This window comes from Pseudophryne corroboree, chromosome 6 (genome assembly GCF_028390025.1).
Source record: "Pseudophryne corroboree isolate aPseCor3 chromosome 6, aPseCor3.hap2, whole genome shotgun sequence".
Lineage (NCBI taxonomy): Eukaryota > Metazoa > Chordata > Amphibia > Anura > Myobatrachidae > Pseudophryne > Pseudophryne corroboree.
The window spans coordinates 321,341,481-321,460,115 of NC_086449.1; the positions used below are offsets into that span (position 1 = coordinate 321,341,481).

The 118,635-nt window shown below is 44.4% G+C and overlaps 1 protein-coding gene across 2 annotated transcripts; it reads left to right on the forward strand.

Annotated features, from left to right (window-relative positions):
- Window positions 1–31,277: 31,277 nt before the first annotated feature.
- Window positions 31,278–92,827, forward strand: LOC134932153 (proto-oncogene Mas-like). 2 transcript variants are annotated; one of them, XM_063926295.1, is made up of 3 exons: window positions 31,278–31,549; window positions 88,714–88,788; window positions 90,950–92,827. In XM_063926295.1, the coding sequence occupies exon 3, from the start codon at window positions 91,017–91,019 to the stop codon at window positions 91,974–91,976; it is 960 nt and encodes a 319-aa protein (XP_063782365.1). In that variant the 5' UTR covers window positions 31,278–31,549; window positions 88,714–88,788; window positions 90,950–91,016; the 3' UTR covers window positions 91,977–92,827. The 2 variants fall into 2 exon arrangements, with proteins under 2 accessions (XP_063782365.1, XP_063782366.1); XM_063926296.1 differs by lacking the exon at window positions 31,278–31,549 and adding an exon at window positions 31,974–32,005.
- The last annotated feature ends 25,808 nt before the right edge of the window (window positions 92,828–118,635 follow it).

Below are 118,635 nucleotides of genomic sequence, written 5' to 3' on the forward strand. Positions count from 1 at the left end.
GCAACCATACTAATGCGTTACACAGGCTTCTCCTGTGTATGTTTGTCAGACACTAGCAAGCAATCTTTAATACAGGCTCCTCTTATGCATGTTTGTCAGACACTAGTAAGCAATCTGCAATACAGGCTCCTCCAGGGGCGGATTGGGATAGAAAACCAACCCGGGAAATTTATGCAAGCAGCCCTAAAGGGGGAGGGGTCTGTTGTGGGGTAGGGTCTGTTGAGGGAGCAGAATTCATCCTTATAGGGTCTGATTCTGAGTTGGATGCAGTTGCTGCCTTCCTTATGTCTTTTACTGCAGTTGCATCTGACTTTATGCTAATGATGCTACAGTGCCCTTCCCTGGTGTACATACATGCATCCAAATATGCAAGGACTGAGATGCCCACTTTCAGTGTCTACAAATGCTGCTATCATGCTTTGTGCATCAATGTCGCTATACGTAACTACTTTCAGCAACACGCCCACACTATGTTACATCTGCAGTTAATTAGCTTACCCCCTGTAACCACACAGGAATGCCCAACACATTTCTAATACATTTCTTGGTGCGTGTGTCTGAATCTGTACTAAGACACCATTGTGGTGCAACTCAAACGCAGATGAAAAACATTACACAAGAATGCAACAAAACAAATTTGCCCCCACAATGGAAAATTAAACTTATAATATAGCTTTTGGTATTACAATTTGTTTCAAATTTCCTTTGCTGTTTGAAAGTTCCAGTGACACCAAGAGGTTTTATAATTCTTGGCTGTAACATCTATATATTCATTTATTAACTCATCTATATATTCATTTATTTATTTATTTAACGTCAGCAGCGCATAGCCAATGAAGTATGTCAAGTATCATGCGCTGGCTTGGTGAGTATATAAGGTGTGCAATAGGCTGTCTGCACAGATATCACTCATTGCTGTCATGGGTAAAAGAGGCAATTTATCCAATGATTATCGGCTTTTGGGTTAAGGGTGGCAGTATTTCTGTGAAAGCACAGTTTGTGAAGTGGTGACAGTGTTTCATGACTGGACAAATGGCACCATTGTGAATAACCAACATGGAAACTGCGGAGCACCAAGTGCCATTAATGTGAGAGGTGAACGTCGTCTACGAAGGTGCGTGAGGGCCGAAGGACACACTACAGTGGAGCTGCTCACCATCAAAATATACCTGTGCCAACCTACCAGCACCTTATTGAGTCACTCCCAGCCCATCTAGCTGCTGTTCGTGCTGCACACAGCAGTAACTCTGGTGGTCATAATGACTGTGCAGAGGTGTCACCGGGTCTGGTGAAACCTGGTGCGCACTCTGCATCCTCTAGCATGCCAGTTGGCACGCCTGTGGCCAAAAAGGGGCGTGACCTAATATGGAGGGACGTGGCCTCACAGTGACATCACTCCGGGGGGCAGCCAGGCACCACCCGAAGAAGCTGGGCTGCCCCCGGAGAACAGTAAATGCAGTGTGGGCTCCCCAGTTATGACAGGATCCAAGTGCTGCTGTCCTTGTAGGAGAGGGCTCCACCTCTTCCTCTAATGTCACTTATGACAATGCACTCAAAAGACATATTGTTACTCTATTAGACGGTCAGATACATGGGGTGGAATTCAATTGTTTGAAAAGTCGGTTGGATGTCTGTTTTTTCCTGTCTATTAGATAGGAAAAAACAGACACTCTGCTGACTTTTGAAACAATTGAATACCCCTCATGATCTCTAATTGCTATCCAAGCCTTGTGGGGGTTCTCATCCCACTGTAATGGTCCACAGCCCCTGTATTCTCCCATTGGGCCCTTCATGTCCTAGTCTGACACTATCTGCACTGAATATCCACCATCAATGGAACTGGTTGTAGTCATGTGTCCACATTTAAAATTCCATTTTGATTACATTTTTACAGAACATTATTTCCTCATCTGTTTGGGACATTACGATTGGGTGAATTTCAACACGTACCAAGGGGGAAAACATGGGGGTAATTCAGAGCTGATGGCAGCAGCAAATTTGTTAGCAGTTGGTCAAAACCATGTGCACTGTAGGTGTGGCAGATATAACATTTGCAGAGGGGGTTAGATTTGGGTGGGGGTTATATTGTTTCTATGCAGGGTAAATACTGGCTATTTTATTTTTACACTGCAATTTAGATTTCAGTTTGAACACACCCCACCCAAATCTAACTCTCTCTGCACGTTATATCTGCCCCCCCCTCCCTGCAGTACACATGGGCCCTCATTCCGAGTTGTTCGCTTTTAGCAGCATTGCACACGCTAGGCCGCCGCCCTCTGGGAGTGTATCTTAGCTTTGCAGAATAGCGAACGAAAGAGTAGCAGAACTGCTAATTAATAATTCTCTGCATATTCTGAGTAGCTCCAGACCAACTCACAGATTGCGATCACCTCAGTCCGTTTAGTTCCTGGTTTGACGTCACAAACACGCCCTGTGTTCGGCCAGCCACTCCCGCGTTTTTCCCTGACATGCCTGCGTTTTTTAGCACACTCCCGGAAAACGCTCAGTTACCACCCAGAAACGCCCCTTTCCTGTCAATCATTCACCGATCAGCAGTGCGACTGAAAAGCGTTGCAGTATCCACAGCAAATCTACTAAGTTTTTAGTTAAATAACTAAGCGCATGCGCCCTGCGTGCCTTGCACATGCGCATTTTGAAACAAATCGCAGCATAGCGAAAATCGGCAACGAGCGAACAACTCGGAATGGTTTTGCTCAACTGCTACCAAATTTGCTGCTGTGATCAACTCTGAATTAGGCCCCATGTTTGCACATACAACAAACTTGGTGATTCACAATTTCTTAATAAATGGCAGGCACGTGCAGGCGATGCTGATTGGTCAGGAATAAAATAAATACGAACATATACAGATCCTAAATCACCTTTCTTCTGCCGGGTACACTGGGCTCCACAGGGAATGACATTGGGGGTGTAGAGTAGTATCTTGATCCGAGGCACCAACAGGCTCAAAGCTTTGACTGTTCCCAGAATGCATAGCGCTGCCTCCTCCTCTATAACCCTGCCTACGTGCACAGGAGCTCAGTTTTGTAGTTGGTGCCATGCAGTAAGCAGGCATACAACAGGGGGGTTGCTCCTCAGCCCTGAGAAGAAGCTTTTAAAGAAAAATGAAGACTTCAAGGGCTGCAGCAGAGACACTGACTGTGTTAGATGTCAGTCAGACATTTCCTACTGCAGCTCCATCACCTCCCCCAGCGGCGCTGTACACTTCCGCGCCCTGGTTGCCGGGTACCTACAGCAGAGTCTCCGGTTTTCTTCCAATTAGTCACACACATGACCGCTGTTCTCCTGGATCGCGTGGCCGCACTCAGGGAGGAGGTAAGTGGGTCTGCACGCACTGGCGTGGACACTGAGGCAGTACAGGGACCTCACTAGACCACCAGGGCATGGGCACAGGTCAGTTTTCTCTCATAAAACCATTTATTTAAGCCCCCAGTACCCGGTGTTGAAGTCCAGCAGGGGGATAAGGCTTTGACCTGTAGCCCCTCCCCCAGCCCCAGGGTGCCAGTTAGAGTAAATGTTCCCGCCCTGGAGCTGCATATCTCTCTCTCCCTCACTCCCTGTCAGCGTTTGGGCGCCATTAGGACAAGCTTAGCTGATCCTGGGACTGTTTGGGCAAATCCTCCTCTGTAAAGCTGCCTGTCTGTCAGCGCTGTGCATTTTACAGGACACTTAAGTATTCTACATGTCTGCTTACAGTGTTAGCTAAGAAAAAGTGCATTTAGTCAGGGTTATTTAGTACAAGTACCCTGTGATATACATCCAGTCTTTACTGTGCATTGTTATATCTATTAAGTGTATAGCTATACTTAGTACTACTATGTATTGCTAGTCCAGTGCAGTTTTATTGCATGTCATAATTTTTGCATTGTACAAACTGTGACTCTGCGTGTGCATATAGCTGCTGTGTGACCTCCATTTTGTGTATCTCACTCAGATTGTTATCCCTATATTCTATAACCTGTGGGGGCTAGGTGCGTCAGGTTTATCATTAATATAGGTAGTTCACAGGATATACTCAGTGTGTAATTTTCTCTGTGATTTTTAGTCACCATATACCTCTAGAATTCCATGTTTGTGCTGAAATACACTGCACAGGGGGTTCTTGTCAGGTACTGTGCTGCTGATATTGTACTGTGTTGCCTTGCATTGAGCTTTTGATTATGTCAGCTACAAAGGGCAACGGTGCTGGGGCAGATCCCACATTGCGTGGTGTTGACGCTGCAGACACATTTGTGGAAAACATAGCAGTTGAGGGTTCAGGTTCTGGGGGTTCCTTACCCCCCAGTGGGACTGTAGCAACAGGGGTTCAAAATGACCCACCTTGGGCTACCTTCTCCACGCTATTGAAAATGCTGGTAACTAGACTAACGCCCCCTATGGGACCTTCTGTGCCGGTACAACCACTTATGGTCCCCGCGGTTAACCCTCTGTGGGCAGATCAACTGTCCAATCAGTCACAGCAATGGAACCAATCACTGACTACTCAGAAGTCTAACCCTCGCCTGCCTAAGACCAAGGGGTCCTCTAAGTGGGCAATTACTTCCTCACAATCCACCAATGTCCCAGACACTTCATCTGATGAGGATGGCGTTTATACTGACCCCACAGATTTTGATCCCGATGCTTCTGATGGGGAAGCTGTTTCACAGGTGGATGTTCCTGACTTGTTGGAGACTATCAGGCTCATTCTTCAAGTTGATGAATACCCGGAGCCTGATGCTGCCCCTAAGAAGCTGGACCGGTTTAAACGTCAGAAAGTGGTTAAACAAGTTTTACCTCACTCTGACCATTTAGTTGACATACGTCAGGAGTCCTGGAGAAATCCAGGAAAGAAATTCACGCCTCACAAGAAGATGCTGGCTTGCTACCCCCTTGCTGTGGAGCTAAGTAAAAATTGGGAAACACCCCCGCCAGTGGATTTGCAGGTGGCACGGCTGGTGGTATCCTCAGCTCTGCCTGTAACTACCGTCACGTCCCTGAGAGAGCCGATGGATAAGCACGTGGAGGGTTGTTTAAAGACAATTTATACTCTAACCGGTGCTGCGCATAGGCCCACCATTGCAGCGACATGAGCTGCAGAAGTTGTGGTAGCGTGGGCTCAAGAGCTGGAGGCGGAGTTGCCTTCCAACGCTTCTGATCATGCTAGACAATGCTTGTCATATATTGACACAGTGTCTCATTACATTAAGGAGGCGGCTTCTGATGCCAAGGCTTCTACTACGTCCATTTTGGCTCGCCGGATTCTCTGGTTACTGTCCTGGTCTGTGGATATTGACTCTAAAAAAACCCTGGAGGTACTCCCTTTTAAGGAAGAAATTCTTTTCGGAGAAGACCTCAACAAGATAGTGGCCGACTTAGCTTCTGATAAAACAGCATGTCTACCTAGTACTGCTCCTTCGGTGCCGAAGGCTAAGAGTACTCCATTTCACTCCTTTCGTCCTCCAGGGAAAGCAAAAGGTTGGGCGTACCCGATACAGGTTCGCACTTCCAAACCCAATAAGCCCAAACCCAAACGGGCCTGGGCTGCCCATCAGCCTGCTTCCAAAACTGACAAGCCTGCCGCATGATGGGATGGGCCTCCCTCTGGGGGATCCCAGGGTGGGGGGACAACTTCTAGGGTATACCCAGGAATGGATGAGGACCACTTCCGATGCCTGGGTATGGGAAGTCGTCACTCGAGGTTACGCCATATCCTTCAAGAATCGTCCCCCTCATCGATTTTTCCTGACAGATGTCCCTTCGGATCAGGTGAAGGCAAAAACTCTTCATTCAGTAGTACAGTCCCTCCTGGACACAGGAGTGGTAGTACAGGAGCCTCTGGCTCAGAGAGGCAAGGGGTACTATTCACCGCTGTTCCTAGTCCTGAAACTGAATGGGTCCTCCCGGCCCATTCTCAACCTCAAGTCCTTGAACAGATATGTGAGGGTCTCCAAGTTTTGTATGGAAACTCTTCACTCTATTGTTCTGGCCTTGGAACCTGGGGATTATATGGTCTCCCTGGGCATACAGGATGCTTACCTGCATATTCCCATTGCATCAGCAGTACCTGAGGTTTGCGGTTGGCAACCTTCAGTATCAATTTTCGGGCATTACCTTTTGGTTTGACCATGGCTCGCGAGTCTTCACCAAGGTCATGGCGGTAATGACGGCTGTGCTCCGCCGTCAAGGGATCAGGATCCTACCGTACCTGGACGACTTGTTGATCATGGAAAATTCCCCAGAAATTCTCCTAAGCCATCTGGATCTGACTATCCAGTTTCTGCAAGCTCACAGGTGGCTCATCAACTGGAAGAAATTTTCCCCGGTCCCTGCATGGTGCACCTGGGGGCGTTGTTGAACACTCACAATCAGCAGTTGTTCTAGTCTCAGGAGAAAGTCCTGAAGCTTCAGGACAGGATTTGATGCTTCCTATTCATCCACATGTGTCGATACAATCAGCAATGCAAGTGCTAGGTCTCATGGTGTCGGCTTTCGACATGGTGGAGTACGCTTAATTCCATTCCCGCCCTCTGCAGAAGCTGATTCTTGCCAAGTGGGATGGCCTGCCTCACCGGATCAGGTCTCAAATGATCTCTTTGTCTCCGGAGGTCCGTCTGTCACTGAGCTGGTGGTTTCAGGACCAACGGTTAAGCAGGGGTCGTCCCTTCTGGATATCCAACTGGGTTCTTCTGACGACGGATGCCAGTCTAAGAGGTTGGGGCACGGTGTTGGAGCAACACTCCCTTCAGAGTCGGTGGACCAAGGAGGAGTCTCTCCTCTCGATAAACATTCTGGAATTGCGGGCGGTGTTCAACTCATTGAACTTGGCCCAGCATTTAATACAGAACAGACCTGTTCAAGTACAGTCGAACAACGCCACCACGGTGGTGTACATCAATCATCAAGGCAGCACTCGAACCCGCATGCCAATGAGGGAAGTATCTCGGATTCTTCAGTGGGCGGAACGCCATCTGCCAGCCATATCGGCAGTGTTCATTCCGGGGATCCTAAACTGGGAAGCGGACTTTCTCAGTCATCAGGACGTACACGCCGGAGAATGGAGCCTCCATCCAGATGTGTTTCAACTCCTCATGGACAAGTGGGGCCTTCCAGATTTGGACCTGATGGCATCTCGACACAATCACAAGGTTCCAGTCTTCGGAGCAAGGACAAGGGATCCTCAAGCAGCATTCGTGGATGCACTGGCAATTCCATGGAACTTTCGGCTGCCATACGTGTTCCCTCTGGTGTCACTCCTGGCCAGAGTAATAAGAAGGTTCAAGCAAGTAGGAGGAATCCTACTTCTGATCACTCCAGCATAGCCCAGATGGCATTGGTTCTCAGACCTTCAGGGTCTCTCGATAGAGCGTCCCCTTCTACTTCTGTAGCACCCAGATCTCCTCGTTCAGGGCCCCTGTGTATATCATGATTTAGCCCGATTGGCTTTGACGGCGTGGCTCTTGCAGCTTCCGTCTTAAGGGCCAAAGGATTTTCTGAGATGGTCATTCAAACCATGTTGACGGCCCGGAAACCGGCTTCTGCTCGGATTTACCATAGGGTCTGGAATTCTTACTTTGCTTGGTGCGCATCGAACAATCCTGACGCTTACAAGTTTAGTACGGCCAAACTTTTGGCCTTTCTACAACAGGGCCTGGACTTCATCTGGCCTCCATCAAGGTTCATATTTCTGCCTTGTCGGTTTGGTTCCAGAGAAAAATTGCAACTTTACCTGATGTTCATACATTTACTCAGGGTGTGTTGCGGATTTAACCTCCTTACGTCCCGCCGGTGGCTCCTTGGGACTTGTCGGTGGTTCTGGAGGCACTGCAAGGGTGTCCGTTTGAGCCTCTTGAATTGGCAGACCTTAAGTGGCTTTTTCTTAAGGTGTTGTTTCTGCTGGCTATTGCCTCTGCCAGACGGGTGTCGGATTTGGGTGCTTTGTCCTGTAAGTCACCATATCTGATTTTTCACCGTGACCGGGCGGTTCTTAGAACATGTCCCGGGTATCTACCTAAGGTGGTGTCTTCTTTCCACCTTAATCAGGAGATTATGGTTCCGGCCTTTGCCTCTCCTGAATTGTCTTCCAAAGAGCGGTCTTTGGATGTGGTACGGGCTCTCCGTATCTATGTGAAGAGGACAGCTCCTATCAGGAAGTCTGATTCTCTCTTTGTACTGTTTGGTTTTCACAAACGTGGCTGGCCTGCTCACAAGCAGACCTTGGCCAGATGGATTAGAATGGTGATTGCACATGCTTATGTACAGGCTGGTCGCCCAGCTACTGCTACCATTAAGGCCCATTCTACTCGGTCTGTTGGACCTTCTTGGGCGGCCCGCCGTGGTGCGACCCTTGAACAATTTTGCAAGGTGGCTACGTGGTCCTCAGTGAACACATTCATAAGGTTCTATGCCTTCAATACATCCGCCTCCCAGGATGCTTCCTTTGGACGCTGGGTTCTTGTGCCCGCTACAGTGCGTCCCCTCCCATAAGGAACTGCTTTAGGACATCCCCAATGTCATTCCCTGTGGAGCCCAGTGTACCCCGCAGCAGAAAACGAGATCTATGTTAAGAACTTACCGTTGTTAAATCTCTTTCTGCAAGGTACACTGGGTTCCACAGGGGCGCCCACCCTGACGCACTTAGCTTCTCTGGGTTGGTATGGCATTAGCCGCTGACACTTTCTCCTGTCGTGAGAATGTGGTGTTTGTGGCTACTAACAGTTGTCGTCTCTTTTGCCTGATACTGCATTGGACTGGTTAACAAAAACTGAGCTCCTGTGCACGGAGGCGGGGTTATAGAGGAGGCGGCGCTATGCATTCTGGGAACAGTCAAAGATTTGAGCCTGTTGGTGCCTCGGATCAAGATCCTACTCTACACCCCCAATGTCATTCCCTGTGGAGCCCAGTGTACCTCGCAGAAAGAGATTTAACAATAATAAGTTCTTACCATAAATCTCGTTTTTCTCAAGTCGCACCAATCAAGCGTATGTCACTGCATCTTAAACTTGCTATATATAATCTATTAGCATGCTTAGATGTGTGTGCAGTGCCAGTTAAAGGTCCACATGAGTCTGCATCTGAAATTTATGAAGGGCCTGTTGTGTGATGCCGCAAGGGGTGTGACCAGTGCAGGGGGTTGGGGAGGGGGTGTCACAGGGGATGTGGCCTGTGCCGTGGTTTATGGTTAATAACATGGATGGCACAGCTGGCACATTACTAATTGGTCTGTCTTCCTGGTGGTTAGGAATGTGCAAGGAAACTGATTGAGACTTTACTAATGCTGATTTCCCCCCTCTTTCTTTTTCAGTTACTCTACTACTAGCTCCTGTCGTTATTTGCATGGTGGCATCATTGCACATTGCTGCTGTGACACAGTGTAAGGGGGCTGCCTTTTATCTACCTAAGAGGAGAGCTGCTACAGTGGTGATGATCAATATGCCATGGTTACTGGACGGAGAGGAGACATCAGGGATGCAATAGATTGAAGCAGATAGGAAGATTATGTAGAGGGCTGGTATGATGTGGTAGCACAGAGTTTGCAGCATCATAGCGGACAGCACATGACAGAAATATTGGAAGAGCAGAAGGCAAATAGGAGAGATAAAGTGTGGTGAAAACATCGATAGAGCAGCACATGGGGGAGTCAACAGAGGCAGATAAAAGTAACAGGCAGCATAAGTGATGTAAAACAGCAGAGAACAGAAGTGGTGGAAAATGGGGTAGCTATGAGGCAATACAAGGGGAAACTGTAAGGGAAATATATGGGACAAATCATATTGATATAAAAAAAATATAGGCATGGAGCAGATGCTGAGAGAGTAGCAGGCAAGAGAGCACCTGGAAAGAGTGAAAGACAACCTATGGTAGAGACAGGTGAAGGCAATCTTAGGGAAGGGCGTTAGATATGACAATAGAGCAAAATGGGGAGACATAGGGCTGTAACCTATTACCCACGATGAAGCATGGGAAACATAAAACAGGAGTTTTTCATGGTGTTTCCCAATGTTTTACATATATTTTTTTACGGGGTATCCAATTAGATCCCTCGTAAAAAAAAAGTTTTTTGTACGAAAACACACAGGTTCAGTGAAACCTCAGAGGACTCAAAAAGTTGGCGCTTATTGGGGATTATGTTTTGCCTGCCTGAGGCAGGTGAAACAAAATCCAGATAAACTGCGGAAACCCCTCCAGTCAGTGTCCCATGCCCGCCGCAGCAGCAGCAGGCTGGGACTGCAGGGAGGGCATCTGGGAACTGGCACTCAGCACCATGACCATCGACGGGAGATCCGGAACAGCGCCGTGACCCACATCCCCCTCTTCCCCCTCCCCCGGCGGTGGTCACGTGACAGGGGATCGGTCATGTGACCGGAGAGCTGGAGCTACCTGTATTGGGAGCTGTCAGGACCCAGCACCCGGTGATGAAGCAGGTAACGGCATCCCAATAAGCCGCAGCTCATGTAGGCTTATCGAAGCTAATAAGATAGCCCTTGGATATCCCCCATAGAAGGGTAAGAAAGGGCCCTACCATGCTGGGAAAGCAATGCATGATAGGAAAATCAGCTGTCTTCTCAGTGCCTGGTAGATGGAATTAGGTGTAAAGGGGGTTGGGGTTAATGCAGAGTAGATGTTGTAGGAAGTGAAGAGGGGAGAAGAAGATGAGTGTCCAACCTTAGCCAGTGATAGAGGCACCAGGATATTTTTCTAGTGCTGCCACGGGCACTCACTAACACCAGGGAGGTGGCCAAGCACTGTTACTTGGCAATGATCCAAGAATCTGCTATGGCTGCTTTTCAATTAGAGTGCTCCAGAGGGCATGCCAGGCATGGTAGTATGGTGTCATGACATCATATGGCGGAAGAGGTGCTGAGATACTAGGTAACACAGGGAGGGTCTGTGAGACCTTACACTGTGCCACCTTTTGTATTATGAGGGCAGATGTATTAAGCCTGGAGAAGTGATAAAGTGGAAGGTGATCCAATCATTTCCTAACTGTCAAGTTACAGACTGGGTTTGAAAAATCTTATATAGGGGTAAATAAGCGGTCCGAGAGGCTCATCCTAGGAAGGCCTTTTTTTTTTGTACACTCTTTTAAAGAATTGGGTTTGAAAAATGACAGTTATGAGCTGACTGGCTGGTGTGTTATCACTTTCCACTTTGTCATTTCTCCAGGCTTAATACATCTGCCCCACAGTGACCAAGTGTACAGTATGATTCATAAGGAGAAACACTGATTCTCTGCCCATTGGGTACCCCATGCACCTGCCAGGCAACAGAGGAAGTTATGTCACCTGGCTTCCTTAGGCAGGGCAGAGGGGAAAGGGAACACATTGGGGAAAATATTACTGTTATTGTCTCGATAAGGGATGCAGTTGTAGGGGTAATTAGTGGTGCATGAGTGCAGGCTCATTAACCAAGCCAGTAAGAGATAGCTTGCCGTGGAGTGAGTCCAGGGCAATTGTTACCTGGGGGGAAAGCATTAGTGGTCCATTAGGGATAGCAGGAACTCTAGGTGCTGTGGATTACTGCTGCCCCCATGTCACAGATCTGGCTCCAGTCCACAACAGCACCCTCTGTGCTGGCTTTATGACTGTGGCTTCTAAGCACCCCCAGCTATCACTGCCCACCTCATCCCTATGCATCTCAGTTCACTTTCATTTAAAAACCCTCCAAACAAACGACATACAGTACTGTACATGCTCCTCATCAGAGCCGGTCCTAGGCATAGGCAAACTAGGCAAATTCCTAGGGTATTTGGTATGCTTAGGGGCACCAGCAGCTTCTGCTGATTAAAATGATATGCGGCATGCCTATATTCTGTGTGTAACTAAATGCTACGTTGCAGTGTATTCCTGGAAATCACTGTAATGTAGCATTTCGTATGCAGATACAGCCACAGTGGCACACAGAATATAGGCAAGCTGCATAACATTTTAATCAACAAAAGCTGCTTGTGCATCCTAGCCACATAGTAATGCAAATAAGTCGTATTTTCATAAACAAAAGGCGCCCCAACGTTAGCAGAGCTGCCAGCTGACTCTTGCCAGGTATGTCCTGCAGTACTAGCGGCGGTGCTAGTGGGCACCAGCCAAAATCTTGCCTAGTGCATCATATTGGTTAGGGACGGCTCTGCTCCTCATCAAGTTGCATTCGAGGACATTCTGCACAGGCATAGAAATGCAGAGGTGACAAAGGTTATCTACATTTCTTGAATTGCATAGTTTGATTGTGGATGGGTGATTTTTATTGAGCACTCAAACCAGTATGTGTATGTGGGGGCAGGGGTGTAAGTTCATCCCATCCGTCTGGAGGTAAGTTGGAGTTTGGTACCCCCCTACAAAAAATAAAAAAATAAAAAAACAGAGAAAACAAATATGGCGTGTGTATATTTTTATAAACAGGATTTCTCAGGAATAATGGCCCGGCAGCTTGCAGGAAAACATTGAGGATACAGAGCATGATTCAGAATTACATTTCCCTTAGAATCGTGCTTCATTGTAGGGTGGGGAGGAGGGAACATTGGAGAGTCCAACAAAGCACTGCTGGACGTAGTGTTTGGGATACAGTAAAAGAGCTGCCGGGTTGGGAGGAGGGTGCTGCGGACCGACCAATCACTGCTGGACACAGTGGGGTATATTTACTAAGATTCGTAATTGTCGGGATGGTAGATTAAACACGAATGACATCGGTAGTGTGAATTTGCAACTTTTTTTTTTTTTTACGTGACATTTACTATTCTGTCGTATTCTGCATTTTCGTTTTTTCCGATGTCGATGTCATTCGTAATGTCGGGCAGTGTTTTATGGGAGTGATTAGTAACACTGCCTGACAAAACACAATGAATCCCGGACGGATCTGTAAGATCCGTGCAGGGCTTCATTGTGTATATTATGAGAAGTGATGAAAGTGTTAAAAATGTTTAAAAAAAAATTTGTGGGGGTCCCCCACCTAAGCATAACCAGCTTCAGGCTCTTTGAGCCGGTCCTGGTTGTAAAAATACAGGGGGAAAAATGAATGGGGTTCCCCCATATTTAAATAACCAGCACCGGGCTCTGTGGGTGACCCTAATTAACTCGCTGTTAACCGCAGACCGCAAAGTTCCCACCATTGGTTATAATGGAGCGCCGCTACGCTACATTGTAACCACTGCGCTCCTCCTGATTGACAGGGCAGGAGCGCACAGCCAATCAAGAGAGTTCCATGACGTGGCAGTCCCTGATTGGCTGGTGGGACCCTCTTTGACTGGATTAACAAGGGGTCCTGCCAGTCGATGAAAGGGGTTCCATGTGTAAACATGGGACCCCTTTCAGTTCGTGGTTCCGGTATTTCGTTTTTTTATTTTAACAAGTACGTGGATTACAACTAGAAAGAGAGGACCGATCTACACCGGATTGTTTGTATGTATATATTTTATTTACAGGTACCCCATGGATTCTACTGGAGAAGAGGACCGAGGGGCTCCATGTCAACATAGGTAAGTATGTATGTATGTATGTATGTATGTATGTATGTAAGTAAGTGTGCATGTATGCACATTAAAGTTGTATTTTCACGGTGTCTGCGTTTTGTTTTTATTTGGGTTTTTTTGTAGCAAAACTACAGGTACCAGCGGGCCCGTTTTTCCCCTGCATGCTGGTACTTGTGGTTCTCCAAGTACCAGCTTGCGGGGGAGGCTTGCTGGGACTTGTAGTTCTGCTACAAAAAACAATATTCTTATTATACACAAAAGGCTATCAGCCTCCCATCCACCGCCCACGGATGGGGGGACAGCCTCGGGCTTCACCCCTGACCCTTGGGTGGCAGGAGGGGGGTACCCCTTGATTTAAGGGCTCCCCACTTCTCCAGGGTACCCCGGCCAGGGGTGACTAGTTGTAGATGTAATGTCAGGGCCACAGGGACCAATATAAAAGTGTCCCCCGGCTGTGGCATTATGTCCCCAGCTAGTGGAGCCTGGTGCAGGTGTTAAAAATACGGGGGACCCCTAAGTTTTTTGTCCCCCGTATTTTTTGCACCAGGACCAGGCGCAGAGCCCGGTGCTAGTTGTTTAAATATGGGGGAAAGCCAGTCATTTTTCCCTTGTATTTTTACAACCAGGACCGGCTCAAAGAGCCTGAGGCTGGTTATGCTTAGGAGGGGGGACCCCATGCAATTTTTTTTCGATTTTTAACCCATTCCCACCCCTTCCCACTGATAAGCATGCACGGATCTCACTGATCCGTGCATGCCTATCAGAATACGGGGGGAAAAAGCAGGTCTATTTGAAAACAGCTTTTTTTTTACGATTTGTACTTTTTCACGCAGTGCTTGGCAGTGATTGAGAATTAGAGATGAGCGCCTGAAATTTTTCGGGTTTTGTGTTTTGGTTTTGGGTTCGGTTCCGCGGCCGTGTTTTGGGTTCGAACGCGTTTTGGCAAAACCTCACCGAATTTTTTTTGTCGGATTCGGGTGTGTTTTGGATTCGGGTGTTTTTTTAAAAAAACACTAAAAAACAGCTTAAATCATAGAATTTGGGGGTCATTTTGATCCCAAAGTATTATTAACCTCAAAAACCATAATTTACACTCATTTTCAGTCTATTCTGAATACCTCACACCTCACAATATTATTTTTAGTCCTAAAATTTGCACCGAGGTCGCTGTGTGAGTAAGATAAGCGACCCTAGTGGCCGACACAAACACCGGGCCCATCTAGGAGTGGCACTGCAGTGTCACGCAGGATGTCCCTTCCAAAAAACCCTCCCCAAACAGCACATGACGCAAAGAAAAAAAGAGGCGCAATGAGGTAGCTGTGTGAGTAAGATTAGCGACCCTAGTGGCCGACACAAACACCGGGCCCATCTAGGAGTGGCACTGCAGTGTCACGCAGGATGGCCCTTCCAAAAAACCCTCCCCAAACAGCACATGACGCAAAGAAAAAAAGAGGCGCAATGAGGTAGCTGTGTGAGTAAGATTAGCGACCCTAGTGGCCGACACAAACACCGGGCCCATCTAGGAGTGGCACTGCAGTGTCACGCAGGATGTCCCTTCCAAAAAACCCTCCCCAAACAGCACATGACGCAAAGAAAAAAAGAGGCGCAATGAGGTAGCTGTGTGAGTAAGATTAGCGACCCTAGTGGCCGACACAAACACCGGGCCCATCTAGGAGTGGCACTGCAGTGTCACGCAGGATGTCCCTTCCAAAAAACCCTCCCCAAACAGCACATGACGCAAAGAAAAAAAGAGGCGCAATGAGGTAGCTGACTGTGTGAGTAAGATTAGCGACCCTAGTGGCCGACACAAACACCGGGCCCATTTAGGAGTGGCACTGCAGTGTCACGCAGGATGTCCCTTCCAAAAAACCCTCCCCAATCAGCACATGATGCAAAGAAAAAGGTTAGGTGGTATACAATTATGGACGGACTGCCTGCCGAGTGCAGACACAGAGGTAGCCACAGCCGTGAACTACCGTACTGTACTGTGTCTGCTGCTAATATAGACTGGTTGATAAAGAGATGTCGTAGTAGTATGTATGTATAAAGAAGAAAAAAAAACCACGGTTAGGTGGTATACAATTATGGACGGACTGCCTGCCGAGTGCAGACACAGAGGTAGCCACAGCCGTGAACTACCGTACTGTGTCTGCTGCGACTGGATGATAAATGATATAAAATATATATATATATCACTACTGCAGCCGGACAGGTATATATTATATATTATATAATGACGGACCTGCTGGACACTGTCTGTCAGCAGAATGAGTTTTATTTTTATAGAATAAAAAAAACAACAACACACAAGTGAAGTCACACGACGAGTGTTTAACTTTTTCAGGCAATCACAATATAAGTATACTACTAACTATACTGGTGGTCAGTGTGGTCAGGTCACTGGTCAGTCACACTGGCAGTGGCACTCCTGCAGCAAAAGTGTGCACTGTTTAATTTTAATATAATATTATGTACTCCTGGCTCCTGCTATAACCTATAACTGGCACTGCAGTGCTCCCCAGTCTCCCCCACAATTATAAGCTGTGTGAGCTGAGCAGTCAGACAGATATATAATATATATAGATGATGCAGCACACTGGGCTGAGCCTGAGCAGTGCACACAGATATGGTATGTGACTGAGTCACTGTGTGTATCGCTTTTTTCAGGCAGAGAACGGATATATTAAATAAACTGCACTGTCTGGTGGTCACTCACTATAATATTATGTACTCCTGGCTCCTGCTATAACCTATAACTGGCACTGCAGTGCTCCCCAGTCTCCCCCACAATTATAAGCTGTGTGAGCTGAGCAGTCAGACAGATATATAATATATATAGATGATGCAGCACACTGGGCTGAGCCTGAGCAGTGCACACAGATATGGTATGTGACTGAGTCACTGTGTGTATCGCTTTTTTCAGGCAGAGAACGGATATATTAAATAAACTGCACTGTCTGGTGGTCACTCACTAGTAAACTCTCTGCACTCTCTACACTTCTACAGTACTCCTCCTAGTCCTAAGCTCCAGTAAATCTCTCTCTCTTATAATCTAAATGGAGAGGACGCCAGCCACGTCCTCTCACTATCAATCTCAATGCACGTGTGAAAATGGCGGCGACGCGCGGCTCCTTATATAGAATCCGAGTCTCGCGAGAATCCGACAGCGTCATGATGACGTTCGGGCGCGCTCGGGTTAACCGAGCAAGGCGGGAGGATCCGAGTCTGCTCGGACCCGTGAAAAAAACCATGAAGTTCGGGCGGGTTCGGATTCAGAGAAACCGAACCCGCTCATCTCTATTGAGAATACGAATTTTTAGTAAATTACTGAGTTGTATAAAATAACAGGCGTGTTTGACCGATGGTGTACATTCGTATTTTTTTCTCTGCCTTCAAAAAAAATACGAATGCCCTCATCACTGCCGAGATTTCAGTTTAGTAAATTCTCGAGATGACACTTTGAACAAAAAACACAAAATCAGTCAAAATCGTGGGCTTAGTAAATATACCCCAGTGATTAGAACTCGGCTGCTAACTTATTTATTTTTTTAAAGTGCAGTGCACACTTCGAGCACTGATTGTAAGTGATTGCATCTACAGTATGTCTTCTAATCAATATATTGCATGCCCCCCAGAACGTTGGGGCCCTCCTTAGCTTCGGGGCCCGGGACGGGTGTACCCTTTGTATCCCCCTGTCGCCGGGCCTGCCCAGGTGACACCAACCCTAGTGACACCTCAGGTTTTGGATCTCGATTTTTTTTTTTTGTAAAATCATCAAAACAGCTAAAATAACAGAATTTGGGGGTGTTTTTGCTCCTATAGTATTATTAACCTCAATAACATTCATTTGCACTCATTTCCAGACTATTCTGAACACCTCACAGCTCACAATGGGAGTCATTCCGAGTTGATCGTAGCTGTGCTAAATTTAGCACAGCTACGATCAATCACAATGACATGCGGGGGGACGCAAGGCACAGGGCTTGTCCGCCCCGCATGTAAGTGCCACCCCCCCCCCCCCGCAGTATTGCAAAGGCATCGCACAGCGGCAATGCCTTTGCACTTCAAGAGTAGCTCCGGCCAGCGCAACTTTAGCGTGCTGGCTGGGAGCTACTCTTCGCCCCCCTGCCCGCTGCGGCTGCGTGTGACATCACGCAGCCACCGCGGACCGCCCCCCCCCCCCCCCCCCACGGGCCAGCCACACATGCATTGGCCGGACCGCTCCCCCTAAATGGCGGCTTAACACTGCTGTTCAGCCCCCTCCCGCCCAGCGACCGCCTCTGTCTCAGAGGTGATCGCTAGGCACCGTCGGTTGCCATGCGCCAGCGCATGCGCAGTCCCAACCCGATCGCAGCGCTGCGACAAACTGCAGCAAGCGATCGGGTCGCAATGACCCCAATATTGTTTTTATCCAGTTTAGACCAAAAGGTTGCACCGAGGTAGCTAGACGGAGCAGCAGCAGCCCTTGGATGTAAATACTGGGAGGACAAAATATATAAAAAAAAAAAGAATGTATTTTAAAAAAGATGCATTATGCAAGACTCAAGATTTCAGTTCATAAAAAGATGATTAAGGCAAATAAGAATAAAAGACAATATATTAGATTTAATTTATTTAAGTTATTTTAGTTTCATTTTATTTTCATTTAATTTATTTCATTTCATGTATTAGAATCAAACTCTTAATTTCCTCCAAGATATCTTTGATATGCAAAAAGTTCAGTATATTAGTGTGGAGATTTTTTTTATTATATTCATTTAATTTAAATGTAGTTAATTTATAATTATTATTATTATTATTATTATTATTATTATTATTAATAATTATTATTTTAATTAATTACAATGTGGTGATAAGAAGAGTTATGAAAATAGGACAATAAGTTATAATAAGAATACAGACACCAAACCCTGAAATGGATGGAGCATGCCTGGATGTATTCTGGGAGGATACAGCACAAAATATTTTTAAAAAGAGGTCTTTTATTTTGGGTGGACTGACAGAACACCCCTAGATGGACGGAGCAGCTGCAGTCCCTGGATGTATACTGGGATGACACAGCACAAAATATTAATTTAAATCAAAATATATAGATTATTTTTTATATCACACACTGTGGTTACAGTGTTGCACAAATGAGCCAAAAATACGAAGAAGTATTTTTTATATCACATACCGGCAGTTACAGTGTCACACAGATGAACCAGAAACATATATAATAATTACACATTGCGGTTGACTACACCGACAGCGTCACACAATGCATTTTTGAGTAGGAAATAATATACTGCAGTCTGACCGGCAGTGTCACTGTAATGAAAATAAAAAAACATTTTTATATATTTTTTATAATTATAATTTTAGGCTTTTTGTTTTGAACTTTTAAAATTTTAATATTACACTGGGGTGGAGTCCCTGGATGGATGGACAGTTTACCCCTTTCAGATAGAGCAGACAGAGCACCCCTTTCAAATACATAATAGAAATACATTTTTGGCTTTGGATCATACACAGGGGATATATAGAAGTAGGTTTCGGCAGCCGCTGTACTAGTAATCAGAGTGACGCACCAATAGAAATATATTTTTGCTCTGGATCACACACGGAGGATATATATCAATAGTGTACGATAGTACTGGTTGTCGTCACTGAGTGATGCACCAATAGAAATAAATTTTTTGCTCTGGATCACACACAGAGGATATATATCAGTAGTGTATAGCAGCCGCAGTACTAGCAATCGGGAAGCAATCGATATCCCGGCTACTGGGATCCCGGTGCTAAGCATACCGGTGCCGGGATACCGACAACTTTTCTCCCACTTGGGGTGTCCACGATACCCCTGGAGGGAGCATAAATAGTGTGGCGCATGTAGCGCGACTGTGCCTGCAGCGTGGTGAGAGCAGCAAGCCCGCAAGGGGCTCTTTTGCACTCGCCCCACTGCTGGTATTCCGGCGGACGGGATCCCGGCGCTCAGCACACCGGCACTGGGATCCCGACAGCCGGGACATCATAGTAGACCACTAGTAATCAGAGTGATGCACCAATTACATATATTTTTGACTTTGTATCACACACAGATATAGCAGTAGTGTTAGTGTATGGCAGCCACAGTACTGAGTGATGCACCAATTAAAGTAAATATATTTTTGGCTTTGGATCACACAGAGATATATAGCAGTAGTGTACAGCAGTACACAGTCCCTTATAGACAGAGAACAACACCTGGTTCGTCCTATACACAGCCACAGTATGCTAGTGCAGTGCACTACTGTACTGTGCAGAGCCCTGCACAGTGACTGACACAGCACACCTACAGAAGCAGCACTGCTCTCTCATGCCTCCTCTGCTCTCTCCTGCCCCCCTTTGCTCTATCCTGCCCCCCTCTGCTATCCTTCCCCTTCCCTAACTACAGCAGCACAGAAGTAACACTTCCTGTGCACTCTCCAAGTCCGGAGTGAAGATAGCGCAGATCACCAGGGACTTATATAGAATCCAAAACCTGCGAGATCTGACAGCAGGATGATGATGTTTTTCCTTGTTTACGGATCCAAGTTAGGCGCGCAAAACCGGATCTCAAAGTTCGGGGGGGGGGGGGGGGGGGGGGAAGGTTCTCAGAGAACCGAACCCGCTCATCCCAAAATAATAGTTATACTAAAGTGATGCAAATTTAACTTTTCTCAATCTTATACTACAGTATATTGTGTATATATAAATTGTATATATATATATATATATATATTTATATATTTGTGTGTGTGTGTGTGTGTGTGTATACACGGTAGAGTCACATTATTATTAGAGATGTGCACCGGAAATTTTTCGGGTTTTGTGTTTTGGTTTTGGATTCAGTTCCGCGGCCGTGTTTTGGATTCGGACGCATTTTGGCAAAACCTCCCTGAATTTTTTTTGTCGGATTTGGTTGTTTTTTTACAAAACCCCCTCAAAAACCGCTTAAATCATAGAATTTGGGGGTCATTTTGATCCCATAGTATTATTAAACTCAATAACCAGAATTTCCACTCATTTCCAGTCTATTCTGAACACCTCACAACTCACAATATTATTTTTAGTCCTAAAATTTGCACCGAGGTCGCTGAAAGGCTAAGCTAAGCGACCAAAGTGGCCGACACAAACACCTGGCCCATCTAGGAGTGGCACTGCAGTGTCAGACAGGATGGCAGATTTAAAAAATAGTCCCCAAACAGCACATGATGCAAAGAAAAAAAGAGGTGCACCAAGGTCGCTGTGTGACTAAGCTAAGTGACCCAAGTGGCTGACACAAACACCTGGCCCATCTAGGATTGTCACTGCAGTGTCAGACAGGATGGCAGATTAAAAAAATAGTCCCCAAACAGCACATGATGCAAAGAAAAAAAGAGGCGCAATGAGGTAGCTGTGTGACTAAGCTAAGTGACCCAAGTGGCCGACACAAGCACCTGACCCATCTAGGAGTGGAAGTGCAGTGTCAGACAGGATGGCAGACTTAAAAAATAGTCCCCAAACAGCACATGATGCTAAGATAAATTAAAGAAAAAAGAGGTGCAAGATGGAATTGTCCTTGGGCCCTCCCACCCACCCTTATGTTGTATAAACAGGACATGCACACTTTAACAAACCCATCATTTAATCGACAGGGTCTGCCACACGACTGTGACTGAAATGACTGCTTGGTTTGGGCCCCCACCAAAAAAGAAGCAATCAATCTCTCCTTGCACAAACTGGCTCTACAGAGGCAAGATGTATACCTCCTCCTCATCGTCCGATTCCTCACCCCTTTCACTGTGTACATCCTCCTCCTCACAGATTATTAATTTGTGCCGACTGGAATCCACCATTTCAGGTCCCTGTGTACTTTCTGGAGGCAATTGCTGCTGGTGAATGTCTCCACGGAGGAATTGATTATAATTAATTTTGATGAACATCATCTTCTCCACATTTCCTGGAAGTAACCTCGTACGCTGATTGCTGACAAGGTGAGCGGCTGCACTAAACACTCTTTCGGAGTACACACTGGAGGGGGGGCAACTTAGGTAAAATAAAGCCAGTTTGTGCAAGGGCCTCCAAATTGCCTCTTTTTCCTGCCAGTATACGTACGGACTGTCTGACGTGCCTACTTGGATGCGGTCACTCATATAATCCTCCACCATTCTTTCAATGGTGACAGAATCATATGCAGTGACAGTAGACGACATGTCAGTAATCGTTGGCAGGTCCTTCAGTCCGGACCAGATGTCAGCACTCGCTCCAGACTGCCCTGCATCACCACCAGCGGGTGGGCTCGGAATTCTTAGCCTTTTCCTCGCAGCCCCAGTTGCGGGAGAATGTGAAGGAGGAGCTGTTGACAGGTCACGTTCCGCTTGACTTGACAATTTTCTCACCAGCAGGTATTTGAACCTCTGCAGACTTGTGTCTGCCGGAAAGAGAGATCCAACGTAGGTTTTAAATCTAGGATCGAGCACGGTGGCAAAAATGTAGTGCTCTGATTTCAACAGATTGACCACCCGTGAATCCTGGTTAAGCGAATTAAGGGCTCCATCCACAAGTCCCACATGCCTAGCGGTATCGCTCTGTTTTAGCTCCTCCTCCAATCTCTCCAGCTTCTTCTGCAAAAGCCTGATGAGGGGAATGACCTGACTCAGGCTGGCAGTGTCTGAACTGACTTCACGTGTGGCAAGTTCAAAGGGTTGCAGAACCTTGCACAACGTTGAAATCATTCTCCACTGCGCTTGAGTCAGGTGCATTCCCCCTCCTTTGCCTATATCGTAGGTAGCTGTATAGGCTTGAATGGCCTTTTGCTGCTCCTCCATCCTCTGAAGCATATAGAGGGTTGAATTCCGACTCGTTACCACCTCTTGCTTCAGCTGATGGCGGGGCAGGTTCAGGAGTGTTTTGCTGGTGCTCCAGTCTTCGGCACGCGGTGGCTGAATGCCGAAAGTGGCAGCAGCAACAATAGCAGTGTCAGCAGAAATAGGCGTTACACTCAAGGATGCATCAGAGGAATCCCAGGCAGGAGAGGACTCATCAGACTTGACAGTGACATGGCCTGTAGGACTATTGGCTTTCCTGTCTAAGGAGGAAATTGACACTGAGGTAGTCGGTGGTGTGGTTTGCAGGAGCTTGGTTACAAGAGGAAGGGATTTAGTTGTCAGTGGACTGCTTTCGCTGTCACCCAAAGTTTTTGAACTTGTCAATGACTTCTGTTGAATGCGCTCCAGGTGACGTATAAGGGAGGATGTACCTAGGTGGTTAACGTCCTTACCCCTACTTATTACAGCTTGACAAATGCAACACACGGCTTGACACCTGTTGTCCGCATTTCTGTTAAAATAATTCCACACCGAAGAGGTGATTTATTTTGTCATTTGACCAGGCATGTCAATTGCCATATTCGTCCCACTGACAACAGGTGTCTCCCCGGGTGCCTGACTTAAACAAACCACCTCACCATCAGAATCCTCCTTGTCAATTTCCTCCTCAGCGCCAGCAACACCCATATCCTCATCCTGGTGTACTTCAACAGTGACGTCTTCAATTTGACTATCAGGAACTGGACTGCGGGTGCTCCTTCCAGCACTTGCAGGGGGCGTGCAAATGTTGGAAGGCGCCACCTCTTCCCGTCCAGTGTTGGGAAGGTCAGGTATCGCAACTGACACAATTGGACTCTCCTTGGGGATTTGTGATTTAGAAGAATGCACAGTTCTTTGCTGTGCTTTTGCCAGCTTAAGTCTTTTCATTTTTCTAGCGAGAGGATGAGTGCTTCCATCCTCATGTGAAGCTGAACCACTAGCCATGAACATAGGACAGGGCCTCAGCCGTTCCTTGCCACTCCGTGTCGTAAATGGCATATTGGTAAGTTTACACTTCTCATCATACACTTTTAATTTTGATTTTTGGGTCATTTTACTGAACTTTTGTTTTTTTGGATTTTACATGCTCTCTACTATGACATTGGGCATCGGCCTTGGCAGACGACGTTGATGGCATTTCATCATCTCGGCCATGACTAGTGGCAGCAGCTTCAGCACGAGGTGGAAGTGGATCTTGATCTTTCCCTATTTTACCCTCCACATTTTTGTTCTCCATTTTTTAATGTGTGGAATTATATGCCAGTAATAGATCAATAGCAATGGCCTACTGTACCGTACTGCTATATATTATATACTGGTGGTCAGCAAAATTATGCACTGTCTTCCTACTATATATACTGCGCACAACTAAATTGCACCACAGGTATGGATGGATAGTATACTTGACGACACAGAGGTAGGTAGAGCAGTGGACTACTGTACCATACTACTATATATTATATACTGGTGGTCAGCAAAATTATGCACTGTCCTCCTACTATATATACTGCGCACAACTAAAATGCACCACAGGTATGGATGGTTAGTATACTTGACGACACAGAGGTAGGTAGAGCAGTGGCCTACTGTACCATACTGCTATATATTATATACTGGTGGTCAGCAAAATTATGCACTGTCCTCCTACTATATATACTGCGCACAACTAAAATGCACCACAGGTATGGATGGTTAGTATACTTGACAACACAGAGGTAGGTAGAGCAGTGGCCTACTGTACCATACTGCTATATATTATATACTGGTGGTCAGCAAAATTATGCACTGTCCTCCTACTACTGCGCACGACAACTAAAATGCACCACAGGTATGGATGGATAGTATACTTGACGACACAGAGGTAGGTAGAGCAGTTGCCTACTGTACCGTACTGCTATATATTATATACTGGTGGTCAGCAAAATTATACACTGTCCTCCTACTATATATACTGCGCACAACTAAAATGCACCACAGGTATGGATGGATAGTATACTTGACGACACAGAGGTAGGTAGAGCAGTGGCCTACTGTACCGTACTGCTATATATTATATACTGGTGGTCAGCAAAATTATGCACTGTCCTCCTACTACTGCGCACAACAACTAAATGCACCACAGGTGTGGATGGATAGTATACTTGACGACACAGAGGTAGGTAGAGCAGTGGCCTACTGTACCGTACTGCTATATATTATACACTGGTGGTCAGCAAAATTATGCACTGTACTCCTACTATATATACTGCGCACAACTAAAATGCACCACAGGTATGGATGGATAGTATACTTGACGACACAGAGGTAGGTAGAGCAGTGGCCTACTGTACCGTACTGCTATATATTATATACTGGTGGTCAGCAAAATTATGCACTGTCCTCCTACTATATATACTGTGCACAACAACTAAAATGCACCACAGGTATGGATGGATAGTATACTTGACGACACAGAGGTAGGTAGAGCAGTGGACTACTGTACCGTACTGATATAATACTGGTGGTCACTGGTCAGCAAAATTCTGCACTGTCCTCCTACTATATACTACAATGCAGCACAGATATGGAGTGTTTTTCAGGCAGAGAACGTATAATACTGGTGGTCACTGGTCAGCAAAACTCTGCACTGTCCTCCTACTATATAATACTGATGGTCCCCAGTCCCCACAATAAAGCACACTGAGCACAGATATTTGCAGCACACTGAGCACAGATATGGAGCGTTTTTCAGGTAGAGAACGTAGATATTTTCAGCACACTGAGCACAGATATTTGCCAGCACACTGAGCACAGATATTTTCAGCACACTGAGCACAGATATTTGCAGCACACTGAACACAACTGAGAGAATGCTGCAAGTCCTCTCCCTATCATCTCCAATGCACGAGTGAAAATGGCGGCGACGCGCGGCTCCTTATATAGAATACGAATCTCGCGAGAATACGACAGCGGGATGATGACGTTCGGGCGCGCTCGGGTTAACCGAGCAAGGCGGGAAGATTCGAGTCTGCCTCGGAACCGTGTAAAATGGGTAAAGTTCGGGGGGGTTCGGATTCCGAGGAACCAAACCGGCTCATCTCTAATTATTATGACCAACTCCTACATTTGATGTTAGCGATGTATAGCCCAAAAATTATGTAACGTGTCATTCGCTGTCTTGGTGGGTATATAAGGTGTGCAATAGGCCGTCTGCACACATATCACTCATTGCTGTCATGGGTAAAAGGGGTGATTTATCCAAGTTACAAAAACTGATGGTTATCGACTTTTGGCCCAAGGGTGGCAGTATTTCTGAAACAGCACAGTTTGTGAGCTGTCCGTGTGCTACTGTGCTGAAGGTGTATCGTGACTAGACAAATAGCACCATTGCAAATAACTGCCGTGGAAACTGCAGAGCACCACATGCCATTGATGTGAGAGGTAAACGATGGCTACGAAGGTATGTGAGGGCCAATCAACACCCTACAGTGGAGCATTTCATCGTCAAAATGAACCTGGTGGCTACTAGACGTGTCTAGAACGACAGTTCGGCGAATGTCTAGCTGCTGTCCATGCTGTACATAGTGGATACTCTGGCCGTTAGCAGGTGGTCATAATAATGTGACTCGACTATATATATATATATATATATATATATATATGAGTAGCTGCTTTTGCTCACCTGATACTCTATAACACTGCTAGCTTTTATTTGTGTTATGCCTTTGGGGGTTGTGGCTGGACTGGTTTGGGGGTACCCTGCTCCCCAGATGTGTACCCCTAGAATGTTAGGGACTTGCACAATGAAGTGGCCTGGTAGATGGTTGGCAGGCCCATAACTTTGGCCAAATTTATGCACATTACCAGAGTCTACTATTCTGCAATGAGGAGGGGGCTAGCATGGCGCCTGCACTCGGGCTCCCTCCTCTCTTAAGTAACTCCTGCCACAATACTAATGCCTCTTACTTGCACCCACATGCAAAAATGAGGCTACAAGTTTCAGGGAAATACTTATTAAAGCAAATGAATAACCTTAATGTAATTATTTTTATAATAAAATGTAGTTTTCAACATGTAATATTTTATGTGGATATAAATAAACGCATAGTCCAAAAGTGACCTTATAGTGAGGCTTTTTTTCCGTTTTTTTGACTAATTCGTGATCATCAGACCAGAATTGTCTGTATGCAATAAGTGAAAGCTAGATCGTCAGAAATGTAAGAGTAGCTTTATGCTGAATTGCTAACATGCAGTATTGCTTAGTATAGCTATGCTGCCTATTACATAGTATAAAAACCAGCTCACTTCACAAAACTGAATTATAGTTTATTCTAATCCCTTCTTTCATTGCTTAAGCGCTTAGGGTAATATAAAAGACAGCAGTAACATAAACTTACATTTCACAACCCCTTTACTTAGATGTCTCTGTGTAGATTTCCTCTTTAGGATTTACATCATGTTTATTTTGAAAACCTAACCCAACAGGTTAAATACTTCAGGAAAATGTCTGACACTCTGCCAAGACACAACAATATCCTCATTTTCTACATATTGTGCAATTCTTACTGATTAATGTATTTTCCCAATCATCCGTTGTGTACACACTGTGTTCTTTTACTGACCCTCAATGAATTATTAGGCAGCTAGTCCTGAGCAGAATCATATTTTACGGAGAGTCTTGTATTGTTCATGTAATTGTTATTTTTTTTAACTCAATGTCAATTACAGTATCTCAATGGGACACTAATCATGGACGATGGTATCACTGCACAGTTAATGGGTATCTAACTATAATATAATATCCATAAACTTCTGCAACAAATTTTATGTCTTGTCTGCATCTAAGGGGCCAATGTTTCATCAAAAAAATTATGTAGACAAATTAAACTGAAGTTTCTGCATAATTGTTGTGGCTATGTACTAATAGCATACTGTAGGAGATTTTACAAAAATCTTTTGTAGAATGCTAATTAGCACTACTGATCGCAGTCCCCATTATTCTCAGAGGGGACTACGATATGACCCCTATGTACTAAACCCTGAAATGTAAAGCTTTTCAGAGTTTGGCCACATAACTATACATCATCTGCAGATGGTTTAAACTCCTTCTAGCCTGTGGAGGCATAGTAGCAGGAGATATCTTCTGATTTCCCTCCCATAGCCTCCGTACAGCGCTGGCCCTGATCCTGGAAACTGACAGTGTGCATATGTGCAGTGTCCGTTTCCCCAGAGGAGTTTTTAGCAAATGCCGGGGAGGTAACTCACATAAACAGTGGTTATTTCTACCTATGTCCCTGCGGGATTCACTATGTACATAGCGGAGATATTTTAATTAATAGGAATAATCTGGGTGGTGATTAATAATACATGAGATAACCAGTGTATAAATAAAAAAGTATTTATTCAGCTACAGTGACAATCTGAATGAACCTCCTGGGGGTATTTCAAACATTTATAACAGTGTACATATTAAACATTATTCATATTAAAACACAATTTGAGTATATAAAATTCTCTGGGCGGCTGCTGATAAAGTTACTACAGCTAATGACCTCCTGATGATGGGGACAATCCAAAAACGTTGATAGCATAAAGCACTTTTTCAAGTTACTACCGTTTTTGGTGTGGTCCACACCCCCTTTGTTATGCCTCTGAGGAAGAAGTCGGAATCGCCCCTTTCTACCTCTAAATCTGCTCATTATAAATTTGCCCCTCTGCAGTGTAACATTCTTTTGCCAAGGTGCAAATTTTCTTTTCTTTTTTTTGTGCTGTGCTCTCAATTCTGCATGAGGCCCATAATGTATAACATGGAATAGTTTACATGCTAGACTAGTAAACACATAGCATGTATTTATATTGATACAAAAATTACATTCAATTAACTCTAGTATTGGTTAAATATAATTATTAAAATCCATTTCAGACTATTGGGAAACTTCACTCCCCCATCACCTCCCCTCCACCGTCTGGTCGCCCGTCTGCCGTATCGGCGGTCAGGCAGTTCGGTGGAGGGTCGCCCAGTCTGTAGGGCTCTTATGTTTCTCTTGTCCTATCCAGAGGAAAAAATAGGATGATCAGGGAATTCTGAGACTAATGGTTGCCATAATATCCCTTTAATTCGAGACACATATGAATTACACAAATCTGTTGCTGGCTAAATTCAAGCCTGCATTTCACCTGGTTGGACTTAGCAACAGAACCTGTGTACGTGTTGCAAATTAAAGTGTTATTATTACAGTATTTCAAGCCTGAGGCCTCAACTGAAGTGAGGAAAACAACAGACTGGTAATGGAAAACACAATAATCCCATTCACACGCGTCTGCTCAGTGAACACTGCATACTATGTTAGAGCATTTTTGCACTGTCTTTGTGAGCAAAGCCGGATTACCCTTTAAGAAGTCTAAAGTAGGTGGTCACTTAGAGCATAGTGATTCCTAGGGGCCTGCTAGTTACCCATTGCCATCCATTAAAATGTCATTATTATTTTTTCAAATTAAAAGCTGAGAGGGAGATTGCATATATTGATTGTGCTCTGGATGAGCGCCTAAAGGTTTAATGGCAGTGTGAAAATGCTGGCCTGGCGGGATCCATTCAGGATAGGGGCATTCAGGATCCCAGCATCCTGACAAGGATCGAAATGTCTGGGCCGGGATCCCAAACGCTGGGAATCCAAATAGACCTCTGCCAGGAGTCCTCTGTGGTAAGCCGCGGGTGGTGGGGAGGTTAGGTTTAGGCTGCGGGATGAGGGTTTGGTTTAGGCTGCGGGGAAGGGAGAGTTAGGGATAGGCTGCGAGGGAAGTGGGGGTTAGGGTTAGGCTGTGGGAAGGTCCTGAATCCACTGTGTTGTGACACTTCCTCATACATGCCAACTCTCCCTGAATGTCAGGGAGACTCCCTGAAATATCAGCAATCTCCCTCACACCCTGAAGAGTCTAGCAATCTCCACGATTGCACCTTACCTTCATTATGTAGCTGTTTAAAAAAAAATCATAGATACTGTATAAACATTCAAATGAGATTGTACATTGTTGTTTTATTTGCCTTCTTAGTATTCTGCTGTTATAGTTTCTGTTTATAATGTCTTCTGATTACAGTACTTTATATGTCCATCTTATTATGTACCATGTTATTGAAAACTTTAATAAAAACCATCGTTACAACAACAACAACAACAACAACAACAACAACAACAAAAATACTTGGTAATAGCAGTTAAGAAATGTATCTGGCTGCATGTGATAAGGTAATGTAGCATAGGAATACCATCCATTTCTGGGAGAACGAGTAATATTATGTCAGACCACATGTCTATATGCTGATTACAGTGATAATATGAGTTTACCGGATCACCACTCAGACTCAGGGAAGAACATTACGAGCAGTACAGCTCACATATATTAGTCACCTCTTAGTATAATCATACTGTAGCAAAGAGAGCAAAAAATCTCACAGAAATGAATCACCTCTTAGCATAATCATAATGTAGCAAAGACATCCTCAAATCAGCCCACAGCTATGTTTTTTTTTGGGATAGGTGTATCTGGTGAAATGATTTCAACACACGTATTTCTTTTTGCCTACATAGGTTATAATTCGCAACACACACACATACGTACGTACGTACGTACGTACGTACGTACGTACGTACGTACTTAGGAGGTCATTCCGAGTCGTTCGCTCGGAAAATTTCTTCGCATCGCAGCGTTTTTCCGCTTAGTGCACATGCGCAATGTCCGCACTGCGACTGCGCCAAGTAAATTTGCTATGAAGTTTGGATTTTAACTCACGGCTTTTTCTTCGCTCAGGCGATCGTAGTGTGATTGACAGGAAATGGGTGTTACTGGGCAGAAACAGGCCGTTTTATGGGCGTGTGTGAAAAAAACGCTACCGTTTCCGGAAAAAACGCGGGAGTGGCTGGAGAAACGGAGGAGTGCCTGGGCGAACGCTGGGTGTGTTTGTGACGTCAAACCAGGAACGATAAGCACTGAACTGATCGCAGATGCCGAGTAAGTCTGAAGCTACTCTGAAACTGCTACGAGATGTGTAATCGCAATATTGCGAATCTTTCGTTCGCAATTTTAAGAAGCTAATATTCACTCCCAGTAGGCGGCGGCTTAGCGTGTGCAATACTGCTAAAATCGCCTTGCGAGCGAACAACTCGGAATGAGGGCCTTAGTACGTACAGATAGACAGACAGATAAATAGAAGTCTAAGTGTGTCTAATTGCACATTTCATGCATTAGAAATGCTATTTGGATATTCTTGCTTCTAGATTTTGCAAACAAACTGCTTACAGTATTATGACATCAATGGATAGAATAGGACTAGCTCTTGGTGCAATTATCTAAATATATGTAATATCCTCTTTATGAAATGATACTGGTTGTTTGGGAATATTCACCTCAACGTGGGGGCACAGTGGTTTGTATAAATTTCGTATTTGGACACAGACTGTCACACATTTCTCCAGTGAAATGTGCTCAGTGCTGATTTCTTCTTATCATTTTAGTGCCTTCCAAAAACCACATTAGAGGAGAATGAATTGATTTACTTCATCCCAGCTCTGTTTATGGACTTTATGGTCTGCAAAAAACTGAATTTCTAAATTTGCAGCACCTCTTCCATATGTTTGCATAAAACGTTCTTTGCCTACAGCCTTGTGGTAGGAAAACAAGCACAAATTTAAGTGATCTGTATGTTTGGTAAATGGGGCGATCCTCACTGTAATTATTCCTTATTCATATTAGCATCTGGTGTGCATGGAATTTGGGATTTTTAATTTGACAGACTATACCTACATTTCAAATGTGTTTTTTAAATATACAAATAAAATAGTCAATTACGGTAGTTTGTCTCTTTTCTGCACATTCATTTCTGTTGCAATGCACATGTGTTGTGAGCAAACAATGATCGTATACGAACAAGTTAGAGCAAGAGGTTTTAAGTGTCCACACTATACACAGGAAGGCGGGGATGTTTGGTACATGCTATGTCACTCAGTTCACAGAGGTTGTGTAATAGCATTAATGGTATTAATTTTGTTTTAGTAAGAGTGGGTGTGAGATAACCTCGCAAATAGTCTCTTGTATACCTATTTGTAAACTAAAACCTCTGAATCAGACAGCAAGCAACAGTCCGGATTGACTATTGATGGCATAATAAGTGCTCCTGTATCAGAAACACATAAAGAGACATAATAACCCCCAGTTTATACAAATTACAAGACAACTGCCAAGTAGAAAACAAAATACAACTAAGGTAAGTTTTTCAGCATGTCGGGTGTATCATTAATAATGCACTCTTTTAATTACTTTGTTAACTTATTGTAAGCTTGTCTAGGCTGCTTAATTTTAGAGTTAACTTTATATACACTGTCACTGAATATTATATAATAGCACATACTTATCCACTAGTTCTAGATGTTGTCTTCAATAAAAACACAATTACACAAATATATCATATGCACAAAAAAATATAATACCATATAATTACAATGAGTAAATGATTTTATATACATATCATACTTGCCTACCTGACCCTCTCCATGAGGGAGAAAATGCTCTGTTCCTGGACTTTCCTGGTAATGTATGATTGCCATCACCTGTGGTGAAACCCCTTTCTTATCAATTACCTAGCTCACCACAGGTGATGGCAGTCATACATTACCAGGAATGTCCAGGAACAGAGCATTTTCTCCCTCATGGAGATGGTCAGGTAGGCAAGTATGATAGATAGATATATATAGATATATATATATATATATCTCTATCTATCTATCTATCTATTTATATTTGTAAAGAGAACAAAGCAGACACATATAAGTAGAAATCAGTCTACATTTTAATACTCTTAACCAGTTATATTGCTAGCAGCAACTGGTAAGACATCAAATGCTAGTATGTTGCCTGATTCATCCACCCATGGGTACTGTAAAGGTGCAATCACTTCCCGTACATGCTATATAACAAGTATACCAACCAGCAACAAGATAAGGGTGTATCTGTTTAATTTTATGTCAGCATTATCCAAATGAGATCAAATTATCAAACTAATCTATTTATTTGTGCACAGCCAAATACAAGAAGCATATTTTATTATTAATAGCATTAGTAATCATCACCCGTGGTTCTTATACAGCAAGCAGTCTAGCAGTCTATTCTTCATATTTCAGAACTCAGTCATATTGACAGGTACTCTGCTAGCAGAAACTTGAAAGTCACTTTCATTTAAAGCACTGTTTCTCCACTCTTGTCCTCAGGGAACCCCAATGAGAGCATGATTTCTGTTCTACATGCTAGAGCACAGGTGTATTCATAACTTGCTAACACATTTGAAGATATCCACAGGTGATACTAATTATTTACTTGTGATTCTGTGAGGAGACCTGGAAAACATGAACTCATACTGCTTTCAGACATGTGACCCGGGAATTTGTCGGGTCTAGCAAGTCAGGAAATTCCCAGGTCTCAGCTCTGTGAGCCTGGCCAGGTGCAGGGTAATGGACAGGCGACTCAGTCCCGGGTCATTTGCTTTCACACATACTAAAATCCTGGCTTGATGGGCGTTCACATGCAAAAACCCGGGATTTCCATGTATGTGTAAAAGGGGTATATTAGGGTTCCCCAGGGACTGCTGTTAATAATGCTGAATCTAAAAAAGTCCTTTTGAAAATGACATATATGGAAGTTAGAGTTTCATTAGCCCACACAGAATACTATAGTATAGTTTAGAATAGTATAGAATTATAGTATAATATAAAAATTTTGCTCTGTATCATTTTGACTGCATTTGAAGCATTGCACATTAGATGTTTATTTATCAAAGGGAGAAAATCCCCATATCAGTCATTTTTTTGTGTTTTGTCATTTCCCCCCCTCCCCCCCCAAATTAGGAATCATTCGCTATGTGCAAGCAACACAGGCTGCGGGATGTAATGTCGCCCAAGATCGGTGGCTGTGCGGGATGCCGTCCGAACTTGAATATTTTTTTAAAGGGGCAATCACTTGCAAGGCATCCCTCACAGCGGCCGATCTCGGGTGGCATTACCTCCCGGTGAGGATGTGATAGACATCTGTAGGTGCTCTTAGCATGATCTATTTCAGTTGCTTAAATGGATTTCATGGATTTAATTTTTTAAAGTGATATACAGTAGGTAAAGGTTATATTAATGTTACTGTTTTAGCCAATACTGTATGATCTCTTACATGCTTCTTGAACAGTTTTTGAAGCATACATTTTTGTTTTGTAGGTAACTACAGTAGGTGTCAGGTGTATGCGTGAATAAAATTCCATACTAAGCTAAAAACATAGGGGTCTATTCATGAAGCAGTGAAAAGGGTGGAGAAGTGAGCCAGTGGAGAAGTTGCCCATGACGACCAATCAGCATTGATGTAACATTTATAATTTGAAATACTATAAAATTATACAGAGCAGCAGATTGGTTGCCATCGGCAACTTCTCCACTGGATCACTTCTCCAATCTTTTCACTGCTTCATGAATAGACCCTTAGAGAGTAGGGGTGGCCAGACTTTTGGGACCTGGGATCTACTCTTTGTTCACTTAGTTAATGGTGATCTACCAACGTCAAATAACAACACCAATACTGAAAGCACGCATTTAAAAATAGCATTAAGAATGACACCATAACAATATCAATAATAACGCACACATTTAAAAATAGCATTAAGAATGACGCCCTCAAATAACACCAATAATAAGAATGCACACATTTAAAAATAGCGTTAGTAATGATAATATTAAATAACACCACCAATCATAGTGTCCACATTACAAAAAATACATTAATATTAATAAACACATTCTTGTCATGATTGTGTGCAGAACAGTCCCCTGTGCAATAACCCTCCTCCCTGTGCACTGTGCAGAATACTCCCTCCCCCTCCCTGTGCAGACAGGGCCATCTTATTAGCAGTGTAGGGCCCTGGGCAAAGCAATGCACCGGGGACCCTACCCATCCCCCAGCGGTAGGGGTGGGGGGTGCTATCAGAGGCAGCTTTGATGTCCTGCTGGTGGTAGGAGGTGTTCTATCTTCCGCTCAGCATGTAGGACCTGAAGCAGTAATTTCTGCTAATTACTCCTTAACTGCCCAGATGGGGCAGGAGAGAGAACACTAAACTTTAGAAAGGGGCATTGGGCTGAATGAAGCGGCCCCCGGTACATGACTTCCAGGTTGGTAGGGAGTGTTTAATACGCAGGGGAGGAGTGGATAGTGGAGTGTGCTTAATATTCATCATTTTCTGGTGGGAGGGCAGTTTGCTTGACTGTAGATATCTCCAGTTCCTGGAAATAGATTTCTTAGCTTTCAATGGGATTAAAAACTTTCAGGTGGCACTGGGGACTTGGGGATCAGAGTTCAGGAGCCTGAGTAATCCTTAGACAAATATTTTAAACTGCATACCAGATGGGTGGAGCTGGAGCAGGGGCCAGCTGCTGAAAGGCTAATATCTCTGGTTCTGGGCAGAGTAGAGACAAGCTGCTAGTGTCATCCGAAAGGGAAGAGTCCCAGATTTTGGAGTATACCCTCAGAAAAACTCTATGTCAGAGAAAACCTGAGATATCTTGCTGGAAAGAGCAATTAACATGCTGGGATGGGGACCACTGCTTCGAAGTCAGATATCTCTGGTTCCACATGGCTGAATTTCAAAAATCTGGTACCCCTGGAAAGAGGGGACCCTAAACTATCAGCCTAGGGCCCTTATACTCCTGGGGCCCATGGGCAAGAGCCCATTGAGCCCATATGAAAAGAGAGTCCTGTGTGCAGAACAGCTTGCTGTGCAACATCCCCCTCTGTGCAGATATACCCATGTCCAGAATACCCCCCTTCCCACTCCCATTGCAGAACAGCCTGCTGTGCACCATACTGTCCCCCTTCATGTGCAGATTCCCTTTATGCAGAACCCCCTCTTAGTGCATAATAGACCCCTTGCGCACAACTCAAGCTGGCTGGCTGGCTTGAGTGCCTACCCACTGTCTGGCTCTCCGCTGGCTGGCTCTCTGCTGGCTGGCCACCCACTGGCTGGCTCTCCGGTGGCACGTGCCTGCTCACACTGCTTCCTGCCACTGTTGTCCTGCCGACACTGCGCTCCCCACATCGCATTCCCTATGATGCATTGCGCGGGTGCGTGACTAATGTCATGATGTCACCCGCACAATGCATCATTGGGAATGCTCTGGACTCAGAGCGATCACAGCAGAGGCAGCAAGTACAGTTTAATGAAAAAGTTGGTCACGATCTACTGGCGTGAACTCCGTGAACTACCTGTAGATCGCGATCAACATTTTGGCCAGCAATGGAGTAGAGCAAATATATTTTCTCCCAATTTCATGCAAGGCCAGAATGATATTGGGAAGATGATCCAGTGGAGGGAGGAGTTGTAGGCAGAGGTCTCGCTATAATTGGCCATTGAAGATTTAAGTGCTATAAACTCGCTACTACAGAGTGTATATTGCATACACAGATAGTCTAAAGCTGGGTACACACTGAAGCAATAGGCATTAGTTACAACATCGGAGCAAATGCCCATCAGCGGGGATTGCCTGTACACACTGACACGATGTTAATGAAGGGTAGAACTATCATGTTCCATCCTTCATTAGCATAAACAAGGTCATTAGCAATTTTGCTTGGTTTGATTTACAGCACGTTAAACCAAGCATTCGTTGCTAGCGACTGTGGGAGCTCCCAGTCCCCCATACACACTGAGCGGTGTAGACGATATGTTATTAAAAGGCATATCATGCCAACATCGCTCCAGTGTGTACCCAGCTTAAGGACTATAAGTGTAAAATATATCCTGACAGGGTTGGACTGGCCCACAGGGGTACAGGGGAAACCACCGGTGGGCCCCACCTCCTCTTTTAGGGATCAGGTCCCAGACTGTGCAATTAAATGATACATACGTTACCTTACACTGCACATAACTATGGTGTATTTTCTACAGTGCATTGCTGTTTTTAATCTGGTACGCTATCATGCATGCACTAGCAGTATTTACTATATATATTTATCAAGGAGCCCAGACCATTCACTCTCTAATGCTTAGGCGAACCAATGTGGTGGCTGACTACACCCCCTCTGGAGACTGACCACACCCCTAAACATGGGCCCCCAACACTGCATTTCCCCGGTGGGCACTTTATGCCCCAGTCCGACACTGTATCCTGGGGGATTATTTTCACATGTAACCTACTGTATAAACAATTCCCCAAATTGGGGTTAGCTTTTACCTTTGTTCTCTTTGGAACTCATTTGTATTAAACTAAGAACAGGAATTACTTCTTCTATCTCCCATTTGCACTGCCAGTTTGTAAAACCATTATATATTAAACTGAACTGAGAATAGATCACTTATATCTAAACTAAAACAAAGAAAGTACTACTGGACAGTTGGTCTCTATTAAAAACAGTTTTCTTAGTTAGAAATTTATTTCATAACATGTGTGTCTGGCGGATATAAATAAGTGACTCTTTTGTTTTATTGCTAAAGGTCAGTTTGCAGAAATAGTGATAAAAAAAATCACAACATTTTAGTGAGTTACAGGCTGATTTAATCACCAATCAATTACCCAAGCCTCTTAATCACTGGTCTCTTAGCAATAAGAATAGGACTCTTTCAATTTAGTAGAGATACTGGAAATAGCAAATGTGTTTTCAGATATCAGGATTACAGTAGTTCAAACCACTGAAACTTTTCTGCATATACAAGCACATAAAAATTAGAGATGAGCGGGTTCGGTTTCTCTGAATCCGAACCCGCCAGAACTTCATGTTTTTTTTCACGGGTCCGAGCGACTCGGATCTTCCCGCCTTGCTCGGTTAACCCGAGCGCGCCCGAACGTCATCATGACGCTGTCGGATTCTCGCGAGGCTCGGATTCTATCGCGAGACTCGGATTCTATATAAGGAGCCGCGCGTCGCCGCCATTTTCACACGTGCATTGAGATTGATAGGGAGAGGACGTGGCTGGCGTCCTCTCCATTTAGATTATAAGAGACTGAGAGAGATTTACTGGAGCTGACTAGGAGGAGTACTGTTACTGTAGAAGTGTAGAGACTGAGTGGAGAGAGTTTACTAGTGAGGACAGTGCAGTTTACTTTATAATCCGTTCTCTGCCTGAAAAAAGCGATACACAGCACACAGTGACTCAGTCACATACCATATCTGTGTGCACTGCTCAGGCTCAGGCCAGTGTGCTGCATCATCTATTATCTATATATAATATTATATATATATCTGTCTGACTGCTCAGCTCACACAGCTTATAATTGTGGGGGAGACTGGGGAGCACTACTGCAGTGCCAGTTATAGGTTATAGCAGGAGCCAGGAGTACATAATATATTATATAGTGAGTGACCACCAGACACACACTGCAGTTTATTTAATATATCCGTTCTCTGCCTGAAAAAAGCGATACACACAGTGACTCAGTCAGTCACATACCATATCTGTGTGCACTGCTCAGGCTCAGGCCAGTGTGCTGCATCATCTATTATCTATATATAATATTATATATATCTGTCTGACTGCTCAGCTCACACAGCTTATAATTGTGGGGGAGACTGGGGAGCACTACTGCAGTGCCAGTTATAGGTTATAGCAGGAGCCAGGAGTACATAATATATTATATAGTGAGTGATCACCAGACACACAGTGCAGTTTATTTAATATATCCGTTCTCTGCCTGAAAAAAGCGATACACACAGTGACTCAGTCAGTCACATACCATATCTGTGTGCACTGCTCAGGCTCAGGCCAGTGTGCTGCATCATCTATTATCTATATATAATATTATATATATCTGTCTGACTGCTCAGCTCACACAGCTTATAATTGTGGGGGAGACTGGGGAGCACTACTGCAGTGCCAGTTATAGGTTATAGAAGGAGCCAGGAGTACATAATATATTATATAGTGAGTGACCACCAGACACACAGTGCAGTTTATTTAATATATCCGTTCTCTGCCTGAAAAAAGCGATACACACAGTGACTCAGTCAGTCACATACCATATCTGTGTGCACGCTCAGGCTCAGGCCAGTGTGCTGCATCATCTATTATCTATATATAATATTATATATATCTGTCTGACTGCTCAGCTCACACAGCTTATAATTGTGGGGGAGACTGGGGAGCACTACTGCAGTGCCAGTTATAGGTTATAGCAGGAGCCAGGAGTACATAATATATTATATAGTGAGTGACCACCAGACACACAGTGCAGTTTATTTAATATATCCGTTCTCTGCCTGAAAAAAGCGATACACACAGTGACTCAGTCAGTCACATACCATATCTGTGTGCACTGCTCAGGCTCAGGCCAGTGTGCTGCATCATCTATTATCTATATATAATATTATATATATCTGTCTGACTGCTCAGCTCACACAGCTTATAATTGTGGGGGAGACTGGGGAGCACTACTGCAGTGCCAGTTATAGGTTATAGCAGGAGCCAGGAGTACATATTATATTAAAATTAAACAGTGCACACTTTTGCTGCAGGAGTGCCACTGCCAGTGTGACTGACCAGTGACCTGACCACACTGACCACCAGTATAGTTAGTAGTATACTTATATTGTGATTGCCTGAAAAAGTTAAACACTCGTCGTGTGACTTCACTTGTGTGTTTTTTTTTTTTTTATTCTATAAAAATAAAACTCATTCTGCTGACAGACAGTGTCCAGCAGGTCCGTCATTATATAATATATACCTGTCCGGCTGCAGTAGTGATATATATATATTTTTTATATCATTTATCATCCAGTCGCAGCAGACACAGTACGGTAGTTCACGGCTGTGGCTACCTCTGTGTCTCTGCACTCGGCAGGCAGTCCGTCCATAATTGTAATACCACCTAACCGTGGATTTTTTTCATTCTTCTTTATACATACATAGTTACATAGACATCTTCTCTTTATCAACCAGTCTATATTAGCTGCAGACACAGTACAGTACGGTAGTTCACGGCTGTGGCTACCTCTGTGTCTGCACTCGGCAGGCAGTCCGTCCATAATTGTATACCACCTAACCGTGGTTTTTTTTCATTCTTCTTTATACATACATAGTTACATAGACATCTTCTCTTTATCAACCAGTCTATATTAGCTGCAGACACAGTACAGTACGGTAGTTCACGGCTGTGGCTACCTCTGTGTCTGCACTCGGCAGGCAGTCCGTCCATAATTGTATACCACCTAACCGTGGTTTTTTTTTCATTCTTCTTTATACATACATAGTTACATAGACATCTTCTCTTTATCAACCAGTCTATATTAGCTGCAGACACAGTACAGTACGGTAGTTCACGGCTGTGGCTACCTCTGTGTCTGCACTCGGCAGGCAGTCCGTCCATAATTGTATACCACCTAACCGTGGATTTTTTTCAGTCTTCTTTATACATACATAGTTACATAGACATCTTCTCTTTATCAACCAGTCTATATTAGCTGCAGACACAGTACAGTACGGTAGTTCACGGCTGTGGCTACCTCTGTGTCTGCAGTCGGCAGGCAGTCCATAATTGTATACTAGTATCCATCTCCATTGTTTACCTGAGGTGCCTTTTAGTTGTGCCTATTAAAATATGGAGAACAAAAATGTTGAGGTTCCAAAATTAGGGAAAGATCAAGATCCACTTCCACCTCGTGCTGAAGCTGCTGCCACTAGTCATGGCCGAGACGATGAAATGCCAGCAACGTCGTCTGCCAAGGCCGATGCCCAATGTCATAGTACAGAGCATGTCAAATCCAAAACACCAAATATCAGAAAAAAAAGGACTCCAAAACCTAAAATAAAATTGTCGGAGGAGAAGCGTAAACTTGCCAATATGCCATTTACCACACGGAGTGGCAAGGAACGGCTGAGGCCCTGGCCTATGTTCATGGCTAGTGGTTCAGCTTCACATGAGGATGGAAGCACTCAGCCTCTCGCTAGAAAAATTAAAAAACTCAAGCTGGCAAAAGCAGCACAGCAAAGATCTGTGCATTCTTCGAAATCCCAAATCCACAAGGAGAGTCCAATTGTGTCGGTTGCAATGCCTGACCTTCCCAACACTGGACGTGAAGAGCATGCGCCTTCCACCATTTGCACGCCCCCTGCAAGTGCTGGAAGGAGCACCCGCAGTCCAGTTCCTGATAGTCAGATTGAAGATGTCAGTGTTGAAGTACACCAGGATGAGGAGGATATGGGTGTTGCTGGCGCTGGGGAGGAAATTGACCAGGAGGATTCTGATGGTGAGGTGGTTTGTTTAAGTCAGGCACCCGGGGAGACACCTGTTGTCCGTGGGAGGAATATGGCCGTTGACATGCCAGGTGAAAATACCAAAAAAATCAGCTCTTCGGTGTGGAGGTATTTCACCAGAAATGCGGACAACAGGTGTCAAGCCGTGTGTTCCCTTTGTCAAGCTGTAATAAGTAGGGGTAAGGACGTTAACCACCTCGGAACATCCTCCCTTATACGTCACCTGCAGCGCATTCATAATAAGTCAGTGACAAGTTCAAAAACTTTGGGTGACAGCGGAAGCAGTCCACTGACCAGTAAATCCCTTCCTCTTGTAACCAAGCTCACGCAAACCACCCCACCAACTCCCTCAGTGTCAATTTCCTCCTTCCCCAGGAATGCCAATAGTCCTGCAGGCCATGTCACTGGCAATTCTGACGAGTCCTCTCCTGCCTGGGATTCCTCCGATGCATCCTTGCGTGTAACGCCTACTGCTGCTGGCGCTGCTGTTGTTGCCGCTGGGAGTCGATGGTCATCCCAGAGGGGAAGTCGTAAGCCCACTTGTACTACTTCCAGTAAGCAATTGACTGTTCAACAGTCCTTTGCGAGGAAGATGAAATATCACAGCAGTCATCCTACTGCAAAGCGGATAACTGAGGCCTTGACAACTATGTTGGTGTTAGACGTGCGTCCGGTATCCGCCGTTAGTTCACAGGGAACTAGACAATTTATTGAGGCAGTGTGCCCCCGTTACCAAATACCATCTAGGTTCCACTTCTCTAGGCAGGCGATACCGAGAATGTACACGGACGTCAGAAAAAGACTCACCAGTGTCCTAAAAAATGCAGTTGTACCCAATGTCCACTTAACCACGGACATGTGGACAAGTGGAGCAGGGCAGGGTCAGGACTATATGACTGTGACAGCCCACTGGGTAGATGTATGGACTCCCGCCGCAAGAACAGCAGCGGCGGCACCAGTAGCAGCATCTCGCAAACGCCAACTCTTTCCTAGGCAGGCTACGCTTTGTATCACCGGTTTCCAGAATACGCACACAGCTGAAAACCTCTTACGGCAACTGAGGAAGATCATCGCGGAATGGCTTACCCCAATTGGACTCTCCTGTGGATTTGTGGCATCGGACAACGCCAGCAATATTGTGTGTGCATTAAATATGGGCAAATTCCAGCACGTCCCATGTTTTGCACATACCTTGAATTTGGTGGTGCAGAATTTTTTAAAAAACGACAGGGGCGTGCAAGAGATGCTGTCGGTGGCCAGAAAAATTGCGGGACACTTTCGGCGTACAGGCACCACGTACAGAAGACTGGAGCACCACCAAAAACTACTGAACCTGCCCTGCCATCATCTGAAGCAAGAAGTGGTAACGAGGTGGAATTCAACCCTCTATATGCTTCAGAGGTTGGAGGAGCAGCAAAAGGCCATTCAAGCCTATACAATTGAGCACGATATAGGAGGTGGAATGCACCTGTCTCAAGTGCAGTGGAGAATGATTTCAACGTTGTGCAAGGTTCTGATGCCCTTTGAACTTGCCACACGTGAAGTCAGTTCAGACACTGCCAGCCTGAGTCAGGTCATTCCCCTCATCAGGCTTTTGCAGAAGAAGCTGGAGGCATTGAAGAAGGAGCTAAAAGGGAGCGATTCCGCTAGGCATGTGGGACTTGTGGATGCAGCCCTTAATTCGCTTAACAAGGATTCACGGGTGGTCAATCTGTTGAAATCAGAGCACTACATTTTGGCCACCGTGCTCGATCCTAGATTTAAAGCCTACCTTGGATCTCTCTTTCCGGCAGACACAAGTCTGCTGGGGTGCAAAGACCTGCTGGTGACAAAATTGTCAAGTCAAGCGGAACGCGACCTGTCAACATATCCTCCTTCACATTCTCCCGCAACTGGGGGTGCGAGGAAAAGGCTCAGAATTCCGAGCCCACCCGCTGGCGGTGATGCAGGGCAGTCTGGAGCGACTGCTGATGCTGACATCTGGTCCGGACTGAAGGACCTGACAACGATTACGGACATGTCGTCTACTGTCACTGCATATGATTCTCTCAACATTGATAGAATGGTGGAGGATTATATGAGTGACCGCATCCAAGTAGGCACGTCACACAGTCCGTACTTATACTGGCAGGAAAAAGAGGCAATTTGGAGGCCCTTGCACAAACTGGCTTTATTCTACCTAAGTTGCCCTCCCACAAGTGTGTACTCCGAAAGAGTGTTTAGTGCCGCCGCTCACCTTGTCAGCATTCGGCGTACGAGGTTACATCCAGAAAATGTGGAGAAGATGATGTTCATTAAAATGAATTATAATCAATTCCTCCGCGGAGACATTGACCAGCAGCAATTGCCTCCACAAAGTACACAGGGAGCTGAGATGGTGGATTCCAGTGGGGACGAATTGATAATCTGTGAGGAGGGGGATGTACACGGTGATATATCGGAGGGTGAAGATGAGGTGGACATCTTGCCTCTGTAGAGCCAGTTTGTGCAAGGAGAGATTAATTGCTTCTTTTTTGGGGGGGGTCCAAACCAACCCGTCATATCAGTCACAGTCGTGTGGCAGACCCTGTCACTGAAATGATGGGTTGGTTAAAGTGTGCATGTCCTGTTTTGTTTATACAACATAAGGGTGGGTGGGAGGGCCCAAGGACAATTCCATCTTGCACCTCTTTTTTCTTTTCTTTTTCTTTGCATCATGTGCTGATTGGGGAGGGTTTTTTGGAAGGGACATCCTGCGTGACACTGCAGTGCCACTCCTAGATGGGCCCGGTGTTTGTGTCGGCCACTAGGGTCGCTAATCTTACTCACACAGCTACCTCATTGCGCCTCTTTTTTTCTTTGCGTCATGTGCTGTTTGGGGAGGGTTTTTTGGAAGGGCCATCCTGCGTGACACTGCAGTGCCACTCCTAGATGGGCCCGGTGTTTGTGTCGGCCACTAGGGTCGCTAATCTTACTCACACAGCTACCTCATTGCGCCTCTTTTTTTCTTTGCGTCATGTGCTGTTTGGGGAGGGTTTTTTGGAAGGGCCATCCTGCGTGACACTGCAGTGCCACTCCTAGATGGGCCCGGTGTTTGTGTCGGCCACTAGGGTCGCTAATCTTACTCACACAGCTACCTCATTGCGCCTCTTTTTTTCTTTGCGTCATGTGCTGTTTGGGGAGGGTTTTTTGGAAGGGACATCCTGCGTGACACTGCAGTGCCACTCCTAGATGGGCCCGGTGTTTGTGTCGGCCACTAGGGTCGCTTATCTTACTCACACAGCGACCTCGGTGCAAATTTTAGGACTAAAAATAATATTGTGAGGTGTGAGGTATTCAGAATAGACTGAAAATGAGTGTAAATTATGGTTTTTGAGGTTAATAATACTTTGGGATCAAAATGACCCCCAAATTCTATGATTTAAGCTGTTTTTTAGTGTTTTTTGAAAAAAACACCCGAATCCAAAACACACCCGAATCCGACAAAAAAAATTCGGTGAGGTTTTGCCAAAACGCGTTCGAACCCAAAACACGGCCGCGGAACCGAACCCAAAACCAAAACACAAAACCCGAAAAATTTCAGGCGCTCATCTCTAATAAAAATATGGTTCTGGGTATTCACTGGGTACAGAACACGGATGCAGGACATTAGCACATGCTGCAGCAGTGTCTGGAAATTTACAGTATGTGTATTATTGCCACTTTGTAGTCTTCACTAATCCCTATTCACACTGACTGTCTATCATCACTTACCAAGGTGTGAGCATAGATCAGTAGACGGATAACACCCATGTACACAAGCAATAAGTACTGTACATACAGTACTAGGTTAAAAAAAGACAGAATTTTATTAAAATCAGCTTCATACATAGAGACATATTTGTTTTATTAAACCCAGTGTGCACCCAAAAATGAAGATTTTGTATTGCTGCAAATAACAGCAATAAGAATTATTTTTTTTATCCTGAGCTATTATAATACCGTCGCTGGGACATGTCGCTGTTCCAATAAGAACCTATTGCGGCAATCAGTAAGAAGTAAAGTGATTGCTTTTGTGACCATGTATGTGCTAGCAGACATTACCCTGAAGAGATCCCATTGATTACCAGTGGTGCAAGTATGCAGGTACACTCGAGTACGGAGTACCCTTAAGAAGCAGCAGGTATACAGTATCACCCACTGCACACTTTAAACCTGTGACTGCCATTACCGCAATTATAATGCGCTGCCGAGCAACAAGACCATGGTGTTCGGCAGTATGACACGCCTCCCACTTTGTCAGGGCTACAGGGAGTGCGATGGTGATGTCATGGAATTATACGGCCACGACTGGCACAAAAAGAGTAGCCTGGGGACTGGGTGCCTTTATCCGCAGTGTCCAGCTGTTTCCCTTCACTCCAGTCGAGTGACACATCGGCTTTTGCTCTTCACAGGATGGGCTGCTGGGCATGTCTCTGGCTTCACTGTGTGGGGTAATTCCATTTTTATATATACAATGTGGAAACAAATATATATTTCTATTATTATGGGGGTATTACTATATATTTCTATTGTAATGTTGGACACTACTATATATGTCTGTTATTATGGGGACATTATTATATATTTCTATTGTAATGTGGGACACTATTGTATATGTCTATTATTATGGGGGTATTACTATATATTTCTATTATTATGGGGTATTACTATAAGTGATGAGCGGGTTCGGACCCTCGGGATCCGAACCCCCCGAACTTCACCCTTTTTAAACGGGTCCGAGGCAGACTCGGATCCTCCCACCTTGCTCGGTTAACCCGAGCGCGCTCGAACGTCATCATCCCGCGGTCGGATTCTCGCAAGATTCGTATTCTATATAAGAAGCCGCGCGTCGCCGCCATTTTTCACTCATGCATTGGAGAGGATCGTGACAGGACGTGGCTGGCGTCCTCTCAGTTTCTATGTTCAGTGGGCTGCAAATATCTGTGCTCAGTGTGCTGCAAATATCTGTGCTCACTGTGCTGCAAATATCTGTGCTCAGTGTGCTGCAAGTGCAAATATCTCTGCCTGAAAAAAGCTCCATATCTGTGCTCAGTGTGCTGCAAATATCTGTGCTCAGTGTGTAGGACAGTGCAGAGTTTTGCTGCCCAGTGACCACCAGTATTATACGTTCTCTGCCTGAAAAACGCTCCATACCTGTGCTGCATTGTAGTATATAGTAGGAGGAGAGTGCAGAATTTTGCTGACCACCAGTATAACTATATATATATAGCAGTACGGTACAGTAGTCCACTGCTCTACCTACCTCTGTGTCGTCAAGTATACTATCCATCCATACCTGTGGTGCATTTCAGTTTTGCACAGTTTGCTGACCACCAGTATATAATATATAGCAGTACGGTACAGTAGGCCACTGCTCTATCTACCTCTGTGTCGTCAAGTATACTATCCATCCATACCTGTGGTGCATTTCAGTTTTGCACAGTTTGCTGACCACCAGTATATAATATATAGCAGTACGGTACAGTAGGCCACTGCTCTACCTACCTCTGTGTCGTCAAGTATACTATCCATCCATACCTGTGGTGCATTTCAGTTTTTTTTGCACAGTTTGCTGACCACCAGTATATAATATATAGCAGTACGGTACAGTAGGCCACTGCTCTACCTACCTCTGAGTCGTCAAGTATACTATCCATCCATACCTGTGGTGCATTTCAGTTTTGTACAGTTTGCAGACCACCAGTATATAATATATAGCAGTATGGTACAGTAAGCCACTGCTCTACCTACCTCTGTGTCGTCAAGTATACTATCCATCCATACCTGTGGTGCATTTCAGTTTTGCACAGTTTGCTGACCACCAGTATATAATATATAGCAGTACGGTACAGTAGGCCACTGCTCTACCTACCACTGTGTCATCAAGTATACTATCCATCCATACCTGTGGTGCATTTCAGTTTTGCAAAGTTTGCTGACCACCAGTATATAATATATAGCAGTACGGTACAGTAGGCCACTGCTCTAGCTACCTCTGTGTCGTCAAGTATACTATCCATCCATACCTGTGGTGCATTTCAGTTTTGCACAGTTTGCTGACCACCAGTATATAATATATAGCAGTACGGTACAGAAGGCCACTGCTCTACCTACCTCTGTGTTGTCAAGTATACTATCCATCCATACCTGTGGTGCATTTCAGTTTTGCACAGTTTGCTGACCACCAGTATATAATAAATAGCAGTACGGTACAGAAGGCCACTGCTCTACCTACCTCTGTGTCGTCAAGTATACTATCCATCCATACCTGTGGTGCATTTCAGTTTTGCAAAGTTTGCTGACCACCAGTATATAATATATAGCAGTATGGTACAGTAGGCCACTGCTCTACCTACCTCTGTGTCGTCAAGTATACTATCCATCCATACCTGTGGTGCATTTCAGTTTTGCACAGTTTGCTGACCACCAGTATATAATATATAGCAGTACGGTACAGTAGGCCACTGCTCTATCTACCTCTGTGTCGTCAAGTATACTATCCATCCATACCTGTGGTGCATTTAAGTTTTGCACAGTTTGCTGACCACCAGTATATAATATATAGCAGTACGGTACAGTAGGCCACTGCTCTACCTACCTCTGTGTCGTCAAGTATACTATCCATCCATACCTGTGGTGCATTTCAGTTTTTTTGCACAGTTTGCTGACCACCAGTATATAATATATAGCAGTACGGTACAGTAGGCCACTGCTCTACCTACCTCTGTGTCGTCAAGTATACTATCCATCCATACCTGTGGTGCATTTCAGTTTTGCACAGTTTGCAGACCACCAGTATATAATATATAGCAGTATGGTACAGTAGGCCACTGCTCTACCTACCTCTGTGTCGTCAAGTATACTATCCATCCATACCTGTGGTGCATTTCAGTTTTGCACAGTTTGCTGACCACCAGTATATAATATATAGCAGTACGGTACAGTAGGCCACTGCTCTACCTACCACTGTGTCGTCAAGTATACTATCCATCCATACCTGTGGTGCATTTCAGTTTTGCAAAGTTTGCTGACCACCAGTATATAATATATAGCAGTACGGTACAGTAGGCCACTGCTCTACCTACCTCTGTGTCGTCAAGTATACTATCCATCCATACCTGTGATGCATTTCAGTTTTGCACAGTTTGCTGACCACCAGTATATAATATATAGCAGTACGGTACAGAAGGCCACTGCTCTAGCTACCTCTGTGTTGTCAAGTATACTATCCATCCATACCTGTGGTGCATTTCAGTTTTGCACAGTTTGCTGACCACCAGTATATAATATATAGCAGTACGGTACAGTAGGCCACTGCTCTACCTACCTCTGTGTCGTCAAGTATACTATCCATCCATACCTGTGGTGCATTTCAGTTTTGCACAGTTTGCTGACCACCAGTATATAATATACAGCAGTACGGTACAGTAGGCCACTGCTCTACCTACCTCTGTGTCGTCAAGTATACTATCCATCCATACCTGTGGTGCATTTCAGTTTTGCACAGTTTGCAGACCACCAGTATATAATATATAGCAGTACGGTACAGAAGGCCACTGCTCTACCTTCCTCTGTGTCGTCAAGTATACTATCCATCCATACCTGTGGTGCATTTCAGTTTTGCACAGTTTGCTGACCACCAGTATATAATATATAGCAGTACGGTACAGAAGGCCACTGCTCTACCTACCTCTGTGTCATCAAGTATACTATCCATCCATACCTGTGGTGCATTTCAGTTGTGCGCAGTATATATAGTAGTAGGCCATTGCTATTGATATATTACTGGCATTTAATTCCACACATTAAAAAATGGAGAACAAAAATGTGGAGGGTAAAATAGGGAAAGATCAAGATCCACTTCCACCTCGTGCTGAAGCTGCTGCCACTAGTCATGGCCGAGACGATGAAATGCCATCAACATCGTCTGCCAAGGCCGATGCCCAATGTCATAGTAGAGAGCATGTAAAATCCAAAAAAGTAAAGCTCAGTAAAATGACCCAAAAATCTAAATCAAAATCGTCTGAGGAGAAGCGTAAACTTGCCAATGTGCCATTTACGACACGGAGTGGCAAGGAACGGCTGAGGGCCTGGCCTATGTTCATGGCTAGTGGTTCAGCTTCACATGAGGATGGAAGCACTCATCCTCCTGCTAGAAAACTTAAAAGAGTTAAGATGCCAAAAGCACAGCAAAGAACTGTGCGTTCTTCTAAATCACAAATCCCCAAGGAGAGTCCAATTGTGTCGGTTGCGATACCTGACCTTCCCAACACTGGACGGGAAGAGGTTGCGCCTTCCACCATTTGCACGCCCCCTGCAAGTGCTGGAAGGAGCACCCGCAGTCCAGTTCCTGATAGTCAAATTGAAGATGTCACTGTTGAAGTACACCAGGATGAGGATATGGGTGTTGCTGGCGCTGGGGAGGAAATTGACAAGGAGGATTCTGATGGTGACGTGGTTTGTTTAAGTCAGGCACCCGGGGAGACACCTGTTGTCCATGGGACGAATATGGCCATTGACATGCCTGGTCAAAATAAAATAAAAAATCACCTCTTCAGTGTGGAATTATTTCAACAGAAATGCGGACAACAGGTGTCAAGCCGTGTGTTGCCTTTGTCAAGCTGTAATAAGTGTGGGTAAGGACGTTAACCACCTAGGAACATCCTCCCTTATAAGTCACCTGGACCACATTCATCAGAAGTCAGTGACAAGTTCAAAAACTTTGGATGACAGCAGAAGCAGTCCACTGACCACTAAATCCCTTCCTCTTGTAACCAAGCTCCTGCAAACCACACCACCAACTCCCTCAGTGTCAATTTCCTCCTTAGACAGGAAAGCCAATAGTCCTGCAGGCCATGTCACTATCAAGTCTGACGAGTCCTCTCCTGCCTGGGATTCCTCCGATGCATCCTTGAGTGTAACGCCTACTGCTGCTGGCGCTGCTGTTGTTGCTGCTGGGAGTCGATCATCATCCCAGAGGGGAAGTCGGAAGACCACTTGTACTACTTCCAGTAAGCAATTGACTGTCCAACAGTCCTTTGAGAGGAAGATGAAATATCACAGCAGTCATCCTGCTGCAAAGCGGATAACTCAGGCCTTGGCAGCTGCGGTGGTGAGAAACGTGTTTCCGGTATCCACCGTTAATTCACAGGGAACTAGAGACTTGATTGAGGTACTGTGTCCCCGGTACCAAATACCATCTAGGTTCCATTTCTCTAGGCAGGCGATACCGAAAATGTACACAGACGTCAGAAAAAGAGTCACCAGTGTCCTAAAAAATGCAGTTGTACCCAATGCCCACTTAACCACAGACATGTGGACAAGTGGAGCAGGGCAGACTCAGGACTATATGACTGTGACAGCCCAGTGGGTAGATGTATTGCCTCCCGCAGCAAGAACAGCAGCGGCGGCACCAGTAGCAGAATCTTGAAAACGCCAACTCGTTCCTAGGCAGGCTACGCTTTGTATAACCGCTTTCCATAAGAGGTACACAGCTGACAACCTCTTACGGAAACTGAGGAACATCATCGCAGAATGGCTTACCCCAATTGGACTCTCCTGGGGATTTGTGACATCGGACAACGCCACCAATATTGTGCGTGCATTACATCTGGGCAAATTCCAGCACATCCCATGTTTTGCACATACATTGAATTTGGTGGTGCAGAATTATTTAAAAAACGACAGGGGCGTGCAAGAGATGCTGTCGGTGGCCCGAAGAATTGCGGGCCACTTTCGGTATTCAGCCACCGCGTGCCGAAGACTGGAGCACCAGCAAACAGTCCTGAACCTGCCCTGCCATCATCTGAAGCAATAGGTGGTAACGAGGTGGAATTCAACCCTCTATATGCTTCAGAGGATGGAAGAGCAGCAAAAGGCCATTCAAGCCTATACATCTGCATACGATATAGGCAAAGGAAGGGGAATGCACCTGACTCAAGTGCAGTGGAGAATGATTTCAACGTTGTGCAAGGTTCTGCAACCCTTTGAACTTGCCACGCATGAAGTCAGTTCAGACACTGCCAGCCTGAGTCAGGTCATTCCCCTCATCAGGCTTTTGCAGAAGAAGCTGGAGACATTGAAGGAAGAGCTAAAACAGAGCGATTCCGCTAGGCATGTGGGACTTGTGGATGGAGCCCTTAATTCGCTTAACCAGGATTCACGGGTGGTCAATCTGTTGAAATCAGAGCACTACATTTTGGCCACCGTGCTTGATCCTAGATTTAAAACGTACGTTGGATCTCTCTTTCCGGCAGACACAAGTCTGCAGAGGTTCAAAGACCTGCTGGTGAGAAAATTGTCAAGTCAAGCGGAACGTGACCCGTCAACAGCTCCTCCTTCACATTCTCCTGCAACTGGGGGTGCGAGGAAAAGGCTAAGAATTCCGAGCCCACCCGCTGGCGGTGATGCAGGGCAGTCTGCAGCGAGTGCTGACATCTGGTCCGGACTGAAGGACCTGCCAACGATTACTGACATGTCGTCTACTGTCACTGCATATGATTCTGTCACCATTGAAATAATGGTGGAGGATTATATGAGTGACCGCATCCAAGTAGGCACGTCAGACAGTCCGTACGTATACTGGCAGGAAAAAGAGGCAATTTGGAGGCCCTTGCACAAACTGGCTTTATTTTACCTAAGTTGCCCTCCCTCCAGTGTGTACTCCGAAAGAGTGTTTAGTGCGGCCGCTCACCTTGTCAGCAATCGGCGTACGAGGTTACTTCCAGAAAATGTGGAGAAGATGATGTTCATCAAAATGAATTATAATCAATTCCTCCGTGGAGACATTCACCAGCAATTGCCTCCTGAAAGTACACAGGGACCTGAGATGGTGGATTCCAGTGGGGCGAATTAATAATCTGTGAGGAAGGGGATGTACACAGTGAAAGGGGTGAGGAATCGGAGGAAGAGGAGGAGGTGGACATCTTGCCTCTGTAGAGCCAGTTTGTGCAAGGAGAGATTGATTGCTTCTTTTTTGGTGGGGGCCCAAACCAACCAGTCATTTCAGTCACAGTCGTGTGGCAGACCCTGTCGCTGAAATGATGGGTTTGTTAAAGTGTGCATGTCCTGTTTATACAACATAAGGGTGGGTGGGAGGGCCCAAGGACAATTCCATCTTGCACCTCTTTTTTCTTTCATTTTTCTTTGCATCATGTGCTGTTTGGAGACTATTTTTGGAAGTGCCATCCTGTCTGACACTGCAGTGCCACTCCTAGATGGGCCAGGTGTTTGTGTCGGCCACTTGTGTCGCTTAGCTTAGCCATCCAGCGACCTTGGTGCACCTCTTTTTTTCTTTGCATCATGTGCTGTTTGGGGACTATTTTTTAAATCTGCCATCCTGTCTGACACTGCAGTGCCACTCCTAGATGGGCCAGGTGTTTGTGTCGGCCACTTGGGTCGCTTAGCTTAGTCACACAGCTACCTCATTGCGCCTCTTTTTTTTCTCTGCATCATGTGCTGTTTGGGGACTATTTTTTTGAGTGCCATCCTGTCTGACACTGCAGTGCCACTCCTAGATGGGCCAGGTGTTTGTGTCGGCCACTTGGGTCGCTTAGCTTAGTCACACAGCTACCTCATTGCGCCTCTTTTTTTCTTTGCATCATGTGCTGTTTGGGGACTATTTTTTTGAAGTGCCATCCTGTCTGACACTGCAGTGCCACTCCTAGATGGGCCAGGTGTTTGTGTCGGCCACTTGGGTCGCTTAGCTTAGTCACACAGCTACCTCATTGCGCCTCTTTTTTTCTTTGCATCATGTGCTGTTTGGGGACTATTTTTTTGAAGTGCCAACCTGTCTGACACTGCAGTGCCACTCCTAGATGGGCCAGGTGTTTGTGTCGGCCACTTGGGTTGCTTAGCTTAGTCATCCAGCGACCTCGGTGCAAATTTTAAGACTAAAAATAATATTGTGAGGTGTGAGGGTGTTCAGAATAGACTGAAAATGAGTGGAAATTATGGTTATTGAGGTTAATAATACTATGGGATCAAAATGACCCCCAAATTCTATGAGTTCAGCTGTTTTTGAGGGTTTTTTGTAAAAAAAACACCCGCATCCAAAACACACCCGAATCCGACAAAAAAATTTCAGGGAGGTTTTGCCAAAACGCGTCCGAATCCAAAACACGGCCGCGGAACCGAATCCGAAACCAAAACACAAAACCCGAAAAATTTCCGGTGCACATCACTAATTACTATATATTTCTGTTGTAATGTGAACAATACTATATATGTCTATTATTATGGGGGCATTACTATATATTTCTATTGCAATGTGGGACACTACTATATATGTCTATTCTTATGGGGGTATTACTATATATTTCTTTTGTAATGTGGGACACTACTATATGGTGTATATTCAATAAGTGTTGGATCTATTCTGACATTTGTCATAATGGATCTGACAAGGGCTATTCAATGAATGGCCAAATCTGACAGTCGGATTTGAGCCAAAGCCGACTGTTGGATTTGGCCGGTCCCAGTGTCCTGCTGCTGCTGTCAGTGGCTGCCGGGTGCGCTGACAGCGGCGGCAGGGTAAGCTGACGGCGGCAGCGGGTGGCCGGTGGGAAGGAGCTGACTGCAGTGGCGGGTGGCAGGGGAGCTGACTGCAGCGGCGGCCGGCAGGGGAACATATCTGCGGCGACGAGTGGAGGCGCTGCCGGAAGTTAGGAGCCTGGCCGGGGGGACGCCCTGCTCAATCCCACTTTTTTTAAAGTCAGATTGAGATTGTTGGAAAGGGGACCAAAACCTGTCGGATTTGGCCCTATTTCCGACAGAAGCACGCGGATCGGCGCCTATTATGCTGATCCATGACTTGTCAGAAAAAAGTGTCCTCTTTGAATAGGTCGGAACCCCTTCCAACAGAAATCTGTCGGAAGCTACTGTCTTTCTGACAAGACGGCAGCTTCCGAAAGCTATTGAATATGGCCCTATATATGTCTGTTATTATGGGGGCATTACTATGTATTGCTATTGTAATGTGGGACACTACTATATATGGGAATTACAATATAAGGTATCACAAGGAAGCGCTTATATCAAATAATAAAATTCTTAATATCAGCAGTCTTATATATTGTTTTTAGCATTTATGCATTTTGTATATTTTTAAACTGTTGTTATATAATAAATTGTCTAGGACAAATTTATAATTTTATATAAGTGCTTCCTTGTGATACCTTATATCATATTTCCCAGTTTGATTATCAGTACCACAGAATACTCTTATGGGAGCTGCTAATTTCTAAAAGGTGACCGATGAGAATACTATTTTATTGTTCTGTATACAGAGCGCCTGATTTTACAATTATATAATTGTAATATTGTTATTCACTAATATATAATAATATGTCTATTATTATTGGGCATTACTATATATTTATATTGTAATGTGGGACACTACTATATATTTCTATTATACTGGAGGCATTACAATATATTTCTATTAAACTGGGGTTATTACTATAAATTTCTATTATACTGGAGGCCAGAGGTGTAGCTAGGCGCCATGGTACCCGGAGCAAGGGTATGTTTTGGCGCCCCCTCCCCTGTACTGAATTGGTGGCTTGCCCAACATGTCATGGCATGTTATATTTAAAAATAAATAAATACTTAAAACTTCTAAATTGGTGACAGGACCTTGTAGCACTCAGGGCGAAAGTTCCCTTTGAGCACCCCTCCCCCCACCAAGTTTAAAACAGGGTCGGGGATTCATGGGGAAGGGATGTGACCACAGAATAGTACCAATTCACATTACACCACACAGTAGTTTCCGTTAATCACTTTACATCATACAGTAGAGATGCTTATACAAGTTACACCACACCATCAGGGCCGAAACTAGGATTTCTGTCACCCGGGGCAAGGTAGTCATTTGACCCCCCCCCCCCCCCCCCCGCAAAAATAAAATAAAAATTATTTTACAATAAATGAATAAAAATAATAAAATGAAAAATTAATAAATAAATAAATGAATAAAAATATTATATATATATATATATATATATATATATATATGTATCTCTTTCAGAACTTTTTAACCTGAAAAACTGCCTTTTCTAACATAAATTTCATATCCAGGAAAAAGTGTCCCCATTTTACACATTGCGGCAGGAAAAAGTGTCCCCATTTTACACATTGCGGCAGGAAAAAGTGTCCCCATTTTACACATTGCGGCAGGCACGTGTCCCCATTTTACACAGTAAGCTGGCAAGTGTCCCCATTTTACACAGTACGCTGGCAAGTGTCCCCATTTTACACATTGCGGCAGGCACAGGTCCCCATTTTACACAGTACGCAGGCACAGGTCCCCATTTTACACAGTACGCAGGCAAGTGTCCCCATTTTACACAGTACGCTGGCACAGGTCCCCATTTTACACAGTACGCTGGCACAGGTCCCCATTTTACACAGTACGCTGGCACAGGTCCCCATTTTACACATTACGCTGGCACAGGTCCCCATTTTACACAGTACGCAGGCACAGGTCCCCATTTTACACAGTACGCTGGCACAGGTCCCCATTTTACACAGTACGCTGGCACAGGTCCCCATTTTACACAGTACGCAGGCACAGGTCCCCATTTTACACAGTACGCTGGCACAGGTCCCCATTTTACACAGTACGCTGGCACAGGTCCCCATTTTACACAGTACGCTGGCACAGGTCCCCATTTTACACAGTACGCTGGCACAGGTCCCCATTTTACACAGTACGCTGGCACAGGTCCCCATTTTACACAGTACGCTGGCACAGGTCCCCATTTTACACAGTACGCTGGCACAGGTCCCCATTTTACACAGTACGCTGGCACAGGTCCCCATTTTACACAGTACGCAGGCACAGGTCCCCATTTTACACAGTACGCTGGCACAGGTCCCCATTTTACACATTACGCTGGCACAGGTCCCCATTTTACACAGTACGCAGGCACAGGTCCCCATTTTACACAGTACGCTGGCACAGGTCCCCATTTTACACAGTACGCTGGCACAGGTCCCCATTTTACACAGTATGCTGGCACAGGTCCCCATTTTACACAGTACGCTGGCACAGGTCCCCATTTTACACAGTACGCTGGCACAGGTCCCCATTTTACACAGTACGCTGGCACAGGTCCCCATTTTACACAGTACGCAGGCACAGGTCCCCATTTTACACAGTACGCAGGCACAGGTCCCCATTTTAAACATTACGGCAGGTGGTGGGGAGAGGGAGAGAGAGAGAGAGAGAGGAAGGGAGAGGGGCTGACTTACATTTGAAGCGGTTCTCGCCGCTCTTCAGCCGCCTCTCCCTCCTCGTCTGCGCGGCTCCGGGCTCCCCCTTCAGTTCTCCCTCCTCCGGCGGGGTTTCGTTGAATGACGCGTTTGCGCCGTGACGTCACAACGCAATCGCGTCATTCCGCGAAACCCCGCCCCCCGAGCTGGGCACTCGGGAGAAGGGGGTTTAAAAGTGCCGCGGCGGTGTTTGGGGGTCTCGGCGCCCCCTCCAACCCGGCGCCCAGGTCACCTGCCCCCCTAGCCCGCCCCTAGTTTCGGCCCTGACACCATAGAGACTCTTATACACGTTACACCATCGTAGAGCCACTTATACATATTACACCACAGAAGAGCCATTTATACATGTTTTGCCACAGTAGAGCCCCTTATACACGTTACGCCACACAGTAGAGCCACTTATATATGTTACACCACAGTAGAGCCCCTTAGACATGTTATGCCACACAATAGAGCCACTTATACATGTTGCACCACAGTGGAGCCACTTATACATGTTATGCCACACAGTAGAGCCGCTTATACACATTACACCTCAGAAGACACCATTTATATATGTTATGTTGCAGCTTTTAATGCAGAGAGAGGTGCTGCAGCATCAATGTAGCAGCCGGGTCAGAGAGGGGTGGTACAACAGTTGGGGAGAGAGAGGTCTGCAGCATCCGAGGCAGAAAGTGGTGCTGCAGCAGCTGGGGAAGAAAGAGGTGCTGCAACAGCCGGGGCAGAGAGAGGCACTACAGTACCACTAAGAAAATATTTCTACTTGCAACTCCTGAAACATCTTTGCAAAATGCAGCATATAGGGGTATATTCAAGTGAGGTTGGATCCATTATGACATGCATTTGATGGAATGGATCCGACAAGGGCTAATCAATGCCCATCTCAATTGAACTGAGATGGGGGGAGACCAGCAGGGAGAAGGGGGGACAGCAGTGCTGAAGGATGTGACACAGCCGCCAGACCTCACGGCTGCGTCCACCCGGCTCCAGCAAGTGGGACCTCACTTGCTGCAGCCTGGTGGATGCTGCCGTGAGCGGTGGCTATGACACATCCCCCCTCTCCTCCTCTCAGGTCCCTGATCACAGTCCGAATTTGGCTGGCCTTGTTTCCCTCAGAAGCACGTGAATCGGCAGCTATACCACCAATTCACGTACTATTCGACAAGTCGAATTCCCCGACTAAATAGGTCGGACACTACTTTGAATGGCGACACCGGAATCCCGAATAGGTCACAAGATTAGGTTTAGATTGATAGAAGTGATGGTTAGGGTTAAGCGGCCATTGGGGGTAGGTAAGTATATTACCTTCCCGTGTCGGGATTCTGGGCATTGGTATGTCGCAGTCAGTATTCTGACAGCCGTCATTCCGAATGCCAGCATATCGATCCCAACCCCTTCAAAGTATGTGGGCTTTTTCTGTATTTCTTCCCTAAACAGTATTCTGCTATTGTAGAAACATGGATGTGGTGGCACCGATGTTCCCATCGTCACTTTACAAACGAGTCATGGTAGATGCGACTCGTTTGCTGTGAAAAGCGTGCCCGCAAATGTCTGTGGGCAAATACAGTGTATGCCAGCTGCAACTGCACAGAGTTGCTGCTGCGATGTGTACCCACGCGGCAACCGATAAAGTGTAAGATGATTCTGGGCACAGCTATATCTGTCATTTTAAAAAGATTGTGCTACAGTATTTATAATTTATTGTGTAGGTCACCTAGGGTGAATCATTAAAGGAGTTCTCTTGTTTAAGATGATGATGTATGTATCTACTTTTTGAAGAAAATAAGAATTTACTCACCGGTAATTCTATTTCTCGTAGTCCGTAGTGGATGCTGGGACTCCGTAAGGACCATGGGGGAATAGCGGCTCCGCAGGAGACTGGGCACAACTATAAAGAAAGCTTTAGGTCTAACTGGTGTGCACTGGCTCCTCCCACTATGACCCTCCTCCAGACTTCAGTTAGGATACTGTGCCCAGAAGAGCTGACACAATAAGGGAGGATTTTGAATCCCGGGAAAGACTCATACCAGCCACACCAATCACACCGTATAACTCCTGATACAATACCCAGTTAACAGTATAATAACAACTGAGCCTCTCAACAGATGGCTCAACAATAACCCTTTAGTTAAGCAATAACTATATACAAGTATTGCAGACAATCCGCACTTGGGATGGGCGCCCAGCATCCACTACGGACTATGAGAAATAGAATTACCGGTGAGTAAATTCTTATTTTCTCTGACGTCCTAAGTGGATGCTGGGACTCCGTAAGGACCATGGGGATTATACCAAAGCTCCCAAACGGGCGGGAGAGTGCGGATGACTCTGCAGCACCGAATGGGCAAACTCTAGGTCCTCCTCAGCCAGGGTGTCAAACTTGTAGAATTTAGCAAACGTGTTTGACCCCGACCAAGTAGCTGCTCGGCAGCCGCCCAAGAAGAGCCCACCTTCCTCGTGGAATGGGCTTTTACTGATTTAGGATGCGGCAGTCCAGCCGCAGAATGTGCAAGCTGAATCGTACTACAGATCCAGCGAGCAATAGTCTGCTTTGAAGCAGGTGCACCCAACTTGTTGGGCGCATACAGGATAAATAGCGAGTCAGTCTTTCTGACTCCAGCTGTCCTGGAAACATATATTTTCAGGGCCCTGACTACGTCCAACAACTTGGAAGCCTCCAAGTCTTTTGTAGCCGCAGGCACCACGATAGGTTGGTTCAGATGAAAAGCTGATACCACTTTAGGGAGAAACTGGGGACGAGTCCTCAATTCTGCCCTATCCATATGGAAAATCAGATAAGGGCTTTTACATGACAAAGCCGCCAATTCTGATACACGCCTGGCCGAAGCCAAGGCCAACAACATGACCACTTTCCACGTGAGATATTTCAAATCCACGGTTTTCAGTGGCTCAAACCAATGTGACTTTAGGAAATCCAACACCACGTTGAGATCCCAAGGTGCCACTGGAGGCACAAAAGGGGGCTGAATATGCAGCACTCCCTTAACAAAAGTTTGAACTTCAGGTAGTGAAGCCAGTTCTCTCTGGAAGAAAATCGATAGAGCCGAAATCTGGACCTTAATGGAACCCAATTTAAGGCCCATAGTCACCCCTGACTGTAGGAAGTGCAGGAAACGGCCCAGCTGAAATTCCTCCGTTGGGGCCTTCCTGGCCTCACACCACGCAACATATTTTCGCCATATGCGGTGATAATGGTTTGCGGTTACTTCTTTCCTAGCTTTAATCAGCGTAGGAATGACTTCCTCCGGAATGCCCTTTTCCTTCAGGATCCGGTGTTCAACCGCCATGCCGTCAAACGCAGCCACGGTAAGTCTTGGAACAGACAGGGCCCCTGCTGCAGCAGGTCTTGTCTGAGCGGTAGAGGCCATGGGTCCTCTGAGATAATTTCTTGAAGTTCCGGGTACCAAGCTCTTCTTGGCCAATCCGGAACAATGAGTATAGTTCTTACTCCTCTTCTCCGTATTATCCTCAGTACCTTTGGTATGAGAGGAAGAGGAGGGAACACATAAACCGACCGGTACACCCACGGTGTCACTAGAGCGTCCACAGCTATCGCCTGCGGGTCTCTTGACCTGGCGCAATACTTTTCTAGCTTTTTGTTTAGGCGGGACGCCATCATGTCCACCTGTGGCCTTTCCCAACGGTTTACAATCAGTTGGAAGACTTCTGGATTAAGTCCCCACTCTCCCGGGTGGAGGTCGTGCCTGTTGAGGAAGTCTGCTTCCCAGTTGTCCACTCCCGGAATGAACACTGCTGACAGTGCTAACACGTGATTTTCCGCCCATCGGAGAATCCTTGTGGCTTCTGCCATCGCCGTCCTGCTTCTCGTGCCGCCCTGTCGGTTTACATGGGCGACCGCCGTGATGTTGTCTGACTGGATCAGTACCGGCTGGTTTTGAAGCAGGGGTTTTGCCTGACTTAGGGCATTGTAAATGGCCCTTAGTTCCAGAATATTTATGTGCAGGGAAGTCTCCTGACTTGACCATAGTCCTTGGAAGTTTCTTCCCTGTGTGACTGCCCCCCAGCCTCGAAGGCTGGCATCCTATATTTTCTGACAGGGAATCTGACCACGCAGCAGCAGCACTGCACATCCAGGCTGAAGCAATAGCCGGTCTCAGTATAACACCTGTGTGTGTATATATAGATTTCAGGATAGCCTCCTGCTTTCTATCAGCAGATTCCTTCAGGGCGGCCGTATCCGGAGACGGTAGTGCCACCTTCTTTGACAAGCGTGTGAGCGCTTTATCCACCCTAGGGGATGTTTCCCAGCGTGCCCTATCCTCTGGCGGGAAAGGGTACGCCATTAGTAACCTCTTAGAAATTACCAGCTTTTTATCAGGGGAAGCCCACGCTTCTTCACACACTTCATTTAACTCTTCAGATGGAGGAAAAGCTACTGGTAGTTTTTTCTCTCCAAACATAATACCCTTTTTTGTGGTACCGGGGGTAACATCAGAAATGTGCAACACATTTTTCATTGCCTCAATCATGTAACGTGTGGCCCTACTGGAAGTTACATTAGTCTCATCGTCGTCGACACTGGAGTCAGTATCCGTGTCGACATCTGTGTCTGTCATCTGAGGTAGCGGGCGTTTTAGAGCCCCTGATGACTTTTGAGACGCCTGGGCAGGCACAGGCTGAGAAGCGGCTGTCCCACATTAGGTATGTCGTCAAACCTTTTATGCAAGGAGTCGACACTGTCGCGTAATTCCTTCCACAGCACCATCCACTCAGGTGTCGACCCCGCAGGGGGTGACATCACGTTTACAGGCATTTGCTCCGCCTCCACATAAGCCTCCTCATCAAACATGTCGACACAGCCGTACTGACACACCGCAAACACACAGGGAATGCTCTGACAGAGGACAGGACCCCACAAAGCCCTTTGGGGAGACAGAGAGAGAGTATGCCAGCACACACCAGAGCGCTATATAACACAGGGATCCCACTATAAATGAGTGTTTTCCCTTATATCTGCTTTATTATATATCATATATATATATCTAAACTGCACCTAAATTTAGTGCCCCCCCCCCCTCTCTTTTTTACCCTTCTGTAGTGTTCAGACTGCAGGGGAGAGCCAGGGAGCTTCCTTCCAGCAGAGCTGTGAGGGAAAAATGGCGCCAGTGTGCTGAGGGAGATTGCCCCGCCCCTTTTTCGGCGGACTTTCTCCCGCTTTTTCTGGAATACTGGCAGGGGTAATTTTACATCTATATAGCCTCTAGGACTATATATGATGTAGATTTGCCAGCCAAGGTGTCATATATTGCCCTCAGGGCGTTCCCCCCCAGCGCCCTGCACCCATCAGTGACCAGAGTGTGAGGTGTACATGAGGAGCAATGGCGCACAGCTGCAGTGCTGTGCGCTACCTTGGTGAAGACCGAAGTCTTCTACCGCCGATTTTCCGGACCTCTTCGTGCTTCTGGTTCTGTAAGGGGGACGGCGGCGCGGCTCCGGGAACGAACACCAAGGTCGGGTCCTGCGGTCGATCCCTCTGGAGCTAATGGTGTCCAGTAGCCTAAGAAGCCCAAACTACCACCTGTTAGGTAGGTTCGCTTCTTCTCCCCTTAGTCCCTCGCTGCAGTGAGTCTGTTGCCAGCAGATCTCACTGTAAAATAAAAAACCTAAATATACTTTCTTTCTAGGAGCTCAGGAGAGCCCCTAGTGTGCATCCAGCTCAGCCGGGCACAAGATTCTAACTGAAGTCTGGAGGAGGGTCATAGTGGGAGGAGCCAGTGCACACCAGTTAGACCTAAAGCTTTCTTTATAGTTGTGCCCAGTCTCCTGCGGAGCCGCTATTCCCCCATGGTCCTTACGGAGTCCCAGCATCCACTTAGGACGTCAGAGAAATGTAATAATACTGTAGCTAGAATTTTACCGTAGAGATGCAGAAATGGGGTGTAGTTATTAGAGATGAGCGGGTTCGGTTCCTCGGAATCCGAACCCCCCCGAACTTCACGCTTTTTACACGGGTCCGAGGCAGACTCGGATCTTCCCGCCTTGCTCGGCTAACCCGAGCGCGCCCGAACGTCATCATCCCGCTGTCGGATTCTCGCGAGGCTTGTATTCTATCGCGAGACTCGGATTCTATATAAGGAGCCGCGCGTCGCCGCCATTTTCACACGTGCATTGAGATTGATAGGGAGAGGACGTGGCTGGCGTCCTCTCCGTTTAGATAGAGAGTGAGACACTTGATTTACTGGAGCATTAGGAGTACTCAGAGAGTGCAGAGTTTTGCTGATAGTTGTACTAGTGGTGACCACCAGTTTTATTTATTATTTAATATAATCCGTTCTCTGCCTGAAAAAAAACGATACACAGTCACATACCATATCTGTGCTCAGCCTCAGTGTGCTGCATGATAATATCATCTATGTATATCTGACTGTGCTGAGTAGTGCTCACTGCTCACACAGCTTAATTGTGGGGGAGACTGGGGAGCAGTTATAGCAGGAGTACATATTTAACAGTGCACACTTTTGCTGCCAGAGTGCCAGTGTGACTGACCAGCAGTGACCACCAGTATATTGTCTGCCTGAAAAAGTTAAACACTCGTGTGGTGTTTTTTTTTTTTTATTCTATAAACGCATTCTGCTGACAGTGTCCGTCATTCATTATATTTCTATCTTCTTCATACTAGTAGTTTAGGAGTCTGCAGTGCTGACAGTGTCCAGCAGGTCCGTCATTATACAATATATACCTGTCCTGCAGTAGTGATATATATATATTTTTTATATCATTATCATCCAGTCTATACTAGCAGACGCAGTACGGTAGTCCACGGCTGTAGCTACCTCTGTGTCGGCCGTCGCTCGTCCATAATTGTATACCTACCTGTGGTGGTTTTTTTTTTTCTATCTTCTTCATACTAGTAGTTTAGGAGTCTGCAGTGCTGACAGTGTCCAGCAGGTCCGTCATTATACAATATATACCTGTCCTGCAGTAGTGATATATATATATTTTTTATATCATTATCATCCAGTCTATACTAGCAGACGCAGTACGGTAGTCCACGGCTGTAGCTACCTCTGTGTCGGCAGTCGCTCGTCCATAATTGTATACCTACCTGTGGTGGTTTTTTTTTTTCCATCTTCTTCATACTAGTAGTTTAGGAGTCTGCAGTGCTGACAGTGTCCAGCAGGTCCGTCATTATACAATATATACCTGTCCTGCAGTAGTGATATATATATATTTTTTATATCATTATCATCCAGTCTATACTAGCAGATGCAGTACGGTAGTCCACGGCTGTAGCTACCTCTGTGTCGGCAGTCGCTCGTCCATAATTGTATACCTACCTGTGGTGGTTTTTTTTTTTCTATCTTCTTCATACTAGTAGTTTAGGAGTCTGCAGTGCTGACAGTGTCCAGCAGGTCCGTCATTATACAATATATACCTGTCCTGCAGTAGTGATATATATATATTTTTTATATCATTATCATCCAGTCTATACTAGCAGACGCAATACGGTAGTCCACGGCTGTAGCTACCTCTGTGTCGGCAGTCGCTCGTTCATAATTGTATACCTACCTGTGGTGGGTTTTTTTTTTTCCATCTTCTTCATACTAGTAGTTTAGGAGTCTGCAGTGCTGACAGTGTCCAGCAGGTCCGTCATTATACAATATATACCTGTCCTGCAGTAGTGATATATATATATTTTTTATATCATTATCATCCAGTCTATACTAGCAGACGCAGTACGGTAGTCCACGGCTGTAGCTACCTCTGTGTCGGCCGTCGCTCGTCCATAATTGTATACCTACCTGTGGTGGTTTTTTTTTTTTCTATCTTCTTCATACTAGTAGTTTAGGAGTCTGCAGTGCTGACAGTGTCCAGCAGGTCCGTCATTATACAATATATACCTGTCCTGCAGTAGTGATATATATATATTTTTTATATCATTATCATCTAGTCTATACTAGCAGACGCAGTACGGTAGTCCACGGCTGTAGCTACCTCTGTGTCGGCAGTCGCTCGTCCATAATTGTATACCTACCTGTGGTGGTGTTTTTTTTTTCCATCTTCTTCATACTAGTAGTTTAGGAGTCTGCAGTGCTGACAGTGTCCAGCAGGTCCGTCATTATACAATATATACCTGTCCTGCAGTAGTGATATATATATTTTTTTTATATCATTATCATCCAGTCTATACTAGCAGACGCAGTACGGTAGTCCACGGCTGTAGCTACCTCTGTGTCGGCAGTCGCTCGTCCATAATTGTATACCTACCTGTGGTGGTTTTTTTTTTCTATCTTCTTCATACTAGTAGTTTAGGAGTCTGCAGTGCTGACAGTGTCCAGCAGGTCCGTCATTATACAATATATACCTGTCCTGCAGTAGTGATATATATATATATTTTATATCATTATCATCCAGTCTATACTAGCAGACGCAATACGGTAGTCCACGGCTGTAGCTACCTCTGTGTCGGCAGTCGCTCGTTCATAATTGTATACCTACCTGTGGTGGGTTTTTTTTTCCCATCTTCTTCATACTAGTAGTTTAGGAGTCTGCAGTGCTGACAGTGTCCAGCAGGTCCGTCATTATACAATATATACCTGTCCTGCAGTAGTGATATATATATATTTTTTATATCATTATCATCCAGTCTATACTAGCAGACGCAGTACGGTAGTCCACGGCTGTAGCTACCTCTGTGTCGGCAGTCGCTCGTCATCCATAAGTATACTAGTATCCATCCATCTCCATTGTTTACCTGAGGTGCCTTTTAGTTGTGCCTATTAAAATATGGAGAACAAAAATGTTGAGGTTCCAAAAATAGGGAAAGATCAAGATCCACTTCCACCTCGTGCTGAAGCTGCTGCCACTAGTCATGGCCGAGACGATGAAATGCCATCAACGTCGTCTGCCAAGGCCGATGCCCAATGTCATAGTACAGAGCATGTAAAATCCAAAACACAAAATATCAGTAAAAAAAGGACTCAAAAATCTAAAATAAAATCGTCGGAGGAGAAGTGTAAACTTGCCAATATGCCATTTACCACACGGAGTGGCAAGGAACGGCTGAGGCCCTGGCCTATGTTCATGGCTAGTGGTTCAGCTTCACATGAGGATGGAAGCACTCTGCCTCTCGCTAGAAAAATGAAAAGACTTAAGCTGGCAAAAGCACAGCAAAGAACTGTGCGTTCTTCGAAATCACAAATCCACAAGGAGAGTCCAATTGTGTCGGTTGCGATGCCTGACCTTCCCAACACTGGACGTGAAGAGCATGCGCCTTCCACCATTTGCACGCCCCCTGCAAGTGCTGGAAGGAGCACCCGCAGTCCAGTTCCTGATAGTCAGATTGAAGATGTCAGTGTTGAAGTACACCAGGATGAGGAGGATATGGGTGTTGCTGGCGCTGGGGAGGAAATTGACCAGGAGGATTCTGATGGTGAGGTGGTTTGTTTAAGTCAGGCACCCGGGGAGACACCTGTTGTCCGTGGGAGGAATATGGCCATTGACATGCCTGGTGAAAATACCAAAAAAATCAGCTCTTCAGTGTGGAAGTATTTCAACAGAAATGCGGACAACATTTGTCAAGCCGTGTGTTGCCTTTGTCAAGCTGTAATAAGTAGGGGTAAGGACGTTAACCACCTCGGAACATCCTCCCTTATACGTCACCTGCAGCGCATTCATCATAAGTCAGTGACAAGTTCAAAAACTTTGGGCGACAGCGGAAGCAGTCCACTGACCAGTAAATCCCTTCCTCTTGTAACCAAGCTCACGCAAACCACCCCACCAACTCCCTCAGTGTCAATTTCCTCCTTCCCCAGGAATGCCAATAGTCCTGCAGGCCATGTCACTGGCAATTCTGACGAGTCCTCTCCTGCCTGGGATTCCTCTGATGCATCCTTGCGTGTAACGCCTACTGCTGCTGGCGCTGCTGTTGTTGCTGCTGGGAGTCGATGGTCATCCCAGAGGGGAAGTCGTAAGACCACTTTTACTACTTCCACCAAGCAATTGACTGTCCAACAGTCCTTTGCGAGGAAGATGAAATATCACAGCAGTCATCCTGCTGCAAAGCGGATAACTGAGGCCTTGGCATTCTGGGCGGTGAGAAACGTGGTTCCGGTATCCATCATTACTGCAGAGGCAACTAGAGACTTGTTGGAGGTACTGTGTCCCCGGTACCAAATACCATCTAGGTTCCATTTCTCTAGGCAGGCGATACCGGAAATGTACACAGACCTCAGAAAAAGACTCACCAGTGTCCTAAAAAATGCAGTTGTACCCAATGTCCACTTAACCACGGACATGTGGACAAGTGGAGCAGGGCAGACTCAGGACTATATGACTGTGACAGCCCACTGGGTAGATGTATTGACTCCCGCCGCAAGAACAGCAGCGGCGGCACCAGTAGCAGCATCTCGCAAACGCCAACTCTTTCCTAGGCAGGCTACGCTTTGTATCACCGCTTTCCAGAATACGCACACAGCTAAAAACCTCTTACGGCAACTGAGGAAGATCATCGCAGAATGGCTTACCCCAATTGGACTCTCCTGTGGATTTGTGGCATCGGACAACGCCAGCAATATTCTGTGTGCATTAAATCTGGGCAAATTCCAGCACGTCCCATGTTTTGCACATACCTTGAATTTGGTGGTGCAGAATTATTTAAAAAATGAGAGGGGCGTGCAAGAGATGCTGTCGGTGGCCAGAAGAATTGCGGGACACTTTCGGCGTACAGGCACCACGTACAGAAGACTGGAGCAACACCAAAAACGCCTGAACCTGCCCTGCCATCATCTGAAGCAAGAAGTGGTAACGAGGTGGAATTCAACCCTCTATATGCTTCAGAGGTTGGAGGAGCAGCAAAAGGCCATTCAAGCCTATACAACTGAGCACGATATAGGAGGTGGAATGCACCTGTCTCAAGCGCAGTGGAGAATGATTTCAACGTTGTGCAAGGTTCTGCAACCTTTTGAACTTGCCACACGTGAAGTCAGTTCAGACACTGCCAGCCTGAGTCAGGTCATTCCCCTCATCAGGCTTTTGCAGAAGAAGCTGGAGACATTGAAGGAGGAGCTAACACAGAGCGATTCCGCTAGGCATGTGGGACTTGTGGATGGAGCCCTTAATTCGCTTAACAAGGATTCACGGGTGGTCAATCTGTTGAAATCAGAGCACTACATTTTGGCCACCGTGCTCGATCCTAGATTTAAAACCTACCTTGGATCTCTCTTTCCGGCAGACACAAGTCTGCAGGGGTTCAAAGAACTGCTGGTGAGAAAATTGTCAAGTCAAGCGGAACGCGACCTGTCAACATCTCCTCCTTCACATTCTGCCGCAACTGGGGGTGCGAGGAAAAGGCTCAGAATTCTGAGCCCACCCGCTGGCGGTGATGCAGGGCAGTCTGGAGCGACTGCTGATGCTGACATCTGGTCCGGACTGAAGGACCTGACAACGATTACGGACATGTCGTCTACTGTCACTGCATATGATTCTCTCCCCATTGAAAGAATGGTGGAGGATTATATGAGTGACCGCATCCAAGTAGGCACGTCAGACAGTCCGTACTTATACTGGCAGGAAAAAGAGGCAATTTGGAGGCCCTTGCACAAACTGGCTTTATTCTACCTAAGTTGCCCTCCCACAAGTGTGTACTCCGAAAGAGTGTTTAGTGCCGCCGCTCACCTTGTCAGCAATCGGCGTACGAGGTTACATCCAGGAAATGTGGAGAAGATGATGTTCATTAAAATGAATTATAATCAATTCCTCCGTGGAGACATTCACCAGCAGCAATTGCCTCCACAAAGTACACAGGGAGCTGAGATGGTGGATTCCAGTGGGGACGAATTGATAATCTGTGAGGAGGGGGATGTACACGGTGATATATCGGAGGATGATGATGAGGTGGACATCTTGCCTCTGTAGAGCCAGTTTGTGCAAGGAGAGATTAATTGCTTCTTTTTTGGTGGGGGTCCAAACCAACCCGTCATTTCAGTCACAGTCGTGTGGCAGACCCTGTCACTGAAATGATGGGTTGGTTAAAGTGTGCATGTCCTGTTTATACAACATAAGGGTGGGTGGGAGGGCCCAAGGACAATTCCATCTTGCACCTCTTTTTTCTTTCATTTTTCTTTGCGTCATGTGCTGTTTGGGGAGTGTTTTTTGGAAGGGCCAGCCTGCGTGACACTGCAGTGCCACTCCTAGATGGGCCAGGTGTTTGTGTCGGCCACTAGGGTCGCTTAGCTTACTCACACAGCAACCTCATTGCGCCTCTTTTTTTCTTTGCGTCATGTGCTGTTTGGGGAGTATTTTTTGGAAGGGCCATCCTGTCTGACACTGCAGTGCCACTCCTAGATGGGCCAGGTGTTTGTGTCGGCCACTTGGGTCGCTGAGCTTAGTCACACAGCTACCTCATTGCGCCTCTTTTTTTCTTTGCGTCATGTGCTGTTTGGGGAGTATTTTTTGGAAGGGCCATCCTGCCTGACACTGCAGTGCCACTCCTAGATGGGCCAGGTGTTTGTGTCGGCCACTTGGGTCGCTTAGCTTACTCACACAGCTACCTCATTGCGCCTCTTTTTTTTCTTCTTTGCGTCATGTGCTGTTTGGGGAGTATTTTTTGGAAGGGCCATCCTGCCTGACACTGCAGTGCCACTCCTAGATGGGCCAGGTGTTTGTGTCGGCCACTTGGGTCGCTGAGCTTAGTCACACAGCTACCTCATTGCGCCTCTTTTTTTCTTTGCGTCATGTGCTGTTTGGGGAGTGTTTTTTGGAAGGGCCATCCTGCGTGACACTGCAGTGCCACTCCTAGATGGGCCAGGTGTTTGTGTCGGCCACTTGGGTCGCTGAGCTTAGTCATCCAGCGACCTCGGTGCAAATTTTAGGACTAAAAATAATATTGTGAGGTGTGAGGTGTTCAGAATAGACTGAAAATGAGTGGAAATTATGGTTATTGAGGTTAATAATACTTTGGGATCAAAATGACCCCCAAATTCTATGATTTAAGCTGTTTTTTAGGGGTTTTTTGAAAAAAACACCCGAATCCAAAACACACCCGAATCCGACAAAAAAAATTCGGTGAGGTTTTGCCAAAACGTGTTCGAACCCAAAACACGGCCGCGGAACCGAGCCCAAAACCAAAACACTAAACCCGAAAAATTTCCGGTGCACATCTCTAGTTATGTGACCGGCGGTCAGGAGACCACTGGTCACAGTACCTCCCCCTACATCCCACTCACTCACAATCTCGACGGTCGGCATGCCAACCAACAGGAACTATTCCCACTCGTGGGTGTCCACAACATTCACAGAGTGGGAATAGAATCCATGGCGGCTGCGGGCTGCCACCGAGCATGCAAGGGGCTCGTTGCGCTCGCCGCCCCTCCCCCCCCCTGCCATGACACTGGCGGCGGTATGCTGACTGTCAGTCTCCTGACCGCCGGTCATGCTTACCCCACCCACAGAAATGACCAGTGATCGTACACACAGAGCCAGCAAATGAACACACAAGACTGGTGAATGAACACTGTAGCCTACCTTAATAAAACAAAGACAGCAAGTCAACTTACAGGTACATACAGTAGTTGGTATGTTATATCAAACTACGAGTTACTACAAGTAGATTAATAATTGAAGAAAAAGATAATTTGATGTTTTAATGCTATAAAGCATCTTTTTACCTACTGTATATTTAAGTATTCTGGAACACTGTAAACTTCATAACCTCTTGAACCAGTTATATTTGGAGGAATTATTTTTTTCTTCAACATGTTATTGTCGTACCATATCCTAGGGCCATTTCCATTCTGTTCTGGGGCTATGGTCATGGTGCTTACTTCAACTGATAATGTGTTGCCCTTTATTTATATTATTTTCATTAGAGCTCTTGCTGAAATTCTCATTTGAGCACCCAAACCATGGACTCTTCACACATTTCTGCTAGCCACCTCAGGAAGCAGAAATATGGGTGCCAATACACCCGATCGGAATATCAACTGAGTTGCTCCGTCGGACACCCATTGTTATCTGCTTCCTTCCTCAGTGTCAACACTTGATTTAGGGGTCTTTTTACTAAGCCTTGGATGGAGATAAAGTGGACGGAGATAAAGTACCAGCCAATCAGCTCCTAACTGTAATTTTTCAACACAGCCTGTAACATGGCAGTTAGGAGTTGATTTTTATTTTTATTTTCTCGTGCTTTAAAAATCAAAATAAAATGTACATTTTGGAGATGTAATGTCAAATGGTGAAGAAAAAAAAAGTCTAAAGCTCTGTACACACTGGGCGACAACACAGGATGATATGAATGATAATGATCTTTTTTGCAAGATCTATCGTTCATATCGTCCAGTTTATTTGGATAAACGATGCACGCACCTGCGGGTCGTTCTCATTCATCTGTGATCTACCGAACATGCAGCTCAATATTGACTATATTGTTGAGCTGCATGTTCGGGGATTGTGGTGGATGATGTCACTGAACGATATCGTTCATTGATATTGGAGGTAATTCTGAGTTGATCGCAGCAGGAATTTTTTTAGCAGTTGGGCAAAACCATCTGCACTGCAGGGGAGGCAGATATAACATGTGCAGAGAGAGTTAGATTTGGGTGGGGTGTGTTCAATCTGCAATCTAATTTGCAGTGTAAAAATAAAGCAGCCAGTATTTACCCTGCACAGAAATAAAATAACCCACCCAAATCTAACTCTCTCTGCACATGTTACATCTGCCTCCCCTGCAGTGCACATGGTTTTGCCCAACTGCTAAAAAATTTCCTGCTGCGATCAACTCAGAATTACCCCCATTGTTCAGTCCGTATGCGGTGGCGATCTTCCCTAATTAGCAATCAGAGATATAGCGCTGATTGCTAACTAGAGGAGGTCGACCACTCAGTGCGTACCTGGTTTTAGTCCTGAGACAGATGGGGATGACCATCTTACAGTGTGTACACCCCATTTCTCATTTTGACCTGTCATTCATCAATCTGTCATGGTGCAGGGTACTAGAGAGCTACTCTTCAGGTACAAAAGCAACGCTGCCGTGCGATGTTTTTGTACCTGCGTTGCGTGTGTGTGTGGGGGGGGGGGCAGAGCCAGACATGAGGGGCAGACTAGCTCTGTGCTGGGCGGCCCCCCACATGTCTGTGAAAGTGGTCATAGATGTGTTAAATTTAGCACATCTATGATCAAGTCTGAATTACCCCCACAGGGCCTATTTCATGTTTGTATGGAATTGCATTTGCAATTGTGATTTTTTTTTTAGGCTACAGAATTGATAATTGTTACAAGTGAAGCTGCCGCCCAGAAAATAAGATACTGTAGATGCCCTCCAGAGCCATTGCAAACTCATTCACAACTACATAAGCATATGCAGACTATACGCAGTAACGAGGAACATCGGCTGCTAGGATATCCCTATGTCTATGCAGACTAGACACGGCAGTAGTGATTAGATTAGACACGGCCACCTTTACATATGGCAGTGAGATTGTGGGGCATGCGCAGTCTGATGATAATCACTCATATACTTGAACATCAGCATTGCACGCAAACATGAATTAGTCCCCTAGTTTACAGGAGCAATGATTAATTAGATACAATCCTCCAACATGATATATCCTGCTTGGAAGAATATATAGTGTGTACACTCTAGATCAGAGATGGGGAACATTCGGCCCTCCAGCTGAACTACACATACCAGCATGCCTTGCTACAGTTTTGCTATTTGACCATGCTAAAGCTGTTGCAGGCTATGCTGGGATGTGTAGTTCAACAACAGCTGGAGGGCCGAAGGTTCCCCATCCCTGCTCTACTGTATATCATGTGCTGTGGGATTTAGTGACATTGGAGCTACCGTCACATCGTTAGTTACATCGCATAGAGCAGTGGTTCTCAAACTCGGTCCTCAGGACCCCACACAGTGCATGTTTTGCAGGTAACCCAGCAGGTGCACAGGTGTATTCATTACTCACTGACACATTTTAAAAGGTCCACAGGTGGAGCAAATGATTTCACTTGTGATTCTGTGAGGAGACCTGCAAAACATGCACCGTGTGAAGTCCTGAGGACCGAGTTTGAGAACCTGTGGCATAGAGCATAGTTTCTCTAACTCGGCCCTCAGGACCACACGCGGTGCATGTTTTGCAGGTCTCCTCGCAGAATCACAAATGAAATAATTAGCCCCACATGTGGACCTTTTAAACTGTGTCAGTGAATAATTAATACACCTGTGCATTTGCTGGGTTACCTGCAAAACATGCACTGTGTGGGGTCCTGAGGACTGAGTTTGAGAACCTGTGGCATAGAGCATAGGTCTGCAAACTCGGTCCTCATTACCCCACACAGTGCATGTTTTGCAGGTAACCCAGCAGGTGCACAGGTGTATTAATTACTCACAGACACATTTTAAAAGGTCCGCAGGTGGAGTTATTTATTTAATTTGTGATTCTGTGAGACCTGCAAAACATGCACTGTGTGGGGTAATGAGGATCGGGTTTGCAGACCTATGGCCTAGAGTGTACCCAACTTTAAAGCATACTTGCCTACCTGACTCTCTCAATGAGGGAGAAAATGCTCTGTTCCTGGACTTAAAGTGACGCTGATATTAGCTTCCAAAAGCAGCAGACAAAGCTTATTCACTGCACCTAAATCGCTTGTAGACTTTGGCCAAATATTAGTCCCCAAAATCCATCTATTTGTATAAATGGAATAGGCCTATTACAATGAAGACTCTCTGGAAAAATACATCCCATTAAATGAACAAATATCAGCCAGTCACTGAACACAATGAAAAACTGTGTTCAATTACTGCCTATATTCAATATTATATTTTTTACTTATATTTTTAGCAATTGGTATAAATTTACCTTAATTTACCTTGATTATTTGGAATAAACAACAGTAATCTGTAAAAGTCCAATAAAATAATAATTACTGAAAAAAATTAACACTTACCTTATCGTAGGCTGTCAATGTCGTTTTACATGTCAGAGTATCAATTTTGAACCCTTTTAAAGCCTTTACCCATATGTATTGAGGTAAAAGCACTGTACATTGGTGGTCATTCCGAGTTGTTTGCTCGTTGCCGTTTTTTGCAACGGAGCGATTAGGTGGAAAATGCGCATGCGCATGGTACGCAGCGCGCATGCGTTCAGTAATTTAACACAAAACTTTGGAGATTTGCACAAGCTCAAGCAATGTTTTTTCATCGCTCGAGTGTTTGTAGTATGATTGACAGGAAGTGGGTGTTTCTGGGCGGAAACCGGCCGTTTTCTGGGAGTGTGCTAAAAAAACGCAGGCATGCCAGGTAAAAACGCAGGAGTGGCTGGAGAAACGGGGGAGTGGCTGGACAAACGCAGGGCGTGTTTGTGAAGTCAAACCAGGAACTAAACGGACTGAGGTGATCGCAATCTAGGAGTAGGTCTGGAGCTATTCAGAAACTGCAAGGAATTATTTAGTAGCAGTTCTGCTAATCTTTCGTTCGCTATTCTGCTAAGCTAAGATACACTCCCAGAGGGCGCGGCCTAGCGTTTGCAATGCTGCTAAAAGCAGCTAGCGAGTGAACAACTCGGAATGAGGGCCCTTGTTATTTATACAGTTTTAGTAGTGTAGATATTTGACAGTACCATACCTCCCAACATGACCCTTTCCGGGAGGGACAAAATGCACTGCTTCTGGACTTTTCTCTTAATTTAGGATTGCCAGCACCTGTGTTGAGCAGGTTAGTGGAAAAGAAAAGTGTTTCAGCACAGTTGCAAGCAATCATAAATTAAGAGGGAAGTACAGGAGCAGAGCATTGTGTCCCTCCTGGAGAGGGTCATGTTGGGAGGTATGCATTACATTACATTAATATATTGAGGGAAAAGCATCTCAGACTCATTTAAACCAGAAACAGAAAACCATTTGTAACCAAGTCATATGAATTAAGGATCAAATCAGAATCCAGCTAACACAAGAAGGCTTCAAAGCCTAAAATTAGACATTTGTTATGATTATCTGAGAAAATGAAAGCTTACTTTAATACTTTAAATCTGAAAATGTTCATTCACTGGTAGTGTTCATTCACTGGCTGAGTCACCCTATAATCAGTCAAGTGCACATAAGTTCAGGTCATTATGAAATATCAGTGACCATAACAATTGTCCACAACTAGACCAATGCACAAGAGCAAGTTCTGACTTGAGTAAAAGTAAATATAAAAGTGGTTTGTGGCTTATGTCTTCATTGTGTCAGAATGAAGGAAAATGTAGAAAAGATTGAGAGCCGAACGTTTACTGATCTTTCCATAACGTTTGCCACACACAGAAGGGGCATTCAGCTCCGACTCTCAGTATTTGCTATTAAACAGTTAAAGATTATCACTTTGAGACTGGGATATAGTAATCTTAAGGTATGTTTATTGTATAAATGATGAAAGAAATATATTAGTAGAGATGTGCGGTGGACACTTCGTGTTTTGTGTTTTGGTTTTGGAGCTGGATCCCCACTCGGGTTTTGGATCTGGATTGGTTTTGCCAAAACCACCCTTTTGGGTTTTGGTTTTGTATCTGGATGATTTTTGAAAAAAAATATAAAACGGTTAAAATCACAGAATTTGGGGGTAATTTAGATCCTACGGTATAATTAACCTCAATAACATTCATCTCCACTCACTAACAGTTTATTCTGAACACCTCACAATGGGGGTCATTCCGAGTTGTTCGCTCGCAAGCTGTTTTTAGCAGCTTTGCACACACTAAGCCGCCGCCTACTGGGAGTGAATTTTAGCTTATCAAAATTGCGAACGAAAGATTAGCAAAATAGCGAATAGACACCTCTTAGCAGTTTCTGAGTAGCTCCACACTTACTCGGCATCTGCGATCAGTTCAGTGCTTGTCGTTCCTGGTTTGACGTCACAAACACACCCAGCGTTCGCCCAGACACTCCCCCGTTTCTCCAGCCACTCCCGCGTTTTTCCCAAAAACGGTAGCGTTTTTTCGCACACACCCATAAAAAGGCCAGTTTCCGCCCAGAAACACCCACTTCCTGTCAATCACATTACGATCACCAGAACGAAGAAAAAACCTCGTAATGCCGTGAGTTAAATACCTAACTGCATAGCAAATTTACTTGGCGCAGTCGCACTGCGGACATTGCGCATGCGCATTAGCGACTAATCGCTCCGTTGCGAGAAAAAAATACAGAGCGAACAACTCGGAATGACCCCCAATATGTTTTAGGCCAAAAGGTTGCACCGAGGTTGCTGGATGACTAAGTTAAGCAACACAAGTGGGTGGCACAAACACCTGGTCCATCTAGGAGTGGCACTGCAGTGGCAGGCAGGAAGGCAGTTTTAAAAACTAGGCCCCAAAGAGCACATAATGTAAAGAAAAAAAAGAGGTGCAAGATGGAATTGTTTTGGGCCCTCGCACCCACCCATATATTGTTTAAACAGGACATGCACAGTTTAATAAACCCATCATTTCAGCGACAGGTGGTCCCCCTGGAAAAAGCTTGCCAAGTTCTACGAATCATAACTAGCTACAAACATACCACCTCCTCCTTTGATATCTTTTCACATTATAAGAAGAGGCAAGAGGAAGAGGACAGTGTCTAGAATGTGATTAAAAATTAGAGAGGAACGCGCAATCAGGAACAACACACAGGCTTTCACCTCCACTCCTATATTAGGTGTGGAACAGAAAGGACTACAACCAAGCAAATATATAATTCTTAATTATCACATTACTGGACAAACTGAAAAACTAGGGGCCAAAGCCTCCAAATTTGTACCCCCTTCTCAGTGTTCAGATTTAATGCTGGGATGCAAATAAACTATTGTATACCAGAGGATCGAGATTGGATATTTTCCCCTCCATGGAGTCTGCATTTTTATTTACATATTATGTGGCAGATGTCTTATTTTTGTTTTTCACTGCTCCCAGTTACACGCATGTGAGCATAGACCTATGTGTCTTGTTTATTTTATTCATATTTATTTTTAAATAAAATAGCCCCTTAGATGTTTTAGCAGCCGCTCCTGAGCCCCTACAGCAGCCTCGTTTGGGGCAGGTTGAGTTTGGGTGGGTTTGGTAAAGTACTAAGCACTGTGTAGTGATTTTTTTTGTTATTGAACCCCTGCCCTAGTGGAGCTTACTTTGCTCTAGTTGAAACTCATTTCATACTATAAGTAGGACTGTGGGAGGAAGCAATGCTAACCTCTGTGCCCACAGCATGCCTCAGCCTGGCAAGCAAGACACCTTCCTGGCTGTAAGCCACCATGAGACTCCATACTGGGCCTATTTCAGTAACTGTTTGTACCTCACAGGAGCTTCTGGCCCATCTAGTGCTGCCATGCAATGGAAAGCGGATTCAATGCATGATCACTGAAACTCTGTTCTTCTAACACCGCAAGGTTTTGCGATAACCCTATGCAGCTCTTAGGAAAAGATGATCCCTGTACAAAAAATGTGCATCTTCTAAATAAATAATCCCAAAATGTGGAACTTAAATAATAAATCAAAATTAAGGTTGACTAATTGGAACCATCATTTGAGTGAGTCCATACCACTAAATAATTGAGAAGAACCTCTCTCTAATGCTCCGGCAGAAAATATCACTTTTACCTCTCCGGCAGTTAGGCTGGATTATGATTCAGTCTCTTCTGAGTCACAATGACTTTGGCCACAAATGTGGTCTCTCCCCACTTTATTTAAAAACACTTTGTCAAAATAGCAATTTCCATTTCCACCTTTGTGGCTATGTTTTCACAAATCTGTTTGTGATGTTGAAGCTTGTTTCATATCTGCTCTAGGCTTTCATTTAAACCTGGGATCAAGTACAGCAGCACTCCTGGAATTATACAGCAGCACCTCTGGAATTATATAGCATAGTCAGTAGCCCTGGAGAATTACACAGCACAGTAGACACGCAACAGCACCCCTGGACTTAAATGGCAGTGGGGCAGCACCCCTGGACTGATAGGGCAGAGGGGCAGTACCCCATATAAGGCTGCACCACTGGAATGATGTGGCAAAGAAAAAATTTGCAAGATGGAATTGTCCTTGGGCCTTCCCACCCACCCTTATGTTGTATAAACAGGACATGCCCCCTTAAAAAAACGATCATTTCAGCAACAGGGTCTGCCACATGACTGTGGCTGAAATAATTGGTTTGTATGGGCCCCCACCAAAAAAAAGCAATTAATCTCTCCTTGCACAAACTGGCTCTACAGCAGCAAGATGTCATTCTCATCCTCAGATTCCCCCCTTTAGTGTTTACATCCTCATCCTCACAGATAAATAATATTCAAACAAACCACATCATTTAGGTGTCAGTGGACTGTTTACGCTATTACCCAAAGTTTCTGAACTTGACAATGACTTGTGATGAGTGCGCTGCAGGTGACGTATAAGGGAGGCTGTTCCTAGGTGGATAATGTCCTTACCCCTATTTATTATGGATTGACAAAGGCAACAGATGGCTTGACACCTGTTGTTTGGATTTGTGGAGAAATATTTCCACACCGAAGGTGGCTTTTTTGGTATTTTACCCAGGCATGACAATGTGCTTTTTCATCCCATGGCCAACAACCAGGGTCGGAGTGGCCCACAGGGGTACCAGGGAAACCACCGGTAGGCCCCACTGCCTGAGGGCCCACTCCTTCCTCTAGGGATCAGGTTCCAGACTATGCACTTGTATTATACATGGTAGATATGTTGCATTACACTGCACTAAACTATTGTGTATTTCAAGCCTCCACAGTGGCTTTGTAGGCTGGCCACACCCCTAAGTATGGGCCCCTATAACTGCATTCCCCCGGTGGGCCCTCCATGTCCCAGTCCGACACTGCCAACAACTGTCTCCACTGGTGCCTTATTCAAACAAACCATATCACCATCAGAATCCTCATCGTCAACTTCCTTCGCAGAACCAGCTACACCCATATCCTCCTCATCCTGGTGTACTTCTATAGTGACATCTTCAATATCAATATCAGCAACTGGACTGGCAGTGCTCCTCCCAGCACTTGCAGAGGGCATGCAAATGGTAGTAGGAGCCTCCTCTTCCCATACAATGTTGTGAAGGTCAGGCCTAGACATCACAACCGCAGACAGTGCCAGATTCCCGGTATTTTCACAACACCCCTGTAATTTTACAGTATACAAGACAAGGCCAGTGTACAAGGACCAGTGCGCTTTTATTTTAACAACCCCTGAGTTTTTACAGCATACAAGGCCAGTGTAATATTTTAACAGTAGCACCCCTGAATTTTTACAGCATACAGGACCAGTGTGCTTTTATTTTAACAACAGCAGCACCAATGAATTTTTACAGCATACAAGACTGGGCCAGCACCCCTGTATTTTCACAGCATACAGGATTAGTGTGCTTTTATTTTAGCAACTGCACCCCTGAATTTGTACAGCATACAGAGCCAGTTTACTATTTTAACAGTAGAACCCCTGTATTTTTACAGCATACAAGACTGGGCCAGCACCCCTGTATTTTCACAGCATACAGGACCAGTGTACATTTATTTAAACAGCAGCACCCCTGTATTTTTACAGCATACAGGAGTACAATGCCCTTGCCCCCTGTGCAACACAGTGACAGCCAGGACAGCAACAACACCCATGTACAGCTGCAGCACCCCTAACAGCATATGAAACACCAGTGACAGCTAGGACATCACCCCTAACAGCACAGGGATGCCACAGTGACAGGAACAGCACCCCTACAGAGCACACACTGACCCCATCCAATGCCACCACCCACAGAGAGACAGAGGTCTGTCTCCCTCGGGTGGTATTCATGTGACCGCCGGTCAGCTTACCGACAGTCACATGACCTCCTCCACCAGCCCGATGGGTCACTGTCCCGATGGTCGGCATGCCGACCAACAGGGACTATTTCCACTCGTGGGTGTCCACGACACCCATAGAGTGGGAATAGAACCCGTGCCCGCAGCGTGGCGAGTGCAGCGAGCCCGCAAGGGGCTTGCTGCACTCGCCCCTCCCCGCCGGGATCCCGGCATCGGTATGCTGCCAGGATCCTGGCGTCAGTAAGCTGACCGGCGGTCAGGAGACCGCCGGTCAGCCGTACTACACCCGTCTCCCTCACTCTCCAAGTCCAGAGTGAAAATGGCAGGAACACATGGCTCCTTATATGGAATCCAAAACCCACGAGAATATGACAGCAGGATGATGACATTTTGCCTCAAACTGGTTTCCGAGTCTGGCGAGAAGTCCTGAGCCGGACTCGGATCCGGGCTCGGAGCGTGATGTTTGGGGGAATTTGTTTCTTTGAGAACCGAACCCGCTCATCTCTAGTTTTTAGCATTGTCTTAACCTTTTAAAAATGACAGAGATTTGACTCCAAATTATATACAAAACAAAAAAAAGACTGAAATCGTATTTTCTCCTTAGACAAACTTGTCTCTCTCCTTCTTTACACTTAAATTTCTTTCAAGGTTTCTCATTGGAATCCAATTCATCCTGCACAGTGAAAGAGGTGTAGTTAAACACATTGTGGGAAGTCATACATGTGGGTGTAGGGGATGCAGTCAATTTACCTACAATCAAAATCCCAACGGTCAACATACAGACAACCATTGACCTATGGTCAAAATACCGACATGTAAAATGTTGACAGGTCAAAAAATCAACATGAGTTTTTCATGATTTTTTTTATTGAAACAGACTTGTTCATACCTTAACATACCAGTGGACATGGAGGGGGAATATTATAGTGTGTCGAGCGCAGTGAGGCACCGTGCCCAAAGCACCTATGTCAACATACACACCAAATAAAATTTGAAAACTTGTGTCGACTTTTTGACCTGTCAACATTTTAAATGTCTGTATTTTGACCTTGTTAACATTTTAGATGTCGGTATTTTGACCATGTCGGTATTTTGATCTTGTCTGTATTTTGACCATCGGTCAATTGTTGTCTGGATATTGACCGTCGGGATTTTAATTGTGGGTAAATCATACATTTGTCGGGGTGTTGGTTTGGGCACAGATGTAGGAGTAAATATGAGGGATGTCGTATATATACAGAGCCTTCCTGGTGCTTGGGCAAAAGCATGTGCACTGCCGGTGTAGCAGATATAACATTTGCAGAGAGAGTTTGGGTGGGGTGTGTTCAAACTGAAATCTAAATTGCAGTGTAAAAATAAAGCAGCCAGTATTTACCCTGCACAGAAACAAAATAACCCACCCAAATCTAAGGGGCTGTACTGACAGGGAGATTTCCCCAGAGATGTGTGCTGAGCGGTCTAGCACAGACCGCTCAGCACACATCTCTACCCCCCGCTCAGCACAGCGCGATGTGCTGAGCGAGGGGGGGACGGACACGGGGGGGCGCTCATTTCACCCAGCGGTGAAATGAGCGACCTGCTAGATCGTGCCTGCATGCTGGCCAATTTAGCATCGGCGATAGCGACACACGGGACCGCGCATCTCTGTCGCCGGCACCCCTACACACGGAGCGATGTTCTAAGCAATCTAGTCAGATTGCTTAGAAATTAGCTGAACATCGCTCCGTGTGTACCCCCCTTAACTCTCTCTGCAAATGTTATATCTGCCTCACCTGCAGTGCACATGGTTTTGCCCAATTGCTAACAAATTTGCTGCTGCAATCAACTCTGAATTACCCCCAGTATCACTAGCCAGTAGTAATAGCAGTTTCAATCAGATTATATTGATAGGAATGTGTATAGGACAGGTTCTCAAACGCAGTCCTCAAGACAGCCCAATGGTCTAGGATTTAGGTATAGCCATGGCTCGGCGCAGATGGTTAAGTCAAATTGGCTGAGGTCACCTGTGGCCAAGCATGGATAAACTTAAAACCTGGACCATTGGGGTGCCTTGAAGACTGCATTTGAGAAGCTTTGGTAAAGGAATTTATTGGAAATTTTATTATACAGTATTGGCGGCTCAGCTCTGATGCCTCCTTAATATGGATAGCAACTATAATATTATCTGTCCAATCTGACTTGTTGGAACAAAAATCTGGTAATGTCTGGGATCAAATTGCAATTAACCATTTGCTCCCAAAAGCCAGAAAATAGATGGATAAATTGGTTAAATCAAACAGATTTAACCAAATTGTCTGAATTACAATTTTTTTCAGTTTTCCTGTGTTTGGGAGCAAATTGTCAATTGTCATGTGCTCCCATACTGTACATTACCAGATTTTCATTCCAACCAGAAAGATTTTTTTCCAAACTGCAGGCCAGTGAGATGATTTTCATTTGTCCTTTTCATGTGAGTAATTAGTAAATAACTTTGGAAAGCACAGACAGGAAGTGTCTGTGCATCACATTGCCCCACAGGCATGACAGCAATATAATGAAATTGTACAACATTAAGTACAGATTAAAATCAGACCAACTTTGAACAATTGTGCAATAATGTTATGTTTATGGCAAATAATTTTAGTAATTCTTTGTTACATAATCACTGTGTTTATAATAACATTATTAGTTAAATTTAAACTAAGATAGTTCTTAAATATGAAGTAAGAAATTAACAGTACAAATTAGAATTGACTGTTTATGGGCTCACAAAGCAAATAGCTACACTTTACCCACTATATTGCTGGAGTTTATGCTTTTTCTTTACCCCCTGCCTATTTCAGCATTCACATTTACTATTTTGCTATTCTGTTTTTGTAATTGGTTTTGATGTGTACCGACCCTGATGTGTTTTTGTTTTGGATATTTATTCATCTTCGTATTTTGGTTTCTGTTTTGCAAAATCACCCTTACGTGTTTTGGTTTTGATCTGTATTTTTTTTTTATTGTTAAAAACAGGTAAAGTCATGTAATTTGGGCCTGTTTTTGTTTCTACAGTATTATTAACATCAATAACATTAATTTCAAGTAATTTCCAGTCAATTTTGACCACCTCACAGCCAGAGCAACTTTAGGCAGCTGTTTATGGATGCCGGCACTTGGAGGGCGCTGTTGAGTTGAACAAAAGATTAAGCAGGGTATAGCGCTCTGCATTCTTTGGGAACCCTGCTGAACTACATGCATCACATAGGCTACAATGGGCTACTGCAATAAGAAGATTGCTGCAGCTGTGGGGGTCAATATCGGGAATGCTTTGCATTCCCAATATTGATATATTAGGCAGCATCCCATCCCCCATTGAAACCTATGGGGGATGTGGTTCGGGCAGCAATGCAGGGATCGCAACAGGTACCTGCTGCAATCCCTCCTTCATACATTCCTGGTATACATATTATTTGTGGTTAGCACCCCGAAAACTGGTGTTTTCAGGGAAATAGATGCAAATACTGTTTAATAAATGGCCCCCTATAGCCATTGCTATTATAGATTATGCAGGTATAATAGCAGATCAGTAGGAGTAAAATCCAATATGTATTTGAGACCAGCACTTATTAGGAGAGGAATCCTTAGTGTGCAGAAGATGGGTGACAGCCAGGAATTTTGTAAGTGTGCTATAGACTGTCACAGTCTAATCAATACTATAGCTGGGGGTGGGTGGGAAGAGAAAATTACCTCTTTATCAGGCGGTAGCTGTCGAACTGCCATGTATTGTGTGTAGGGGGTCCGCCAAAGATTTGCCTAGGGTGCTGAGAAACCTTACACCGTCCCTGCTCACAGTTCACACTATTGTTCACCAATATAGACCAAAGGCTCACTGGCTATACGAAGTGACAAAGCAGTGGCACATTCACACAGCAGTTACTTTAACAATATAGCACATTTATGAAGCATTGTGGCATGGCAGTGGTAGACAGGATGGCAGTTTATTAAACTATATGACCCCATAGATAATTGTTTTCAAAGGAAGATGTCACAGGGCAGTAGACGGAAATGGAGTTGGATTATGAATGCAGTGGAAAGCTTGTAAAGGAAGGAAGGAAGGATTGATTAGTTAGTTCATTTAATTATTTGATTGGCTGAAAAAATTTATGAGGGAGGTGGGTGGGGGATAGTATGGCCAGCAGGTCAACCTCCAAACTCTTGTCAGGAATCCTTGGCTATTAACACTGCTCTTCAACCCGTGTTGGGAATCCTTGGCTATTGTATTAACATTATATTATTTTATGGTTAAAAATTAGTTGCAAATTAGTAATATATTAGAGCAATGACCAATAAAAATGTCTATACAAAATGACCCCAATGACCCCCAAAAATACAGCCCATTATCAAAGTGGTGCAAAATGGAATTGTAATTTTGTCCCCATTTTTTATGTTGGATATTAAGGACATTTTAACAAAACAAACATTTCAATGACAGATACTGCTCCTTTTGTAGTTGAACTGCTATTTCTGTTTGGGCACCCACAAAAAATTTTTTGGAAGTACTACCGCTGATCATTAATGAGGAGGTTCATGATGAGGGTGTTGCAGTGGAGATTGTATGAGATGGTTTAAACTGCTGGTAGCTAATACTGGACTGCTTGTTATTATTTTCCTAATTATGATAATTTTGTAAAATATATTTCATGAACTCGCTGCAAATGATGTAACAGGGAGATGTTGCCTAAACGGTTAAAATGCCTACATTTACTAACTTTGGATTCACAAATAGAACAGATGCCTTCACAAATGTTGTCAGGGTTTGGGTAAAAATAATTCAAAACCTGAGAGGTGGCTTTTTTGGTCTCATGCCCAGGCATGACAATGGCTTTCTTTTTATCTTGATCAAGAACTGTCGCCACTGGTGGCTAACATACACAAACAACATCCTCATCATTAACATCCTCATTAGCGTAATATAGTACAGAAATATCCCCCTCATCCTGTTGCACTTCCACACAAGCATCCTCAATTTATATTATGTCATCACCATTTTTACTTGTACTGCTCATGCCCACATTTGCAGTGGGTGCAGAAATGGTGGAAGGAGGCTTCTCTATGAGTACAATGTCAGAAATGTCAGACAGGAATTTGTGAACACACAATTTGTTCTTCAGCCGTTGGGGGGAATCTAATTGTCCATGAGGTTTTTTCCACATGTATAACCTTGTGGACCTCATGCTCACTTCTGGATTACCACAGGTATTCAAGCTCCATATACCCATGGTATCCAATTTATAAATAAATTGACACAGGTCTTTTTGCTTAAAAACCTATTGGTGCGAGAGAAAAAAGTAATCATACTAACCAGTCTGGTGGTCTCCATGGCTCCTGGTGATCGCCATTCCATTTTGCACTGGGGGGGCTGCTGGGAGGTGAGGCGGCTGCTTGAAAATGTAGTACTTCCTGTTGTTGCCTTCTGGGTTCACACACACACACACTGGGGGTCACACACTCACTCACTCATACATACTTACACACACTCACCTCACTCACTCACTCACTCACTCACAGACACTGACATACACTCGCACACACTCATATACTCACCACTGCTGCAGAAGACCAGCTCTTGACGCTGGAGTAAGAAGACATTGCTTCAGAAAGTTATTATTATTATTATTATTGTTATACTTTATTTATATGGCGTCACATAGGATCCACAGCACCCAGTTACAGAGTACATAAACAAATAGGCAAAACAAGAAAACAGTGATTTACAGTCCAAGACAATATAGGACAAGTGCAGGGTATATAAACACAGCTGCATCAGCAGATGACACTGGAATAAATATCAGGGCGGCAGAAAACTGGGCAATTTGGTGCCATTGAAGGGAGTATTGAAAAGAAGATAGGTTAAGGCAGAGATGGAAAAGCACATGAGGGAAGAGAGCCCTGCTCGTGAAAGCTTACATTCTAAAGGTGAGTAATTACTGACTAATTAAGCTTATCAGAAACTTCCAATTGCTTAATTAGTCATTAGGGGGTGCCACAAGGGTGCCAGAACAAATTGAGGTGATTTTTTCTAAAAATAAGGATTTTATGAAAAACAGACTTGCTCTGGAGCTCCATGAAAAAAAGATGCAGTGACTTATATAGAAATCACTATGTCTCATTTTCTCTCATCTAATTGACTAACTAAACCCCATGGCTGTGGGAAAAACCCCACACCACAGGGTTTTTTAAATGTCCCGCTTGTTCTTCTTCTTTTGGGCACTGATTTACCTGTTTTACGGGTGACACCTCATCCTCTTTTCTTTAACATTGTGAAATATTTAGATTTCAAGTGCCCATTCTTAAACTTTCTGCCCTCCTGCACTAGTACTGAGTTGCTGCTTCTGCTCTTCTATCTATTGATCCATATAGACTCGGTATCCAGTCTCTAGGTTGACAACACATAGGTCAACACTGTCTAGGTCGACCCCTATTGGTCGACAGTAAGTAGGTTGATATGATTTCTAGGTCGACATGTTCTAGGTCAACGTGACAAAAGGTCGACATGAGTTTAATTTTTTTTCCCATTTTTTTACTTTTTCATGCTTTATGATCCACGTGGACTACAATTGGGAACAGTAACCTGTGCCGAACGCAGCGGTAGCAGAGCGAGGCACCTTGCCCAAAGCACAGTGAGTGATGCGAGCCATGCGAGGGAACGCGGTGCACTAATTGTGAATCCCGGTCACTGTACGGAGAAAATGACACAAAAAAAGTGCAAAAACTCATGTTGACCTTTTGTCATGTCAACCTAGTACCCGTCGACATAGAATTCCTGTCGACCTAGAAACCATGTTGAACAAAATACTGTCGACCAATAGTGGTCGACCTAGACACTGTCGACCTAATGGTGGTCGACCTTGCATACCACACCCATTGACTCACAGCACTATTAGTAACAGTAATGGTGGCACCCATTGAATGTTACTTTTTAAGTGCCCGAACAACAACACACATGATTTATTTATTTTACTATGTTACTTTTTAAGTACATTAATGATGATTTTCCTAACACTGACACAGAGGGGGGGGGGGGGGGTGTAATAGGATGTGAGCCAACAGCCCTTCACTGATGACACAGAGGAAGGAATGTAATAGGATGTGAGCATCAGAAAGTGAGTGATTTTGTAGTTTCCTGGGTTTTTTTTTTAAGTGGAAATCATTTACATGGCAAAATCAGGTTGATTTTGCCATGTAAATGATAGCCATTTAAAAAAAACCAGGAGAAATCTCACATAATCTCTCACTTTATGATTCTCACACCCTATTACATTCTGGCCAGAGTCTGAGGGTGACACTGTATCCCATTGTCCTTAATCACAGTAGCTCTTCTTTATATTATAATTATAATTATTAATATTAGTAATAGTCACAGTAGCCCTTATTCACACTACTGCAGCCCACAGCCCTTCACTGATGACACTGAGTCTGAGGGTGAAACAGTAATATCCTATTGCCTATAATGACAATCTCAGACAGCTATTCTTATTTTTCACAGTAGCCCTTAATGACAGTGCTACAGCCCACAGCTCTTCACTGATGACACTGAGTCTGACTGTGACACAGTATCCCATTGCCCTTAGTCCCAGCAGCCCTTAATGACAGTGCTACAGCCCACAGCTCTTCACTGATGACACTGAGTCTGGCTGTGACACAGTATCCCATTGCGCTTAGTCACAGTAGCCCTTAATGACAGTGCTACAGCCCACAGCTCTTCACTGATGATACTGAGTCTGACTGTGACACAGTATCCCATTGCCCTTAGTCCCAGCAGCCCTTAATGACAGTGCTACAGCCCACAGCTCTTCACTGATGACACTGAGTCTGACTGTGACACAGTATCCCATTGCCCTTAGTCACAGTAGCTCTTGATTAACAAAAACAACACAACAAAATCCTAGTGCTACCAAGCCACCAAGCTAGTTTGATCACTTGTGATAAAAATTGTAATGCAGCTCCCAATTTAGCAGTACTGCTCTGCCAATTACTGAGTACAACAAAAAAAGAGATAAAAATTGATTTACCAAGAGAGTGCATTAACAATTTATTACAATTATAGAACATTTATAAACAACCCTTTAAAATATATGGAATTATAAAAAGAGATTATTCTCCCAATGAAAATCCTATACCTCCTGCGGTGGAAAAGGGATATAATATTCACCACTTGTTATTGGAATCCTTAGACCACTTAATCCAGTCTTTGATTTTGTGCATATGTGGCCAAACAATATACTCTTGTGCCAAACAGTATAGCATTAGGATACTTAGGGGGACATGTACTAAGCGGTGATAAAAGTGGAGAAGTGAGCTAGTGGAGAAGTTGCCCATGGCAACCAAACAGCAGTGACTACAAAATTATACAGAGCAGCTGATTGGTTGCCAAGGGCAGCTTCTCCACTGGCTCACTTCTCCACTTTTATCACTGCTTAGTGCATGTCCCCCTTAGTGATGTTTTAGATCCTTGACCGTTAGGAATTGAAACAGGCCCTGCTGGAGGTGTAGTTCATATACAAAGATCCCGATCACATGAATCATTATGATCATCAGGACCTTTGTATATGAACTACACCTCTAGCGGGTTCTTTCGAGTGATTTGGCACTTACCATCTTTAACTACTCCGTCGGTAAACCAAAGATGGCAGGTATGCAAATTACCTAACCAAGAGGTCTGCATTTGAATCCTCTGCTGGCATTGCATGACTTACGTGAACCCCACACTCGTAATATGTGCAACGGCTTTTACAGCAACGGGTGGAGGTTGTTACTGTGACCTTCCAACTTCCACAGCATCCGTCCCGTGTTGCCGCTCAAGTAATATGGCCACAGCGGTAAAAGAATGAGCCTAACTCTGTGTTTCTTAAGCACACGTGGTGAACCCGGTGCTGCGGCTTAGAGATACGGCTGTATCAATTCCTAATTGCAATGGAACGAAACATCACTAAGTGTCCTAATGCTATACTGTTTGACACAACAGTATATTGTTTGGCTACATATGCGCAAAATTAAATACTGGATTAGGTGGACTAAGGATTCCAATAACAAGTGGTGAATATTATATCCCCTTTTCCACTGCAGGAGGAATAGGATTTTCATTGGCAGAATAATCTCTTTTTATAATTCCATATATTTTAAAGTGTTGTTTATAAATGATATGCCTGTTATATAATTGTAATAAATTGTTAATGCGCTCTCTTGGTAAATTGATTTTATCTCTTTTGTTGTTATGCTCTTGATTAACAGTCACAGTAGTCCACAGTAGCCCTTAATCACACTGCAGCCCATCCCACACCCTCTCCCACCAGAATTCTGTTTGAAATGGCATCCAAACCATGATGGAGGGACTTTTTTTATTTCAAAACACGCAAGATCCAACACCGGGTGGATGATGTTTTGCCTCATTTTTGGAATCTGAGCTTGTCGGGAAATACAGAGCCAGGGCTGGTATGTACTGGGATACTGGAAGGTCAGGTAGTTTCAAATCGCACATCTATAGTTTTGATTTGTATGCACTTTATATTTTTCTTGTTTTCAAATTATATGCACATTTGCATAGCTCTGTATTAGTTCATTTAACTTACAAACATCTGCAAGAAATGGTCTGGCATACATAGATAATATTGCAATGTACAGTATGTAGGAAATAACATATAGAAAAGTGTCCTCTTGTATCTTGCATAGCTGTATACCCATCACGGCAGATCATGGTGCGAGTGTGATCCATACGCATTGCATTGTCTGCCTGCAGGTGTGACTATAGGCAGTCACGTGCAACAAAGCATTACCGCGATGCCTGTGCATACGCATCACAGCAATGATACGGGAGAACGGATATGTACTACAGATTTCACTAAGTTGCTTAGCTTTGTGATACCCTTGACAATTACAATAAACAAGCTTAAAGGAGAAAGCCGAAGCAGAAGTAGGAGGTAAGTTACAGAATGCTAAACCGGTGCTGTGCAAATTCAGATTGGACACCAAGTTGACTTAATATTTGAAGGGAAATGGTCATACACTCTTATCTAACAAACTAACATTTATGAGTAATTTATTTATTCTCGCAGTAATTGTATAAATTAATATTTTTGCCTCTATTATATTTTAGTGACTTGGCTTTTCCCATCGGGCTTGTCATAATTCTTGAAATCTAAAGACGTCTCAGGAAATTCCTCAAATATCGGTGAGAGTTTTAATGTTTTCTATCGGTTGATCACGTTGGTAGCAGAATGCAGGAAACTTTATTGTTGCTACATCTGTATTTATCAGGGGATGCAGTAAATATACCGTCTGTCAGAATCCCGGCGTTCAGGAGACTGACACTGGAATCCTGACAGCCGGTGAAATGCTACTGGCCGGAATCCAGACAAACGCAGGTTATTCCCACTCGGTTGGTGGGTCCGTGCATTTTTTTTATACAGAAAGACAAGTTTCTAAAACATGTTCAATAAACAAATAGGTATAAAACTAAAAACCCAATGTAGGACTCAAGTAAAATACGATTAAAGAAATATATGTTTAAAAGGAATGTTTCATTTGTTTATTTGTTTTTGTTTTGTTGTATTTTTAAAAAAGTCTACCAAACAGTAGCATTAGTGCAGTAAATAGAGCACCTGATTCAGAGATGGACGCAATTCGTACAGAAACTGCGTCTTTGGGAGCTGCTGTATTAAAGTCTGCAAAAGCAGCAGGTTGTGTCTTGAGTAAAGAGATGTCTCCTGCATGCTTGTGTGATCTGCTGCTGAGTCCAAAGATGCAGCATTAAATCACTTGCTTGGACAATGGCCATCTGAGAAACACTCAGGTTACACAGGATGGGTGGGTTGTTCCCACTGCTGAGGGCAGAAAAGGCACAGACCCTGGACTCACCACTCCCTGAAAATGGGGGTAAAATGTCCCCGTTTTTTGAGAAAGCTGTCCCGCTCCACTCATCCCCACTCCTAAACACCTGAAGCCTGTCAATCAGTTTGCGGCTTGGGGACACTGCATGTGACCACGCAGAACCCGTTCTGCAAATGTGCATAATCAGTCCTGCGTAGGCGCCCCACCATTGAAAATGCATGTAAACCATAAGGTTTAGCTACATCTCAGAATGGGACCATTGCCACATCCCCAGCCATTATGCTGAGGAATTTATATATATATAGTTTTTTTTACAGATGTTAGAAAAGTAGCAGAAAGTTGTACAAAAAGTATATCTTGCACTATGCTGTCATAATTGCTGTACTTATGATAGAGTGTAATAATTTATTATGGGTTAAGCGTATTATTATTCCTAGTTATATATATAGTGCACACATATTCTGCAGCACTTTACAGAGAATATTTGGCCATTTAGTACTTGCCCCAGTGGGGCTTACAACCTATGGACCTAATTCAGACCTGGTTGCGGCAGCGGCTGCGATTGCAGGCTGAAGCCCTGTGCAGTGTGCGAAGGCATCACACTGGTGGAGGCGGAGTCAGGGCATGTCATCGGCATTGTGGCAGCATTTTTGGGGTGCAGTACAGACAACCCAGGTGTGTCCAGACCATTTGAGGGGCGGACCGCGGCGGCTACATGATGTTACACGTAGCAGCAATGGGCAAAACCATGCCGGGCAGTCGTTTGTCTTCGCAGCTAGGTTGCGTAGGCAAGGAGCTACTCAGCAGGTGCAAAAGCCACTCTTTTACATCTGTGGGTGGGTAGGGCCTAGCGTGCGGGGTGGACTAGCCCTGTGCTGGGCGTCCCCATGCATGTCAGAGATTTTGGTCATAGATATGCGTTTTTCGCACATCTACGATCAGCTCTGAATTAGGCACTATGGGGCATATGTATTAACCTGGGGAAGGCATAAGGAAGTGATAAACCAGTGATAAATGCAAGGTGATAAACACACCAGCCAATCAGCTCCCATATGTAAATTAACAGTTAGGAGCTCATTGGCTGGTGCGTGTATCACCTTGCATTTATCACTGGTTTAACACTTACTTATGCCATCTCCAGGTTAACACATATGCCCCTATATGCCTTACCACATGTACATGCACAGATAATCTTGCTTAATTAATCCAAGTTTAGGCCTTTACAAATATGTTTTCAGCTGCCCTACCATATATTATGCAATACTTACAGCTCTAACACAAACTTATAACACTAAAGTTTACAATATTTATTTTGGCTATAATGCATGTATACATGTACTGTAGAGCACACTCACATTTAGTAATAATAGCTAATCAAAATGTTCATTTTTACTACATTGACACCAAAAAAATCTCTACAAGGTCCTTGTAAGAGTGCAGTAAATGGAAGTCACTGTATTAACTATTACAGTAAATATATCACTTTCTTTTTTCTGTTCTAGGAGTGAGTGCATCAGCATTTTGGCAACATAGCTTGGAAAGAACAAGCTTCTCTGTGCTGTACTCATTATGGCCGACACTGGAAACAGCTCATCCAATATTACAAATACCACTGACAGATCTATTTATGTGACTTACTCTGTGGTGTCTTGTTTTGCTGTTGTTCTCTGCCTACTTGGATTGGTAGGGAATGCTTTTGTTATCTGGGTTCTTTCCTTTAACATAAAGAGGAACAAATACACTGTGTATATTCTTAACCTTGCAGTTGCTGACTTTATCTACCTCTTATTTTCTGCCGTTGTCATGTTCTTAATGGCTGATCAAATGATAAACCTCCGCTTCCAGACAAGAGCCACTCTACAAGCCTTAGAAGTAATGTATGATTTTGGGTATTCCGCAGGTATGTTCTTCCTGACTGCGATAAGCGTAGAAAGATGCCTCTCTGTCCTCTTCCCAATATGGTACAAATGTTACCGTCCAAAACACTTATCGGCCTACTCCTGTGGAGGGATCTGGCTGCTGGGCGCTCTCTTGTCACTTCTGGATAACTTTGTCTGCCCTGCAGAAGCCTTTGAGGGTATGACAATAGAATGCACTGGGGTCCAGGTGTTCTCCCTGGTCCTCACTTTTGTTTTCGTCATTCCTTTGATGCTCGTGACCAGTTTCATTTTAATCTACATCGTTAAAACAACATCCAAAAAATCCCGACCTCCCAAGATCTATGTGGCCATAATTGTTACTGTCCTGGTTTTCCTCATTTCTGTGACACCCATCAGACTGTTATGGTTTTTACTTTATTTTAAGTCATTCACCAGTAAAATCTCAGCTCTTGCGCTGTTTTTTACCAGCACATACTGTACTTTGTTCAACAGCAGTGCAAACCCTTTCATTTACTTCTTTGTAGGTAGGCAGAGGAAGAAGAGATTTGGAGGTTCCATCAATGGAGCACTCAGTAGGGTGTTTAAGGATGATGACACTGAGCAGTCATCTGGGCTTGATGGGAATACTAGTACTACTAGCATGCCCTAGTAACGTCATATATGTCCAAATAAGATGATTATGTTTAATCATGTTGAAGCTTTTTCTTTACGAAAGTAAAATAGATATGATGCAAAAACAAGGGAATGTGTATTTGTCTAGATTAAATCATGGCAGTTAAATAGCCCTCAATGTGAGTTTGTACGTAGGCTGAATACTAGATACAGCACCATAAACTCTTTTGGATTTTTATTTATTTATCACATGTACCATATTATAATTGCACTTTAATACTTGGCTAACTTACAACAATAACACATTTGAGTTTCTGGAAATAGATTACATAACCTCATTTGGCTTTAAAAGACGATAAACTCAGATACATCATGAAGTAAGACAATACTCTATGGTTATAATCTGCTAGAATCCACAAATTGCATGGCAGACACAGAGATTGCTCAAAACCTAATGACTAATGTGTCAAAAGACTCTACTATGTAGTGACCATATAGAAGACAGCACAATTTGCTTGTATCTGGAAGTAGGACTGTGCTAGTTGGCACTGCCCTAGGCAGTGTCCTGCATAAATGGCAGCATAGCAGCACATATCCTTGCCAATCAATCAAGCACTTTCTCTGCCATTACTCTTACTGGAAAATTAGTAGTTATCAAAAATCAAGTACCAACAAAAAGACACACACACACACACACACACACACACACACACACATATATATATATATATATATATATATATATACATATAAGTAGCGGTAAGGTTCGGCACTCAAATGGGTAAATAACAAAATACTTGCTGCGGTGCCCTCTGCGATCTGTAGCAAGATCCATGCAATATGAAGAGGAAGTCAGCGGCACTCAGCAGACGGATTGATGAAATAAAGATGGCTTTATTAGAGTCCTACGCCGTTTCGGGGACTACACCCCGTCTTCAGGGACAAATCATACATGTGTGATTTGTCCCTGAAGACGGGGTGTAGTCCCCGAAACGGCGTAGGACTCTAATAAAGCCATCTTTATTTCATCAATCCGTCTGCTGAGTGCCGCTGACTTCCTCTTCATATTATATATACATATATATATAACGTAAAACTATATGCTGCCCCAAACAGTGTTGCTGCCAGAGGTATGTAGAACATTACTCTATAAATACAGCCACTTTTCCAAGTAAAATGATTATGCCACTTTTTATTATTATGTATATGTATGATTTGCTTCTTAATGGACATTATAAGGAAACTTTTATTATTTGAAGATGTATTTTATAGACCTCCATCTGCTGCGTAATACAATAATTCCCTTATGTCTGAGGGGTGTTTACTTTGGCTGTTACTGTTTCAGTGATCTTTAGTTTGTCTTTGCTGAGAATGTAATGTCATACACAGAAATGTACTGTAAGTCTGAAGAGAATGAGGCTCTTAGTACAGCAAGACTGCTACACACGTCTTACTGTGTATGTATAAGGACAATGGGGGTGATTCAGACCTGATCGTTTGCTAGCATTTTTTGCAGCGCTGCAATCAGGTCAGAACTGCGCATGCATATGCACCGCAATGCGCAGCCGTGTCATACAGGTATAAAGCGGATCTTTGCTGTGCGATGGGTTTTACGAAGAATCCATTCGCACAGCCGATCGCAAGGTGATTGATAGGAAGAAGGCGTTTATTGGTGGCAACTGACCGTTTTCAGGGAGTGGTTGAAAAAATGCAGGCATGTCCAAGCGTTAGCAGGGCTGGTGTCTGACTTCAATTCCAGCCTCAAACAGGCTGAAGTGATCACAGCGGCTGAGTAAGTCCTGAGCTACTCAGAAACTGCACAAACTGTTTTTGTCATGCTCGGCTGCATAAGCGTTTGCACACTTGCAAAGCTAAAATGCACTCCCCTATAGGCGGCGACTATCTGATCGCAGCGCTGCAAAAAATAGCTAGCGAGCAATCAGGTCTGAATGACTCCCAATGTAAAGGTACATTGTAAGAATATATTAGCAGTTATTAGAAATATGTCTTCCTTTAATTGCAAGAGCAATATGAGATGTCATAAATGTTTGCTAACTATAGATGAACTGGAACTTTATTTATACTGCATACACTTATTATGAATTAATGCATAATAGAGAACTTATTGTATATGACAGACAGGGCATACGTACAACTAAATGATTGCACATTGCCTTAGGATAGTACACAGCTAAAAAAACACTCAGTGTCAATGGCAAAAAGAGATATGAAGAAAGAATCAGTATAGTTACAAACAGTGTACTGTACATCTGTATTCTCCCTGTACAGTAACTAAGTCTCCTTGTTTTTTTTATTTAAATTCCACCAATGTCTACACATTTCATTATTACACGTAAAATACATGTAAATAGTCTATTAGTTATTTTTATAATAAGAATTATGTGTGTATGATTTTTAATGCTGTCAGTGCTCAGAACTATTAACACATCTATCTAGTATCACGTACAGTAATATAAATAGCACTGTACCTTCTGTAATACCATATTACCCTGCACTTGAAACTTCAGTTTTATTGGTACTAGTGAATGGTATGCGGGGAAGTTTTGTTTAGATAAACTGAAGACACTTAAAAGGAAAAAATGCAATACATACGCCACCAGGTGGCGCAAGATTACATTTCAATTGCTAGAGATTGCTGATAGCTATAGTGCGTTCAGTCTATTTACGCAGATTTAGGGCAATCAGAAGCTACTCAAACCTGCACATTTCTGTTCTTTGCAATGAGTGGTGTACAGTATCTTCAGAAGCACTGTGTGAGGCTTACCATATCATTCTGTAGAGTCAAATATTATTTGTACAGCTGTTTTATATTTGAATTAACTATTTATAAATGAAATATCAGATGGCACATCTGGATAAGTATGTTGGGCAAAAAAGTTATATAGAAACAACATGCTTTGTCATCTTAAATTATGCTGCTAAAATTGCTCCTTTAAAGTTAACAATACATGGGTTGTATCCGTTTTCCCAGTACATACTGTATGCGTAAACTAGACTTACTGTGAAAGTGACCTTGTATTGTTAATGTTATGTGTAAATATATTCACTTGCTTTGTTTTACTTTCAATGATGCTATTGCTGTAATATTGATACAGGATTTGTATGTGAGAACTGTTCACAGGCGGATTGTTTATGTTATACTTATAATCAATGCACCGTAGTTAAAGACACCGTCTGTTTTGTTTATTGTTCTGTGTTGCAATTTGTGCTTTCTGAAAGATCATTGTTGAACACTGAATCACCACTTTGTGTGAGCACGTGCTTTTTACTTTTGCATTTAATAAATATTGTTTAAGCAAGTGGATAAAGGTGTTTCTTCTTTTTTTCTCAGATTTAGGGAGTAAACCGTATATTTCTGACCTTATGTGACCTTAAATTTCTCTTTTAGTTTAAAATACATATTCTGAGCATTTGAAATTCCATTATCACAACACTGTCTTTTGTAAACCTAGCAAGTTCATTAAGTACCACCAGGCATACAAAGGGGGGAGGGGTCAATCGAAATGTCCAGGGGAAGAAAGGGATAGTCTACGCTTCAAGATTTGGCCACATCTCTCCGAAAGCTGAGACTATCATTGCTGTCTACTGCCTTGGGCAACACATGAGGCATATTTGGTTGCTGTGCAAAGGAATATGTTCAAGGCCCATACACACTAAATGACCCCCACCGACGCCGATATTGGCAGTGGTGGGGACCCAACGGGGTGATGACATCGGCAAGTGCATACACATACACACTTGCCAATGCCAACGGGAAGGGGAGGACGGCGGGCGGGCGGTGGGGGGAATGACGCCTATGCTTCATCTGCAGCTTGGCTGTCGTTAACAAGGACCTCCCTCATCTGTACATGTTCAGACGAGGGAGGGGGTCATTAACGATGCGTGGGAGCGTGCATTGTAAATGACATTGAGTGTACACACTAGATGACATTGTAAATATCTCGCTCAAATTGGCCCTTCTGAGCCAGATCTTTTACTTTCTCGTCTAGTGTGTATGGGCCTTCAGATCCATTTAAAAACAATTATTTTCTTAATAAAAGCATTAATTTAAGAAAAAATATCACAGAAGAAGCCCAAACTGAGAGGTCAAAATTCAAGATGTGAGTGTCTCCCAAAAGGCAGGCATTCTGTTAGCGGAGTGGCGACAGTTTTGCAAGTTGGAGGCGATGTGCTCTTAACCCAAAATATATTTTTATGGGAAAAAGAAGAGTTATGGTAGACTTACCATTGTTAATTCTCTTTCTGCGAGGTACATTGGGTTCTACAGGTAAACATCGGGGTGTAGAGTGGATCTTAATCTAGAAGCACCAGGGATGTGCAGTCAGGGGAGGCAGTACCTCCCCGTCATTAATGATTAAGATAATATAAAGAAGATACCCCGTCAGCAAGGCAGATGTGATTGGACAGCGGATCCAGTGCTGGATCCGCTGATCCAATCACCCATATGCGGCGGGGTGAAGTGGCGGTGGGACCCGGCGCTACTGTGGATGGAGAGCTCAGCTGTCACTACAGTACAGTAGCATGGCGGGGTGAAGCGGCGGCGGGACACGACACTATTGTGGAGCTCAGCTGTCACTACAGTACAGTAGCAAGGCGGGGTGAAGCGGCTGCGGGACCCGGCACTACTGTGGAGCTCACCTGTCACTACAGTACAGTAGCGTGGCGGGGTGAAGCGGCGGCGGGACTCTGCGCTACTGTGGAGCTCAGCTGTCACTACAGTACAGTAGTGCGGCGGGGTGAAGCAGCGTTGGGACCCGGCGCTACTGTGGAGCTCAGCTGTCACTACAATACAGTAGCGCGGCGGGGTGAAGAGGCAGCAGGAACCGTCGTTAGTAATGTTGAAGCTGCCTGTCACTAGAGCAGCGGCAGCTCTGGAGTCAGTAGGAAGGGCAATAAGGTGAGCTTATTTCATTTGTACTCTTTATCCTGATGACTATTTTTTTTCATAAAATTGAAACATTGATTTTCTACCTGGCCGGTGTTTGAGCCTTTCTGAATATGCTGGGAGTGCCGTACGCCACACAACTATAAATATATATGTATATATATATATAAAATCTCAGTGCTTCCCCAGCCAGTGACCTCACCGCATGCCACTGAGAGGCACCAACAGTCTAAAGCTTTAGGCTGTCCCAGGCAGTAGCGGATCTTGCCACGGGCAAGCAGGACTTTTGCCCGGGGCGCCGCCTTCCGGAGGGCGCCGCATCGTGGCAAGATCCGCCACTGCTGCCCGCTGTGTCCTCCGTCTGCCTCCGCTGCCCGCTGCCGTCCCCGTCCGCCTCCTGTGAAGGGAACTAGACGCTATGCGTCTAGTTTCCCTTCGTGGAGAGTAACTTTGCTGAGCGGTGCGCGATGACGTCATCGCGCACCGCACAGCAAAGGTCCTCTCCACGAAGGGAAACTAGACGCTATGCGTCTAGTTTCCCTTCGTGGAGAGGACCTTTTGCTGTATGGTGCGCGATGACGTCATCGCGCACCGCTCAGCATTCAAGCGGCGCTAGCAATGTACAGGGGGCGTAACTGACCACGCCCCCTGTATTAGGCCACGCCCCTTTTCCTGCCCGGGTTGCAGAGCGCCCTTGAACCGGCCCTGGTCCCAGGATGCATTGGGGCCTCCTCTATAACCCCGCCTTCAGGCACTGTGAGCTCAGTTTCGTTTACCAGTCCAATGCAGGAGCAGGTATGAGAGAAGGTAGATGTTAGTCACATAGAACTACATTCTTACGACAGGAGAAGGGACCAGCGGCTAATGCTATACAAACATATAGAAGCTAGGTGCATCAGAGTGGGCGCCCTGTGGAACCCAATGTACCTCAAAGAAAGAGAGTTAATAATAGTAAGTCTACCATAACTCTCCTTTTCTGTAGCAGGATACATTGGTTTCCACAGGGAAACACCAGGGAAGTCCTAAAGCAGTTCCTAAAGGGAGGAGACGCGCCTTAGCGGATATGATAACCCAGCTTCCAAAGGAAGCATCATGGGAGGTGGAAGTATCAAAGGCATATAGCCTAATAAACATGTTCACAGAGAACCACATAGCCGCCTTGCACAATTGTTCTGCAGACGTGCCATGGCGGGCCAGCCAAGAAGGCCCAACAGACCAAGTAGAATTGGTATTAATAGCAGCAGGAGCTGGGAGTCCAGCCTGCGCATAAGCTTGTGCAATCACCATTCTAATCCATATGGCCAAGGTTTGCTTATTCACAGGCCAGCCACGTTTGTGGAAACCAAACAAAACAAAAAGGGAATCTGACCTCTTGATAGAGGCAGTCTTCTCCACATATATACAGATAGCCCGTAACACATCCAAAGACCGCTCTTTGGAGGACAAATCAGAAGAGATAAAGGCCGGAACCACAATCTCTTGGTTAAGGTGAAAAGCTGACACCACCTTAGATAAATAACCTGGGCGAGTTCTAAGAACTTCCCGGTCACGATGAAATATTAGAAAGGGTGGATGACAGGACAATGCGCCTTAGTCCGACACCCTTCTTGCAGAGGCAATAGCCAGTAAAAACAAGACCTTGGTCGTGAGCCATTTAAGATCCACCATCTCAAGAGGTTCAAATGGAGACTCTTGCAGGGCATTCAGGACAACAGACAGATCCCATGGAGCCACAGGTGGGACATAGGGAGGCTGCATACGTAAGACACCCTGAGTGAATGTATGAACATCAGGTATAGACGCAATTTTTCTCTGCATCCATACTGACAAGGCAGATATGTGAACCTTGAAGGAGGTCAGATGAAGGCCTAAGTCCAGGCCTCTTTGCAGAAAAGCCAGAATTCTGGAAGTTCTGAATCTGTATGCATCATAATTCTTATCAGCACACCAAGTGAAGTAAGAATTCCAGACCCTGTAATAAATCCGAGCAGATGCCAGTTTTTAACATAGTTTGGATGACCTCCTCAGAGAATCTTTTGGCTCTCAGGAGTGATGCCTCAAGAGCCACGTTGTCAAAGCCATCCTGGCCAGGTCCGGAAAAAGACAATGGCCTTGTACAAGGAGATCTGGGTGCTGAGGAAGTAGAAGAGGACACTCTGTCGATAGACTGTGTAGGTCTAAGAACCAATGCCGTGTGGGCCATGCTGAAGCAACTAGAAGTAGAAATCCTCCTTCTTGTTTGAAGTTCCGCAGGACCCTGGGCAGGAGTGACACTGGATGGAACACATAGGTCAGACAAAAGTTCCATGGAATTGCCAGTGTTTACACGAACGCTGCTTGAGGATCCCTGGTCCTTAATCCGAAGACCGGAACCTTGTGATTGTGCCGAGACGCCATCAGGTCTACTTCTGGTAGGCCCCACTTGTTCACTAGGAGTTGAAAGACTTCCGGATGAAGACTCCACTCTCTGGCATGCACGTCCTGGCAACTGAGGAAGTCCGCTTCCCAGTTTAGGACACCAGGAATGAACACTGCCAATATTGCTGGCAGATGGCGTTCCGCCCATCAAAGAATTTTTGCCACTTCCATCATAGCCATGCGGCTTTGAGTGTCACCTTGATGGTTTATGTATGCTACCGTAGTGGCATTGTCTGACAGTACTTGAACCGGACTGTTCTGTACCGGTGGGAGGGCGAGAGTCAATGCACTGAACACTGCCCGCAACTCCAGAATGTTTATTGGGAGGAGTGACTCTTCCTTGGTCCAGCAACCCTGGAAAGAGTGTTGCTCTAACACCGCACCCCATCCCCTCACACTGGCATCCGTTGTCAGCAGTACCCAGTCGAGGATCCAGAAGCGATGGCCCCTGCTCAATTGCTGGTCCTGTAGCCACCAGGTCAGCGACAGATGAACCTCCGGAGTCAAAGTGATCATGTGAGATCTGATCCGATGAGGTAGGCCACTGCAGAGGGTGAGAATTAAATTGAGCGTACTCTACCATGTCAAATGCCGACACCATCAGGCCAAGTACTTGCATCGCCGAGTGTATCGACACTCTGGGGCGACAAAGGAAGCATCTTATCCTGTCTTGAAGTCTCAGGACTTTTTCTGGAGTCAGAAACAGTCATTGACTGTGTGTGTCCGGGAGTGCCCCCAGATGCACCATGCTCTGAGCTGGGACCAGCGAAGATTTCTACTTATTGATGAGCCACTCGTAGGTTGTAGGAAGCTTACCGTCAGTTGTAGATGACTGAGGAGGACATCGTGGGGATCAGCAAGTCATCCCTGGTGATGGAGATGGGCCGTCATTACGGCCATGACCTTGGTGAAGATCCGAGGAGCCGTAGCCAGTCCAAATGGCAGAGCCTGGAACTGATAGTGGAGGTTGCCAATAGCAAACCGCAGATACTGCTGATGTGACATGTCAATAGGTATATGCAGGTACGCATCCTATATATCCAGTGATACCATATAGTCTCCGGCTTCCATAGCCAGGATAATTGAGCGCAGTGTTTCCATACAGAACTTCGATACTCTCACTAACTTGTTCAGTGATTTGAGGTTGAGTATAGGCCATAAAGACCCATTGAGTTTCGGAATTAGAAACAGGGTCGAGTTGTAACCTCTGCATCTCTGGGCTAGAGGAACCGGCACTACCACTCCTGTATTCAGGAGAGAACTCACAACCTTTTGCAAAGCTTGCGCCTTTAACGGATCCGAAGGGATAACCGTGGTGCAAAACTGGCAAGGGGGACATCTCTTGAAGGAGACTGCTTAGACAAGAGAGACAACTTCTCTCACCCATGCGTCTGAAGTGGTCATTAACCAGACCTGGGTGAACTGCATGCTGCAGGATTGTCTTGTTTAGAAGCTGGCTGACGGGCCACCCAGGACTGCTTTGCCTTGGGCTTAGTGGTTTTGGGAGCACAAGATTGTCTCGGGTGTGCCTGACCTTTTGCTTTCCCTTGAGGCCAAAAGGAACGAAAAGTGGTACCTTTTGCATTTTGTGCAGAAGGATTAGTATTTGGGAGAAAGGCAGTCTTAGCAGCCGCCTATTCAGACACTATTTTATTGGGTCTTCCACAAACAAAATGTCCCTCTTAGAGGGGAGTACCTTCAAGGTCTTTTTGGAGTCTAGGTCAACCTTCCATAACCTCAACCACAGAATACGGCGAGCCAGGACAGACGTGGTCGACACCTTGGCTGCCAACACACCCACCTCAGAGGATGCCTCCTGAATGTAATAGGCAGCAGTGGTAATGTGAGACAGGTATTGTCTGGCAGTGTCAACTATTTCCTCATGCAGCTCTTCCTCTAATGCCTGAACCCATGCTTCAATTCCTTTTGCAGCCCAAGAGGTCACAGTAGTGGGTCTATGTACAGCACCTGTAAGGGAGTAAATAGATTTCAGGCATCCCTCCACATGCTTATCTGTCGGTTCCTTTAGTGAAGTGACAGTGGTGACAGGCAGAGTGGATGACACCACTAGGCGGGTGATATGTGAATCCACCGGCGGTGAATTTTCCCCCTTGTAACAGAACTCTGCAGGGAGAGGATAGCAAACCAAGGCCCATTTAGACAGAGGGAATTTCTTCCCTGGATTAGACCAGGGCTCCTGCCTGATGTCCACCAAATGGTTAGAATGGGGTAATAGATTTTTAACCACCTTCTGCCATTTAAACATATCAGTTTTCTTAGCCACAGTAGTGGAATCCTCATCATCAGTGATTTGTAGGGTTTGCTTAATAGCAACCACAAGGGCAGGGACATCAATTTGCAATGGAGAATCCTCGTCAGAAACACCTAATTCAGTGTCTGACAGGATAGTATGCCCCCCCTCCTCTTCAGATGAAACATTTGAGAGATTAGTGGATTGTCAGGAGGAAGCAACCCGCTTAGATGACGCAGAGACACTAGAGTGACCTGGAATAGATTTTTGTCTGACCAAGGAATGATTTAATTGCTGCAACTAGTTAGACAAATTTTCCGCCCAAGGTGGATTAACCATAAGGACAATTTGTGGCTGTAATGGCACAGGTGGTCCCATAGGGGGCATAAGGTGTTCCACCAGTGTACCCAGTAGGTGTGTGAGCGCAGCCCAGGGTGACTCCTGATTGGTTACAGGAGCTGCGGACTGACTGGGAGAAGTATGACACATAGTACACAGACCATCATGCACAGATTTCCCCTCTGGTAAATCTTTGGCGCATGCTCTGCATGATGCAGGAGCTTCCACAGACTTACTGCCCTTCTTGTTAGACATTATACACAAATGCAACAACAGAGCGAATTAGTACGATAAAGCCAGAGTACAATAGAAATCCGTTAGTATGTGACTGTAGACACAGTACACCACACCAGCGAACAATAATCCTGTATTATGTGACTGAGTATACAGTAGAATACACGTAATAGGTAAATACTGTGACGCACTATATATATGACCCTGATGCACCAAGTCCCTTAGGCTACAGAATATATTGATAGCTATATCTGGGAAACACTGAAAGTTAAACCACGCAGCAGATACAGACACACACAGTCACAGGCAAAGCAAATAATTATTATGACAATAAAACTGCACTGGACTAGTATATGTACAGATATATATATATATATATATATATATATATATATATAAAACACAGCACGGTCCTAGACCGGAGGTATATATCAGAATACTCGTACAATATATCCTGTAATAGGTACACTTTTTCCTAAATAATGCTGTCTGTATAAAGACATGTAGAATACTCAAGTGTTTGTAAAGTCACAGCGCTGTATACAGGCGGCTTTACAAGGGAGACCTTGCCCTGTAGTCCCAGAGACTAGCCGCTTATAAGATGGCGCCCAGCATCTCAGTCAGGGAGTGAGGGAGAGTGTGAGGCAGCTTCAGGGTGGGAAAATCTACAGTAGATGTCGCCATGGGCCGGGGAGAGGCTACAGGTCAAGCGCCAGCTCCCCTATGCTGGACTTCCACCCCAGGCGAGCCCTTATTAAATGGGGCGTTAGTACACCGACCTGTGCTTTATTGCCCTGGTGGCCTAGTGTAGTCCCTGCTCGGCGACAGTGTCCACGCCAGTGCTGTGACCCGTCTCCCTAGGTCACGGACAGAACACGATTTAATGGCGGGTCCCACCTGGGGGAACCTCTTACCTTCTCCCCGTAGCAGCCATGTGAACCAGGAGAGTGACTGCGACCGTGTGCCTAATGCCGAAAGTGTCTCCGCCGCAAGTACCCGGGATCTTGCCGCGGGAGTATGCAACGCCGCTTGGAAGGTGATGGAGCTGCAGTGCTGAAGTGTCACCATGACATGCAGCGCTGACAGAAATTTTCTGTCAGTAAAGCTTTTTTAGGGATGTCCAGTGTAGCCCACCTGTTAAGTGACCTGCTGTCTGCAGACACCAACTGAAACTGAGCTCACAGTGCCTGGAGGTGGGGTTATAGAGGAGGTCCCAATGCATCCTGGGACAGCCTAAAGCTTTAGCCTATTGGTGCTTCTGGATCAAGATCCACTCTACACCCCAATGTTTCCCTGTGGAAACCAATGTAACCTGTAGCAGAAAAGTATTTTTAATGTAATATTCACTGTTTCCAGCAGCATATACTGCTACACCTGTGTATAATGCCCACATCAACCTTTTGACTCATATATTGTGTGTAAATCTGACTTTAGTACTAGCCAGTGCCTCCTGAGCTATTTATCTCACTGCACACCCCTGCTATACAGCGTATAATAAACATTTTTTTGCAATCAAAAAATATTTGGGGATTTTGCTATCAGTTTCACCTGGTTTGTTGTGCCTTTATTAAAATTATTGTTTTACAAACCACAGAAAAATTACTATTTCACAAATAAACACCCAGGATTTTTTATGTTTAGCTGTTGTAGTGATTGTTCTTGAAATAGTTGAGATTTTTAATATACAGTACTTATGGTATTGTTAAGTACCAGTGGTGGCTCCAGATGCGGGGCTGCAGCTCAGTCCAAAATACAAATAGTGGAGCCACACCAACTGCTACTCCAAACGCTGTCAGTCATTGTTGGACGGTATTCACTAGCAGTTGGCGTTGCTATCCTATTTGAATTTTGGACTGCATGTCAGCCACACATCTGGGGTATATTTACTAACATTGAATTTTCAGTTTTGAGGGAATTGTCATTTAATTTCCTTTGAATTTTGACTTTGGAGATTTACTAAAGGCAAAATCGAATGTGAACTCAAACCTAAAACCGAATCCAACTCAATTCCCACTGAAAATCGAATTTATGAAATACAGCAATGTTTTCTCATAGTCAGATATAGGATCCCCTCATTTACTAAAATTCAATTTGCAAATCAATTTCGAATCGAACTCTAATTTAAACTTCAAATCCCCAAATGAATAGAATAATGAGAGACATTCGATTTGAGCTTCTAAAAACCATTCTATTGGTTGTGATGACTGTAGAAGTTCCCAAAAGCATGTAGGGGAGTGGGGCTATAGGGATAATGGCTTCTCTAGGTTATGCTATGCTGTGCACGTACCTGCAAATAACCACCTGTCTGAGAACACAGCAGCATCAATCAGAGCAACATACTGCACATGTATATATAAATAGGCATCATATCTATTCCATGAATGTGCAGGTGAACTGTGATGCAAAACTAAAAATCCTGGAGTGTTGTGACTGGCTATGCTGGTTCATGCCATGATGCCTACATCCTCAGCAATTCATCCCTGTCTGCAAAATTTGAGGTGGGTGAAAGGTCAGAGGAATGGTTGTTGGGTAAGTTACCTGTATATGTTAATGAAGCAGCTAATAGTACTTGTTACTATATTGTTTTAATTAATTTTCTCCCCCAACAGGTGATTTAGGCTATGGCTGTTACTCCTGTTTTCTGACTCCATTGTCAGATCAGCAACTCCTGCTGAGCATAAGTATAACGAGGCACATATAGCCACCCCATCCATAATAGAATGCACCTTTCGGCTATTAAAAATGTGGGTGATAAATCGGGAGGCATAATATTATATAATCTGGCAAAAGTGCCTGATATTGTTCTCTGCTGCTGTCTATTGCATAATCACGCGTTAAATCAACTACTCCACCCATATTATGCAATAAGCAGTGAGCAGGCAGAGGATTTGTTACCAACAACTGACTATGGGCTTAATTCAGCATGCATTTCTATTCAGAGAAATTGCAGTTGTCTGTGAGTAGAAAGGCGTCGCCCTGACAGGAAGAAAAAATGCCTTGTGCAAAATTCCGAATGCATCGCAAATTGCTATCCACTCGTAGATGCATATGCAATTCCTGGAACATCGAAGAATCTTTGCCATCTGATCAAATGTGAGTTGGTGTGAGGCTGCCACTAATCTGCGACTGAGATGGCCTAATTTGCACTGACGTCAAAGACCCTCCCCAAAAACGCCTGGGCACACTTGAATTTTTTCTGACACACCCAGAAAATGCCAGTTTTCCGCCCAGAAACACCAGCTTCTTGTCAGTCAAACAGTGTCTACATTGTAATTAGAATCTGTACACAATTTCTGATGCTATTACCCCTCACACATGTGCAATGCGAATGCTACACATGTGCAGTTATTTGATAATCACTGAACTTGCGATTTCTCTGACTAGCTATCCATGCTGCATTAGGCCCTATGTGCGCAAAGAAAGTGGAAGGCAGGCAGGAAGGAATATTAGGAAGATACTTATTGATAACTATTTCAGCTGGATTTTTTTAATTAAATACTACAAATCTTCAGGGGATCAAAAGAAAACACACTGACTACAGGGGTGTGACACCCTGTAGAAAATCAAGAGCGCTGTCCGCACTGATTAAAGAGACAGTTTAAACTATACAATTAAAATATTGACAATATCAAATTGTTAGCAATTTTTATTAAAAATTGAATAAAATTTATTAATAATACAACCTGAATGGCCTTCAATCAACCTATATATTGCGTAATTGATATCATGATACAAACAATTCATATACAACCATTATTATGGCTAAGCGGTACTGAAATTATGAGGCTTAGAATTTGATGTAACTATAATTCATAGTGTCCACTTGTTAGAAGATGAAAAGGCTATAAATAGCGTTCCAAACACTGAGTGTGTTTAGAGGTCCTCAGTTCTTTAAATGTTCCAATTTGAACATGTGTGCACACATATAGCAATTAAATGAATAGTTACCATCCAATGATAGCATGGGTTCACCTCCAGGATAATGAATTAATGCTGTGACAGTCCCGAATTCAAAAACTCCCTCTGCTGGTACTTAGCCGTCAATTGCAGAGGTGAACCCATGCTATCATTGGATGGTAACTATTCATTTAATTGCTATATGTGTGCACACATGTTCAAATTGGAACATTTAAAGAACTGAGGACCTCTAAACACACTCAGTGTTTGGAACGCTATTTATAGCCTTTTCATCTTCTAACAAGTGGACACTATGAATTATAGTTACATCAAATTCTAAGCCTCATAATTTCAGTACCGCTTAGCCATAATAATGGTTGTATATGAATTGTTTGTATCATGATATCAATTACGCAATATATAGGTTGATTGAAGGCCATTCAGGTTGTATTATTAATAAATTTTATTCAATTTTTAATAAAAATTGCTAACAATTTGATATTGTCAATATTTTAATTGTATAGTTTAAACTGTCTCTTTAATCAGTGCGGACAGCGCTCTTGATTTTCTACAGGGTGTCACACCCCTGTAGTCAGTGTGTTTTCTTTTGTGAGGATTGCAATTATCCTTTATTAGGAGCAGCAGTCCGCACTGTTATTTGATCTCCATCTTTCTGGTAGGAACCAGCGCCTAGGGGTATACACACCAGTCCACACACGTTGGTGTGGGGGTGGTTGTGTATACATTTAGAACGTCATTTTGGATCTTCAGGGGATGCAGTTAATTTCCCGACAGTCGGGATCCCGGCGGTCAAAATACAGACTCTGAAATCCCAACAAAATGCCAGCAATCGAAATCCTGACTGCCGCCCCATATTCCCACTAGGGTGGTGGTCCACGCCACCACCCAAGTGGGAATATAATAGTGTGGTGAGCTACCGAGCCCGAAGCGTGGCAAGTGCAGTGAGCCTGCGAAGGGATGTGTTGCGCTCGATGTCAGGATTTTGACTGTCGGCGTTCAGGTGTTGGTATTTCGACCGCCAGGATCCTGACTGTCGTGAAATCCTTCTGAATCCATCTTCAGTTAGGTGTTCATGTATCAAACAGTGTAAAGAGAGAGCTTCCCATTTAATTAGGTACATGTAACACATTTGGCCCAATAGGAAGGAATGAGGAAGTTGAGTCTGATTTTGCATTTGATTTTAATGGGGATTTGAGGATCGATTTTGAATGGATTTCATAAACTGAACACAAAATCCCTTCTTAAAAATCGATCAAAATCTAATTTGATTTGGAAATAAAAAGCAAAATTTATTATTATTAAATAAGGGATTTTTTAAGGGATTTTGCAGTTCGTTTAAGAATCGATTTCAGTTGATTTTGAAGGTTCATAAAACTTAATCCCTGATCGAACTTTAGTAAATTTTGCCCCTGTATCCATCACTGTGAATGGACCTGTTTCAACAAGAGCATCCCAAAGGAAGACCACAAAGCATCCCCTTATTAAGGCAATGATTTGCCAGATTACCTGACAAACCACCTCTGAACAGTCAAACATTAACAAATGAGGTTCTGAGATGAAAGGGAGAAATAGAGGAATAAAGAGAGGAAATGGAATGGAAAAAAAAGGGTACAAATGAACTTGTAGAGTATAAATACAGTAGCCAATTTTTGCTGCCCCCTATCTATGAACTAATGTGTTAGTCAAGTAAAAAAATGTAATACAGGACAGCAAAAATCAACTCTATACATTTCAATATAGTGCACAGAACTGCGTAAGCATAAGACATCGTATGTGACATATATTAACCAGAAACCCTCAGATTAATATAAACCTTGAAAAAGCCAACTGCATATTGAGTGAGTAAATCGGTGATTACAAATAATGTGGATCAAAGCAATGTAAATATATTTCTGTTTTTAGATTGGTTAATATGTAAAGAAACTATTGAAGCAGACCCTTAGTTTGTGATCTTTAAATGTGCTGTTTTTCCCAATAAATTCAAACTTTATTAGTTATCATTAATATTTTAAAAGTTGATTCATGCCAGAAAATAAATACACTGCTCAAAAAAATAAAGGGAACACTTAAACAACACAATGTAACTCCAAGTCAATCACACTTCTGTGAAATCAAACTGTCCACTTAGGAAGCAACACTGATTGACAATCAATTTCGCATGCTGTTGTGCACATGGAATAGACAACAGGTGGAAATTATAGGCAATTAGCAAGACACCCCCAATAAAGGAGTTGTTCTGCAGGTGGTGACCACAGACCACTTCTCAGCTCCTATGCTTTCCGGTTGATGTTTTGGTCACTTTTGAAAGCTGGCGGTGCTTTCACTCTAGTGGTAGCATGAGACGGAGTCTACAACCCACACAAGTGGCTCAGGCAGTGCAGCTCATCCAGGATGGCACATCAATGCGAGCTGTGGCAAGAAGGTTTGCTGTGTCTGTCAGCGTAGTGTCCAGAGCATGGAGGCGCTACCAGGAGACAGGCCAGTACATCAGGAGACATGGAGGAGGCCGTAGGAGGGCAACAACCCAGCAGCAGGACCGCTACCGCCTCCTTTGTGCAAGGAGGAACAGGAGGAGCACTGCCAGAGCCCTGTAAAATGACCTCCAGCAAGCCACAAATGTGCATGTGTCTACTCAAATGATCAGAAACAGACTCCATGAGAGTGGTATGAGGGCCCGACGTCCACAGGTGGGGGTTGTGCTTACAGCCCAACACCGTGCAGGACGTTTGGCATTTGCCAGAGAACACCAAGATTGGCAAATTTGCCACTGGCGCCCTGTGCTCTTCACAGATGAAAGCAGGTTCTCACTGAGCACATGTGACAGATGTGACAGAGTCTGGAGACGCCAAGGAGAACGTTCTGCTGCCTGCAACATCCTCCAGCATGACCGGTTTGGCAGTGGGTCAGCAATGGTGTGGGGTGGCATTTCTTTGGGGTCCGCACAGCCCTCCATGTGCTCGCCAGAGGTAGCCTGACTGCCATTAGGTACCGAGATGAGATCCTCAGACCCCTTGTGAGACCATATGCTGGTGCGGTTGGCCCTGGGTTCCTCCTAATACAAGACAATGCTAGACCTCATGTGGCTGGAGTGTGTCAGCAGTTCCTGCAAGACGAAGGCATTGATGCTATGGACTGGCCCGCCCGTTCCCCAGACCTGAATCCAATTGAGCACATCTGGGACATCATGTCTCGCTCCATCCACCAACGCCACGTTGCACCACAGACTGTCCAGGAGTTGGCGGATGCTTTAGTCCAGGTCTGGGAGGAGATCCCTCAGGAGACCATCCGCCACCTCATCAGGAGCATGCCCAGGCGTTGTAGGGAGGTCATACAGGCACGTGGAGGCCACACACACTACTGAGCCTCATTTTGACTTGTTTTAAGGACATTACATCAAAGTTGGATCAGCCTGTAATGTGTTTTTCCACTTTAATTTTGGTGTGACTCCAAATCCAGACCTCCATGGATTAATAAATTTGATTTCCATTGATAATTTTTGTGTGATTTTGTTGTCAGCACATTCAACTATGTAAAGAACAAAGTATTTAATAAGAATATTTCATTAATTCAGAGCTAGGATGTGTTATTTTAGTGTTCCCTTTATTTTTTTAAACAGTGTATATATTTCTTATATTTACTTTCAGCTAAGTAAAACTTGTAATATGTGGAAAAAATACTTCCTATCTGTCAGCTACAACTGAAATAACTGTTTTAGCTTATCTGATTTTTTGGTCACCAATTTAGATGCTGCTGATTTACAAGTACATTACAGTACAAATTGATGTGCTTACAACATTATCACATTCCCCTTCTGATTAAAGGTTACATTGTGAGTTTTTGTAAACCTGTGTGACAGATTTTTTTTCCTTTAACTATTTTAAGCATATTGGGCCTGATTCTGAGGTGGGAACTAAACAAAAAGAGCAAGTAGCTGTGCACCTGGACAAACCATGTTGCAATGCAATGGGAGCATATTGCATTTAATGTTTTTGCATGCAGGGTAATTATCAGCTTCTTCTGCACGTAGCCCACAAATACTAGACATCATTATTTTTATACTTATTTTTATACTGTATTTGAGTTTGGACATGTCCCTCCCACATCTAAATCTCTCTGCACCCAAATGGTTTTGCCAAGGTCCTAATGTCCTAATTCATGTTTGCAGCAGACTGTGCATGAGCCACATTCGCCAACGTGCCTTCCCGATCGCACTTGCACTGACAATTTGAACACAGAGTGATTGACAGGAAGTGACTGTTTGGGGAAGTGGCAGAAAAAAATTAAAAGTCATGTTATACCCATGTCTTCAGCTGCGATCATGTATGTAGACAAACACGTCACCATCGTTGCTACTGACATGGCCGCTCTGCAAGAACACAGACTCACTCGAGGAGTCGATGTTTCCTCATATTGCATCAGTGCTGCATATGCGTACGCAGTTGCTGAGCAATCTGCGATGACTCTGATGTGCCTTTATTTACTTTTGAGGGCAGCAGCTTCACTTGCTATGTTCAGCAGTTCCATCGCAGGAAAATATGCAGTTGCATAGGCAATTGTGTACAAATATGAATTAGGCCCTAAGTCAGTTGTTCTTTTTTGCTTTACTCCCACCTCAGAATCAGACGCGTTGCGTTGTACCATTAGCATACCTACAGATGTAGCCAGGCTCATCATCGCAGCAATGCGTACGCACATGCATGTGCATCGCGGCAATGACTAGCTGTGCTTGGCCGTGTCTATTTGCACCCACAACTAGGTTTTGAAATGCGTATGGATCGCAGGTGCGAATATACGCATATGCATGCTGAGGTGTGCGCTCATTGTGGCACGCTAGTCGCAACCGCAACTATGCACAACCACAATGAGTGTGGCTACATCTATAGCTACAAGCTTTGTTTACCAACATTAAGCTTTACAGATCTTACATTTTTATTAGACTTTAATGAAATATGAATATTTATAAAAGTTGTGTCTTGTTTTAGACAACTCCACTTATTCAATCATGTCCCTCTCGGATATACTACATTGCCTGTTTCCAGCCATTGGTCCCTATGGGAAGAACTTCAGCACTATTGGTTCTGAACACCACCGTTGTCTAACATTCTGTCATATAGACAGACAGTGAGAAACTACAACTACACTGAATGGATAGACATAGATTGGGGTAAATTTACTAAGATGGTAGTTCTATTTAAGATGGGATGTTGCCCATAGCAACCAATCAGATTCCAAGTATTATCTTCCAGAAGGTGCTATAAAAATTAGAAGTAGAATCTGATTGGTTACTATGGGCAACATCCCATCTTAGTAAATGTACCCCTTGTGTCTATTATGGTCTCATAGTAACTACATACCACAGTCTGGGAAAAAGTAAATGACCTGCTTGTTCTTCTTCCTGCAAACATGACAATAGTGTGGGTAAAGACAGGACCCCAGCAAACTATTAATTATTTATTTATTTATTTATTTATTTATTTATTTATTTATTAACAGGTTCTTAAATAGCGCAGCAAATTCCGTTGCACGTTACAATTGGACACAATGATAAACCAAAACTGTGTAATAACAAACAGTCATAAAGGTAAGAAGGCCCTTCTCACAAGCTTACAATCTATAGGACTACTACGGGGAGCATGACTGAATGAGCAGCCATTGGCCATTGTATACTACAGATATAAGATATATTTCCTATTCAATTAATTTAAATCATTTTAGTCATATGATCTATCTAAACTGTATAAAACCAGCTGTTTACATCACTCAAAGTATGTTCTTAAAACATAAATATAATGTCAATTGATATAAGCATTTTAGTATTGCAATATATTATATTACCTATAAGAGCTTTTTTTTTTTATTAATGTACCAACTGCATAACTGTTTATCAATATGATCAACTGTAAAGTAAAGTTTGAACATATGTACATTTTACAGACAGAAAATGGATGAATACAGTGCCAAACGTGTACATTTTACTTTTGTAGTATATAATAGTATGTAATATTATTAGAGATGAACGGGTTCGGCTCCCAGAGAACCCCCCCCCCCCCCCCGAACTTCACGTTCTGAGCCAGAATCTGAGTCTGTCTCGGGACTTCCCGACAGACTCTGAAACCAGAACGAGGCAAAATGTCATCATCCCCCTGTCGGATTCTCAAGGGTTTTGGATTCCATATAAACAGTTGCGCGTTGCCACCATTTTCACTCCACACTTGGAGGTAGACAGACAACATTAATCACCTAGGAACATCCTCCCTTATACGTCACCTGCAGCGCATTCATTATAAGTCATTGTCAAGTTCAGAAACTTTGGGTAATAGCATAAGCAGTCCACTGACACCTAAATGATGTGGTTTGTGACTTTGAATATTATTTCTCTATGAGGATGAGGATGTAAACACTGAAGGAGGGGGGTGGGGGAATATGAGGATGAGGACGACATCTTGCCTCTGTAGAGCCAGTTTTTGCAAGGAGAGATTAATTGCTTCTTTTTGGTGGGGGCCCAAACAAAGCAATCATTTCAGCCACAGTCATGTGGCAGCCCCTGTCGCTGAAATTATTGATTTGGTAAAGTGTGCGTGTCCTGTTTATACAACATAAAGGTGGGTGGGAGGGCCGAAGGACAATTCCATTTTGCATGTCTTTTCTTTGCCACATCATTCCAGGGGTGCTGCCCCTCTGCCATATCAGTCCAGGGGTGCTGCCCCACTGCCAGTTAAGTCCAGGGGTGCTGTTGCCTGTCTGCTGTGCTGTGTAATTCTCCAGAGGTGCTGCCTATACTGTATAAATCCAGGGGTGCTGCCATATAATTCTGAGGGTGCTGCTGTACTTGATCCTTGGTTGAAATGAAAGCCTAGAGCAGATATGAAACAAGCTTCAACATCACAAACAGATTTGTGAAAACATAGCCGCAAACGTGGAAATTGAAATTGCAATTTTGCCGAAGTGTTTTCCAGTGAGACCACATTTGTGTCCAAAGTTAGTCAATCTCAGAAGAGACAGACTCAGAATTCAGCGCAACTGCCAGAGAGGTAAAAGAGAGATTTTATGCAGAGCATTAGAGAGAAGTTCTTCTCAATAATTTCATGTTAGGGACTCACTCAAATGAATGGCTCCAATTAGTCAACCTTAATTTTGATTTATTATTAATGTTCCACGTTTTGGGATTATTTACTTATATGATGTGAATTTGTTGTACAGGGTTCTTTTTCTAAGGGCTGCGTAGGGTTATCGTAAGACTTTGCGGTGTTAGAAGAATAGAGTTTCAGTGATCTTGCATTGCATCAGCTTTCCATTGCACTGTAGCACTAGATGGGCCAGGAGCTCCTGTGAGGCATAAACAGTTACTGAATAAGGCCCAGTATGGAGTCTCATGGTGGCTTACAGCCAGGAAGATGTCTGGCTTGCCAGGCTAAGGTATGCTGTGGGCACAGAGGTTAGCATTGCTCCCTCCCACTGTCCTACTTATAGTATGAAATGATTTTCGACTGTAGAGTGGTAACCTCCACTCGGGCAGGGGCTCAATAACAAAAAATTCACTGCACAGTCCTGCTTAGCACTGTACCAAACCCACCCGAACTCAACTTGCTCCATCCGGGGGTGCTGTGAGGGCTCAGGAGGGGCTGCTAAAACATCTGAGGGGCTACTTTATTTAAAAATGAAATATGAAAAAAATAAACAAGACACACAGGTATGCTCACGTGCATGTGACTGTGACACACAGGTATGCTCACATGCGTGTAACTGGGAGCTGTGAAAAACAAAAATAAGGCATCTGCCACCAAATATGTAAATAAAAATGCAATAAAAAAATGGGAAAAAAGAAACCCATGAGATTTTCACAAAATAAGTCTCCAGACTCCGTGGAGGGGAGAGTATCCAATCTTGATCCTGTGGTATACACCAGTTTATTTGCATACCAGCATTAAATCCGAGATTATCTTAATCCCTGAAAATGGAGAAGGAGGTACAAATTCTAAGGCTTTGGCCCCTAGTTTTTCAGTTTGTCCAGTAATGTGGTAATTATATATTTTCTTGGTTGAAGATCTTTCCATTCCACACCTAATATGGGAGTGGAGGTAAAAGCCTGTGTGTTGTTCCTGATTGCATGTGCCTCTCTAATTTTTAATCACCTTCTTGACACTGTCCTCTTCCTCTTGCCTCTTCTCATAATGTGAAAAGTCATCAAAGAAGGAGGTAGTATGTTTGTAGCTAGCTATGATTCGGAGAACTTGGCAAGCATTTTCCAGGGGGACCACCTGTCGCTGAAATGATGGGTTTATTAAACTGTACATGTCCTGTTTAAACAACATAAGGGTGGATGGGAGGGCCCAAAGACAATTCTTGCACCTCTTTTTTTCTTTGCATTATGTGCTCTTTGGGGCCTAGTTTTTTTAAACCACCACTGCAGTGCCACTCCTAGATGACCCACTTGTGTCGCTTAGCTTAGTCATTCGGCTACCTTGGTGCAACTTTTTGACCTAAAAACAATATTGTGAGGTGTTCAGAATAGACTGGAAATGAGTGAAAATGAATGTCATTGAGGTTAATAATACTGTAGGATCAAAATTACCCCCAAATTATGTGATTTTAGTTGTTTTTATGTTTTTTTTCAAAAACATCCAGATCCAAAACCAAAACCCAAAAGGGTGATTTTGGCAAAACCAAACCAGATTCAAAACACGAATGGAGATCTAGATCCAAAACCAAAACACAAAACCCGAAAAGTGTCCGCCGCACATCTCTAAATATTATCTAGAACTGCTTTGTCAGCGTGTATAACTGTACATTTAACTGTTTTATAGATCTGTGAAATCAACTGTTCTGTTTCTGTTTACTCATGGAAAGTGTCTTTCCCCCAAAATATGCAGACATGTGTTTACTATATAAATAAAAAATATAAATAATTAAATTTTATTATAGCTTAAGGCCCATACACATTAGACGATGTCGCTCTGTGAGCGACGTCGTCTAATGTTTCCCCCTCTCGGGTCGGCCGGTCGGCGGCTGACTGTACACACTGAGCGATATGACCGCTCAAATCGCTCAGTGACGTCACGCCTCCGCCAGATCCTGCATGCATGCCCTACCGACAGTGACGATCGTTGCCGACCCGCGGGGCCGCACATCGGTCATCGCTGGCGGCATACACACTTGCAGATAAAATGAGCGACATCGCTCAGGGAGGGGGAATTTTATCGGCAAGTGTGTATGGACCTCTAGCTTCTTTTGTATCTGGTTTGTTTGTATAAGCAATGATGGTGCCAGAGCAATGGAATTCTTGACTTTTTACTGGCCATAACAGAAAGAGATTAGTTGCATAGTACCATGGTAATACATTCTAGTGATGTATAAAGTCCCTGTCACACCAAAAACTCATCTATCTTCAATGAAAGAAGGAAATTCTTATCCAAAAATTCCACTGGCTTGCAAATGTCATTCCAACATTTCCTTTCTACACACTGCTACTGTGGGAAGGGGATGCGGTCATGTGACCAGCGCTCGGGATCCCGAGCCACGACGGAATAATCTTCGCTCGAAATGCCAGCAGATGAAATGCCGAACCAGTGGGTCTAGTCACACTCGTGGGTGTCCACAACACCCATAGAGTGGGAATAGAATCTATGGTGAGCCCACGGTGTGGCAAGCGCAGTGAGCCTGCAAGCGGCTTTGTTGCTCTCACCCCCTCCGCCGGCATTCTGCTGCCGGAATCCCAGTATCAGTATGCTGAGTGCAGGGATCCCGGCAGCCGGCAATGCGTACCCAACCCGTGGGAAGTACTACTGTATAGTAAGTCGAAGTTCATACATCAACAATTATTATACAACTCCCATCAATTTGACTTATTCTGTTTTATTATGAGAAATTCTTGAATTACAAAAGATATTGGCAAAAATATTTTCTTAAATGGTTATAGTATTTTCAAATGTTTTCTCTACTTGTATTTTTACTCTACTGTTCTAAAGTTAGTATTGTATGTTTACTCCACTATGCTAAAGTACTGCAGTAAAGTAACAAAATAATTGTGTGTTCTTTACATTTCAATTATTATAGTTAATCTGTTGTCTTTATTTCACTAGCAGCTGTTTAATGTACCATCCATGAAATTTAATGTACCGTCCATGGAATGCAAATTTTAGTGTTTCCTCAAATAGAACTGTATGAAAACAACAAAAGTTTAATTTGTTTGTGTAAACAGTCATTTTGATTATTCAAAATGTACTTGCTCAAAAATATATATTTGCATAAGTAAAGATATAGTATTAGCTTCATTGTGTCATTTATTTACTTCACTGAAGCCTAAAAAATATATACAACGTGTAATTTGTCAGTGTTGCCTGTGCAGAATATATTTAAATTGTATATCGCTTCCAAGTAGCCCAGGATATAGAATCCTGGAAGCATTTAATATACAATATTGTAAGTCATATTTGCATGTGCATATAATATATGATAGCAGAGAAATTCTATTTGCACTAGGGGTGTGTGCTGACCCCCGTGTTTTGGTTTTGGTTCTGTATCTCCTTCATATTTTGGATCTGGATTTGGTTTTGCCAAAACCACCCTTACGTGTTTTGGGGGTTATTCAGAGTTGATCGCAGATTTAGGTATTTTAGCAAAATCTGTCATCACTAAAATCGCATGCTGGGGGCCACCCAGCCCAGGGCAAGGCTGCCCAGCATGTGTGGCGCCACCCCAAATTACAAAAACCTCAAATAGAGGTTGACGCATGCTGCGTAGGCTGATGCACCACAGCCATGTTTCTGATCGCAGGAAGTGCAGGCAACGTCATCAGCCAACTCTGAAAATTGCCATGACACGCCTGTGTTTCCTGCTGCCCTCCCCTCCAATGCTGCGTTGCCGCTTCGGACGCCCGCCTCCTGTCAATAATAATGCGATCGCATCCTTCTGGAATGTGATCACAAAATGATTGGTCGTGCACGTGCATTGCAGTCGCGGCGCGTGCGCAGTATCCTGAAAATCACCTGTTTGCGATTTTCAGGAGACTGTGATCAACTCTGAATAGCCCCCTTGGTTTTGGTTTTGGATCTGTATTTTTTTTTTTAAATCATAAAAACAGCTAAAATCACATAATTTTTGTTTAGACAGTATTTTTAACCTCAATAACATTAATTTCCAATAATTTTCCTTTCAATTTTGACAACATCACAGCTCACAATATGGTTTTCATTAAGTTTAAGCCAAAAGGCTGCACCGAAGTAGCTGGATGACTAAGCTAAGCAACAGCAGTGGACAAGCAAGGGCGTAACTACCATAGGTGCAGGGAATGCAGCTTCTAAGGGGCCCAGAGCTCAGGGGGCCCACCTTCCCTGCAAATGTTACATGTATTATATCCATTTTTCACCATAGGGGCCCTTACAAACTTTTACCATGGGGATATATTTATTTACTCCCCTGGACTTGCTCAATGGGACTAATTCAGACCTAGTCGCTGCCCATAGTGGAGTGTATTTTTGCTTTGCAAGTGTGCAAACGCATGTGTAGCAGAGCTGTACAAACAGATTTTGCAGTCTCTGAGTAGCCCAGGACTTACTCAGCCGCTGCGAACACTTCAGCCTGTCCGGGACCGGAATTGATGTCAGGAACCCTCCTTGTAAACACTTGGACACGCCTGCAATTTTCCAAACACTCCCAGAAAATTGTCAGTTGACACCAACAAACGGCTTCTTCCTGTCAATCTCCTTGCGAACACCCATGCGAATGGATCCTTCACACAAACCCATCGCTGAGCGGTGATCCGCTTTGTACCCATGCAACGCGCTTGCGCATTGCAGTGCATACGCATGTACGGTTTAGACCTGATCGCCTGCTGTACGAAAAGGCAGCCTAGCGATCAGGTCTGAATTAGGCCCTATATCATAACACTTCATCACAGCACTACATTCCCCTATCCACTATACTACATCACTATACTACATCCCCTATACACTGCACTACTTACCATATATGCTGCACTACATCATTACACTACATCCCCTTTTTTGCTACACCATATCAGTGCATTACATGCCCCAATATACTACAATACATTACTACACTACATGCCCTATATGCACTGGCGTATCTATAATGGGTGCAGTGTGTGTGGTGCACACGGGCCCCTGGGTCCTGAGAGGGCCCACACGCACACACTGCACCCATTTCCTCTATACTCACTTTTCCGGCATCCATCGGTTACTGTGTGTGGGCCCCCTCCTCTCCCGTAGCCATTACCGCCGCTGCTATGCTGCTAGCGCACTAAGTACTAGAAACTCTGGCACAGTGCCAGAGTCTACAGCGCATGCTCAGGACTCCAAAAAAATGGTGCGGCGGCCATTTTTCAGAGTCCTGAACATGTGCTGTAGACTCTGGCACTGTACCAGAGTCTCAGTGCTTAGAGCGCTGACAGCAGCGGTGACGGCTACAGGAGAGTAGGGGGCCCACACACGGAGTCTGCACATGGGTCCCCTCCTCTCTAGAAATGCCTCTACCTATATGGAACACTACACCAAATTTTCCCATCTGGGAGGCAAAGCGGAGATTGATACTGCCAACTGGGAGCACAGTGCCGATAATAAAGTCTGTCTTTAAACTCACAACAAAGCTGCTGTAGTGATACTCAGTGAGATT

Bases quoted from the DNA above. Each gene is read 5' to 3' on its own strand.
- LOC134932153 (XM_063926295.1), top strand. From the start codon at position 91,017: ATGGCCGACACTGGAAACAGCTCATCCAATATTACAAATACCACTGAC.